Source organism: Coptis chinensis, chromosome 6, assembly GCF_015680905.1.
Source record: "Coptis chinensis isolate HL-2020 chromosome 6, ASM1568090v1, whole genome shotgun sequence".
Classification (NCBI taxonomy): domain Eukaryota; kingdom Viridiplantae; phylum Streptophyta; class Magnoliopsida; order Ranunculales; family Ranunculaceae; genus Coptis; species Coptis chinensis.
Window position 1 is genome coordinate 76,937,547 of NC_141461.1, and position 144,179 is coordinate 77,081,725.

The window sequence follows — 144,179 nt, forward strand, 5'->3', positions numbered from 1 at the left end:
TTCCAGCACTGCTATGGTGAAGTCTCGATATCTTTAAGAATTTGGATAGCTCTTAGTGAGTCAGATGCCACTATGATCCTCCTATAGCCAAGATCAATACATAGACTAATCCCAGTCTGAATAGCCTTTAATTCTTGAAACAGGATTGAGTGAACATCTCCTCCTCCAGAAAACGCAAAAATGACATGACCTTGTTCATTTCGAGTCATACCACCATCACAATTCAACTTAATATAACCTGTAGGTGGGAGTAGTCATCTAACCTATTTGGTTGTTGCCTTCTTATATTTGAAAGAGAGTCCTATTTGATCAGCAAAAACTCGTAAGCTTATGGTATCCTTAAGCTCCTCCACTTGTACCTCCAAGTAATGCTTCATATCCCTCAATAACATGTTACTGATGACTGTCGGGTTCGAAAACATTCCATTAAACCTTCTGTTATTACGTCAGTCCAGATGTAATCTATGGTAGCACATATATACACTTTGATCAATTCCGCCTTTTGTGATTTTCCTTGTACCATATTGATAAGATTGCACCACTCCTTATTTGAATGATCGACTTGTCTCTCCAAGCCTATAACATGCTTTACATTAGACCAAATCTCTTTAGTAAAGGAGCAATCGAAGTACAAATGTTTAGAATTTTCTCTGCTATTGTTGCAAAAACAGCATGAAGAAGTTTGCAAAACCTTCTTATACACTAGTCTATCCTGTGTAGGCATACTTCCAGAAAATAATTGCCAAGCATTGAAAGAATATTTAGGAATCACCAACCTCCCCTAAACAAGATTTGACCATTTAACTTTGTTTCGTTTCCTTCTCAAAGATGAGTAAGCAGATTTGATAGAGAATGTACCTGTTGGTGTTTCTGTCCATATCACTTGGTCCTCTGAGAGCTCTAAGAAAATGTCCACTTTAAGAATATTTTGCTTGATATTTCCTTCAGGTAGTGCTTGAACTAGAGAGTTCCATCGACCATGTTCTATGAGATCACTAACAATGGCATTCTCTGGTAGATTGATGGTATTTTTTGCCTCACTGTTGTTCCATAAAGGCTCCTTTAGACACCAAATATCATGCCAGAGAGAAGTTTGAGTACCTTTAGCGATGATATATTTGGTATATAGTTGAGCATATTTTCTGCATTTAAGGATTGATCTCCATGACCATGAGCAATCTTGTGGAATTTTCATAGTCCAGAAAAATTTAGACTTAATTTGCTCTCTCCATATCCATTTCACCCATATGTTCTTTTCCTTGCTAACAATCTTGAAAATCAAACCACAAAGAGCACTTCTGTTCCATATAATAGGATCAATGATGCCCAAACCTCCTTCAATTTTGGAATACAGCAGGTTATCTCTTGAAGTTTGATGCATCTTAGCCTCCATGAGTGGACCACTCCATAGGAATTTGATACAAAGCTTAGAAACCTTAAGCAGGACACCTTTAGGAAGCAAGAAGGTTCTAGCCCAATATGAATGAAAAGACATGAGGATAGACTGAATGAGTTGCAATCTTCTAGCATGACTAAGATTCTTGCACTTCCAATTGGTAATCCTGCATGATACCTTTTCCAGAAGAGGTAGGCAATCTCTAATGCTGATTCTAGCGGATACTAAAGGAAGACCCAGATACTTGATAGGGGGCTTGGAGACTTGAATTTCCATCAAAGCAGATAGAGTATCAGCAAAAAAAATTAGGCAGACTTCCGAGGAGCATCGAAGATTTATTGAGATTGATATGAAGTCCAGTAGCATCAGTAAAAGAGCCTAACACAGCTTTGAGTGCTAGAATAGATTCTTCATTGCCTTTTGCAAATAATAGAATATCATCTGCAAAATAGAGATGAGTAATCCTAGAATGTTTGCATTTAGGATGAAACTGGATTTGCTTACTCAAATATGTTTGTGCCATGAGAGAATTGAAGATCTCCATTATCATGACAAAAATATAGGGGGAAAGAGGGTCTCCCTGTCGCAACCCCCTCTTTCCTGGGAAATAATCATGTGGAGCACCATTGATAATCACAGAAAAGAATGGAGAAGAGTAGCAACAAGAAATCCATCTTTTTATCCTCGGAGGAAAATTAAGAACATCAAGCATATAAGAGATAGTTGACCAAGATACAGTATCATAGGCCTTCTGGATATCAATTTTTATTGTACACCTTGTTGTTCCATGCTTCCGTGTGTAACTTCTTAGAAGTTCATGAGAAAGAAGTATATTCTCTTGAATAGATCTACCGGTATAAATGCTTGGTCGACAAGGTGCAATGATACTATCCATGAGAGGTTGTAACCTGTTAGTGATCAACTTTGCTACACACTTGTAAATCACATTAGTACATGCAATAGGTCTGAAGTCAGAAACTCTTTTAGGTGATAGAATCTTGAGGATCAATACAATAAATGTAGAGTTTATACTTTGCGGAATATGATGGTGCTCAAACATGTATTGAATTGATCGCACAAAATCCTCACCCACAATATGCCAAGATTTCTTGAAAAAGTAGGCATTATAACCATCAGGTCTGGGGGCCTTATTATCCTCCATAGAAAAGATAATAGATTTTATCTCATCATAGGTGGGCATACAATCTAAATCGTCATGGATAGCAGAAGATATAATACCTGAAAGAGTTAGATCATTGAAGAAAGGAACCTCAGAGAGAATAGAAGATTCCACGCCCAACATATTTTGATAGAACTGAAGAAATTCTGACGAAATAAGATCTGGATCCTTTAGAAGAGTGCCAATATTATTTTCAATAGACCAAATAAGATTTCTTCCTTTCTTCTCCTTCATGGCATTAAAGAAATAAGAATTGCACTTATCATTGAACATGAGCCAATCACAATCAGCTTTTTGCCTTAAATCTGCTTGTTCCATCTTTGCAAGGATAACATAAGAAGCCCTTGCATCTTTTTCTTCCCTAAACAATATAGGATCAAAAGGTGCAAGATATAGAGATCTCTGAGCATCATACCATGTTTCCTTAGCAGTAGCCACTCTGTCAGAGAAATTAGAAAACTTGCCTCTAGACCACCCTCTTATAGCTTTTTTGAGAAATCTTAATTTAGCATTAAGAATATAAACTGGATTGCCTGCCAAATTGATATTCCAAGACTGAGTAAGAACTTCATTGAATTCAGGATGTACCAGCCAGATGTTGCAAAATCAGAAAGGCATATGAATTTTTCTTGCATTGTGCCAATTGATAAAAATAGGTGAATGGTCAGAAATACCAGGCGGAGAAAAAATAGCTTCAGACAAGAAAGTATTAGTCCAAGATAAATTAACAAGGCATCTATCAATCTTAGACATCTTCCTATTCAAACCTTCAGCATTATTAGACCAAGTGTAAAGATTACCAGAAAACTTGAGATCAGCTAGTCCTGAGTGAGTTATACAATCAAGAAAACCCTTAGTTTCCCTCGGGTGTACAGCATTGCATCCAACTCTTTCATGTAAGTAGAGCACATTATTGAAATCTCCAACTACACACCATGGCTTAGAAAAACAGTTAGTTAAACCCTTAAGGAAGGTCCATAACTCTTCTCTCTCAGACAAGTCATTACTAGCATATACCACTGTAAGAAAAAATTTCTTCCCTTGTGGATGATAAGTGACCAGAGAATGTATAGCTTGTTTGTTTTCGACAAGCTTCTCAACATGAATATAATCTTTATCCCAACAAATCCAAACTCTTCCCATGGGATCACTATTATAATTATGGCAGAAAGACCACTTATAACAAGAATAATTTCTAATGTTATCAAAATTTTCTTGTTTTACTTTTGTTTCTAAGAGACCAAATAAGCAAAAATTATTTTCAATTCTAATCTTAGCTACTTCTTTAGCTTTAAAAGGATCGTTAATACCTCTAACATTCCAGAATCCCATTGGCTTGGTCATCATGATAAAGATTTTTTGTTTTTGCTCCTCGATGGCCCTGTAGGTGATTTCTAGCCTTGTTTCACCTGGTTAGAGTTCACATCTGCACTCTTTGCTTGATTCTTCTTTTTCCTCTGCTGTCTTGTGGAGATGGGACTGATGGCTTTAACAGGAGATAAGACAATAGGAATTTCTTAGCTCCTATCTTCATAGGTGTGATTAGAAAAATAATCCTTTTCACTTGCTGTTGTATCACTGCCATTGAAAGAGTGTTGATTTTCCTTTGCATTTAGGAAAGAATGAAGCTCTTCAGAGGTTTCATCATGAAACTTAATCATACTTAAGTCTTCAGATCCAGTCGAGGGATTAAAAATATTAGAATTATGTTCATAGATGACCATAGATTTTCCAGTAGAGTTAGAACTATCAAACAATTCAGTAGTAGGCTTTGCAATAATTATAGCCCTTGATAGGTCTTCTTGTGATTCCCTCGGTGTAAGACTCTGTATACCACTGTTATTGAAACTAGAATTTGCCTTCTTATAAGAGCTGAGATCAATAATAAATTGTCCAGGGTCTGAGAGAGAGTCTTCCGAAGGTTGGTAAACATCAAGAGCATTCTGATATTCGTGGAACTATCATTATCCTCCTCATCAAGATCCATTTAAAGCACCGAAACGGTTTGAATCTTGAGGAAATCCTACAGATAACTTCTCAACAGATTTTGAAGCAACTATTACCTCGGGTGGCTGATCTACCCCTGTCTGCTTATCAAGAGAAGCTGATGAAGTTAGTGATACGGTATGAGAAGAGAGGTTACCTGTGATTTGTGTCGTTGGTTCTTTTGCCAAAGGTCTACCCTGTTCATCACGTGTACAACTGGTTTGACCTTGAAGCATATTTTTTGGAACCCATCTAGTAGTAATACTAGTTCTCTGAGTCCTTGGAGGCTTTGAAGTAGAGTCATGGTTCTGGTTCTGGTTCTGATTTTGTTGCTTCTGATTACGGTTCGAAAACAGCTTAGGAACATCAGGATTTTTCAAGCATTTATTATTAGAATGACCAAAAGCTTTACAGAAGGAACATTTTTCTGGTACCCATTCATACTCCACTCCTATATCCACAATATTTCCTTCACCAAATTTAACTGGAAAATGTGATGGAAATTTGAATTCTAGATTCACTACTATGCACACACGAGCATAACTGATTCTCGTTCTATTTGAGGTTGCTTCATCCATGCAGAGTGGATCACCTAGAACACTCGTAACCATTTCAAGACCTCGCTTTGTCCACAAGTGTTTTGGTATATCTAGCTTAACCCATAAAGGTACAGCCTTGATGCCATTTCTGTATTCCTCTACTGTTGGTGACCAAGGCCAGACAACAAAAATCCTTCCAGCCAAAAAAGTAGGACCATGATCGATAACTGTCTGCTTATCTTCATCATTAAAAAATTTGAAATAGAATAACTCTCGATCTGCTATCATGGTGAAATCTCCTTTGAGTTTCCATTGTCTTTTCACCGCTTCCTTCACAAAAGGATAGGATAATCGTTTCTCAATGAAGAACCCCACCACATAACCTTTCCATAGTTCAATACCCTCATCAATGATGCCAGATGGGATTACAGCAATACCATCAGAAAGTGTAGGATATACCTTTTGTAAATTGGGTTGGATTCGAGAGTTTTTACTCCTCATAAAGAGAGAACTCCATGACTGAGATGCAGTGTGATTTTTGCTCCTCATCAAGTTAAATGATATGTGTGTGTACATATTTTAGCAAATAAATGTGTGGCACGTGGCAATATCTTCTTAACGCTCAGGTATGATCTTAGTGTGGGTAGGAAGTACCATAACACACTTTAAGTTTAAGTCCTGACTAACTCACTTCTTAGGTTTGGGAGTGAAATAAGAAGAGGAGGTTCGGAATTGGTTGGAGTAGTAGGATCGGATTGCTTAATTCCTTACTAGGAACTCCAAATCCGGAACTACCAAGTTTGGAACTCCAACTCCAACTCCAACTCGATCCTAATCCAAACCTGAACATGTTACCTTATTGTTCATATCAATAAAGAAGACTTATTGATTTGAGAAACATGAGCTTCTAGAAGAGTCTAGATAAGACTTGACAAGAGATTGTTTCCTAGTTAAACATTAATTACTTAATTCACAAATAATTATGGAAACCTAATCTATTCTTATAAATATAATAGTTGAACTACGTTTTGAGTTTGATTCCTCTTCACAGGATACGTAGGCAGCCATTAAAGAACGTGGTTCAACCCATTGTCTTCTAGATCTCTTCTTCTTGATCCAATTAATATTTCTCATTGTTCTTTTATCATTAACAAAATATTTATGTTTCTAGATTAGGAAAAATCATCACACAATTGGCGTCGTCTGTGGGGAACCATACATAACTTATTTGATTTCTTGGTCGAAATTTTTTCAATTCTAGGTTCTCCTACCCACCAATTTTTCTTGGTTTTTTGTTCTCATAAAAAAAAATCTTCTTTTCTTCCCTTTGATTCAAAATCATGGTTACTACAAGAGCCAACGCAAATCAAAGTAATTAGGGAAATAATGAGATCAATAACCCACATGTTACTGATCAAAGACAATTTGGACGTAGAGGAGATCGTCATTTTGTGCAATGGCGTGAAGAAGATGAGCCTAACAACGATACTCCCCAATCTGCAATAACCAACCAAGCCATCATGGATGTTGTGATGGCCAAACGTGGTCGATGTATAGGAGGCTCATTTGTGTTTTTTACAAGACTACTACTGCACGATGGAGGGTTGTTCACCGCCAAAAGTGTTGCCTGCTGATGAAAACTTAAGGGGGTAGTTCCAGCCATAGAACAAAGTATCGCGATAGGTGAATAAATCGACCTCCAAAAACTTGATATATATCGTCGAAATATCGCTCTATGTGTCGATATTATACATGGAGGCATCTGTTAAAATCCACAATATATCTCGATATTTGTTTATATATCGACAATAACCAAAATATTCCAGTTACTTTTATTACATAATAATCAACAATAATAAAAGGAAAAGAGATCTGTGAAACAATATAACCAATTAATATAAACTTTCATAATTTCACATCAACACCCAATTATTCTTAAGTTTATTTGGAATGATTTATGGGTACCCATGATTTATTTGGATATGTTATAAAGTGAAACAAAATATTCTTGATTCCTTATTTAATTTTCTTTATAGTGAATTGAGAAAATGAGAAAACTAAGAAGAAGGAATCGTAATTGATAATTGGAATTATGGGGAAACAAAATTAATATTTTCTATGAACAAAAAAATATAAATATAAATATAAAGATTATATTTGATGGAGTCAAAATAGAAAGATTGATTTGAAAAATTAAAAGAAAAAAAAAATAGTTTATTAAATCCGAAAATTCAAAACTAGATCTAAAAAAAATGACAAAATGAGATAAGAGAATGAGAAGAGAGAGTTCAACATCATCTACCTTATTCACTAAACAAAAACTTCAATCCGTCTTTTTTGTTATTTCTCCTCGAAAAGTTGTAAAAGATTAGCAAAATTTTTGACTCTTGGAGTCTATGAAAAAGATAAGCCATTGATATGAAAAGTTGAAATGAGAGAAAGTGAAAGTGAAGATAAATATATCACGATATTTTCAATATATCAAATTATCGCTAAAATATCGTGATATTTAAGGAAATATCGAGGATATTTGCAATTTTGCCATTAGAAAATATCAGATTCATATCCTCGATATATTCATATCCTTTGCTGAGATCTCGATACAAATCGCGATATATCGCGATACTTTGTACTATGGTTCCAGCCACCAAGTCTCGACCATGGTGAGGGTTACGTCCCTGTGCTATATATCCCTTACTTCGTTGGGACAAGAGAATTAAATTAAATGTGAAAATAGTAGTTCTAGCATGCTAAAATCATTCTAATCAATCTATATTATACTCTCTAAACATCATAGAATAAAGAAGAGTAATCGTGTTCTTCACTCTTGCTTGTACGTACTTGTAACTTATTTAAACTAACTAACTATTAACTAATGAGAGAGTAATATGAAATATGAAAATAGTAAATTTAATGTTCTAAACAGTAATTTAAAGTTATGAGAGGAGGATATAGAGAGGAGTAATCCACCACACAATTCGATTGACCATTAGGTTGATTATCGAATTGCCTATTGATCCCTAATGAACACCAAGTCCTCTCGGATCAAAGTTCCACTAGCATGAGAGTTTAACTCCACCACAAATCTCTCTGATGGTGGCTTTAAACTCTAGTTCAACTCTTATGGTTTTTATCTCTAAGCAACCATGAGAATCAAACTTTAAACTTTATTCTAAACAACAACCATTCTAATTAATTAATTAATCATCCTCACATGGCTTCATAAACCCCCTCTAATGGAGGTTTAGCCTTGTGTTATCGGAATCATACTAACTAAATAATAATAAGAAAACATTATAAAGTAAATAAGAATTAAATAAACAAGCTTTTATTGAAAGGTTTTTAATAGAGGCTACAAACTAAACCTAATTCTAACCCTAAACTAAACTACAACTACACTAAACTAATTAGATACTAAGGGGAGAAAGAAAAAGAATGAGAGAATAAGTTTAGTCTTAACCCACTTTATATTTGAGAGGGTTAGGGTTACATTTTCGTGCATGGGCCTAGAGGCTAGACTTTGGGCCTCTAATGTGAGCCCAAAGTCCATTAGGTCAAGTTTAAAAGGGCCAATTCTATTGGAAATTACTTTAGTGCTCTTTTCGTCTACTTTTACAGCTCTAATTGGGTCAAATCTAGGTCCGTTAGAAAGCTTATTCCAAACCGGTCGTTTTGACATAAAATAGGCCCAATTCCGAGGCCCGGGTCCAAAGATATGCCCATTTAAAGTTCTAATGGCTTTTATGTTCTTTTTCTACCCGAATTGACTTTGACTGGGCTTGAAAAAGGTTTTTCTTCATGATTCTTGGGTTTTAAATATAGAACTTCCTCAGCAATCATCTTGATTCATTTTCCATGCAAAATGGCATCTTTAAGTACATAAACAGCTTCAAGACCTGAAATACACAAAAATATATAAACATTACTAACTCTTATTTATTATAAACATAATTGGCATAAATGTAATACTATTAAGGGGTTTAAACTACACTTTTAGGTGTTTATCACATAGCGACCAACCAGTAGATTTGTATTATAATCCAGAATTGGATCCAATCCAACACTCGATTTCACACAGAACTGACTTATCTTGGTATTCAAGTTCTCGAGGTGTTGGGGATGGACGTTCGAATGTGTTTACCCTGTAATTCACAGCTCTCAAGGTCACGGATAGGGCTGGCAATAGGTCGAGTACGAACCGATACCTAATCCATTTCGAACCAATAAAAGCGGGTCTGGGATAGGTAGTAAGCATATTGGATCAGTTCTAGGTCTTGAAAATCAAAACTGAACTCTTATTGGATTGGTTATGGATTAAGTATGTATCGAACTGTTATGGGCCCGATCTAACTAAAATTTTCATCCTTATTTTTCCTAATTTTCCTCCACAATATATTACCTTATGCAACGTTTAAAGTTCCAAAATAAGATATGCAAAATATATATGTATGCCAATGTTGTATTATATTTTTACACAATAGATAGTTCCAATCTAAAGAAAAATCTTCCCTTACAAATTTAGATGTCAGATCATCTGTTACACCCGTTCAAACCATAAATCGTGCGATTAAGATTTAATTTCCTAACTATCTAGTGCAAATTCCAAAAAAATAAAAAGTAAATGATAATAAGCAAGAGTCGATAGAGTATGTTCACAGTTGTAAGTTCTTGTAATGACTTTTGATTAAGTAATGAAACTTTTATTCTTTAATTAATGTATTATGTATTTTGGATTTAGGTACCTTGTTTATATTTAGCAAAAAATTTATTTAATATTTATATAACGGAAATTAGGATCCAATTACAAAAAAATCCGGTCCAAATTGAAGTTATTGGTTCGGAACGGATCGTATCCGGAATCAAGAAAATATTTTCGGTTCGGTTTTGGTTCTCTAACTCAAATATCCATTCGGGTCTGTTCCGGTTATGGGTCTTCATTGTTGAAAAATGAAACGGTTTTGGATTTGCGGATATCTGAACCGATCCAACCCATTGTCAGCCCTAGTCACTAATAACTAAGTTTTGATAGTATAAAAATAGCGTTTCTACAGTACTAAAACATGCTAATCAAGTTATTATAATACTCTCTAAACATGTTGATATAGAGGAGTGATCGTGTTCTCCACTCTTGCTTGCACGTACTTAAAACGAATTTAGACTAACTAAACTTATTCACTAATGAGAGAGTAATATTTTAGGCTATGAAATCATTAAATAAATATGCTAAAACAGTTATTTAAACTATGAGAAAGATATAGAGAAAGTAATGAATCCACCTAATGATTAGTTTCATGCAAGAATCGAATTATTCATTAAAAAGATATCGTCTTTAGGTTTTCACGCAATGATCCAACCTAAAGCCTCAAACTTTATCATCCCTAGTAACAACCTACATCTCTATAGTCATTATTACTAGCATGTATGATTATTACAACCAAATCTTTCAACTTAATCATAACAATCCCTAGTTTAATTTACTATATACTTATTTTGGAAGTTGATGTTCACCTTTTGCGTATGTTAGAGATTTGATTCTCTAATTTAACAAAGTGCGAATACAAAGATTTTTTTCCTTACTCACGATATTCGTGTGTATAGTTTTGAGTAGGGATTTCGAACCATCCTAAGTCTAAGACAACTTACAATTTGTTTTTGCTCTTTTAGGAAACTAGTGAGTAAGTTTTAAGCTATGATTGAATTGATACTAACTACTTGGCTTCTTTTAATGTAAAAAATGAAAACTTTAAGTTACGTAAACATGCAACTAAAACAAAGATAATAGATTTACTTCTAGATAAGTGTGGAGAGTTAGTTCTCCTCATGTGAAGATAACCTCTATTGTATGATTTTAGGTTTTTGCATCTTAACCTTCCTAGAACTCATAGACAAGTCCTAATAAAGATTATCTTGATCCCTAACACTATGACTCATCTCTAAGATCATATTGATGGCATGTAGAACCAAAGTAATGACTTATCTCTAAGATCATCACATTGATTCCTAACTAGACTCTACACCAACTACCATTTTGGGATAGGATGTAGGTTTAGTTGTTCTTCCTAAATAACTTACTAAAATCACATCCAAAGGTTATCCCTCACATGAGCATCATTAACCCCCCACAAAGGGAAGGTTTTAGCTCATGATCCTAGGGATATAAATGAAAAAAGCAAATCGATATGTAAAATGAGAAAGAAGAAGAAGAATAAATAAAAGAACTCACTTGCATTAAGAAGTTTAGATTTTATTTAGAACAAGAACACAAAAGTTTCTATCATTAAAACTATTACAAGCTTTTTCATAAAAACTCCAAAACTAAAACTAAAACTAAAACTACTACTACTCCTACTCAGGAACTAAAAATAATAATGCATGATAAAGGAAAAGAAGTCAAGGGAGTAAATGGAGTAAATGGAGTGCATCCCCCCTTGTTTTGTTTTTTTCTTCATTTCTAGAATTCTCCCCATCATCCCACGTGAAAACACACACACATTTAATTCACTTTTATCCACCACATTAAAACAAAGTGACACCTTGCTTTTTTTCACTATTAACGCGTACCTAATATTATTAATTACATGCAAGGTGTCCACTTTGCACCAATAATTTCGCACTTTTGTCTTGACATGCTCCATGATTGATGACTCATCTCTTCTTGTGGGCCCAAAATGTAGGTCCATGTGCTATGTCTATTGGTGGGTCCGAACGTCGATTTCTACAATTTCTGGTCTAAAGTAGAGCTAGTCGTGCTGATCATCTGGGCAGCTTACTTGCCGAAATCAGAGTCCAGGTTAACGAGATATATATGAGCTCCAAAAGTTTACGCTTTTCTTTAAATAGTCCCGTTCTGACTTGATTCTGTCATGTTTGAGTCCCCGGCTTTGATCCGTCTTTGTTTAGCTTCACATGGCTGATTTTGAAGAATTCATATATACATCGTTCCCCGTGCTTTAACGCAGGTTTAACCAATATTTTCATGTTTACTGCGAAGACCTGCAAAAGTATGAAAATATACTTATTTCATGATTATTAAACACATAATTAACCAAATTTATATGTCTCAATGGGGTTTAATATTACAGTTTTGGGTGTTTATCAGAAGTCATACAATAAACCCATTAAAACACATACACAATTAAATAATTCTACTTAACAATCTATTCCTCATTAGGTTTTATAATCACTCTCTCTAATTGGGGAATTAGCCTAATATCATTGAATTAACTAAACTAAGACAAGAAAAATAAGACATAATAATGTAAAGACAATAATTGAAATTAACTAAACAATAGAATAAAGACATAACGTAAATAATAATTGAATAAATACTAAGCTTTAATTGATGGGGAATTAATGGAGGCTACACTATAAACTAATCAATTAACTAAACTAAAGAGGGAGAGAGAGAACCCTAATTACAACTAAATTAAAGTGAGAGTAGCCAAATTTTGTTTAGTCTTAACCCTCTTTATATAAGAGAGGAACCCTCTTTATATAGGAGAGGATTAGAGTTACATTTTCGTGCATTGGCCAAAAATAGGGATTTTGGGCCTCTAATGTGAGCCCAAAGTCCATTAGGTTAAGTCTAAAGAGGCCACGACTACTGGAAATTACTTCAGTGCCCTTTTTGTTTACTTTTACAGCTCTTATTGGGCCAACACTAAGTCCATTGGAAAGCTTATTCCAAGCTGGTCGTTTTGACATAAAGTAGGCCCAATTCCAAGGCTCGAGTCCAAAGATATGCCTATTTGAAGTTCTGTTGCTTTTTATGTTCTTTTTCTACCCTAAGTGACTTTGACTGATCTTAAAAATGTTTTTTCTTCTTGATTCTTGGGAATTAAACATAGAACTTTTATAACAATCATCTTGACTCATTTTCCACGCAAAATGTCATCTTTAAGCACATAAATATCTTCAATACCTGAATTACACAAAAACACGTAAACAATACTAACTCTTATTTATTATAAACATAATTGGCCTAAATGTAATACTATTAAGAGGTTTAAAATACACTTTTGGGTGCTTATCACACCACCCCCAAAAAGCATTTTGCTTGTCCTCAAACAAAGATGAGAAATAAAAAGAGGTAAGTGGCAAAAAATGTGGTCCTAACTAATCTCGTTTTGCGGAGTATGATTGCATTGACTATATACAATAAGGCCTTAAACTACTAGGAATTCCCTAATAGACAAGTTAGAGCCTCGTGAGAGTTTTCTAGAGAAGATACTCACAAACTTCATTTATACTACAACGACTAAATAATAAAGTAATTGTCCCCTAATTTTATCTCAGAATCTATACATCTCACTAGCAGTTAAACAAGGATCATCAATCTAACTCCTAAATTCGAACTTAACCGATCATTGGAATAGCGATGATTCTATCATCTCCATCATCACAAATATCACCATTATGCTAAATTTTAAAAATGATATTAAAGACACCCTAAGTCAACTCGCCTCAATCATGTACTCCATATGGACTAGCAGGAATATTATTATCTTCAACAACAAATAAACAAATTTTTTTGGCATCATCTCCAAAGCTTCAACTTTTATCACTAACACTGAGAAGCCATTTGCTAAAAACAAACATATAAATGTCTGGCCTTATATAACCAATAACTGTTGCTACGTCACTACAGATGCCTCGTGGGATAGTAATACTAAACATGTAGGTTTAGGTTTTTCTATTTGGAATAACTTTGGTTATTGCATTGGTGCAAGACATGACAGAGACAGAAGTGCTAATCTAGAAGAGGTAAAGGCTTGAGCCATCCGAGGCCTAAAGCTTTTACAACGCATGCAGATTCGGAACATCGCCATTTTGACAGACTACCAGAGACTTGCTGAGATTTTGAAGCGTAGAGGAACAAACCTATCTTGGGGAGCTACTTTGGTGGCTCACAACATTTATGCGAGTATTTCTGTTTTAGATGGTTGTACCTTCTATTATATTAGTAGAAACTCAAATTTTATAGCTGATGCACTAGCGACTAGGGGCATGCAAGTCCCCTCTCCACCGGCAATATAGTTTAAGTTTAATCCTCTTTCTGCAAAGGTCGTTGATTGAATTATGTATGCACTCTCTAGGGAGCACTTCCTAGTTTGGAAGTGTTTCCCTTTTATCTAAATAATAATAATAATATAATTCCTAAATTAATGCATGCATAATAATCAAATCAACTTAAGATAAGCAACGATACAATAAACTATGCTATGAAATGCAATGGCAGGTCCGTTTCTGAAACTTTTGAATAGCGTGCATTAAGTAGGTTCTCACAAGGAATGTGTCAAGACACATAACACTATGATTTTTCCACTCAAGTTTGCTAACTCTAGTGTGCAGTGGGCACACATTTCCTCACAATCTCAATGACAATCTAAGAAAGTCAAGGTCGATCAAATACATCTACCACTTACTATCACACCAAATTAATCCTAATTGAGTTAGAGGTCTTTATTAGGTGATACGGGGATGAGGTGATGGTTTAAGAAAGAAGGAAATGGATATTCAAAAAGACAAGTATGAGATAATAGGGTCTTCAAAATATGTAACTAGAGAAAACCTTGTTCTTATTTTGCTTCAACACTTTGTTTCCATCCTTAGCCTTTTTGTTTTGGCTTTTGACTCTTTTGATTCTGTTTTTTGGAGTTCTAACTTTTTATTTTATTTCTATTTTATTTTTCTTTTCTTTGGATGAAAACTTTCTTTTCTTTTCTTTTCTTTTTCCATTTTTTTTTCTTTTGAAGCAACTAACTAATTTTTGTTTACACTGGTTTTTCTCTTCTCTTTTCTTCACTCATCCTATTTCTCAGACTTATCCAGATAGGTAGGCTGATTTATTTTTTATTTTGTTTTATAGGGTAAAGGATTTGTGGTTTGTGAAAAGGCTCAGTGGGGCGACTAGTGGAAAATATACTTAGGTCAGAATTTATGGCTATATCGATCCAAAGAAGGCCTAATTTCTCGTTTAGGATATAGTATGGTGATCAAACAAGTGGATGTGTGATTTCTCTACTTGGAATTTACTTCTCCCTTGTGTCATCACTCAGATATTTCACTCTTATGAGGGTTTTTTTTTGCTAGATTCTCATAGGATTTATATTAAGTACTCTAACCTAGGTCTTAGAAAATTACTGCCAAGTACAATCGTAAATGCTCATGCAAGATGTTCATGAAAAGATGCAATGACTATTACCTACATATTAATTTAAGTTTCAAAAATTAAATCTTAATTCAAGTACTAAGTGAGATTTCTAGACTAATATCATCATGGAGAATGGAGCAATACCATTATCACTAAGTGCATAGTATAAACTATTTTTATGATTTTGATACCTTTTCTAATTTTTATACGGCAATTAATACGTAATATATAACCTAATATGTGCTTAAACATTTACAACATGTTTCTATACCACCCGCAAGCAGAATCATGCTTTGTCTCCAAAGTATGGAATGAAAATAAAGAATAGAGAGTACCATAAAAACGTGCTTGTAAATGGTAACACCTGAAAAAGAATGTTAATCTATACTAATATAAATAAATAAAAACATACGCAACTCCTATATGAGTTCCTATAGAATAGCTTTTGAAATTCTGCAAAATAGTAAAATTTTACGAAATTAAGGTACCTAATTACATTATGCATCCCAATTAAATCAAGATTTCAATATTTATACATGTAATTTTAATACGTGAACGTACAATGTGCTAAAATTAAATATACCACCCCCAAACAATTTGGGAGAAGGGGGTTCATGAAATAATTCAATAGCACAATTAAATTACTTAACTAACTAACATAGACTCTACTGGAGTAAACATGATAGGGAAAGGTGGCAAAGAGTTTTGAAATGAAAAACCAAAATACGCCACCCCCAAACAAAATTTGAAAACTCTTTTTAAGTTTGAAATTTTTTGTGGCCTACACTCCAGAAAATTGGATGTTACAAAAAAAAAATATGGGTCTTTTAAAGTCAGATTCTCTAGACTTAATGTGGGGTCGTTTTAAGTCAGATTCCCCAAGACTGTGCACACCCCCAAACAATAAAAAAACTGGGGTGGCACAAGATGGATGTTGCGTGGTCAACTATAAACTAATAATCGAAATAGTTGGGAGTCTAGCTATAAAAACATGATACTTAATGCACCCCCAAACAGAATGAAGTGGTATAATTGGAAGTAATAATCATGTAGAAGAATGAATAAAAACTTATATAACCCATCAAAAAACATATACAAACCATCATATATATTGTAGCTGTTTTAAAGAGTTAGAATGATCAAAGAGATGAACTAGTGATACTTTATGTGAGAAAGGAATGAAATATGGATCTTAATGTCTTTCATGAGGCTCAGATGATGAAAAATAAGACAAACTAGGTTTCTTTATGTGAGAAAGGAATGAAGTATGGATCTTAATGTCTTTCATGAGGCTCAGATGATGAAAAATAAGACAAACTAGGTTTCTCACTACACTCAGTCAAAGTTTGCCTCTCAACTACAGAAATGGTGTACTCGTAGGATTGTGTGTTAGGCAAAAACACTTCACTGTGAAGGTTGAAAAAATTATAGAGGATCTTTGAGGCAAAAGGCTCAAGTGCAAATTTGAGGTTTAGTTGAAATGGACGATGGAGTGGAGCAATGGTGGTGGTAGATGGTTGGATTTCAGGAGGTGGTAACTCAAGTGAATGGTGGTCGGTTGGTGGTAGATCCTCACACGCTCTTGAGAACTCTACATCTAGCTTGGTTGAATCCACAAGGTTGTGATCAATGGCTTCATCCTTAAGAAATTCATTTATTATTTCCCCATCGATCTTCCAAACTAAATTGAGATTCACATTGCGCGGGTCGCGGATTGTGCTCTGTGAAAACAAATTGAGGGCACACACGTTCGTGAGTTAAAACTAGGGTTTCAATTTTTTTGGGTCAAGTCACGGGAGGGCAGAGAATTGGTTGCACAACTCGTATGCTCTCGAACAGTAACAATTTGAAGAAATTATGAACAGTGTTTTTAGTGTTTTGGTTAGTGAATAGTGAAAATAGTTTTTCTATTTTAAACACGCAATACGTAACAAAGCAATATGGCAAGCGGCGCCATTTGATAAGAGAGATTTGATAAGTGTAAAAACAATGTTTCTACACTACTAAACTCATGCTATTCAAGTTAATATAATACTCTCTAAACATGTTGATATAGAGACGCAATCGTGTTCCCCACTCTTGCTTGCAAGTACTTAAAACGAATTTAGACTAACTAAACTAATTCACTAATGAGAGAGTAATATTTTAGGTTATGAAAATAGTAAATAAATATGCTAAAACAGTGATTTAAACTATGAGAAAGATATAGAGAAAGTAATGAATCCACCTAATGATTAGTTTCATGCAAGAATCGAATTATTCATTGAAAAGAGATCGTCTTTAGGTTTTCACGCAATAATCCAACCTAAAGTCTCAAACTTTATCATCCCTAGCAACAACCTACATCTCTATAGTCATTATTACTAGCATGTCGGATTATTACAACCAAATCTCTCGACTTAATCATAACAATCCCTAGTTTAATTTACTATATGCTTATTTTGGAAGTCATACAATAAAGTAAACCCATTGAAACACATACACAATTAAATAATTATATTTAACAATCTATTCATCATTAGGTTTCATAATCACTCTCTCTAATAGGGGGATTAGTTTAATATCATTGGATTAATTAAACTAAGACAAGAAAAATAAGACATAATAATGTAAAGACAATTGTCACACCCCGAATTTCGACAGAATTCGGAAAAACATTATTTGTCCCCGACTCTTCGATATCCGAGGTGTGACGCACTCTCCACTTCCAAAAACTCATAAACAGTTTTAAAAATATGCGGACAATTAAAAACCAATAAAAATTTTAACTTAAACAACAGTCATCTTCATTACCAAAAACAATTTACAAATGAAAATGCAAATAGTATTATCTCAACTGAAAATCTATATCACCTCAAGGGAAAACAAAACACAACCTGAGATGCAATGCTAACATAAAACCACAAGCAAACAACCAATCTTCTTCATCACTAAACCTCGCCAAGACTTATCAACTATGTTCATTTAATCGAACACACCCGATAAGCAAACATGCAAATCGGGTTGACATTATAAACAATCTTTGGTGTGAGTAGCCCCTAAAAATACAAATATACTTATACATATATAAACACCATCCATAAGGCGGAGTTAGTTCCTCTACCGGTTTTAACTTTCAACGACAAATACAACATCCTAAAGAATAATAATTAAGGCAGGTAGTTCCTCCACCGAGGCCTTTAACTTCCCACTAACTACACAACAAACTATACACATAATAAATAAGGCATGTAGTTCCTCCATCGAGGTTCTTTAGGTTCAACTAAACAAATAACCAAACAAACGTATTATATATTGCCTCATTTCATGCTCAATCACAGAGTGGGTCGTCTGCCCAAGTAATTAGTTTGACCCACCCTACGCAAAACCATATATAATCATCTATCTACATATACATCATTAACAAATATATTACCATAATTATATTAATTAAGATTTTATTTGCGTGTCCCTAAAATCACGTCGTATCTATGTCTTACCTAGTTTCCCTGGCTACCACAATCGCAACCCAACGCCGAACATGTACATCCACATGCCTCCCTTTACATAATGAGCCACTCGTATGCGTAACTACCCGAAGCGGGATGCCGCACACCAGGTAAATCCTCACACGGAAGCCAAATCTATGTAAGCACTGCCACTATTCGGCATAAAATATTGTGCATCATCGTTCTATTTTGCGAACGGAATAATCAAGCCACTATTCGGCTACGCCAGGAGGGCCATTCAGATTAACTGAAACGCCAGAAGGGCCGCCCGAAGGCCATTCAGATTAACTGAAACGCCAGAAGGGCCAATCACATGAGTTGTGGTAGTCAGGTTCTAGGATTTTCGTTATGTAATTTATTCAGGTGTCATACGTTAATGACTCATAAACATTCCACTATATCACGTGCAGGTCAATTACCTTATTGCACTAAGCCATAATATTTAGAAACATCTCAATTATATCTCATAACCAAATTTCATTCTTTCACGTGCCAATATATTATTGTACTACACCACACTCCCGTGGGCAAATATTCACCAATACTATGCTACGCGATAGTAGCATCTCACATATATAATAATGGAGTATATACATTTCTCAAAGATATTGCATTAATATAACTATCCCAAAGATATTATATCATGTCACAATGTTTCAACGTACGTGATACATCTTTATTATAACATTATTAGGAATATAATGTCTCCTAACATCTCAATATCGTCCACGGTCAAAATACACAACATCAATGTCAAATCTTTCTTAGATAATGACAACCAAATATATACTAGCTTCCATGCATTTTATTACTATATGTGTCCATATAATATACAACATAAAACGTAAATAACAATTAGGCGATACCAAAAGTCCACAATCAAAGCCCAATATATATATGTTTTACACACTACTCACGTCAAATCTAAATTAGATAATGACCAACCAAGTTATACAATATCGACAATATTTTATATAATCAAATATGTGAAAAACTGGAAAAGTCAACATTCCACAGTCAACGGTCAAAGTCAACGGTCAACGGTCAAAGTCAAACTATCCTGGTCAAAGTCAACATGTCATGGTCAAAGTCAAACTGTCGTTTTCGTGTTCGACAAGTCCATGGTCATAGCCATGGTTCATGGCTAAGGTCAAAGGTGCATGGCTCATGGGCTCATGACCAAGGTAATGGTTCGGACCCAACTGGCCAAGCCCAAACCTTATAACCCGAAAGTCCAAACATTTAAAGACCCAATTAGATCTATTTTAAGTTATATGGACCGGCCTCAAAACTAACTTGAAACTGGTCCAAATAAAAGCAATTAAAACTGGCCCCAAGCAATATTAGAAACTGGCCCAAAAACTTTAGGCTGAACTGGCCCAAAACCAAATACTAATATGGTCCGGCCCAACCAGAACTAATAGGGTCCGGCCCAACTAATTAGTCCTAAGCCAAAAAGTAAATTGCGACCTGGAGCACCCGATCGCTCTCATCATCATCCCTTCAAAGAGCGACCGTCTCGCTCCTTCCAAACCACTCCCAAAACCTTCACACACCACCTAAATCTATCTAAGTTAAAATGGAGTGGGTGAAAAACCCCACCACTTTGCTTCACCAAGCACCACCGATTTTCGGTTAGAAAACACTTCAAAATTTGTTAGATCCGACCGCCATAATCGTTTTGGGAGTTTTGAACCCCCACAAACTCTCTACCACCACCATACCTCAAACCAACAACCCTCCCTACCAAAAAACAGCTCAAACCCGCACAAATAAATACACAAACAAAAATTCCTCAAGAATACAAGAATGGCGAAATGGCGTTTATATGAGAGGAGGAGGTTAGGGGCTCAGCGCCTCCTTCCTTCACCACCACCTAATGGTGTAGGCAATACTAACAACTCTACAGAGTATTAAACATGTACAGGAAAAACCCATGGTTGATCAGAACAAAAACGGCATGAAAAGTAATTGAACAGTGGTTCTTCAGTAAACGAAAAGTGGTCTGTGTCTGTGTCTCGATGCGAGAAACAATCAAGAATAACCACTCACAATAAGAATAATCTTTGAAGAGAAAAGAGCAGACAATGAAGGATGAACAAATCATGGTTTTTAAAGTCCAGTTACTGTGTCTATATACGGGAAAAACCGAAAAAGATAAACTACTCACCTGTATTAAAACCCGACGAATCCCTCCTAGTCCAAGCCGTCGCGCTCCAACGCTCCAGCCAACGAGCTTCAAGCTCTGCCTCCATTTTTAATATATTTTATTCTTTATGAACCCTATTCTCTAGAAAAATGTGTTTATATACTTGGGTCCGAAACCCAAGCCCAACACCGACTCGGGCCCAAAACCAGGCCCACGTATCCCGAGTCCAGTCCGACGAATTTTTAAATAAATAATTTAATTAATTAATAAATAGATAAAAACGTATTTTAAAAAATACGGGCGTTACAACAATAATTGAAATTAACTAAACAATAGAATAAAGACATAATGTAAATAAGAATTGAATAAATACTAAGCTTTAATTGATGGGGAATTAATGGAGGCTACACTATAAACTAATTAATTAACTAAACCTAAACTAAACTAAAGAGGGAGAGATCGAGAGAGAGAAAACCCTAATTATAACTAAATTAAAGTGGGAGTAGCCAAGTTTTGTTTAACTTTAATCCTCTTTACATAGGAGAGGGTTAGGGTTATATTTTCATGCATGGGCCAAAAAGAGGGATTTTGGGCCTCTAATGTGAGCACAAAGTCTATTAGGTTAAGTCTAAAGAGGCCACGATTGTTAGAAATTACTTTAGTACCCTTTTCGTCTACTTTACTTTAGTACCCTTTTCGTCCACTTTTACAACTCTGATTGGGGCAAGGCTAGGTCCATTGGAAAGTTTATTTTGATCCGGTCGTTTTGGAATAAAGTAGGCCTAATTCTGAGGCCCGAGTCCATAGATACACCCATTTGAATATTTGTTGACTTTTATGTTCTTTTTCTACCCGGATTGACTTTGACTTTCCAGCTTTGACTGGGCTTAAAAAAACTTTTTCTTCTTGATTCTTGGGCTTTAAACATAGAACTCTTCTAGCAATCATCTTGACTTGTTTTCCATGCAAAATATCATCTTTAAGCATATAAACAGCTTCAAGACCTGAAATACACAAAAACACGTAAACAATACTAACTCTTATTTATTATAAACATAATTGGCCTAAATGTAATACTATTAAGGGGTTTGAACTACACTTTTGGGTGTTTATCAGTCACCCTTGGTACGATAAAGACTTTCAGTTCCAAGGAAACCTTCATTACCTTGGAATCCCTCAGTTCCCCGATCCAGTTTTGCAAACTCCTCTACTGATCAATCTTGGGAACCTAAAATGCATCATCATCGAGATGAGAACTATGAGAGTCCAAGTCTGAGGTACAACAACAAGAGAACTCCAACTCATGAACCAACTACTCTTGCACAGCTCAAGGCACAAATACTGGAGGAACTACGAGGTTCGAAACCAACCAAGATAAATGAGTCAGTCGTTCAGTCAACAATCAAGAGAGACTTTGGAACTCCTTTTTCACGGCATGTTATGAGCGGATACATCCCCCATGATTATAAACCACCAAAGTTCTCTAAATTTAATGGCAAAGGAGATTCGGTCTCTCATGTGCTCGGTTATCGTCAAGCAATGATGGGTTTTTCTAAGGAAGATCATTATTTGTGCTGGTATTTTGCTTCAAGTTTGATATCCTCGACACTCATCTGGCACACGAAGCTGCCCAGGGGAAGTATTCACGAGTTTAAGGAACTATCCATCAATTTCATTGCGAAATTCAGTTGCAACCGGCTAGTGGTGCAAACGGATAGGTTCGGATGCGGATACGCCTGTATCCGAATCCGAATCCGAAAATTTAGACCGATATCCGAATTCGAATCCGAATCCGAATCCAACGGATATTAAAAAAATTATCCGAATCCGATTTCGGATATCCGAAACGGATATCGGATAATATCCGATCCGAAAATTAAAATTAATTAAAATTTTATTTGCTTTGAATAATTCATTTTACCACTATAAAAACTAGTATAGATATATATATTTATCATTTATTATTATTATTTTGTTATTATAGTTTTATATTATTAATTTATGATTTTATATAATATTTATACAATAAAAAATGAATAAATTAATTATATATAATAACTATTAATTTTTTAAATCGGATCGGATATTATCGGATGCGGATATGGCAAGATATCGAATCCATTATCCCAAAACCGATTCGGACATAAAAAAAAAATCCGAATCTGAATCCGAATCCGAAATTTTCGGATAATATCCGATTTTTCGAATACGAATTCGAATCGGATTCGAATATTTGGATATCCACTTGCACCCCTACAACCGGCCTTACACTAAGATCACTGATGCACTATTTGATATGAAGATTCGGAAAGACAAACGTATAAGGGATTTCACCAAAAGATTCAACGAGGTTCAATTGCATGTTGACAACGTCGATGAGACCCTCTCCATAGTTTCCTTTAAGAAGGGATTAGATCCCACTTCTAGTCTATACTCGTCCTTGAAGGAAAAAAGAAGCCTACGAACATGACAGAGTTGCAGGCTAGGATCGACAAGTATGCTGAACTGGAAGAGGTCGTACCAATTGGATAGGGAATCTTTCCACAAAAGAGTGATAACCAGTGTCACCTCCACTCCTACTGGTAGGAACTCTACTAATCATTATAATGATAGGAAGTCCGAGGGACCACAATCGGAGCAAAAGTCATTCGATAAGAATTCTTATAATGATAAATCCAAGAGACAGAACACTGGTGACACGTTCGAATGTGGTAAACTACCCCCACCGGATAGGGACTTTACCACTTTAACTCATCCTTATATATAAGGACATCTTTGAAGTTAACCAGGAACACGATGTTGATGAAAGATCCTCCAGTGGTGAATCCCGAAGCTAACATGCACTGTTTCCAAGTAATGTTACACTACTCTTAGCTTCTAAGAGACAAAATTTTAACAGATTTGGATCTGCTTCCATTACACTGGGGGCATGATCTATGCCAATCAATTTTCAATAAAAGTTATATTTTTCTTTTCGGAGCATTGTTCCTTTTATAATTTTCTGTTGGGATATTTTTTGGATGTTGAGTGAGAGATCCCATATGTCGGCCAAAGTTGTATCAGAACCTTTAGAAAACTTTCTCGGGATGATAAATAAAAGATCTCATGTGTTGTTTCCTGTGTGATGGAGAAAGGTTAACTTAGCTTGGATTTTATCCTCCTAAGAGTAGTTCTAATGTCTTATACTTATAAGTGTTGGTTTATGCATTAGATACTAGGCCATCTAAGGGCTTTACAGGAAATAATACAAGGACACACCCTACGTTCCTACAAAGCCTTATTTTTTAACAAAACTAAAGGTATTTACAGGAATTGGCACAGGGGCAAACCCTATTTTCCTGCAAAACTTTGTTTTTCTAAAATTTGAAAACAAATTTGTATAAAATATATTTTGACACTTTTGTCATTTTCCCTCAACGGTCCAATGTGCAACCATCAAAGAGAAAATAGGGGCATATGTGTATCATATTTATGCGAATAGGAAGTAGACACGTGACAACTATTTATACAAATAGGGAGTAGACACGTGGCAACACTTCTGTAGTAATTGGATAACGTGTAAATATGGGTAAGTATGGGTAAGAAGTACCAAAACATACTTTGAGCCACTTCCGAATCAACACAATTCCATAGGAATGGAAATGGAACTACAAGAAGGGTTACTAGATCTTCGAAATTGACTAGTATTGCAGGACCGAAACTCCACTTCCTAATCAGGAACTCCAAATTCAGAAGTTCACTTCTTAGCTAGCTAGAAACTCCACGTTCGGAACTGTCCTTATCCAAACTATAGCATGTTTTCTTGACATTTACGTGAATGTTGGAGTCCTTACATATAAGGAGGCATATTGACTCGCGAAACATGTTTCAGCAAGAAAAGTTAGAATTTTATTTAAGTCCGAAATATCTTCAAAAAGAATAGTGTTTCAACGTTTACTACATGAAAATAGTATCTGACCTTCACCTTGCGATTATTAGGAAGCCCTCCATAGTACTAATCTGTAGTCAACCACTACAATTGCTTCTTTGCCAAAAGTAGTTGTGATAATACTGGATGTTTCTGGCATGATCTACACGGACTGTCCACCTCTATCCACTGTCTTTCACCACATATCAACGAAGGCATTTTTCCTCAAGTGATTACAGCCCAAGGACAAAGCCCAATAATAATTTGGTCATGAGTCCACCTAAATTTTTAATTTTGCCATAAGTCTAAAACCAGACTGATATCATCATACATCATCATTTTTTACTTATAATTTCGGCTCAATAAAACATTTTCATTAATAATTTCGGCTTAAGGACAAACCGAACTGATATCATCATATGAAAATTTATGTTTACATATGAAAATTTAAATTTACACGGTTTTCTTATATTTAAATTTATCATTCATATGAAAATCTAAATTTACATATAGTATTTTATATATGCAAATTTAAATTTACATATATGAAAATTTAAATTTGTAAATTTAAATATATGTAAATTTACATATATGTAAATTTATATTTTCATCTAATAACGTCAACCCGGTTAAACCTTATGGCAAAATTAAAGTTAAAGTGGACTCTAGAGTGAATTTTTTTAGAAAATTGGGCTCTCACCCCAATTACTTGTTTTCCCTCACTGCCCCGATCCCAAAGACCTTGTATTTGCTGATACTAGAGTCATGGACTAATGTTAAAAGACCTTGTATTTGCTGATAGTAGAGCCATTGACTAATGCCCATTGAACGTCAAAGTATTTGGAAAGAGGGAGATCCTCAAATTCGGCAGTGATAGAGTTATAGATGTAAAGCTGGTTAGGACCATACATGTATTTGGTAAGGAACAAACCGTTACAAGAAGATATGAAAGACAAGTCGTTCGGATTTACACCTTTTCCAGAGGCAAATATCATACTCATTGCTCTCATATTGGTTTTTAGTAAGTTAATGAATAAGTGACCATACTTGTACTTGGTGCTTGTCTCATTTTCGTACTTTCTGGATGTAGTAGTTAAGATAATCTTCTCCTTTTCTTCTTTTAGATAAGAAAAACGAGAGAGGACTTCCTCGGAAAAATTGGGATTGGAGATTAACAAGAACCACGACTTGTTAACGGACTTAAATCTGAGTATATCCTTTCTAGGAATTCTAAGCAAAATGTCGGATACTATTTCTTCTGGTAAGTAACAAATTCTTTTCTAAAAGAGACATTCTTAGGGAAACTAGCACAGTTTGTAATAACAAGAAATCTATTATATACTTACTGTCAGGTCACGTGGTTATATACAAACGGTACAGCTATAGAGAAGTCGCCCTTATATAGGCATTCCAGTGGGGCGATTCGAATAGGATTTGGACAACTGAGCTACATGAGGTTTTTAACTGTGAATATGATGAAGCAAAGGTTTAACCGAACCGACATGCAACCCTCACCTTCTCACTAATTTGGACGATATGGATATGTTTAATGTGTAAATACATCATTGATCTTTACAAGGGTCCCAAATAAAGATTTGAATCAGACTAGGTATCCGAAGCCTTAATTACAAGTGGTCCACTCCGTACACGAAACAAACTAATAGAGTCGGCAAAATAAGTTATATATATTACGACAAGCAAATTTTAAAGAAGAGGGAACTTTATTTTATTTTACTTGTTTGTTATATATATTCTAGTTTAAGATCAAATATGATTTAAGTTTTATGTTATCCTAGCTTCCAATCACTTTCCAAATGGCATGAACACTCTCAACCATCCTTTTCTTTATTCATTAAAGCGCCAAAATCACACATTGACCTTCTACCCACCACTTTTCTCTTATAAAACTTTGTCAAACGCTCCATATTTCCGTGAGACCGACCCCTTATCAAACTTTTTATACCAGCCAAGAAAAATAGATTGACATCTCCAATGGATTCAACTTCAAGTCCAATATCACCAAGAAAGCTGAGATCGGATCTATATTCTTTCTCATCATACCAAGATGACTCAAACATGCCTTCAGTGATTTCTGTTCTTGCTTCTCTCCTTGAGAGAACCATAGCAAGGAATGAAAGAATTACAAGAACGTGTGCACGCACATTGTCCAAGGATATAAGAATTCGCTCCTTCGAATGCCATGGGACACTAGACAGGACAACTCAATCTTTCCTTGAGAGAATTTATCGATATGTTCGTGTTGATCCACCGATATATGTCGTTGCATACATCTACATTGATCGGCTGTGCCAACTCCACCCGGAGTTTCAAATTACCTCTGGCAATGTGCATAGGCTTCTCATTACTACGATCATGGTGGCTTCCAAGTTTGTTGAAGACATGTAAGTTTTTATCCTAGCTTCTCAGCATTAGTAATTTGAATGGTACCACAAGATGCCATTGCTCTAAATCTGACCTCACTTTATTCTTTCAGGAATTATAGAAATTCATATTTCGCCAAGGTTGGAGGATTGATGACGAAAGTGATGAACAAATTGGAAGTAAATTTCCTATTCTTGATGGGATTCAAGCTACACGTCAACGTAAGCATCTTCGATAGCTACTGTCGGCATCTAGAGAGAGAAGTGAGCATCGGAGGAGGATATCACATAGAAAAAGCTTTATGGTCTATGTGTTCCAAAGGAATTAAATCAAACGAAGACGAAAGTAGGGAATTCAAGCAGCTTCAACATATTGTTGGTTGTTGTAGTACACATTGAACAGTCTTCTTAGCAATTTTGCCAATGTAAAGTAGATTGTTTTTTTAATCAATTTGCTCAATGGAATATAAAAGTACACATTGTAACTTTGTAAGGTTCTTCCAAATTCCAATAATAACAGATAGTTTAGCATTTCCCCCTTCGATGACAGCTATGTTATCTCTTCAATTTGGCTTGGTCAGGTATACTATTTTGTTAAATTTCCTGCAATTTGTAAGATCAAGACTTTTTGAAAATGTCTTGCGGTATTTTCTACCCTAAAAAGGTGAATGCCATCTGCGAATGCTGAAACTTTGTCATGGCAACAAAATTGTTAAAAAACAATAGCATAACTACATAACTAGGTTCAGGCACACTACTTTCTTTTGGGGCAACTTTTTTATATTTTCGGTAATTTCAGGCACATACTACGAACAGCTGACAGATTCTCATTCAAATTTCAGCGTTCTGCTTTAGACTGACATAACAAAAAGGTACTCTTAAGTGGCTCCGAATTGGTGGTAGCTACGTATTGATGGAACTGGATTTCTCTTCTTAAATGTTAAAAAGAACTTAAACCCACTCCACCGGTCTTATTGCACCGAGTGGCAAGCATGCTGCAAAGTTTTTCCAGATTAAAACTCTGCAGTTTGCTGCATCAAAATGCTGTCAATGTTTCATCTCAAGTTCTTAAACCATCAGCTTAAATCATTATCTGTTTGCAATCATGGATATCATTGCAACATTTTCTATTATAAATAGCCTCGAGTGCACTCCCCAGATTAGAACAGATTACTGCTATCTGTGCTACAACTGCTTTGAGAAATTACTTGCATTTGTACAATTCGGTAGAAATAACCATAAAGTAAAAACTGACACTTACAAAAGAGCAAATGGCAACTACTAGAGCTTCACCTGCAAAATTAAATGATTTTACAAAAAGAGTGCATATCCGTCCAAAAACCAGCTAGCCAGTTCCGTTGTGTGCAAATAGACAGTCTTCGCCGGTAAAATTAGTAAGTAATTAAATTACGGAATCGAACAGAACACAGCTAACTGCGAGGTGCTGCCATCTGCTGCTTTTTGACTCTTGTGCTTGGCTTGACCATGCTGTACCCATGCACCAATAACAGCAAAGGATGAGTATGAAATACGAGTTTTCTTTTCTATTTTTTTTTTCCAGTTAAAATTAGTGTAAGTAGCCATATTCCATATGGCAATACAATGTCATACATGCTACACAGTAAAGTTCAATTATTTAAAAATTGGGCTTTGAAGATGTCAAAATTCAGCCACGTCTATGTATAAATTTCATTCCAGTCATGGCATGAAGGGCATATTCCATCATTTAATTAGGGCACAAATAGTTCAAAAAGAAAATTTTTCCTCGGTTGACTTCTGCGCAGCATCTTTTGCCAAGCGCAATCACAAAAGCAGAAGATTGCATCACAAACTGGAATTGTTTTGATGTATTTCCATGCTTTCTAAGTAGCTTCAGTAATAAAATAATTGTGTTGGACGCCAAGAATAGAGAATAAAATAAAGCTCAGAACTTTCAAAGCCACACATTTATGGTGTTTTGCCTGTCATCATTCATTTTGAGCTGCCACCCCAGAACGAGAAGAGTATGTCCTAACTCCAAGCACTAAAACACATAATTTTTGCACAGTACAAAATAGGGTGTGGCCGTGTACATGACAGTTTTTTCTTGGTGATACTAGCAAGCTATCTAGTAGTAGTACAACGCTGAACTCTCAATGTCAAAGAGATTAGTAGTCACCCGAGAATAAGAGAATAAGTGTGACGATGTACAAAATGAATCTGACAATATGTCCAGCTTGAAAGGAAAATCCTTATTTATTTAAACCCCTAAAATGCAGCCGTAAATCTCTAATGAAATAGGTCCTCCTTAAGATGGAATAAAACTTTAAATTAGGGATGCTATGTTCGCTATTTTTATCAATTTAGAAGACAGATCAATGAGACGGTCAATTAAGTGTCAAAGGAGGGGTTATTAGAACAATATGCATCATAGGAGACCATTACCTAGAAAGGTGATAAAACGAAAACATCTCCAAAACGAGTAACTGTTCACACTAAGCATGAACTGAGCACAGAAATCTGAGGCTAAGCATCCAATGATTCATCTCATGGACTCTCAACACTAACTAAACTTTAATCACCACAAATATTGTAGTGTTCACATGGATGTAAGAGTTTCTATAGAATCCAGTAAAGAGGACATGGCAAAGTAATCATGACAGTGAGGTACAATTTCCTTGCGATACTAGTGATACTTGATAAGAAACATTTTTTTAGCTGAAATTTAAAACATAGTACAATGAGAATAAAGGAGAACACTTCTATACAGCATTATAGAAGAAACTCTAAAAAATCAAATTAAGGTCATCACTTGACTGTTCCCAAAGTAATATAAGTATGAAGAAGTCAAATCACATTCCGTAGGCGTCGTACAGATAACCACTAAAACAATTTGTAGGATGTTTCAGAAGTTCAGTTACTCAGGTGTATATAGCTTTCATAAGGTTACAACCAGTAAAACACGGGTTATTTTGGCATATGCTAGTATGTCACAGAATCCAGTGCACTTGGGATATTTATGGGTTGATACCCCCTATAGACAGCCAAAATAGAGACAACCATTTTGGGAACAACCAGTCAGGCAGTCAACCACTTACAGGCACATACACCCACTTTACCAAGCTGGATATGAACACTTCATGAGTTGAATGATACTCCCAGTGGCAGATCCAAGGAGTGATCAGGGTAAACAAAGTTCACCTCAACTTTCATCCTTTATCTTTTGTAAAGATAAGTTTAATAAGAAAAAAAACCTGTAGCCCACTCTATAAGAGTCTTCAAATGAATTACAAAACTATATAATCTATTATTCAACCTTTTTTCTTTACAAAACCTTCTTTTTTTTCCTGACCGTTCTTTTACACCAGCATTCCCAAGTTACATTTTACTTTGTTATTAACGCAAACCTAGATGAACTTTTAAGGGATGGGCTTCCAGCCCTGAAACCCCAACGGACCATCCGCAAGCAATGTGGGGACATTTCCCTCGGGCCCAGCCCTAAAATCCATTCTGGACATGTCCCTTAGAACTCTGACACAATCTAATTATGTGCTAACACAACCTTATGTCTCGAGAGTGGACACATGAGAAAATTTACAATTTGAGGGAATTCAACGAGATTACAAGATTTTTGCACCGTACAGGGTTTAAAAAAATGCACTAAGCCTTACAAAGTTATACATGTGTAAAGTGAGGCTACAGCCTCAATGAGGCAGCACTTTGAGAATTAGTGAGGCTGAACCTCACTGGCAATCAGATTTTATCTCAGCCGAACCATTTTTTGACTTTTTTATTCCATTTTTTCCATTCTTCTGACAAGTTAAACCCTAATAAGTTCTTTAACGACTAAAATGTCCCTAATAGGTTATGATTTGAGCATCCAAACAAGTTACACTGAAGTAGTTGTGTTTTTCTATTCTACTAGTTGCTATGGTATATTGCTATTTGCCAATCTATGTGGATATGTATTTAGACTTATTTTGAGGTGCTCATACATAGAGCATAATGCGTCTGCAAAAAGGTAAAACCTTAAGCCTCACTACATTTTATTTATGCTATAGTAATTTCATTAATATGGGATTCTGTTTCTCATTTTCCTTAATTTACAGCTATTTTTTCTTGAATTTACAGTCTCGTTTTCTCTCTCTACTACTTTTAAATGAGGCTTAAGCCTCAAAACCCCTCAGGTGAGCCTCAAGGATCTGATGTGTTTTTTAAATCATTAATACCATACTATACTTATACTTCTTGGCGGTTTTTCACTAAAACTTATCTTGCAAAGCTTTGGAAGCTTTTGAATTATTCAGCAAGTGAGCAACTCTCCATGAAACAAAAGCAAATGCTCACTCAGGCATAAATTCCCCGCTCCTAAACTGGATACACTAATCATAAGCACATGCCATGAACCATCCCAATTTATAACGCGATAACTTTGAGGAGAAACGGCGCTACATATACCCCAGACCAGAGCCGAAAATATCAACCGATATATCGGCAATATATATCGGTATTTGGGGTACCCGACATGGATATATTGACACAATTTTGAACCGATATATATTGGATTTTCCTATATATCAATATATATCCATTGATATATCCGATATATATCATTGACTTCGTTGACTTTGATCAATCTTTGACCGATTTTTTATTAATATATCCGATTTATATTGGTTTATATCATCGATATTTTACGATATATCAACATATAATTTTTTTTTGACAAATCAACCAAAAAATATATATCAACCGATATATCGATATATCCAATATATATCGGTTTTTGGGGGTCCAATATATCTCCCGATATCAAAATATTGGGCCTTGCCCCAGAGTACCCTAAAAGGCTCAGAATGATGAGCTAATTATCCCTGAACCATCCAGAAGTCCGTCATATGTTGTGAGTTTGGGAAATTCAGGGTAATATCAGGAAACTCGGGAGAACTTGGCAAATCGCTGTAATACAAATTGTGCAAAATAGTGGGATTTTGAATAAAGTATTGTGTTATACTTCAAACCTATACTATATCATCTTGTCAAATGCGAATTTAAGGTTGATATATCAGCAGTACCAGCTGCATCGAAACTAAGAGAAAAAACAGTATTTCGTACCATGTTTAATATTAATACGTATGCTTTGCACCATGGTCTTGTGTGGCCTAAGAATTAATTGGCTTGAAGAAAGCCAAATTCCAAGGCACCATTTGTTTTGTTTTATAGGGACACAACCATAAATTTTTGGCATAAATAGGCAATAGAAGCATGCAGATATAGACGGATCATTACCTGATATCATGGGGGGTTATGAATATCCATTGTGAACCATGTGCCAAAGCAAAATCCACAAGAGTGTCCAAGCTTATCTTCCTGCTAACCGCATCCTGAACAAATATGGAACTCATGAGAAAATGGCTATAGAGTTCAAAAAACAAAAACCCAATTACTAAAATATAAATGTGATACCATGAGAAACGCGGCAATCCAATTCAAAATGGAAACCACATTACAACAGTGTTATGAGCCACCTACCATAAAAACATCAAATTCATCCATTGCACGGAATGGAGCCTCTGTCATTTCATGAAGAGCTAACGCAAAACATAACGTGGAAAAAGAGCGTTCCCCACCTAACAATAATCAAACACAAACAAAATTCAAATAACAAAGTACAAAAACCTCTTGTACTAGACTACTAGATGTCACTTTTACAAAAATCGAGTTAATCTCATGCCAACTATAGAAAATAAAAAATGAAGAAAAACCTGACAATCCTCTAGTATCACGAACAATGCTGCTAGATGCATCTTGTGGCATTTTTACCTGTATATTAGAAGAATGAGAACACTATAGAGCTTTTGCACATATAGCATCACTTCATGGCAAACGAATTGTGGAGGTGTATAAAGATGGCTAAACAAGAGAGATTCAAAAGGACAAAAGAAAAATAAACATAAACCAAATCACCAAATCATCATCTAGAGGGAACGCTTGTTGCCTCAATTAAGAAATTCCTAGTTGTTGAGATGTTTAGTCTTACATGGGATGTGTGAAGCCTTGCAGTATTAGCATAAATGTCTTGGGCCTCTCAACTTATCAATAATTGGTTTTAAGTTGGATGCTCATAATAGTAAGATGGTATCAAAGCAGATTATTGTGTTTGGCCCAAAGCGCCCATTTACTCCATGTCACCCAAGTGTGTTGTCCACACGTTAAGCACAAGTAATACCACGTGTTGAGATGTTTGTTTTAGTCTCACATGGAATGTGTGAATCTTTGCAATGTTCTAGGGTCTCTCCACTTACCATTAATTTGTTTGAAGTCTAGATGTTGATAATCTTTAAGAGTATTCATATGGATCTCTTAACTATAATAGAATTGTGGGGGGATGGCAAATTGATAAAAAAGAAACCAATATAGATGACAAAAAATGATTTTAAAAACTGATTAGCCTCCTATAATGCATAGAATCATTTTTTTTTTCAAGGGATGAGGGGCGTTTACAATGGGAGTATGACCATGTTTTAAGTCTCCCTATGAAGCACAGACACTCATTTAGGGGCAACGTATTCGTGTCGGACACCGACACTCCCCGACATGCCTCCGATACTCGATTTGGAGTGTCGAATTTATTAATTAACTTTTAGAATTTTTGACACTCCGTAGACACACAGGGACACTTCGGGATGGCAAATTGATAAAAAGGAAACCAATATAGTTGACAAAAAATGATTTTAAAAACTGATTAGCCTCCTATAATGCATAGAATCATTTTTTTTTTCAAGGGATGAGGGGCGTTTACAATGGGAGTATGACCATGTTTTAAGTCGTACCATCTCCCTATGAAGCACAGACACTCATCTAGGGGCAACGTATTCGTGTCAGACACCGACACTCCCCGACACGCCTCCGATACTCGATTTGGAGTGTCGAATTTATTAATTAACTTTTAGAATTTTTGACACTCCGTGGACACACAGAGGACACTTCTACATTTTATTCTTATTTTTTTAAAAGTGATTAAAATACCTAACAAAAGACACGACTTGGTAGGGGTTTTCTTTCACTCTTGAAATAAGAAATAGAAAAATGAGGCACAATGCATGACTGCACTTGATGATTGTCAAGTCTTTTATATATATATTTGTTACAAATCTTCTGTAATTGTTATTTATTTCATTGGCGTTAGCTTGCATTATTGGACATGTATGTTGTTTAATCTTTTACAGTTAGACATGTTCAAAACTAGTGTTCATATTTTGATTAAAATTTGGTGGAGAATGTTAAATTTCAATTATATATATGTATGGGGTTGGCTACCTTGACAGCTTATTTTGATAGCTTATCTTGACATCCAAAACCTAAAAGTGAATTTGTACATTAAACTAAGGGCTGATTTTTTGTAGAGAAGATCTTCCTATCTTGGATAGAATCTCCACCAAAACTCGTTTCAATTGGATATGTCTAGCTTTATTAAAAAGAGTGCTAAAATTGTAGACCGTTAGATAAATATTGAACTTAAACACAACTTTTGACAAGGTTAGACATGTTCAAATATCTTGATAAATCAATGTCTTGATAAACCTTACCGCACATTTGTGGAAACCTCATCTTTAAATATAAATCTAACGGTCCAGAAATGTCGAGTTTTTGCAATAATTTTTTGTCAAAGTTGGAAGTTTCCAAATGAGCTGAAATTTTATAGAGATGATATTTATAGTGAGTATATCATATCCACAAAACATTAGAGTTGAATTCATTTTCTAAGTAAAGTTTTACCTACGTACTTATTTTAAGTTAACTTAAGTAGCTACTTTTTAGAGAATGATTGTATATATATATATATATAATTTTTTAACGTGTCTGTGACGTATCCGTGTCCTACTATTTTGAATTATGACGTGTCCGTGTCCGTGTCGTGTCGTATCCGTGTCATGTGTCAGTGCTTCATAGCCATCTCCTATAGTTACCTTTACCAACAAAGGGAAATAATTGAACGAACAAGTCTTCTTTTCCAATAGAGTACTTCCAAATGGGAAAAAGGTAAATTTACCTCCACTGATAGAGTCCTGTGTTCATAGTTGACTTTAGTGTGTCCACTGATTCCTTTCTTTCCCAGATGGCCATTAAACCTATAACAAATATAATGCTTAAATCAAAATCAGGGAACATATATATATATAAGTATGTGTCACCCACACACTACCCCAAAAAAAATAACCACGATAGGCCGAAAGTAAATAATCCATGCAAGTGACATTAGTTCTAAATTCTTTATTCAAAATTTGGAGTACATACTGCCAAGTTAACTGACGCCTCAAATAGGTTGCATTTCTTTGCAATTTGCTCAAACGCAAAGCTAAGGCGTTTTGGCATACCTACAACAAAAATTGCACCATTATACTAAAATAAAGTAAGAACCAATAGAAATTAGGGATACTATCAAAGAGGCATCTTTTGATTACATGCTTCATTTGGAATTGTAAAACCCAACCATCGTAATTATTAACATCACCACTATGCACAACTTAATCACTATCTTATCAATTGTCCTCAATAAAGCCAAACACCAATTGGTTAAAAAGAGAAACCATAATTCAAAATTCAAATCATCGAATAAAAAATGAAGGAAACATATGAACAACATTTTTGTCAAAAGGGAAAATAGTAAAAGCTTACCTCCAATTTCTCACGGAAAGCTTTATATGTTTTCTGTTTTCGTATGATTTTGCAATATTTTTTCTCATACAATTCTCGGAGGTCATCAATAGAATCAGCATGCCTGCAAAGAGAGTTCATCAACTTGAATCTTCGGCCATCTACCTAACATGGAAAGTCAGTGGAGCCCACCCTCCCTTTCAAATGTAGTAATCCAAATTTATTTCATCTTACGGCTTGTGACTTGGATGAAATAGCTCACTCAGGTAAGACATGTACTTCGTCTTATGATGTGGTGAGCACCGCGTGTTTATATTCTAAATTATCTGTTTGTTTGTGCTGTTAAAGTTATTGCATGATCTCTAGAACAAAGAAGGGTTTGCATACCAAAATGTAAAAATAGCTGCTCCACCACGGCCCCATTCATTATGTGCGGTAAGGCAATGGAACCTACTAATTTGAAAAATAGTACTGGATAATTTAGGCTCAGGATACTTACCTACGGCTCTCCTGCTGAAGCCTCTGTTTTAGTCTGTTTATCTGGGCAGTAAGTTGCTCAGGAGTACTCCCTGTGCAGCCTCCTAGAGTTTCAACTTCACTCTCAGAACAAATAATAGATGCCTTCTTGCAGTTCTCCTGCAGTTTCATTAACACATACCAAAATTAGACACAACACAGCTACACCCAAAGGACAATATAAGTTGCGATAAAGGAGTAACCTCGGAGAAATATATTTGTGACAAGGGTAATGAACTTATTCCTGTACTAAACTTATTTTATGATGTGACAATGGTGTTTTGCATCTTTTACCTCGCCTCATAAAAGAGTTCTACAGAGCATATAACTTTCACACGAGTTGGATGAATATCAGTCTATCAGAGAAGTACATGACTGTGTAGCTTTTATATGAAGACTATTGTGGACAGTGGATTAATTGATACTAACTAAAATCTCCATTTGTAGCATTTTTTTTTATTCCCTCGTAGACATTACTTCCAAGGAAAATAGAATTGCCCATTTTACCTTTTAGACATATAAATCGTCTTCCCCAACTAAACTCCTACTTTCTCATAATTCTGTCATGTAGCACTAAAAGGAACTTAAAATCTGATTAAATAAAACTAAAATAAACGTCAATGAAAAAGAACCTGAACGACATCTTACTATAGGGCAAGACAGAAAGTCATTTTCATTTTTCGATCAGTAAAACCACTGCATACTTTTTTCCTCTATCAATAATAGCCTAATAGGTAATAAATTTATATAATGAAACTATAACATCAATACCAAGAGCAATAATGGCTTGCTGTTTAAGGACCAACAAAAGACCTGGTGCACCCATGTAGCCCCACCTAATTACCCGCAAAAGACCCAACACAAAAAAGGAAAAAATAATAATAATAAATACATTAAAATAAAATTGAACCAAGAAAAGCTAAAAAAAAGAGAGAGAGGTCAAAGCCTCAGCACCACAACCAAGATTTGATCATTAAAGTTACTATGTATTAATGATATGATAATGATTACAGGGATCGCAATGGGGAAGGATCCAAGTAGCAAGAAGCTGCTCTACTTCTCTCAAGCTCACCCAAAACACCAAGTTACAATAGTGTACACATCTTACAAGCCCCAGCTGCACATAAAACCTACAAATTTTGCACCTCTAAACAATGAACTAGCAAATTTCAATCAAAGAGATACTCTACTATTTTCCCCTAACCAAAGATAGTCAAGTTTCCTTCCTTCTGTAGTGTCAACAAATTAGCGACTGAAAGCTGATCTACAAACCAACCATTCTGCTTTGCTAGGGAACGGACCCAGAACGAAGGCATCCATGATAATTGATGGTGGAAGCCAAGCAATTGCACATAAAACCCACAAACTTCGCACCCCTAAACATCTTACAATAGGGCAGAGCGTTCAACTCAAGGATGGTGATCTATGAATAATCTTTCTTGTCTAGATGAATTCTTTGGATGTATCCATCTAGGGGAAACGCACATACTTGTCAATGGAAATTTATTTATGTTTTTTTGTCAATAGAGTTAAATATATATCATTCAAATAAAGTTAAACCACATTATAAGGCACAAAAATTGATCCTATGTAGCAAGATGCTACTAGACCATTATCTAGCTACCCCTCAAGTTCCAAGAGTATCACAAATTACACATCAAATCAATAAATAACTTGAGCACAAGGGAAAATAGGACATTAACTCCTTGACATCCACTGCTATCTTCTGTATCATTCTCCTTATGCCCAAACTCCTCAAACTTCTCCTCTTCCATAATGCCCATGCAATTCAAAACGAGATATGTGCTACCAACCATTTGGCTTTACATGCATGAGGACTTACTCATCAGTAAAAATGACAATGTAACACAACATTTGATCAGACATCAATTTGAAGTAAAAGGTGGAGAAAAATCAACTCGATTGAAACTGCCCATAAATTCATAAACATCAAATAAAATAACAAGATTATAGGACCAAAAAACTTTTTACATGACATGAACAACAAATCTTCATATCTACCAACATATCAATTTCCACCACCATTCAATTCTAAAGTATAAACTCAATCAACTCACTCCGATCTCAGGTAAACAATAACCACACCATCCAACTGCAAACACAAGAGTTATTGACATATACGTCACAACTCAAAACTCGAGGACGTGTTTCTTCAAGCTGGGGAGAATGATGTAGACATAGTGTTCAAGTCAAGCCCATGGGTTGCATTAGACGGGCCCTTTTTAGTTAGTTTATTTTATTTAGTTATTTGCCATGTGGCATATTTTCATTGGTTTGTTTTGTTGTCAATTAGTATAAATAAGGGCTTGTAATTTAGGGTTTGGAGAGAGTTGATGTTTAAGAGTTTAAGAGAGATTAGAAATAAAAAAAAAAACAACCTTTAGGGTCCTTGAATATTTTCTATAAAGTGTGGATTTTAATTAATTGTTGCTTCCGCCAATTGTTAATCTACATTAGTTATTAAGAGGACTTTTCCAATCCAAGAATTCTTCTCTCTAAAAGTCTAAAAAATTTCTCACTTCTTAGCTATTTTGATTTCACAAATGTCTCACTGTTTCAGTTCACACTGTTTCATGAGTTAAAATAGACCGTTTCTCACTACCCCATTCTTGTGTTATGTTATGTTTGAGTCGCACTTCCTACTACCACTTAAAGAATCTTTGATTACGCGCTAAAGTTAATTAATACCTAATTTATTTTTTTCTTTTTTTAGATGGTACAAAAGAACAACCACCTTTGGCATTTTTTATACTTTCTTCATCCTTGGTTCATCTTCTCCTCTTCAGTATTGGCTTGAATACAATGGTATTAAAGAAGCCACTTGTACGTTAAATAGATGGTATCTAGAGCCAACCCTCTACAACTTCAGACTTAGTCTTCCCTTAATTTCCCCACTTTCTCTTTAGACCACCAATCCACTGTTGTTCCACTCCTCCAAAGCCCTTATCCACTGAATCCTCTCAGCCAAAACATTACCAAATTTTTTTATACTCTAAAATAAAAACTGTCCAAGTCATTGGCCATCAGTATGTTGATTACTTGAAGCCATGATACATGAATAATTCAATATTGCCAATGTGCTTGTATCTATTGGATTAATACTTCTAGGATACTTCTTGGACACCTCCACTCCATATCCTTCAATACAAACAAAACTCCACAAGAAAGCAGGTAATCCAAATTATTTATTATCATCACTTGGTTTTTGGGTCATACAATCATAAGATTTTGTAGGAGAGATGGCCGGGTGGTTCAAGGAGTAGCATCTATTTTTATTTTTATTTTGATCCGCGAAATTCACTTTGTATTCCTAGAAAGATAATAAATGTTACAATGTTCAAGGGTCTAAGTACAAAGGAGCTACTCGACCACACTCAACCTCTCCAAAACCCCAATTAGGCAATTACAAAAGCTCGTTCATCTCACTAGCCCATCCCAAATACACATGAAATCAACCAATTTCACACCCATAAACCAATGTTGTCAACTCCTGAATCGAAACGGGAATCGTTTTCCATTTTTACCGAATCGTAAATCGTATTGAGTCGTAAATCGTAAGATTCAAGCCACATTATATAGAAAATAAATCGTATCCATTTTAAGAGAAATGTTGAAAGCTTTGGAGTATAAGAAAGTAGAAACCCTAAGAGAAATCCCCAAATCTCCTTTCCACACTCTAAAAATACTGAAATTTCGTTGAAATTGGAGGTATAATAGTCAAAATTTCTGAAAAAAGACTGAAATTTCGTTGAAATTGGTCTAATACTCTAAAAAGACTGAAATTTCGTTGAAATTGGAGGCATAATGGTCAAAATTTCTGAAAAAAGACTGAAATTTCGTTGAAATTGGTCTAATTTTCGAAATAGATATGGGCTAAAGTTATATTTATGTTGGGTTGGACAGTTGGACCTAACCAGGTCCATATAGCCAATATAATACCCTTCGTGGCTTTCCTCAACAAAACAAAAAAAATTGAGTTCAGATGGAAAAAAGAAGAAAAGAAAGGAGAATAGAAGAGAAGAAGAAGTAGAAAACTTACCTGTAAGTTCTCTGATTTCTTTATATTTCTTCTTTTCTTTTTTCTTCTGTTCTTGATCTGTACGTACCTGTTGCTGTTTTTTGAATCGAAGGAATCGCTATTATTTACGATTCCTACGATTTTGTGATTCTGTCATTCACGATTTACTGGTACGATTCTGATCTTTTTTATTACGACTCGACTCGAGTCGTACGATTCTCTCGATTCAAGTCGAGAATCGTACGACTTTGATAACACTGCCATAAACAATGGAGTGGCATTTGTTTTAAAATAAAATAAAAAATGACAAATAACTACTATAGCTACTATCATACAAAACCGCTAGGTGTTAATAATAAAAAACACCCTAAATAGGTCCCTTTAACTCTTTTTGTTATGGAATGGGTTGGCCTAACAGCTTCAAGCACATACAATACATTCAAACCTATATTATATACTTATATGGACACGCCATATTTTTAAAAAAAATCCATGTCACGCAATCTGCGTCAGACACGTGCCTACATATCCATATCGAGAATGACACGCGCACATATTGTGTGTGATATACCTCAACTTCTAGTAATTTGCTGTGTCAGACACTTCGTACCTGTGTCAATATAACTTAGAGACAAACCTAATTGCATCACATACTTGTGCACCTGAAATTATTAATACTCGGTAAAAATAAACTTTTCTAAAACATATATAATAGTACTATAACATAGCCCTAGGTGTCCAGTGGCCTATTGGACAAGACTTGGGAGGTTGGAATCAAGGTCTTGGGTTTGATTCCCACCTTCACCGGGGAAAAAGAATATTGAGGGATTAGGGAATAAAGTTCTAACACTCAAAAATAAAAACTACAATATACAAAATAAAATAAAATAAAATAAGATGGTCAAACCCGTACTTCTCAATATTATAAAATTAAAGCACGAGTGTCAATATCGGTGTGAGTGTGTCCGTATTCAGGCATTAAAGATTTGATGATGCCTAAGGCATACTGAAACTCCTAAATGTTAAAATCCTGTTCGCCACACATTTATGATCATAGAACTCTCGCGAAACTAATCACTTGAATAGTCGACCCTATTTTCCACCTTAATTTTTATAAAATCATTACTATTTCTACTATTTCAGTAGTAGTAAACAAGTATATCTTGTAGGCTGGTAGCATATACTCTAGGGTCGAGGCAAAGGGAGATGCATCTGCATAAATTATTTAATCAAAGATGAAAACTTTCAAATTCTGCAACATATGTTGATTGATATATTGCAGACTATGAAACACGGACGCAACTCTTTATGGGTTGCATCCGCGTCGGACAACATGGTCAGGACGTGGTCAACTAAACCAGACGCGGGTCAAGACGCGGATATTTGACTCAAAATGAAAAAAATAAAGTAAAATAATGTTAAAAAAACTCAATTTTTTTCGATTCTTGTTTTGCTAAGAATTATGACATGGCTTTAAAGTTTGAATAAGAAATATGCAACTTAATCTTGTGGTTGTTTATCTAAAATAGTTTGAATTTGAAAATTATGGTACATTTAAATTAATTTATAATGTTTAATTCATATAAAATAAAAGGGTAAATTAGCGATTGCCCCCTATTTTGAAGATTGGTTTTGCAATAACCCCCACAAAATAATTTAATTCAGATTATCCCCCACATTCTAACTTCCCGTCAGTCAAACAGTTAGTTGACTTTGTTGACTGTGGTCAAGATTTCAGGCAAATGATACATGTCTTGTATCATCATGCTACACGTCATGTATCATCGTGATACATGTCATGTATCATTGTGTAAGAGGGTGATACATGTCATATATCATGATCCACCACGTCACTGTGTCGGATGAATGTGTCAATTTGACTGACGGGAAGTTAGAATGTGGGGGGTAATCCAAATTAAATTATTATATAGGGGGTATCGCAAAACCAATCTTCAAAACAGGGGGAAATCGCTAATTTACCCAAAATAAAATTACAATTATTAATTAATTTCCGCGTCTTTTACCGCCAGACCGCGTCCTAATTTTTTGAGATATAACCTAGTCGTCGCGTCTATGTCTGCGTCTACATCCGTGCAACATAGATTGCAAATGTTAGGTTTATAATTTTGATTTTGACTGTGGGATTTACAAATGCATAACTCTACCAACTAAGAAGGCTCAGTGAAATACGTTCAAATAACAACATTAGAAAGAAATTAACAGAAGCCCGTCTTATTGCTTATTTATATCATATAGGCAAGAAATCACCTATCTGAACCTTAATCTTCTTTGAGTGCCTAAGTAAGGAAGTTGTTCATAGGGTTTATAGAAAAATGCAGCATAATACATACTTGACGATCGACTTGAAGCTTCTGCAATTGTGTTTCTGCTTTTTTAATCGCAGGAACAACCTTTTCTTGCATGACTTGTTCATAATGAGACTTGCCCTGAAACGGAAGTTTTATACAACATAAGAAACACAACATAAGCTAGTAGATTACAATTACAGAAATCAGCATGACTCAGTACTACACCTTTTCTGCTTCCACGAAAGCATCTTCAGTTACGGTTAACTCTTGTTCTGCTTCCTCAAAGGCATCAATATCAACTTTTGTTGACTCTGCACATTCAATTGTGGGCAAATTAAGAACCTATAGCTGACATGCTCACTTAAGTTGAAGAGCGAAACTACAGAAATTGCACAAAGAAACCATGACATTCATACCGCAAAGTTTCTCAAATGATACTTTCAAATCTTTGGCCTTTGCTTCTGCTTCAGCAATTACAACTCTGAAACTTGCTAAGTGGCTTTCCTTTTCTTGTATTTCATCTTGAATTTTCTACAGAAGGTTACCAAATGAAACATAAATGAGAAAAGTAACAGAAAAATACCTACTACCTAAAAGGAAAAAAACATGAAGTAAATTGGTAATATGGTGAAATGTTTGAGAACGAACTGATATCTCTTGACAGAGCTCATCCACATTTGATGCAGAAGATACACTAGCTTCAGCAGACCATGAGTTCTTCAAATCTTGCAGTGTTAGCTGCTTACCAATCAAATCCTTCTCTGCACATTCACGTCGTTTCTAGCAGAGACCAACAGAAAAGCATTAAGTTACAAAAACTAGATGTCAGTAAACAAGTATGTGTCATGGAAATTTACTCAATACCACAGGCTTGTTACTACGACAGTACAGTGTGACAGTCAGATTGAGACCCTGGACTTGATAAGTTGAGATAACAAAGCATATTCATACATTTTTTTAATGTCTATCAACACTCTAAATCAGTATAACAACTTCAAGGAGAACAAAAAACAAAAAGTATTAATGATACTATTTAAGGGTTAATAAACAACTAATTGAATTCAACAATGGCATGACCAAGACTTAATGAGACTGTGCTCTTGTTTTATTTTGATTGATAAAATAGGATATATATTGATAATATATATTGATAATTGAAAAACAATTACAAGAAGGATGAGATATCCAACAACTACAAGTAACAAAAATAAAAACTAAAAAACATAGAGGATCGTTCCATAGGTGCCACATCTTGAAACCTACCACCGGAAGTTTTCTCCACAAAACCCTCAGAATCTAAACACGAATGATTCCCATCTACACACAAAATGCTCAAATGGAATGCAACACATTGTCGACATTTTCCGGGTTTTAAATACCGACATGATGTGTGATGCATTTTGGAAGGATGGAGTACGAGTGAAGAAAGAAACTATTGTTAACTTTTTCACTGATCCGAATTAGGGCAGATCGACACTTTGGCCTCCGGATGTCTTGATTTACAGTTGGTCTGAGGGAAAACATGCATGTGTTGATGTAACTGGAGTCTCTCCATTGGTAGGGTTGGGGAATGGTGGCTTTGAGGTGGGAGAAGCAGCTAAGAGAGCAGCGACAGGAAAGATGGAGACGTTTGAGGAAGCTTGCAAGGCTAATGCATTATTTCATTCCGTTTAGTTTCGGTACTTTCGGTTTTTTAGAACAACAATCTGTTGAGCTCCTCAAGAGACTTCAAAAAGTTATTGACAGTAACGTTATGACAGCTGATTCTAACGAGTTTGTTTTTAGAATGATAGGATTTGTTATTCATAAAGGACTTGCGGTGCAGCTTGTTGCACACTTGTCCTAATCATTTGTAAAATTCGTTATCAGTATCAATAAAATTTCCACTTTAAAAAAAAAAAAAAAAAAAACCATTTATGACCACAATGACCTCCTACGAAAATGCCTCGCCTCCCTCAAAGTGTCTCTTGTTTTGCTCCAACCATAGTCCCCACAAGATGGCAAAAGGAACCATACTCCAGATTTTCCTCCCCTTTCGTGAGTGAGTACATTCCAAGAGGCTAGAAGCAACTTCACTAAACCCAGACACACCCATTGCACCCCTGACATTTGAATAAAAGCACTCCATACCGTCCAAGAGAAAGGATACCAAATAAGGGTATGGTTCACAGATTCACCATCAGACAAACATAAAGGGCATAAATTGATCAAAGCTTCCTTGAAGCGTATCTTTCAAAGGTTATCAATAGTTAATACATGACCCAAAGAAGCACACCAAACAAAGAAAACAACCTTAGAACCCCAAATAAAATGGTTGGGGAAAGAAAAATAATGGTCTAGGAAAAGGAGGAGGAGCGAAAAGTGAGAGGCTAATCTCTCATTTTTGGTAATAGACCAAAGGTGTTTATATTTGTCAGGTCTCACAAAAGGAAAAGAGTCTAGTTTGTATGTGAGTGGAGCCATGCTCACTCTGTCTCGGTCTGAGAGTTCTGTATCAATACCTAAATACCATGCAATACGGCCATTATCTACTCGCATGAAGACGCAAATTGAGCAATTCTTGAAGTTTGATAAAGCATATATATAATCGAAGGGAAAGACAGAAAAAGAGGCCTCTCATCTATCTAACATGTGTCCTCCCAAAACCTAAAACTCTCAACATCCCCCAAACAGAATCTAATGTTCCTTTGGAAAGCCTCAAACACTTTGGAAATGCCTTTCCAAACCCCACATCGATATGGAATGGTCACAAGGCCACTAGCCCTACTTACACAATCCTCGCCAAACCTGGATGAAATAACCTTCCTCCACAAACTCTTTCTTTCCTCCCGCCGCAGCCACTTACCTAGTAAAGCTAGGTTGAATCCAAGAAGCATAGGAAGGGCCAAACCCCCATCTTGCTTAGATAGGCATAGTCTATTCCACCCCACAAAATGCTATCTATGCCTATCCTCAGGCCTACAAAAAGTTTGTAGTAATCGACTCGATACGGTGAGCAACACTCATGGGTAAACGAAAAAGGGACACATAATACACTGGTAAACTAGACAAGGTACTCTTGATCAAAATAACCCGACCCCCTTGGACAAAACACACTCTTCCCATCTAGCAAGTTTCTTACTAAAACTCTCAATAATAGGGTTCCAACTGGCTCTAGATCTATACTCCCTGCCCAAAGGGAGTCCTAAATATTTAGACGGTAGAACCCCCGTAGTGCACCCAATGAAGGAGGCCAAACTATCAACCTCCAAACAGCCAACCCCAAAAATTGTGTTCTTAAACATATTCACTCTCAAACCAGATACCGCCTCAAAGCAACACAACAAACCCCGAAGGTATCTCAACTACTCCCCCACCCCTACCCAAAAAACACCACGGTATCATCCACAAACTGTAAATGAGATTATGCTCTTACGAAAAACAAAGGGTTAGATTAACACAACCAAAGCCTGGAAACTCCAGTACATGCATAATTATATTATTGATCCTACTTGTAACTTCAGAATGCATGGAGCGGAAAGCTCTTCAAAAAAAAATCTTCATGGTCATGACAAGAAGCACATCAATGTCTAGCAAATATTCCTACTCATGATCAGCCAAAAACATGCTATATTCAAACAAGCTTAGCATGCTAGTTGTGTACCCTCTCCCTAGTAGTGGATTTGACTTCAGTAGATTTCCCACTTAGATTGTAGGTTTTCTTGACCTACTTCTAATGCCATGTAGATATTCCACTTAGACTAATATATTTTCCAAATAATATACGATCAAACTTGTAAAATATGAAATGTTATTAATATTAACAATTTCACTGTGCGACCACCCCTTATGCAAGTTCTCATCTGAGAATGAGCAATTGAGCACATGCAGAACATCCATTGCATCCCAACACAAAAACAGAAAAATAAAATAAAATAAAAAATAAAGATGCATACTATCAATAAAATGAATGAACAGTTAGAAGAGAAATCATGCGAGAAAAGGGCAGATCAGAGTACTTTTCACGACTCATGAGCCCAAGAATCAGAATGCAAACATATATTTGACCTTGACATTGTTGTGTCTCGCTTTAAGATCATGAAAAGCTTCCTCTGCAGCCCTTTTCCTACCCCGTGCCTGACGAACATGATCTTGTAGCATTGAGGCATCCTGCTCAAAATTCATTATTTGATCGTCAAATGAACAGGATAGTCGGCCAGCTCTTATTCTCCTGTTTGGTGGAAGAGTTGTCTCCACTGAACCACGAGAAAACCTGTAGAGGCATTAACAACCAATTGAAAATATATCCATCACAAGACTAAGTTGATTGATTTACTAAAGGACACTTTAGATGTTGGAATTTATGTCCACAGCTGTGTCCTACAGCAGTATTATGATATCCAATATTAGTATCTAACTTGTTCATGCAAATCTCTGACGCTATATAATATGCTACAAGATATAAGACAGCTAAAACTGAACTAACAATATAGAAACTGAACATAGAAACAAATTTAAAACTCATCATACATTTTATGGCCATCCGATGTAAAGACTTCCTTAAGGTTTGGAATTCTTCGACCAAATGCAACTGATTTTCCCACTTCATAATCCTTAACAAGCACTTGCCGCTCAGCATGCGCCTACAAAAGAGTACTCTCATGAGAATGTACAGAAGATCTCTCCACCAACATCTATATGTGATGGAAAAAGCAGACACTTCAGTCATATACAGTACAATGCATGATATTAAGATTCAACTAAATCATACAAAAAAATATGCCAGGCAGCCAAACTTGTCGTCAGTATCTACTACATTCTAGTAAATTCTCTAAGATTTTTCTGATGGATGAAGTGAGCCCATATATACAACAATATAGATATAAGGACAAGAATTGGGAAAAAATCGTTCTAAGCACTCATTATCATTATAAGAGGGCATTGAGGAGGCTCACATTATCCAACCAATATAAAAGTGATTCCTCATATCAATTTTGCAACTGTCTCTCTACACATCCTTGTCATCAATAATTACCATAGAGTTAAAAGTGGAGAGGGGCTAAGATGCAAGGACTAGTAGAGGGACAACTAACTATGCCAATAACTCTATCAAGATAGCTCACAGAAATTTAGAATAGGAATAAATGACAGGAGTGAAGATAATGCTTATAGCAAAGAAAGATATCAATAGGTATGCATCAAGCTTAACAACCTAGAATGAATAACATATCAAATAGCATTTGAAACCTAAATATACGTGATGCAATCACAATTGCAAAGAAACAAATTCTATGAATTCTCAACTAAAATCAATTCAATTCAATCCAAAAACTAACTATGGCCAAAGGCCTACAACTCCTTATGTAGGAAAAGAACTTCTAAAACAAATAAAACACCCTAAATTCGGAACTAATAATAACCCCAAAATACCCTTATACTAAATAACCTCAAAATACTAATTAGACCCAATTCCAGTACTCCCTAATGACATCATATGGGACTCAATTATCAATGTGAAACCCTAATTCACATCAATATGCCTACCAATTTGGGAAAAATTAAGGGTTAGAAACACTAAAACACATCATTCTCCCTGGATTGAAGAACTTAACTGCGACAAGTTACAAGTCTTCGTGGCTATGGGCCATTCAAGCACCCTTTTACGTTTGGAAATCAGGATTTTAATGAGAGAGGCTATCTATGCACAAATCAACCAAACAAGACAAAATAAAGCTTAAGATGTATGAAAAGAAAATAAAAAGTGCTCGTTCATGCCATAGTAAAAAAAAGTACCATATCTACCAATACGTTCTCCACAGTTGGATTGTCACTACTTATAACAGAAAAAGTAGTTGGATGTGGTGTACTCGGGAGCATGTGATTGGGAATAGTCAACCTGTAATGACAACATAAAAGATTGAAAAAAGAAACACAATAAATAATAACAATAATCGTAACAATTAAGATACTGGTAATAATAGAAACAATAATACCTCGGTCTGCGAAAGTCATATATGAGAATCTGAAGGTGATTGTACCGTACTTCCTTAGCACACGCACGTAAAAGAAGAGAATCTTTGTGATTTGTCACAATAAACGCATTAAGAAGCTTTCCAATGGCATGTTCGACAGCTACAGCCCACACATCAGCTTCCAATTTCTATATGGCATAATCACTTCATCAATAACATGCTTGACAATACTACAAGTCTGTGTCACATTTAGAAACATCAATTATATAAAAGAAGACAAAGGAACACAACATTGAATGAAGGTGACGTGAATTTGCATCTCAAAAGCAGAATTCGACACTTCAATCAAGAACGAAGACTTCAGAAAAGCTGCCCTCCCAAAATATACAAATCATCAAAAGTCATTTCCAATTAAATCGCGGAAAGAAGCAAAAGAAGTCACACAAAAATAATTCAACAAATTTTACATTACCTAACTTATACATGAAGTCATAAATTGTAAACGCCCCACAAGGAGCCCTGATGGAACGTTTTATTAGGGAGGTACGTGGCAAATTTCTTGGCAACGGGTGGCTGTATGCCCTTGTAAAAAAATTCTTCAAAGCCGATGCACTTCAATTTATAATAGGGAAACCATCAAAAGGCATCAATAACAAGAATCCATTTACATCAGTTACTGAATATTAAACAACCTCATTCTATCACTAATATTAAACAAAAAAAACAAACATTTTCTCCAAATTCAAAAGTTAAAAATCATTTGAAATCAAAACCATTTGTTGTCTCACATGACAAGGAAACTGGCTTTTATCATCAACCCTATCTTAAACAAATGAGCTTCAAGGCACAAGGACAGTGTCAGCCATCTTTAAAGAGGTACGCAAGTTTGACCAACAGTTCAATGGTTTTCTATCTAAACTTTGAAAATATTGCTGAAACTACAGATTTACTTTCACCAAACTATGATCAATAGCAATATATTTGTTACATCAGCTCTTACTTTATGAACTTGTAATTCAAGATATCTCTTTTAATAGTGTACTAGGATTTAAAATCTGAAATATTAGTAAAGACGTGTCTCACTTTCAAGCTTTTGAAAGGATTTGTGTTGCAATTTTCGTTTAAACGTCCACTAACCAAAATCACCATTTCTTCAAAGGGTCAAGTGGCCTACTTGGTCAAACATTGGAAGCCAGGCCAAGGTCTTGAGTTGGATTCTCACCTTCACCGAGAAAAAAGGGATTTAAGGATTTAGGGTATAAAGTTCTAACCGTTACATTGACACGGATACGAAGTCTCTGACACGGCGAGATATCAAAAATTGAGGTATCACATAAAATATGTGTCTGGCACGGATACGTGAATACTTATCCGACACGGATGACTTTCAAACTATGGCGTGTCCATCTAACATAAGTTCTAACTATCGAAAAAAAGACTATCGTGTTTGTGTCTAACACAACATGACAGTCAGTGGGCTTGTTCCATAAACAATACCACTATCATCAAACATAAATGCAAACTACATCAACCATTGAGAAAATGGGTTTATGATTGTGTTGCATAGGTACGGGACGGAGTGTCTGGTTTGGACACGGGTACGACGATTTGGACACGGCGAGATCTGAGAATTAGGGTACTATTTTGCTTGTGTCTGGGTGCCCGTGTCTGTATCCGTGTCCGCACGACACGGGTACGCGATACAGAGGAAATTAGGGCGTACCCATGCAACAGAGGTTTATGAGAAACAAACTCTCGCTCGCTTAAACTAAACCAAATAATATTTCCAAATTCACTATAGGTTTTTTGGCTTTGTGTTATAAAACTAGGCCAATTATAAATTAATTGTCTCATAAGAGTGATCATTTGGATATATCCTGCAGATACATCCAAGATCCAACAACCATCATGATAAAAAAAAATGTAATCGTTCACCAACGCTTTTGGAAAGAAAGGACCATTAAATAAGGACAAGTAATAAAAACTACCAATGGGACAAAATTAACAATGTCGCAAGAAATATTTCCCACAAAATAGGAAGCAGGATCGTGATCTGTGTCACATGGACACTCCATATTTCTAAACTAATCCATGTAAGATACTTATCCACGTGTCCATGTCAGACACACACGAACTCATATTGCGTGTGATATACCTCAATTTTTTATATTTCGCCGTGTTAGACACTTCATATCCGTGTCAGATTCAGACACGTATCCGTGTCAATGTCACTTAGATCATGACATAGCTTCTCAGGATGAACCAAGGGGATTCTATGCCCTACCCCATTTACAATGAGCATTTGAAAAAATAATATATATATATATATATATATATATATATATATATATATATATATATATATATATATATATATATATATATATATATAAAATCATTCTAGTTACAATACTCACCACATGAGACCCAATAGGACCAATAGGAGGCATTGTAAATCTGTTGTGATGCCTCTCAATTTCGCGTAGGAGATAGATGACTCTATCTCCTCCAAACCCTGTTACCTGTGCAAAAACATATGGAGTTAGGTTAACAAGACATATTTAAATTGTTATTTAGGCACGCAGCCATGTACAAGCATCTGGTTCCACAAGCCATATATCGATAAAATGTGATTGTCCACATTAAGAATGGAAACGCACCTTGTCAGTTTGATGTTGCTGAATCTCACGAAGTTGAAATGAGATCTCCCGGCACTTTCTGTCATTTAAGTCTATCTAGAATCATAATAGCAATTAGACTTTGTCAAGATATCTGCATGCGCATTAAACATGTAAAACTAACAGCCAATGTGGAAAATTGAAATGCCCCATAGAATATACAATATGGGAGGGCTGAGAAAATTCAAAACGGAAATTACATCTAAATGCTAGTTCTTGATTGAGGTCTAATTCAAAGTTGAACCCCGCTAAATATGCAAAGTACATAGAGGAAGGGAAGAAAACTAAATACTGGTGAGCAAGGTTGGTTGGTTGGGGAACCAAAGGCTCTACTTTGAGAGAAGAATGATCTTTCAGCGAAGTTTTGGGTTCAGGGAGGGAGTTAATGGGGTCTGGAAACAAAGGTGAAGATACAATGGTGGAAAATTATCAAAGGGGATCGGAGGTGAAGGAGAAAAATGAAGGTGATGGCCACTGATATGCAAAGGAGGACAGCATGGAGATCAATCGGAAGGAAAGCAAAAATTCAGCACTGAGGAGAAAAAAGAACCTTGCTTCCTGAGCTTTGGTGGTCAGTGTGGTTAGCACTATCGCACAAGGAGAAAAATGATTGAGAAAAGGAAGAGGTGAGGAAAGCAGACGATGATAAGTGCCAGGCTTGTATGAATGGTAGAAGGACTTCAATGACTTGAATGACAATTCTGAAGATGAGTTCAATGACAAGGACGAGAGGATCATCTTGTTTTCAGTTGTTCCCACAAGGAAGTGGTGGGAGGTGATGAGGAGCCAGACTTAGATGGAGTCGGGAGGGTGTCTTTCTTTCTGTTGGCGGTGGTGTGGTGCTGTGATGTTGTACACAGTCCTCTAGATAGGGCATCTCATAGGAATCTCTGTTGTATTTTGGGTGATTGTTTGCTTTTTGGAAGATAATAATGAGTATGTCAGTCTAACTCCATTTCCATTGTTTAAAAAATAAATTAGAAGGTTAGTTAGTATAGAGATTAGTGCTGGATACATTTACACATATGGTGATATGGACTATACAAGGAATATTGGAGATCAACTGAAGAGGTAAAAATGTCCAAAATGTGTCTTCGGCAGGCGGATCGATATGGAGGGTCTTATTCCATGCTTCCAGTGGGGGTATTTGGCTCAGAAGATACACTAGAGTGTTTGAAGATAGAACACTACAGATGATCAAGAATGCTTTAATGATTTCAAATTGGGATTTGTATCTCCTGTCATCAGAAGGATGAGCTTAGATGTTTCAATGGGGAGTTGGGAATGTGTCAGATAACTAAAGAAACGTACTGTTTGGTGTGAATTTCTCTTTCACACTATATCTTTATAAAATATATAATATTTTTACCGGCCAAAAAGACTTAGAAGAATAATAAACAAACAAAAAAAACTGACACGAGTATGGAGTATTTGGATCGTTTATGTGAACCTTGTTCTTCCAATCATATCTAACCACACTATTGAAGGTTCAAGAGTCTTCTATCTTTTTTACCCCATACTCTTTCTTCTTTTCTTTCTCTCACACTTTTAGAGCCATCTACTAATCTACTTACGGATGCTGTTGGCCTCTCTTTGACATGACCAAACCACTTCACCCACATTTTACTAAGTCTATAATTGCAGTTGGACTCCATCATTTCTGCATAAATGACATAGGTTCTTGAAATACAGAAAATTGGGTATAGGTACACAGACGCAAATTTCTTATGTTCAGAGGAAATAGCAAACTTTTTTTTTGTTTTTCCTCCATAAAAACTGAAATTTGACATCTATCTCAAATTTGAGGCTGACTTTTACAATTTTGACCTCTTTTATTAGTCCCAACTAAAGAAGCCAACTACCAACAAAAAAAAAACTACGAACTAAATCAGTTACCAAAAAAATAGTGGGTTAATCAAAATAACTAAAATTCATCCAAAATCTACAAATTTCCAATTAAAAGTAAGATGAATTTCTAGAGAGACCAAAACAATGTGGAAAACATCAACTTCAAAAACGGAAAAAATGTATGTTGATTACAACTAATTTCAATACAGCTTTAACAATTTAAAATGCATCTCTGATAATTTTGAATATCATGTTTAAGCTTTGTTTGATGTAATTCAAATTGTGAAATTGTGAAAGGACAAATGGTTTTTTTTTATAAGACAATTGTATTATTTGATTGCAGTACATCTTGGAGCAATACACACGCACCCTTGCCTGATGAGTGGCCTCGATTGACACACACACCTACAGCCTGCGCACATTAGATTTTCGTATTATTTATTTGTGGAAGAAATTGGCAGTTACAAATGAAAGGGTAAAAAGGAAAAATAAGAAGTTTTAAAAACAGTTAATACACCCAAAAAGTGACATGTTAAAATTGGAGTAGAATCAAAAGATAATATTGGTCTTTCTCTAGACAAAAAAAACACTAAAGAAAGTGTCTAGAGCCCAATTTCTAGTCTTGAAATACTATCTTACATAAGATCCTCTCGAATAATTTCTGATGAGATGGTAATGCCATAAAGTCTCAAAACCAGAACCTTGGATCAAGTCTTAATTCACTTGCAAATTGCAATGAACCAATAAATTGCCGACAAGGACGAAAGAAAAAATTAAAAGCACGTCAACATGACATGCTAATCATCAAAAACAAAACAATCTGGTCCCCTTTTAGCACCTTACTGAAAGGTGCACACCAGACATTGACTATGGGTTCCCTCTTGGTTGTGGCTTGTGCTGACCCAAACGTTAACTTATGGGTCTGATTCAAGGCTCCAACAGATATCGAGTCCTGGGCAAGAACGATTAGGCTTAGAGGAGACAAGGGGAAGTTCCTCCGCTTTGTAATTGATCTCCAATTAATATTAAAGTTTATTTACTATAAAAACCAAACTATGGATCTGCAATTCAATTCTTCGCGTGCTATTTTAGTTGAGATCCACACTCTCAGAGTCTGAGGTCAGAACTAACAGATTAAAAAACGGAAAAGATGTGGAGATAGGCCAGATAGGCCTTGAAAAACAAAAGTGAACTGAATTATAGCTTTCAAGGACTGAGTCAAAAGAAATTATCATAAATCCCGTTAAATTAAACAAAGAAGCATGTGCAGAGAACAAGAAATCAAATGGCAAGTTTAAAATTGTCTCACCTCAGCAGAAATACTTTCGATTGTGTTCCTAGCATCTGATAAATTTTCCCATAAGGCACTCTCTTCTTCTTTCATTCTGGAAAATATATTGCATTTAACCTTGTAAACCATATTGAGAGCTAACTGCAACATGAATGCTACATAAACTGACAGAAAAATAAACTAAAATAAAATAAAAACAAAAATAGCGTACCTTGTTAGAAATATATTAGCTGAGTCAACTACATCCTGGAGTCCCTTCAATTCTTCCTCCATCTGACATTCTTCAGCCTACAGTAAAGACGAGCATAAAAGCAACAAAACTTAATACTGAACCTTCAAACAAACAAATAACTTGATTCCACTGTTGATAACCTTGAGGTAAAAAAAAAAAAAAAACTAAATACTGGACCAGCCATAACTGAAGAAAAACACTGCAAGGGAGAGGCAGTAAACAGAATTTACCGATGCAAGCAAATAGTTGGAAATATTTTACTAATTTAGGTTGCCGCATACACTTTCTAATCTAACTTTGTATCACTTTTTTCAATCTCCAAGTGTATCAGCCATCTATCCATAAGCTGGGAACCACCATGAGAAACTCTAGACAGGATCATTCTGAACAGAGTAAGAGTTGTACAGGTGCGACTTCAGACATAATTGATACAATCTAGTGTTTGCAGAGTTGTTGTAGATTATAAACAGTGTTGTAGGCCTTCGGCCAGTTAGGTTTTTGCTGCTTTTTTTTTTTTTTTTATGAGAACGTTTTTGCTTTATCAAGTTGTCTTAGAATAAATGTTGGGTTCTAGGCCTTTGATCGGGTTTTTTCCCTTTTGATACATAAAATACAATATAGTCGATAAAATTAGCCATAAGCTAATTCTTTGGATCGGGACACCAGACACCTGAGACCCATACACCTACCCTGACATAGCCCAACCAAAGCAAGAAGGAAACAATCCAGCACAATTTCAAATTCCAGCAACATAACAAGAGGAAATCTTTAAAAAAATTAAGAACAGCCGAAATCCCAGAGTCCACCAGCAGGATGGAACCCATGCTAAGCACAGCACACCCAGAACCCATCAGAATCCTCAAGCATGCCTTTCTAAAATGCATCCACTGATCCACCCAAACATAAGTCAAAATCTGTCCCCACCTTCTCCTCTTCCTCCATTAATTCGTCAGAACACTCTAAGTCGAGTCTTGCTTCCTCATCTGAGAAATTCTCAAATTCTAGAGTCTAGACTGTCTTCTGTCCATTTCTCCTTCCTCAACTCATCACTTTCTTCTTCTGTTTTATTTTATCGGTAGATTTTACATTGTTATTTATAATATAGTAACCTATACAAGACCATTCAGTCTATATAACAAGCAGCTACATGACCTATATAAAAAGAAGAAGCCGCTCGACCTCACACAAGCACCCCAAGTTCAACATATTACAGAGGACCTACTCATCTCACAATCCCATCCCAATTAGACACAATGTCCCAACTCTTGCATCCTTAAACGATGTATTAGCACAAGCCGATACAATATAACCTCCTTGACTTCCACAACCGACCTCCTCTTTCATCCTACTATAATACATCTAATACACCAGGAGGAGAACAATCCCTTTGCTTTCATCGATGTGACTCCCCATATTTTTCCAAACTCTAACAACTCGTCGCCCTATTTAATGTTGGTCTTGATGAGAATTGAGCATGTGTCTTTAAGAGAAAGGTTTCCCATGCTGTGTTAATTCTTGGTTTGAAAAGTAGGGTTGCTGAAGCTAAAAATTAACTGATGAATCAGTTTCGAGATAAAATCAAGCACTTTAAATCATCAATTGGTATCAAATCACTGTGTTCCTTACCTGTCCTAGATACCACCACTCTTCCCCCTTTTGTTGTTCCACACTTCCGCGATGCTGTAGCAACTCATCTTTATCGAAGGTTAAACCTATACTCCTTATGTGTGACAAATTGAGGTGATCATGCCCTATTCATACTCTTTTGCTTCATACTTAATTTATTTGACCTCCTACTCTGCATGATGATTGAAAGACCACAACAGAGAGATTACCCATGTGGTAGATCCTCATGGATCTCTAAATCTGATCAAAGGTCAAATGGGCTCTCCATCGATCCTTATTGGGTCGGGATAGATCGCTTATTGAACACTAATTTTCAAGCTAAATATTATTCAACTCTGAGGAATATATTATACAGTTGACCATGGGACTCTAACCTTACCAAATTCGTTCTATGCAACAGAGTCTCGCACCAAGAACACTCTAACAAATTTTCAATCTCAACCACCTGACCTTTGCTAAACCTGATAAAAGGTCAAATACACAAACAATCAACTGTAAATTAAGCATTGACAAAATTCAAACGTCGGAAGGAGTCAAATGCTCAACAATCTCTTCAAGCAGGCCTGCGACTAGGTCCTAATTTCCAACCCACAAATGCAACGTTAAACACTACCAGCGATTGACAAAGTCCGACCTATTGCACAAGAAAGAGGGTGAACAAAGACACTATCCACACTTTAACACCCTAAAATAGATATGTTACCACAAGTTTATAGACAAGTTGCATGGAGGGTGAAATACAAGTTGACAAAGAGGAGAAAGAGAGAGTGAGACCACAAAGATGTTTTATTATCAAAATGAAGAGTACTCCTACAAATCTAAAAGCTAAATAATAGGCAATACAGTTTTAAAATGACAATTCAGATCATGATGAATACGTATCACGTTAACTTAGCAATCCTCAAAATATTACAGGATACTGTCTAGCAATTTTGTGGTTACTGAAGAGGACAACATGTGTGCATGTGCCGTTTACAAGGAAACGGTAGAATGTTGTCAGAAACAATTACTCGGTAACAGAACCACAATGATGAGAGCATAGCTTACTATCAAATGAAAAGTAAACCAGATCTAAAACATATCAATTGATGTAACAACCTGAGTACTTTTGAAGTCTTGCTCTTGAATATCGGTAACTTGTTTTTCAAGCGAGCTAAAGCGCTTTACCAACTTTTCAATCAGATTCTTCTGGTGGGAATGTTCTTCCTCAAGCTCAAGCCTTTCTTTTGTGGCCTGGGAAGCGCATTGCACATAAACAAGTCAGACTCTAATGATCAGTTATGAATAAACATATATAAGCTAATAAAACAATAGTAATCCTCTGCCACTCTCTTCAAAATTTATAGTTATTAAATTGCCAAGTTACAAATACCAAAACAAAACAAAGAAAAAACAAAGAGGAGAGAGAAGGATCAAAATTCAAAAGGGATCAAAATTGTGAGCAAATCTTTTCTTGGCATTTGAACAAGCTAAGAAAACAATAAAAATCTCGAATTATATTGTTTGCCCATTTATGGGTGTGAGGTTTTAACACAACAGCCCTCAACATTAGCAAGTGGTAGTCAGTCCAATATAATCAGGATCCAAAACAGTTTCCTATCGAATGTGGAAGTAACCCAGTGTAAGGTATCACAAAATAAGCCTATCAATTTCCAATACAGACACCAAGTTAGAGACTGAAAGGCGGTTATGTGAATCATAACAGAGAAGCACTCTTAGTTCCTCTTTGTATGTGTATGTGTATGTGTAAGTGCGTTGTTGCTGTTGTTGGGGAAAGGGTATTTGAGAAAGTAAGTAAGATGCACATGAAAAGGGAACTGCATCCTTCACAGAATGCATCCTCGTCCTAATAAATATTAAATGTTAAGATAAGGAACAAAAAGATAAAGTAATGATATATGAACAGACCATGGATAGATTTTGGTGCAACTCCTCCTTCAGTCTTCGCACTTCTGATGTCTTTTCCATCATACTGGAAATTTGTGCTTTCTTCTTGAGAAGACGTCCTTTCAATTCCTCCACCAGATCCTGCAAAAATATATAAAACAGAACTATTTAACTAACTATATATCATAACCAAAATAGGACTACAAACAGACACCACAAGAATGTAGCTTGCTCCAGAGAAGAATTGCAACTGTCCTTGTCCATGAGGATTGTATTCGAAAACAGTACGCATAGAAAAAAAAAATGTCTTGCTTTATGCAAAAAAATTCAAGACCTCCTAGATGATTTGAAATAACAATAAGACATCAAATTCATTGTCCATTCCACTATTCCCATCAACAAAAGCAAAACACCATAGTAGATTAATAATATAATATGTGCCCAGATGGCACAAGTTGAAATTAGCATTCATTGTTGATCATTAAGTTCAAGAGATGTACAATGTATCCTCATAAAAACAAACTACAGAGACACAAATCAAAGTAAGGTGACCTTTTTATTCGCCCCCAATAGCGGAGAGAGACAAGGACGGGAAAAAGGACCTTTTTATTTGCTAAACCATCCTTTTTGTTTCTCAAACCTTTTCAATTATATGTGAAGGGTCAGGGATAAGCACATGATGGCATGTACCCTGCTCATGCTGAAGAGTGGAGAATGTAAGTGAGCACAACAAGCAGCTGAGAGTAGAATAAGCTGACCACAATGGATTCTTAAACATTCGCAAGTTCTTCTGATGTGAAATAGGGTTCATAATTATTAATTAGGCTACTTTCTTTTTTAGGTTACCTATAGTACGAATTTAGGTGTTGTTTTTAGTTTCATTTTCCGTTAGTTTCCAAATTATAAGCCTTCTAAGGCTATAAATAATAGTGTAGGCCTTTGGCCAAAGGAGTTCTTTGATTAAATATAAAAAAATTGGTTTTAGTAGAGATTTCGATGAATTTTGTTCTTGCAATTGCTATTGAATCAAATTGGTATCATGGCAAAAATACAACGAATTCTCTATTAAAACCTACTTCTATTTAATAAAGAATCTCCTTTTGCCAATGGCCTACACTATTAATTATAGCCTTAGAAGGCTTACAACTTAGAACCTAACCAAAAGGAAACTAAAAACAATACCTAAATTCGTAACTAAAACTAACATAAAAAGAAAGTAGCCTAATTAATGTTTATAAACCCTATATCAAATCCTCTTCTATAACCGTTGTGGAGATGGAAGGGGCGAAGCTGATCTGGACTGGGGAGATCCATGTGTCAGGTTAGAGAGGAGGAAAAAGTCTGGTGGGGACAAGTTTGGGCGGCTAATCCAAATATGAGTTGAGTGATTAACTGGTAGTTTGTTGTGATTGGGTTTTTCTTGGGGTGGGATATTATTGTAACCATGGCGTACACGTAAGTTCTTTGTACTTGGGTGGCTGGGGTCTGTCACACTGTCAAGAATTAGCTTCTTGATAGTCCATATGAAACCTTCTTGAGATATTTCATTATTCCAACTTATATCAATGAATGGTTTATATCCTAAAATAAAATAAAAAATAAAAAATAAAAAATCATCTTATACTACAATTGTTCAGTCAAGAAAATGCAACCTCCTTCAAAAGTTCTGTGCAAATACAACATTAACTCCTGAACATCTTACACTCTCGCCTCTTATAGACATTATTTCCAAATAAACCACTAAAAGCAGACGATAACGGAATTCTAGGAAGCGTCATGTTGGGACAACATCAGTCTCTGTTTGAACAACTAGATCCTAGCCTGTTTAGTCTGGTCACATTTTGAACAATGATTTACTGCAACACCATTCTTGCTGTCTGGAAAGGTCACATTTTTTGCTTGTTCTAACGCACCTTTTTGGAACTACAAGAATCACATCAAGTAACCTCGTTCATGGCTTGTCTGAACCACTTCATAGATATTGTTCAGTTTTTACTTCTTTTCTATGTACATGGACACACCATACTTTTAAAATAATCAGTGTCATACATGACATGCATATATTGTGCGAGATATACCTCAAATTTTTAGAATTTTGCCATGTCAAACACTTAGTATCCGTGTCAGATACAGACGCATGTAACCGTGTCAATGTAACTTAGCTTCTTTTCTTCAAACTCTTGCTCTAAGTGCATAAAAGAGCTTCACCACTAAATCACCCGATCTGGTATCACAAAGTCCGAAACTCTGAATGAAAGGCAATTGTGTATATTTACCTTCAGCAACATCCAGTGTAAGACGGTAACTACAGCTGCCTTTATTGCTTTACATTTTCCGCAACTATACTACGGAAGATACTCTATCAAGGTGTAATTGAGGAGACCGCAGAATAAGATATTCTAGATCAATGCACAAAGAAGGGTAGATGGCTAACCTACATATCAGGGCACATAACCCCTTAACATGTATCTATTCTCTGAACAGTGTAATCTTATTACTTCTTACAAGATAAAAGACTCATAGATCATAAAGATGCATTCGCTAATAAAGTAAAATCTTTGACAACTGCATACATAAAATTTTCCTTTCTCAATTAAGTCGTAAAAGCATTAAAAAATTTTCAAAATTAAGTAAACCTCTGCATGCAACCAGCTATAGGGAATTCAAAAAGCACAAACAAACAAATCCTTACCAGCTGTCCCTTAATTCTAACTTCACAAGTAGGTATACGTTCTTTCCACTTTTCAAGGTTAGCAGCCTGGTCTTCAATTTTCTTGTCCACCTCATATACCCATGACCAAGCCAACTTCTTCCTCAAGTCTTGCAACTTTTGAGAAATCTCTTCAACATGTTCCATGCTTTTAATCTTTTCTTGCAACTCCTTAAGCTCCTTTTCTATGGGCTTAATTGAATTCTCCAGCTCATCAACTTGTGCATTTGCATCCCCCAGTTGATGCCCGATATCTTGTAGAAGATCACTTACTTGTTGTAGAAGTGTTGCCTTGAAAAAGAACTGCTCAATAAAATGAGAATGAATGTGAGATGTGTTTAGGGCTAGGGGTATCTAGAGAGATTATTAATGTGGATATGGGTACAGTAGTTAACTCATGGGTATTTCTGAAAAGCTGCTGACGTCTAGGTATATTTGGTAATAAATTTTAGGTAATTGGTAAATGACAAGACAATATGGGTTAAATTTTGGTGAGCATTTTTTTTACTATAAAGTGGGGATACACATTTTTGAAGTAATGAGTCTGTAACTCAGCTATAAGGGCTCTGACGGTCAGTAAAGTCCCTGTAGCTAGCTTAAGTTATTTATACCAGTAGAGATAAATGAAGAAATTATATAATGTGCCAGAAACTACTCAAGTAAGTGTAGAAAAGAACAGTTCAATTCACAGAATATTGGTATAAAGTAATATAATAATGGGAACAAAAAACTTTTCCTGATTTCTTCATGTAAAACATAAAGAGACAGTAATGCACCTTGAACTTCTCTTTGTCGTTCCCTGAATGCAAAAATTCTCTGCTTTTATCTTGGCTCATTATAACACATGGATTTTCAACATCAATCTGTACAAAGAACAACGCGTAGATATAATACGTAAGCAAATTGAAAAATCTTAGAACATTGACAACAAGGATCCCTGCCCCGGTTCAAATAACAAAGCTAGAAGCTAGAGAGAACAAAATTTAGTTACGACAAAATTGATGGCTACGAGAACTGGTGCCTACGCTACAGAAATTTATGGCAAATGAAGAAACAAGTATAAAAGAGGAAGGGATTAGCAGAAATGATTGCACAATGAGGCTTGAGCCAACAGCTATTAAAGTGATACGTGTTGTGTTTGAATAAATCTGATTCCATCAAACTATAGGAAAATCTCATTTCCAACCTTTACATGATAAGGATCAAGAGGAGAAGATTGAAATGATTACAGGAATACAGGGGTTGACATGGCACTGCTACTTTATTTTCCCTCTGTAGTTCATGCATTCATCGTTAGATAACCAATGATCTTATCATTATCAGATACAGTTCCATTGTTAAGGACGAACGCTGGCAAGGTGTTAGCATTGATGTCGGCAAGGCAGCAAAATCAGACATCGGCAAGGCAACTAAATCAGACATGGATTTAATACACTCTTCACATCTATGAAGTTTTCCAGCGATGTGATGTCAATTGTCAAACACCCAAATAGTGCAAAATTTTTGAAAAATGAAACATCTTTGAAATGAAAGGAAAAATGTACCCAATGATAGCATTTATATCCGTTTTAGCTAACAGGAAGTCCAGCAAGAAAACAATTTAAAGACTAAGAAGATCATCCAGAAGACGAAGTAAAATAAAAAACTTGACATGGTATGTGATTATTCAAGAATACAACTAAGAAATATGTCAACGACCCAAAGTACACAACTATATAAACATCTATACTGTAGTCATTCATCACCTAATGCTATATCGTCAACAAAAGAATCAAAACAAGAGAATACGATCTTCCAGAAACTAGGTCAAATAAGAAAATAAGGGCGTAAATATTTGGCAGCAGTCAAAACACTCACATTAAAGTGCTCAACAAGCTCATGCAAGTCCTCTTTCCGACTAGCAACCTTTTTCCCTGTAAAAATGGAGGATCAAATTTCACAAATGAAAAGCCATCGTGAAAACGATAAAAGATTTCAGAAACAAGAGCAGCAGGAAAAGAGTTTACAACTAGAGTATATATTGAGTCAATTTTTGGATTGGATAAAGTAACTTTAAAACAAATCACAAGTAACTCTCAAAATGTCTCAGAGTCTAAGGATTATGGTTTGGAATTTCTGAGTCAGAGCACATACTTATAATGAAGTAGTTCTTTAAGGGCACCCATCCATGATTAATAACGTAATAGTTTGGCCTGGCCCTGACCCGACCTCAACTTTTAACATTAACTCTTAAGAACGCTTTCAAAGTATGTTTATGAAGCTGTCTTACTCTTTAGCAAGGACCAAAATATCGCCAATATTTTTGAAATATCTCCGATATATCTTGGTTTTTGAGGTACCTGATATCGATATATTGCGATATATCAGATAGATATATTGACACATTTTGTATCCAATATATATCAGATTTTCCGATATATCGATATATATCGACCAATATATACGATATATCTGATATAGATCGTTGGCTTTCAGGCTTTGACCAATCTTTGACCGATTTTTATTAATATATCAACGATATTTTCCGATATATCGACATACAAAACAAAATTTTGACCAATCAACAAAAGAATATATATCCACCGATATATCGATATATCTGATATATATCGGTTCTTGGGGGGTCCGATATATCACCCGACATCGAAATATTTGGCCTTGCTCTTTAGAAAGCTAAAGTGGGGTGGCAGATGTTGTGACGAGCACAGAAGCACTCAGCCCAAATTTATTTTTCACATCAGAAAATATTTTTTACATAAAATGAACCCCAAGGCATTTTCACAATTTATGTAGTCCCCACAGAAACATTTCTGCTTAAGCATCACATGCATTTCTAAAAGACTCAATTTCCATTTCAATTCAAGTTGAACACCGTGCATTATTTTGTAGTATGTTTCCACTCAAAAGCCATCAGCAACAAAGCCACAGTTTGTGTCCCGAAGTTAGTTCTTATCAGCTAAATTTCAATTGCTGAACAAAAGTGGTATCATTTTAAAAGTCAAATGGAATAAAATTTTCTTTTCTGAAGGGTATAGTTGTCAAAGTGAGAGCCGAACTATTCAAATCAGGGCTAGCCCAGTGCACACACCCAGCAAGGGAGGGGTCTGGGGAGGGTAAGATGTACCCCTTACCTCTGCAAGTGCAGAGGATGTTTCCGTGATTCAAAACATTTACCTCCAACTCAAAGTTGGGAGAAGTTATGTTTGTGCCAAGGTCCGTGGTTTAGACGGGAATCCAAAAGTATAGTTCAAAGAATATAAAGCACCACAAAGTACAATATGTGAAAATGATAGCATACCATTGAAGCGTTTGTTTTTAGATGGAGTCCATTATGATCTGATTGGAGTTGCTTTTGCGTTTTATGTTTTTCTTATCTTCTTTTGCTTTCGTAATGTAGGATATCTTTTTTATGTTTTTTTAATTGGTAATGAGAACAATGAAACTATGCTTTACCAACCAAAAAAAACGATAGCATACCAGAAAATTTCACCAAGTTTTCGTAAAAAAAATGGAAAACATTCAAAAGGTTACTGGCTAAAGGTGTTACTGACTTACTATGTTTTGGACCTGGTCGAAGTTGCTTTTTTAAGGGTGATGATGCCCACACCCACGTTATTGGTTACTAAACCTGTTTCATCACTAAACCCACCAATTAAAACAGCTTGCACCCACATAATGACTTAATCCACCAAAAAAACTCCTTAGAACTCTCTCATAAACTCTTTCATCTCTCCTCAGCCCTCTCTTAATTGAAAGTGTTCCAGATCAAGGAATTCTTCTTTTCAAACTAATCTAGATCATTGATTGTTTTCATAGAAAGTAAATCGTTTTTCTTATATTCAGTAAACTGCAATACAAACTTAATTTCTGAATAATTAAGCTTTTAAGTCATTGGACACTGGAGACTGGGAAAATCTTTTGCTGAAAAGAGAAATAGTTTCCGCCCTCTCTACAGGGTGTGCGTTATCAACAATAACAGGGACCTTTTGGTCCAAGATATTGCAATGAAACTAAGTGTGTTGAGTCAGCAATAAGGGGAGTGTAATTATCACCACCCTTTTTTAAATGTTAATGTTTTTTCTTTCTTCGTTTCTTCTTCTTGCCTTGTCTCATCTTAGATTCTCTTTCTATATTAATATAAACCTCTACATTACCAATCCGTAATAAAAACCTGGGTGTTTTATTTTTTTAAAAACTTCGTTATAATTCACCAAAAAGGCTAGCTGGTACCAACAATTGTCAGAGTTGGCACAACATTGGGAATTGTTATTCAGTATCAGTAAAGAAAGGAAACAAAACATAATCAATTTGATTGTGCTCTGTCGAAATTCATGTATTGGAATTCATTCAGTTCCACAGCGCGGGACATCCAATCATCCATTGACAGTAAGCCTATGGCACATGGGGTTCTTTCAATAGCTTTGAAAATAAAATTGTATTCGCCTACAAACCCTCCTCATTCAATTTCATTGTATTCTGGTACCAAACAAAATCTCAACTACGTGCTTCTCTCTTATTAAACATTCAAATCGGAAGACAGACTAAAGAAAAGAAATAAAAAGTCTGGTGTGCAATGTCTTATCAAATCTAGATCAGTAAGTATCAAATGAATGAATTCATAAAAGTAACCCAAACTGAAATCTAAAATATCAAGAACACATTCCATGAATAGGAGTATCAAATGAAAGATACGTGAACCAACAACGCATTCAAAACGTTGCCTGGATGAGTACATTATTAACCAAAATAAAAGAAAAGGAAAAACCTTGGTGATCCTTTAAAACAGTTGAGCTAGTTGATTCAGATATTCTCCGTTCTATAATTATCAAATCACCATAAATTTCTGGCTTAAATGCATCTTCCCCTTGATTTTTAACTTCCACATGAACAACAGCATGACTGCAAAACAAAAATGGCAATAACTGGTTAATACAAGTATCATTTCACTTCAAAAACATTGTGTCTACAGCAATTGAAGTACTCCGCATTAGCATAAAAATGTCAGACATATTAGAAATAACGCAAAAATAAAATCCAACTTGCATCATACGCGTTAAAACATTGGCATAAAATACAACTAGTAAATTGTCACCATAAGTCTAGTCTGCTCGTTTGGGCCGTAGCAAACATGCAATTCAAAACAGATTCTAACCAAAAAAATATTCCTCCTCGACTATAACAGTCACTCAAACAAACACAAAACAATATATAACCTAGAAATTGGGGGAATATGCTAGTACGAATTATTTGTTTTCTCCAAAACGTAATTAAGCTCGGAGACATGTAGTTCAAGGTAAAAGCTGTGTTTATACAAAATAATAGCTCAGACAGCATAGCAGTAATATCTATCACAGAGAACACAATAATAGTGAAAACACCAAAACACTAAACGAGCTAATCCTCAAAATCTCCATGCCAAAAAGAATACTTATTTATCCTTTATTCACTAGCAATTCAGTACAAAATTGTAAAAATTGATAAATAAGAAATGATAAAAAGGGCCCAACCCAACCTGCAGCCAGTCTTAATAAAATCCTTTAAAGTCGAAGCCCGTTGAGTCCCTCGAGCACGACAACCAAACGCAACACACAATGCAGTCAAAATCGCACTTTTCCCACCTATACAAAACCAAAGAATCAGAACATGGAACACTTAAAAATCAAAACTTTATCTCAAAAGAGTAAAAAAAATATAAAGTTAAAACAAAATAAAAACTTACTTCCATTTTGACCAGTAATAAAATTAACCCATTCACCAAACTCAATTTCTAAACTACTATGACACATGAAATTTTCTAAGCGAATCTTTGTTATGATTCCAGATAAAGGTCGTGGTGGTAGTTTTGGAAGATGATCTTCCATTTTGTGGGAACCCTAGAAGAGAGAGAAGAGTTTTGAGGAGGGAGAAAAATTAAGGCGGGAAGAAAATGAAGAAAATGGGATTGGGAAAATAACCTCTTCAAAATATATAGTACAGCCAAAGAATGAAATATATATACTTGTGGTGGAGTGATACTTTGCTATGCTACTAGTACAGCCAAAGAATGAAATACCACGGGACCGAAACACGTGGATATCAAATAGATGGGATTGTTTAAATACACGGTTGATTTGGTGTATTGGCAATGTTTTTTTTTTTCATCAAATACACGGGTTTGTTTAAATTTTTAACTTAATAGGAATCCTTCTCATGGAAGACTTGAATAGGCATTAGAGCTCCCCTTTTTTACATGTGCTTCTAGAAGGAGAGTTCTAAAGTCTAGAGGGAGGGGTTCTAGGGACATATTAAAAAAACAAATTGACAAATTCAAAATCGTTAGGTCATTTATAAGTTCTAGATATGATCTCCTAACTATTTTAAAGTTTAAACATTGTCACAAAACATTATTCAAATCTAAAACTCGTAACTCTATTAAATATACTCGCCAAATTAAAAATTGTTAATAATTGTGGACCATTCGTTTTTACAATTCTTTGTATTGTATTTGATTATTTTGATTTTTTGTGACAATATTTATAATAGTTATGAGATTATATCTACAAAAAATTATGTTAGTCTAAAACTTATAAATGCCCTAACAATTTTGAGTTTGTTTACATGTTTTTTAACATACATATGTCCCAATAACCTCTCCCAAGTCTAAATAGGTAAACATTGAGAGATTCCCAAAGTATGTAACTTCATAAGTCCATCATATCTTCAAAGGGGAGGTAGGCATCCTAGAGATACTCCACTAACTATTGTTCAAAAGCTCAAATGAAACTATCTGTCAAAATCGAAATTGCATTGAGTTGAGTTGATCAAAAACTCACAAGTCGACCTGGCGAGTTAAAATGTGCAAATACCTCAACAATATCGTACGTACCTCCACATTTGTACCTCGCTAATGATTTCATTAGGGACTTAGTATTGATCATAAGTCCATATGACCGTCTCCGATCATTAACCTTGGTCACAAGTCTAATTAACCGGTCTCGGTCACTAGTTTGAGTCACAACTTTAAGTGGCCAGTCTAGACCACCTAGACAGCTCACGTGTTCAGCTAGACATCTGGATGGCTTACAAGTTCAGTTAGACACCTAGACAACTCACAGGTTCAGTTAGCCACTTGAGTCGATCAAATGTTAAGTTGGGCAATTTTATCCAACGAGAGTTTTTGTGCTCTAAAAACTCTTATTTTCTACATCTATAAATATCACTCCTTATTTGTAAAAGAACTACGTTTTTTGAGACTTGATTCCAGAGGCTTATTCTGGATACAAAGCCAACTATTGAAGGCACAGTCTCATTTTCCCCACAACACACTCCTTTGTAGATTCGTTGGTGTGTTTGAGTAAATTATTGACGAAAGCCCCGTGTTTTTTGGACTTGGAGCGAAATTAAAATTCAAGTGGACTTGGGGATAAATAATTTGGAAAATTTGGGCTCTTAGCCCAATTACTTGTATTCCGTCTAGTTTTTAGGCACTTATATTATCCCTAAAGGCGCAACTCTTCCTTCCAAATTCCTATAAATTGATACAAAAAGAAGAGACACGAGATTTTTCTTATCCCCACATAAAAAAACTCACATGTATTGTGTACAACATTCAACAAAAAGAAGCTCACCTATATGTGGACTTTCTCTAGAGAAAGGCAACACCTAAAGAAACATGCAAGGAAATCTACGTACTATATATCTATATATTACTAAAGTAGAGACCTCTATGAGTGTTTTTTCTCTCTCATAGGTGACACTCTAATATGAAAGATAACCATTTCTAATAGCATACAATGCCACGTGAGACTTCTTTGAAGAGTTTGAGTATATTTCAACTTCATATATATTTTACCAAATAAAAAACATTGCTTAAAAACAGGTGATTTGTAATATAATTTTTAACGAAGTTATGAAGATCTATTTCTAAAAAATAGATGATTTGTAACAGAATTCTTAGTGAAGTTATGACGATCCAAATAGTTTTTGTTTAAAAATCTTGTTTCAATTATGGGCAATTTTTTCTAATTGAAGGAGCAAAAAATTATGAAACTAATAAATGTATTTATTTACTCCATAATTTCAATGGAGTATGTGCTATATAATAGGAAGCTAGGAAAATATTTATAATTAAGATCTTTAACACAATAATTATTACGGAGAGCTAATGAATTGATTACTTAGAAATTAATGTTAACAAAATTAGGAGCAATATACGTAGATTTAATTTCAAACAACCAAAAAAGTTGTAAGTTCATGTTCATCTCTTTATCTTTATACTATTAATTTGCATGTAAGGCCATGTCCAACTTTCTGTTAGTGCAATTTATAAAAGGGTTAAAAAATCTAGCATTTAACTTTTTTTTTTGGGTAGTATTTAAAATTATGCATGGATTTCACACTCTTAATTAAGTTGTGGTAAGAGCTCAAAGTAATGTGCATATTCATCTAAATCAGATAAGGTTCATGTCGTGCACTATTTTGATTTTTTCAAGGACCAACTTCAATCTGAAAATGAACTTCATATTCATATAAATGTTGCTCTGAGAACCTTGAATGATGAACATGCATGAGAGATATATATCAATGAATTAATGGATTGTGGTTATTTACTAAAACACATATGGAAGCAGTTACACAAAGTGTAATGATCCACTTTAAGAAACACAACACTAAGATTTTTTAAGATTTTTTTGTGAATATATGAACTACGAAATATGATGTTATGGTGCTACATGTTACTAGTCAAAATTAACTTAGTGGGATGTTGTGAAGTTTCAGGCGTATCAATGTTAACTTAATACGTACAATAACTCTACTAATCGACCTGCTATTTGTTATTATATTTCCATAAAACACCTCGACTGCATGCTTTAATGGTTTATATATTATTAGTTTTGGACCAAAACAAGTCAAAGCCTTAAAGGTACTTATTTTTAGCAGTGTTATATGGCTTAAAATGATGCATCAAACAATATTTATTGGTATAATATTCTTCCTTCGTGTATTAATCTCAAGAGTTAGACCCTGAAAGTTTTATTAGTAGATCGAGGGTACATCTTAGTTTAAAGAACTTATGTCTTAACCTATTCTCATATCCAATATTGAGTTGATTAATTCAAAGTTTATAGGTTTCGTTATGGTGCATGATACAACAAGCTTTTAGTGATTATTTGTTATTATTAAGTCGGGAATTGAAGATTGCTAAATCATCGACAATAATCTAATAAACCATTATACAAGGTAGAGTTTATTAATATACAAGCTAGAGTTTAAGAGACTATCTCAATTCGATCTCAATGTAGGTAAGTGCGTGAGTGGCTGCGCATAGAGAGAATTTGTAAAGCCTTTTTCAGCACACATAATATCTAATTGAGTCCAGGGTGTATGTCCGAGTCCACAATCTAGCTAGTATATACTGAAGCTAACAGTTTTTATGTTTCCCAAGTGAAACTAACTCTTTAAGATTGTTGAACACAATGCTTATTCCTTTCAGATCATACCCTGCAGCTATCAACGTATAACATATATACCCAATAGAGTAAATAAAAAAGAAAATCATTTTAATTATAAACAAATACCATTCTACACATGGACATCAGAGGAGGTTGATTTGGAAATATTACCTTCCTACTTTTCCAACATATTATATGTTCCAACTTTTTCAAATATTCTCACTGAAAAATTGCTTATTGTTCATGCCAAATTCAATGAAAGCAAATCCATAATTAAAATTTAAAATGGAGAATTCCTAACTTTGGTGAAAGAAATAATCATTCTTCTAATCCAAGAAACCGTACCTCTGATATTAGAGAAAGATGACCACACATGTAGAGAGGGAAAGGGAGTGGACTATTTAGAAGCCATATAACCAAAGAAGTTCCAACAATTACGCCACTAACCGCTTGCCAAGCACCCAAAGTTGTCATACGCAATATAAAAAAATTAAAAAGTTATTATTATAGGAAGGCAAAAGGAAGAAGTACGCTCTGTAAAAAAGATAGCAACATAAGCTATTGCTTCCATCCCTAATATTTAAATAGGTTCTAGATGACGAAACATAATATAACTCTATTTAAAAAACTATAAGTGGATGTTTTCCAATTTCTCCTGTGCGGCAAAACTATAGGCAATCCTCACTACACCATAATAGCCATTTTCTAACGGGCCTAAATTTACGTTAGTAACGGTTATATCTGTTATACACAGTATGACGGATATATTTGTTAGTAATGGAAGCAATCGTTAGAAAATATCAATAATAATATTTTTAATATTTTTTAGTAGCTTGGTCACGGTTATTCTAACGTTTACATCCGTGAGATAAATACCAAAAAATAAAATAAATTAACAAAAAAGAAAAAGAAAGAATGACAAATAAATGAAGCAGGCAACATTGGCTTAAGCTCAAGTTCTATTTTCATTCTCTCTCTCTTTGTAAAACCTTTGTAAAACCCTAACTAGTTGAATCAATGAATTTTCGCCTCTCCTCATAAAACCCTTTCAATTCCTCTCTCTGTTTAAACTAATTCAGAGTTAAGTCTAACCCTTTCAATTCCAACTCTCCATGTAATCGGTTGGAGGAGGAAGACAAACATCTCGATATGCTCACTTCTTTGTAAAACCCTAACTTGATTGGAGGAGAAAGTCGACAAATCGAAGAGCGCACAAGCCGGGTTAACGAGCTTTGAAGGAAGACCTAACTAGGTAAACTCGATCTTAGACAAATTTGTGTCTCCTCTAATTCTTTGCACGACCTAATTAATTGCTTTTCTTTTTGGGTTTTTAATTTGGGGATTAGTGTATCTGACCCCTTGCTAAAAGGAGGTATCTTTGAAATTTGAGGTATGTAACGTACGTTATCTGTCATTTTTCTTTTGTTGCAACAACTCTGGAATAATTAAACCAAGACTTGAAGAAGAACTGAAGAACTATATGTATGTATATTGAAAACAAAATGATGTGTTTGTGTTGAAGGGTGGATTTTTTCATCTTTGTGACACGATAGGGTCTCAAAACACGACTAAAAAGTGTCTGAATTACTTAACTTTTATACAAGCTAAGGTTTTATTTTGATGTAGTAGTGTGAAGAATAGGTGTGAAATTATGTGAAGTTTCCTGGAATATTGTGAACGTAATTGTTTGTCCTTAATTTTTTGTTTGGGTGTTAAACCTGCTTACTCAACTAGTATTCTATATTAAACCAATGAGCTTAGTGTCAACCTAGTAGGATGAATTCTATATATGAGGAAGGTTTGATCAATACTGGATGACGCACACATTTGTAGAAATATATGCATTTATGTGAGATACATATTTGTATCACTAAGTTAGCTTCCTTGTATTTAAGGTTGTAGAGCAGATGACAACTTGGGTATAAATGAAGGTGACTTGGAGCAACTAGTAGTCTACCGGCCCTGGTTAGTTTTTCTCTCCTATCGATTTTAAATTAAACTTTTCATTTTCGTTTATGTCACTAACAATGTGTATTTGTTTGATGATTGCAAGGTTCACAAAATTATATTGAAACTTTATTGTTGCTATCTATCGCTATTTGTGATTACGAGAACTATGGTACATACTATCTATCCTTTTTGCATTTTTTCTTATTTGACCAATATAGAGTCATGCATGGTATCCTTTTGTTTCGTTCTGATTGAGATGCTGCTTGTTGTATTGTGTTTGTATCCTGATCATGTGTAAAACCACCACCCCACCCACCCCCCCTTCTTCAACTTGAGTTACTTTCTGCTATGTGCCCATGAACTGTTCTGTCAAAATCTGTGTAACAATCTCAACATTAATTTTATTTGCATGTTACGGGTCCTTTGTTCAGTGCTTGTTCCCACGACACCATAACAGGATATTTGGCAGATTCATATTTGATTGGGGTTACAACATCATATCTTTTGACATATTTTGCTTAATGAAATTTTGATTGGGGATACTTGTTTAAATTTATTTGTGTATTTTTCTCCCTTTGCACCTACAATGTGTTAATTATTCAACACAAACGTGCTTTCTAAGTGCTTGATTTGTGCCAGATAGTATTCTTCACACTTGTTTATGGCGTAATTACTTTTGTGATTCGTCTAGTTAATTCCTTATGAAAGTTAACACTTGTAGGGAGTTGGTTAATTTATGGAGTAATGGAGAAGATGGTGAATAGGGTAGCCAATAGGGTGTTATGTAATCTTTGTAGTTGGAAGGGATCCATTTGAATGAAACCGTAGCATTGTACAGTGGCTGAATTTAGGCATTAAGTCATGCCAAAGTAAGTGTTTTCATATTTTTTTTCCCTTCACTTAGTCAAGTATTAATTCATGGCTGGCGTAGTTAGATCTAACTCTTTTTCTGTTTTCCTAGAGGTGGATGGAGTTTTACCCGAAAACAATTCCCACCCCAAAAACCGTTTCCATTGAAATTCCATGTTGAAGAATTATGTTAGTTTCTTAAGGAAAGGTGCAATCATACAACAGTGGTAACCGAAAGTATGTTAAAATTGGTGCTAGAGATATTTTGACCATTCCCAAGGGGACTTAGTTGCAGTTATGGTTTGCCATCATTTTTGATAAGTAATGAGTTTGCTCACAATCATTCCCTTGGAGGATGAGGTTCGGTGCAAGGCTTGAGCCCTGTCATTTGTTAAAGGTACCGAAGTTTTCCTTTTAATTTTTATCAGATTCAGTTCTTCACTTTCCATGTTCCTACTTACATTGGTTTTAGACTTGCTTATTCTTCGACATATACTCTTCTTATGGTTATTCCAAAGCTAACCGTCACTTTTTTCTTTATCGAAACAGGTTTAATCAAATATCATGCCGATATCGTGAGAAATGAGAAGAGGCCTAAAATTATTAACAAGCCACCTAAGTCTCTCTCTCCCAAATTATTCATTACATGAAAGGATAGGTGTATATACATACTTTAATTTACTAAATTCATTTCTCTTGATGGGGTTGCTTTGGAGCCAAACATGGTTGTTCGAGGGTTGAGTAACATAGTTCTTGGTTGTGTACATGCCCCCGCTGGAAGTTAAAATTTCATAGAGATATTTTAGAAGTTCTCTACTTAATATATTATCATTTGTAAGTAATTATATTAAATATATGTGGGGTTGCTGAATTGGAAGTGGGTAGTTTGTTGTTGAAAGGGATTCTCTTGTTGGGGTTGGATTGGATATTAAATTATTGAATTGATCTTTGGTGCAGATATAATGATAGTACTGATTTTCTTTGATCCTTTTTGTCTTTCTCTATTCTTGCTTATACATTTATTGTTGTGCGCATTGTTTGATACACTTGCCAAGATTATCTAATATGCCCCATATGTTGTTTAATCGTCTTTGTTTTTCTGCGTTGGTATTTTGGTTGTGTTGTGCTTGTTAGGTTGGGGGTTTGTTTCAGGCTTGCTTCTTCATCAGGAACTACAGTGCAAGTACAGATGGGCTAGGGTACAATAATCACAGTATGCCGAGGCTTTAGATATGATGCAGAAATTTCCTCACTTACGTAATGATTGCTTAAGGGTAGGTAAGTGGCTACTTTCATCAAATTTTTACCAGCTATAAAACAAATGACAAGCTTGGGTTTCCTTTAGGTTTCTTAAATAAGTGGTCTGCAATTCTGAGATTCAGTTTCGTGTTACTAAAGACAAATGCAAGGTTCTTGGGTTTGTGAGAAATTCTTGTTATATTGTTTCTTTGTTTCAATGTCAAGGACGGAAAACATTTGGTAAGTCTTAAATATCGTTTCACTTTTTCTTTGGCCCAAGTTGCATTGCTTATTAAAGGTTGTTGCTTTGCTGCAAAAATTTTCTTAAATTTTTTATGCCAAACTATCAGTTCTGCAGGTGGTTGCAATTGTAGAGCAACCCCTTCTTTTACACGTGATGACGTGAACAAATCAATCTCTAGTTGAGGATAATATGGAAGACTGTTGAAAAGCTAGACTATGCAATTTGATTTTAGTTGTTAATGTTTGTTGATATGTCTATTTTGTATATGGTTGAAATGAATTAAGGAAAGAAGTAGAAATCATTAAGAGTAGGATTTGTTTATATGTGTGTAAATTGGGATTTGGATTGGAAGCTTTGTTTCTATGTAAATTGAGATTTGGATTGGTGGCTATATTTTTATAATAATGTTTAATTGATTGGTGGCTTTGTTTATTGTTATTCATTTATTGATCAAGTTTGTACAATGTGATATTTATAAGTGAATAATCATATGTGCTAGTGCTAGAGCTAGATGTGCAGGGAGGAAAACAATTTTACCCAGGAAAATAAAAATATTATTTTTTAGTTGGCTATACTTTACTAACGGATATTTCCATTACAAAAACAGTTACTAACAAAGTGACACATATATTACTAACGGATATATCTGTGACATAGCAAGTAACTAAAGCGCGCTAAACTTACTAACACTTACATCTGTTAGAAATTACAAATTTAAACAAGCTATCAATAGTTGGCTATCCGTTACAAAGAATTATAGTAACGGATATAACTGTTACTAAAATTAATTTCAGTAACAGTTGTATCTGTTACTAAATTTGGCCTAAGTGACAGTGACACTCCAGAGCTAACGGATATAACCGTTAGTAAATGCCCTTTCTGGTGTAGTGCCTAGCATGTTTATTTCTTTTCTGACTGACCCGAAACTCAAAAACCAATCTCTCTTCAGTCTTCCTAAAACCCTAAAACTTACTCATTTCCTAAAACCACCCTCGAATATGGCACAAAAAAAAAAGAGAAAGACCAAGAAAAGATTTACCTCTTACAATACCTAATAATATTCTACCACTGACAACAGTGCCACTGCGTTTATCGCCGCAAGAATTTTGGGGATCGTCGTATAGGACATTGTTTTTTCAAGGGTCAGATAAATTCTTCCAACATTTTATGATTCCACCAAATTCAACTCTTATTGAAACTCCAGCTTTATGGCACCGAAAAAGAGAGGGAGACCAAGAAAAGATTTACCTCTTACAGTACTTAATAATATTCCACCACCGACGACAGTGCCATTGCATTTATCGCCGCAAGAATTTTGGAGATTGTCGTATAAGACATTGTTTTTTTAAGGGTCAGATAAATTCTTCCAACATTTTATGATTCCACCAAATTCGACTCTGATTCAAACTCGAGCTTCGATCTTTTTATCATGAACATGTTAAACATGGTCATGAATACTTCTTTGTAAGTCTTATTAAACCATCTTGTTAACATTTATCATATTTTTATTTATGTTTTCATTTGTTTTGATTTCTGGTTGCAGCAAAGGCATTATGTAAATTTAATGATGCATGACTCTTCCACCTATTTTGCTTAGCGTGCTTGATGGTTGGATGAGGACCCCGAAACCTAAAGTTTCGCATGCAACTTTTTATGTGTCAAACCTACAACAAACTCTCGAGTAAGTTGCAATATTGTGCTTAGTATGATTATGATAGTGTACGTTTTTAAAGTTTTAATTATTGAAGATCTAATTACATATTTTACACCGAGTTTCTTGGGCTTAAATTTGTAAAGGGATGGATTGTTCCGCGAGATAGATACTTGTGTGGGGTTGTACAACTAAGTCATGACTTCTTCTTACATCCTACACAGAGTAAGTTTCTATGGTAAATTTCACTTTATATTAAGAGTCACTACTAAAAATATGATTTTTTGCCGCAGTCAGTTGTGGTGGCAAAAAGCCCAAAATTCGTGGCAACATGTGTTTTGCCACGAAAAATTTTTAGCCTCGCTCGAGGCAAAAAAGGGTGTGGAAAGAAATTTGTTGCCACGACTTTTGCCACCGCTGCAAGAGAATGAACATTTAGCCGCGACCATGTCGTGGCAAGACATTATTTTTTATTTGAATTAGTTTAATTGTCAAAATAAATTAATTTCTTTTTGTCACAAGCACAACCGCTGCGAAAAATATTTATTGGTTGTGGCAATAAATGTTTCTCCCTTCATTATTTTTGGTTCTTTTTTGCATCAATTTGGTTTTTTGTTTTGCAGCAAATAGCCGCGGCAAGACATTACTTTTGGTTTTTTTTTTGCAGCAAATGGCCGCGGCAAAACATTACTTTTGGGTTTTTTTTTACAGCAAATGGCCACAGCAAAAAGTATTGTATATATATATAATAATAATAATAATAATCTGTGTACTAAAACCACATATAACTATGAATGAGAATCTAAACTGAAATTTCATTTCACATGGAAGTTACATAAATCAATTTCAATCACTACCAAAAATAAAAGAAACAACAATTCATCTTTTCTTTGGAGTATTTCGGTATCACACAAACAAAAGTATCAAAATATCTACACAAAAATATTAGAAACTAATTGCTGCTATCCAAAAAGCTAGTAATAGTCAAGTAAGGACGATAATCATGCTGAACCTTTGGCAGGTAGGGGATGGTCCTCATCATAGTCCTCATCATCAAAAGCCCTCCTGAGTACCCATTTCTCAATACATCCTTGGTCCCATTTAATCTGAAGCAATTTGGTGACATTAAGAGATAACCTTACTAAGAAGAAATTAAGGATACTCAAAGCCACTTTCATAAAAAAAAAATTAGCTAGTGTTGCAGCTCGTAAGCAGTACCATTTTCCATTCAGGGTCAATATCCATTGCCACATTAATGAATTCTGTCTAAGAATGGTACACAAGCTTCTAGGCCCCAAGTAGAGGTTGATTTATTTGCTCTCAAGCAATCATACTGATGAAGAGCCTTAATCTGTAATTCAGGTAGAACACAAATAGTTCTGTAAATTTTTGCTAAAATATATACATCTAAACACTTGGTTGAGTTTAATCAAGCCTTACTAAGAAACAAACTTTTTCGGAAATTTTACCTTGTGACATGTCTCGCGGTGGAACTCCTCCTTGTTTGGTGCCTTGTGAAAATATAAGTAACCCCTGAATATCTCATAAGAGCCTTCTTAAGAGATAACCATCTTTACACCTAGAGACTTGATTTTGCGAGACATAAGAAACATAGGAGTGCTAGCGCGGATGGTTGTTACATCATATGTTTCTACATGGTAAATCACATCTTCAATGGCATCAATAACATCTTGACATAAACCAAAAATACATATCCATAAGTTCACATTTGCAGAATAAGTTAACCAAGTAAATACTAACATCCCCATTGAATTTCAAATTTTGATTTTGATTTAAGTACCTAAACGGTGAAGTGAAACTCATGGTGAACAGTACCCAAATAATATGCTACCTCTTTTCCAGCCTTCAGATCAGGTGAGCCTTGAACAACGTGATGAAGATGTATGAGACACTAACTGTAGTGCTCTGAAATAGTATGGATCACTATTGCAACTTCTGATGAAATTTAGGACAAACCTCCAGACCAACACAAAAGGAATGAAGTTGTACCCCCTGATAAGCACCCAAAACTGTAATATTAAACCCCGAGAGACATAGCATTTTGGTCGATTATGCGTTTAATAATCATGTAATAATTATATTTTCATACTTTTGCAGGTTTCCACAATTAAAATGAATATAGTGATAAAACATGCATCGAAGTACAGGAATACGGGAATATTTGAAGTTTCCCACTCAACCACCGTGAAACCCAACAAAGCCTGACTAGAGCCGAAGTTTCCAAAAGAACAAAACCAGTGTGGAACGGGTCCACATATAAAGAAGCAGCAAACTTCCGAAGCTCAAATCGGATAAATCTAGATGCCGACGTTGGCTAGTGAAGCTACCAAGTACAGGAATATGGGAATATTTGGAATTCCCACTCAATCCCCGTGAAGCCCAACAAAGCCTGACTAGAGCCGAAGTTTCCAGAAGAACAAAACCCGGTCGTAAGCGGGCCCACATATAAAAAAGCAGGAAACTTCCGAAGCTCAAATCGGATAAATCTAGATGCTGACATTGGCTAGTGAAGCTGCCATAGCAACCCGGGCGACGAACTCTGCGCAAGGACAAAAAGTCGTAAAAATGCCAAAATCGGCCGCCACTGGACACACTCTGCGGGCCCAGATGGCAGAATGAGTCAGCATAGGTAGGTGGCAAAGAATGGTTTCAAATTGATGCCACCTTGCAATGAGAGAAGACACGTACCTGTTCAAGATGGAAATGAAATTGAGCAAAGGGACAAATACAAGGCGCAAGCGGACGAAACATTAAATGAGTTTTGTTTCGTAAACAAAACTTTGGTTTAAAGGAAGTCACGTGAAAACAAAACTTTGATATTCAAAGTTTTGAATGTCTCAAATGAAGAAACAACCAAAACTCAATTAAATCATTCTCCAGTCTCCAGCCTATATATATGAGGGAGTCGCCTTCATTATGACCCTTTCAGCATATTAATGCTTTAGCTACGCTTAGTTTTTTTTTCTCTTCTTCAGTACTTACATTCCGCCATTTCCATTTCAAAGAAATTTTAAATAATCGTAAGTTATTTTACCCTTAATAATGATCATTTCATTTTTTCTAGTTTAATTTACGTCTCCGTGCATTTATTTACTTAATGTATCTGACAAGTTTTATTATTCCTTCTATGATGATGAGCTAATCCCCTCGAGGGGGGTTATCTTTGCCTCGTGTGAAAATCCGGATTGACTCATTAATATTCTAGAATCACTACTTAGGAATTAGGCATAGAATTAACATCCGGTCCCAAAATAACTGAGACTGTACAAAGTTGGATTGCTGATGCTCCAGGACAGTCTCGCGCGCGACTCTCTGGTGTCAGACAACTCTCCAATTCGTCCAGCTGATGTGAAATCGAGCCAGGAGCTAAAATAATATACCAGAGATGAGGTATTATTGATACTCCTTATGCTAGTGAAATGCGACCTAGAGATGTGGGCATGCACTATGGATCAATACTCGACGTCGTCTTCGAAACGAGACGAACTAGAGATGTAGTGATTTGGTAATAAAAACTGTTGAAAAATGATTCTCGCATGAGCATGATTAACTCTCTCCCTGTTTCTCTAATTTTGTTTACCTACATTTAATCGCCGTAGTAATTTACATTACCGTTAATTTAATTAAAACCAACTAAAAATAAACCTAAAAATCCTACTCACTAAAAGTTGTAATTCCAGTTGTGAACCTATCCGAGCCCTAAGGTTTGGACGATCCCTTACTCGACCTATCCTACCAATCCCACGTGAGTAAGGTAACTTGACTAAAACGTACGACTATACGGACGTTGGACTTTGGACTTTGGACTGTGGACTGTGGACCTCGGACTTAAGAAAATAAGTAACTAAAAACAAATAAACGTGTGTAAAGAGTGTTTTATCAAATGGCGCCGCTGCACGCCGAAGGACTCTGGACTTAACGTAATAACTGGAATACATCCATAAAAACCCCCTCCCTTACCTCCTCATCTTTTTAATTTTCATTTTTGTTACAATATTAACGAGTTACGGAATAGTTTACCTCAACTTTTTCTACTAACAAATATCTGTGAACCAAGTTTGTTTATTTTCATTAGCACAGTCTAAGTACTCCGTAGGAATTTGAAATCTTGAAGCAGACAAAAGAGTCTCGGACGAGACTGAATTAGTAGCACGCGAGACTAACCTGGAGTATCAACACTCCGGTTTTCAGGTACAGGCCACTTTCCTTTTCAGTACTCTTTTGGGCTCTTTGGTCCTGTTTTACTAGTAAGCATAAGCTCGGGAGTAGTCGATCGCTATACGAGGAATCGCGGGACGCCAGGTTTCAAACTCTTAAACTCCTCAAACTTTGTCGAGGATATTATTTGCTATAACCTGTTTTACCTCGTATATTTGTATGTTGGCATGAGAACTCTGTGCATGTAAAGGTGGTTCGTCATCACATATTCACGTAACACAATTAATATGATTCGAATATATTTTGATATATGCGTAGCGCCAAACCACCTGCTTAGAATATTTTTGTATGTGTATGTTACATCAATTCACGTACGCGGTATTCAATTGCATGAGTTCGTTCTCGACATTCCCCTAGCTCACGTATAACTTACACATAGTTGCACGATTATATGTAATATAGATTTGCATGGGTAGACTTTTCTGCGTAAACTAGTATATGTTAGTTAGTTTCTATTTTGGCATTTATCGCTTTTTTTTAATTTGATTTTCGTAATCACGTCTCCATAATACACTAATTACGTAAAAATAAAAAAAAAAAAAATCATAGTAATTAAAAATTTCATCTAAATCATCTTAATAACACCCCGCATAATACACCATCATAAATCATCATCCTATTCCATCGATTGCCTAGGAAACTTGGAAAAAATTGAGGTTGCCTAATTAAGGAGCGTGCTAGCACGAACAACCTCCCTCAATTCTCTCGGTGACGGCTCTTTGGAATATTCACACGTTATCCTAGCTTCCCCCGCCGAGTTAGCAATGTACTCAGGAAGACGCGGCTTCAACTCCCTCCTTCCTAAATTCTAAAACCTCCAGTCATTATTCATTCCTTATGAGCCTTAAATTAAAATTTATATTTGTATGAGACTACGGTCTGGTAAACATAAGGAATTAGAACTTACATATCATCGTCGAAAATACAAGAAACAACTGTTTATGTTATCTCCTAGACATAGTCCCTCCTCCGTAAATCAACCTCGTCAAACATCTCCGTTGCCATTATCTCCTTTAAATATGGCTGAGGAAAATCTCACAGTCGAGAAACCCCTTTTGGATTTCTATACTGCCTTATAGGAAGGACCTGCTTCTTGCATTAAACTCGATGCGATTGTAGGTGATTTTCGTATTCCGCCAAACATTTTCGGTTTGCTACCTGTTTACCATGGGTTAGACCATGAAAAACCGTACAATCATCTTCGTCGAATGCAACAAGTAGTCACCACTTTCCGCCATCCGACCGTTACCAATGAACAAGTCTTGCTTAGGTTGTTTCCCTTCACCTTAGCTGATAAAGCTTCAGTTTGGCTCGCCGGACAAGCGCCGCAATCCATTGACACATGGGCCAAACTTGTTCAAGCATTCATGATAAAGTTTTATACTCAGAAGAAAACTACAGAAATGCTTCAAAAGATTCAATTCTTTTCGCCAAAGACCGTACCCCCGTGAATCCTTTTCGTGGAGCGTGGAGCAGATTTATCGATCTACTTCTCGAATGTCCCCATCATCAACTCGACACATTTGTATTAGTCGTTTCATTCTTTAATGGTCTCTCGACCATCAAAAGGAAACATTAGATATCATGAACGGCGGTTGTTTCATGGACAAGGGCGCTACTGAATTATACACTTTTCTTGAGAAACAGGCCTCACGAAGCACCCATTGGGGAAACACTGATTCTTCTAGATCTTCTAAAGACACTCCTACCAAAGTTACGTCTATGTTCGAGGTCAAACCCAATCCGGAATTAAAAACTCTAATCGAGTCCCTAAACAAAAAGGTCGATGCTCTTTCGGTACAAGTAAATGAACAAAAACCCAAACAGGTCATGCCTGCCAACGCTTCCCCATGCCCTCTTTGTTTAAGTCCTGAGCACGCCGATTCTTATTGTCCTTTGTAATACGAGTGTTCTCCCCAACCTTCTGAAGAGGCTTGTGCTTTCAACATCCCTAATGCACCTTGTCGACAACATCCGAATTTAGCTTGGGCACCCCCTGTCCAACAACAAGCTCCTTCAGGTGGCAACAACGTTCATGTACGACCACCCGCGAACTACAATTTCTATCGTCAAGGAAATCCTCCACAATTCCAGCAAGGGCAAAGTAATTTTTCCAACAATGCAAATATAGGGTACCAAAACAACCGCAACCTTGTTCCCGCTAATCAAGGATATGGCTACCAAAATCAACCCGTGAATAATAACCATGAACTAGTTCCTGCTGCCCCTTTAGTCCAATCCATAGCCGATAAAACGGCTGAAACTTTCCTGACATACATGAATCAACAGAATCAAATCCTAGCTTCTATCCAACAGTCTCTCAATTTGTTAGCTCGGGGATAAAAGTCAAAATGGCGTGTTCCCTGGGCAAGCAGTTCCAAACCCTAAGCCTACAAACATTGCCTTTGAACTCAACAATGCACCAGGACCTAGTAATCCAAGCCAGGGTGAGGTAAATGCCATTACCACTCTTCGTTCTGGCCGAACCATCGACAATAATATACGTATGCCAGACGAGGAATCGACGGAAGTCACGACTGACGTCCTTCCAACTCCTACCTCGCAACCTATAACGAACGAAGTTGTACCTTCAAAATCTACACCTACGTCCCTAGGGAAAGGCGCCACTGATCCTTATACGCGATTCTGTCCAAAAGCTCTGTTCCCTGCCCGTTTGGTAAAGAACAAACATGATGAACATTTTAATGAGATCCGTGAAACCTTCAAAAATTTGACCATAAACTTACCTTTCCTAGATGCGCTAAAGCATTTGCCCAAGCATGCCAAGTTTTTGAAGGACATGTGCACCACCAAACGACGCATTTAATGTACCTCAACAAGCGTTCCTCATCGAAAGCAATTTCCCTCGATTACCACTACCAATGCCTTTGTGGTAAAAGTACAAGGACCTGTGTCGACCAACTAACTATACCATGCACGTTGGGCGACAAGTATACCGCGCATCGCACTTTTTAGACCTAGGGTGCGGTGTTAACCTACTTCCCTACTACTTATTTAAGCAGTTAGGTCTTCATGAATTAAAACCTACCAATATGACTCTGCAACTCGCAGATCGCTCTATCAAATACCTAAAAGGCATAGTAGAGAACGTTATAGTAAAGGTCCAAGATTTTTACTACCCAGTGGATTTTGTCATTCTAGATACTGAAGTAGCCTGTGACTCTATCCCTATCATTTTGGGACGTTCTTTTCTTGCAACTGCTAACGCTCTCATAAATTGTCGGGACGGTTCAATGACATTGTCTTTCGAGAACCTTTCTGTCGAACTCAACGTGTTCAAATTAATGAAACAGTTTCCCGATCCTATAATGGAGGGCGAGATTAGCTTGGTTGATAGTCTGGGTCATGATTATTTCACAAACTCTTTTCCCCCAGACGAGATACACCAATTCCTCTCTTTTGATAATCCGGAGTTTGACGATGACTCGTACATAAGGGATGTCCATGCATTATTAGAGTCAGTACCACTATTTGACCCTAATGCTTCAGTGCAAACTGATTCAGAAGAACCGGATTCGCTCTTTTCCATTGAAGAGATGATCCCTCACGAATCCTTGATCCCTAATCCTCCAACTCCGGATTTAAAACCTCTACCCTCTTATTTGAAGTACGTGCATCTCGATCTCGATGGCAGTCACCCTATAATAATTTCTGCTCACTTGACTACAGACGAAGAGGCACGTTTGATTCACGTCATTCGTGAACACAGCTCCGCTATCGGATGGTCCTTAGATGATATTAAGGGGATAGACCTTAGCATATGCACGCATCATATATATCTTGATGACGGCACAAAGACATCGCGAGAACCACAACGCCGCCTTAATCCCGCTATGAAGGAAGTAGTGAGAGAGGAAGTTTTACGTTTACTTAATGCGGTATCATATACCCTATCTCGATAGTGGATGGGTTAGTCCCGCCCACGTTGTTCCCAAAAAGTCCGGCATTCAAGTTGTGCAAAATAAAAATGGTGAGTGCATCTCCACTCGCATTCCTTTGAAATGGAGAATTTGCATTGACTATCACAAACTTAATGCCGTAACCCGTGAAGATCACTTCCCTCCCATTCATTGACCAGATGCTAGAACGTTTAGCGGTCATGCTTACTACTGTTTTCTTGATGGCTATTCCGGATACTTCCAAATTGTCATCGATCTCGCCGATCAAGAAAAGACAACTTTCACGTGTCCCTTTAGAACCTTTGCATACGCATCGAATGCCTTTTGGTCTTTGTAATGCCCCGGACACTTTCCAACGCCGCATGTTTCACATTTTTAGTGATATGGTGGAACGTTATATGGAAGTCTTCATGGACGACTTTTCCATTTACTTAAAAATTCCTTTAACGATCGTTTATCCAACCTTTCTAAAGTATTAAGCGTTGCGAAAAAAAAATCTGGTACTCAATTGGGAGAAGTGTCATTTCATGGTTACCAAAGGACTTGTTCTAGGTCATATTGTTTCAAAAAGCGGGATAGAGGTCGATAAAGCTAAAATTGTTAAAATTTCTTCGCTACCTTTCCCACTTACAGGTTAAGTGATATCCGTGCCTTTTTTAGGCCACCGGGTTTTAGGAGATTCATTCATGATTTTTCTAAAGTTGCTCGACCCTTAACCAATCTCCTGCTTAAGGATGCAGTATTCTACTTCAATTTCAATTGCAAACAAGCTTTTGATACTCTAAAAACCGCTCTGACTACCGCTCCTATCATTCAACCCCCTGATTGGTCTCAACCATTTGAACTGATGTGTGACGCTAGCGACTTTGCTATTGGTGTCGTGCTAGGCCAACGACGTGACGAGAAATCCATTGTCATTTACTACGCTAGTAAAACTCTTAACGACGCTCAACGTAATTATACCACAACTGAGAAAGAGTTCCTAGCTGTTGTCTATGCTTTGGATAAGTTTCACCCCTACCTAGTTGGAACATCGACCATCGTGATATCTTGACCATACAGCAATTCGGTACTTACTTACGAGAAAAGGACTTAAAACAACGATTGTTCCATTTGGATCCTTCTCTTACAAGAATTCACCCCGAAATCAAAGATAAGAAAGGAACCGAAAAATGTCAGAGCCGACCATTTATCAAGGCTAGTTGGTGACATCGATAGTGATTGAAGCCATCGGTGATTCCTTTCCGCATTTAATACTTGTACTCTATTTTCTCATCTCCATGGTTCGCGGATATCGTTAACTACCTAGTTACCGAGGAAATCCCCCTTTTTGGTCACGCCCCGATCATAAAAGTTCTTATCCACTGTAAAATATTATTTCGATGAACCCTACCTCTTTAAGTATTGTTCCGACCAACTCATTCGTCACTTTGCATTCCCGACCGGGAACGCGACCGACGATATTATCCTTTGCCATGAACAATCTTGCGGAGGTCATTTCAGTTGGGAAGAAAACTGCGACCAAGGTGTTACAATGTGGTTTTATTGGCCCCTTTTTCGCGATGCACACCTAACATTGCATAGCTTGCATTCGTTGTCGCGCACCTAGGTCGAATTACCAAACGAAATATGATGCCCCTAAATCCTATCTTGATTATGGAAATTTTTTATGTTTGGGGCATTGATTTTATGAGACCTTTCCCTATTTCTCAAGGTTTTCTATACATTTTAGTCGCTGTAGACTATGTGTCCAAATAGATTGAGGCACTCGCATGTCGCTCAAATGACCATAAGACTGTCGTGAGATTTGTAAAAGAAAACATTTTCTCTCGTTTTGGTGTCCCTAAAGCTATCATCAGTGATGGGGGTACACATTTTTGTAACAAAAATTTTGGGTTTTTAATGAAGAAATATGGAGTTACTCACAAGATTGCTACTCCATACCACCCATAAACAAGTGGCCAAGTGGAAGTCTCCAACAGAGAGATAAAGTCTATTCGAGAAAACCGCCAACCCTCAAGGAAGGATCGGTCTCTCCGCTTTATCGGATGCCTTGTGGGCATACCGAGCGACATTTAAGACACCTAGGGATGTCTCCTTACCGCATTGTTTTTGGAAAACCTTGTCATCCGCCGGTTGAACTTGAGCATCGCGGCCTTTTGGGCCATCAAAAGCCTCAATTACAATATCATCGAGGCAAAGCGAGAAGCTTAAAACTGCAATTAAACGAAGTGGAGGAGATTCGAGTGATGCTTATGATCTCAAAATCCTACAAAGCTAATATGAAAAGAGTGCACGACAAGCACATTTTTGCGTAAGGATTTCAAAATTGGCCAAAAAGTTTTTATTGCATAACTCCGTGATTACACATCTTTCCTGGTAAATTGAAAACACGATGGTCTGGTCCTTTCATTGTGTCAGCTGTGAAACATTATGGGGCAATCTTTTTGCTTAATCCAAAGGATAACAGTGAATTTCAAGTCAATGGACAACGCCTAAAATATTACCATGAATTACGCTCACCAGATGTTGAACAGACTCTTCTTCATAATCCAGTATACACTGACTAGATGTTTCGTTTGGCGTACTCGATCTTGTTTCTATAGAGGGTACGCCATTTTGGTAGCTGGGCCATCTTCTATCTTATGATCTCCAAAGTTCTTTGAAGTGTGTGTGGTTGCAAGCCAGGAACCTTAGTCCACGAAAAACTCTTTTCAGAACCGAGTATAAATGTCTTTCGCGAACACGAAAGCAAACGTGCTTCTCGATCGTAAACGACGGGTACCTAAAATTTCACCTCCTTCCTTCTCTTCCTTTTCTACTCTCTACCTCGTGAACTTCAGCTAATCATTTGGTGTAAGTCTCACTCATCACGAAATAGGGAATGGTCATAGTTCTTTTGCTCGTAAACGACGTGCGCGAAGAATGGGCTGGTGTATGCATTGCCAAACACCCTTCTGTCTAGGCCCTGACTTCCTATCCGATACTAGCCAGTTTAAGGTATAGTTTTGTCTAACACCAGCTGCGCAGGATAATCTTCGTCGCCGCACCGTTTCTCCCACAGGTTGGGATTCGTCTTGAGGATCTGACGTTAAAAGACTCACCTTGTAAATATGTTTATATTGTTGCTTTTTCCCTTTGCATTAAGTTTTGCACATGGGATTCGTGTCAAACCTCAGATGTTGCATACTTGGAACACAAACGGGCAATGGATTCCACTAGACCAACCCTAGAATTGGTTACTTTGAGTCCCTTGGGGCGGTTTGAGGATAGCCGTATGTAATAAGGGCAATTTTATTAGACCAGAAGGCCGCAAGACGGTCCCAGATGGTACCGGCCCTGCCCCTAACCCCATAATACATAGAGGTGAAGCCACAGTTTGGCTGGATTGGGTTCGCTCCAGAGCCGATATGACAGTTGTCTATGATTTAAGATGGTGACTCCCCTAGACATTCAGTGTTTTTCACGTATATCTCCCTTGTATGTAAATAAAACCTTTGTTTATAAATAAAACACTCTCCTTAAAAAAAAAAAAAAAAAATTGTGACTTTCAAGAAAGACTCACACAATTGGATAGCATTTTTCGTGCCGATCGTTTTGGTATCTCATTCGTCCAATTCGAAGTCCAAACGAGTCGTGGGTAAGCATTTAGATTTTTTAGGTTTAAATCGGACTTTAGGCTTGATTTGGGCTTCGAGAAAATTTTTGGCCCAACCAAAATATCGATTTCTCGGTCCATTTAAAACCCAAAAAAACCGATAACACGCGTCACATTTCCATCACTCTTCTTCCTCAAAAACCGGATCTTGCCCCCTCTTGGTTAAGTCTCGCACGAGACAGGCCCACACTAAAACCAGGTCTCGCGCGAGACCCTCACAGCTCTTATCAAGATTTCCTTCCGTCAGATCATCCTAATTCTCCCCCTCATCAGTAATCAATATCCATCCTCTCTCTACGACCAACAATGGCCGGAAACAGGCGGATTTGTGTTGAATTTTTTTTTGGGAATTTGTTTGAAAACGGGATGTTTGCACCATTCTTTGATCACGAAATTCACTCTAGAGGATGGGAGAGTTTGTTATATGCCAATGGAGGGCTTTATTCCAAGGATTTGGTGATGAAACTCTACGACAATGGGAGCTTTAATGGCGACCATTTTTGGGTCACCGTCGAGGGTGTGCGCCACGAAGTCACACCTGTGTTGCTATCCGGGATCATGGGCATTCCTCTGGTCGACCACGTCGCATCGACTTCAAAGCAGTCCGTCGCGGTACCCACGGACTTTACGACCTAATGCTCGACACGCGTTAATCGAGGGAGAGTACAACATCGACGGAAATGCGTATCAGACTTTCGGTCGCGACGGAACCAGCTATAGCGGATGACTCAATGGTCGGACTGAACGTCATTGGCACCTTGAAGCCTTCGGACATCAACAAGACCTTCCTCCACCTTTCTCGATCCTCCAAGAGCGAAAAGGGTAACTTCTCGCATCGTTACCTTTCTTTTTGATATTATCACACATGCCACTCTTAGGTCAGCCCCTTGCCGCTCTAGTAACGCAAGTCATGATTAATCTGGGTTTTTCATCCGCCACCCCACTACTCCCTATACCACAATATGAGAATATGCTTGTCTTCAAGAAATGCATACAGGACCCTTTGGGGGAACCCACAAACACCTAGGGCTGCCGAAAGCACGCTTAGCGTAGGATCCTCTCACCCACCATACTTTGATGAGACCGCCATGAGTAAGATCACCCAACCCATAGAGGCCATACGCGTGTGGAAGCTGGTCCGAGAGACATGTACACTCGCCCGGTATCGATGAGACGCACCTTTGGGCGAAGTTAAAGACAGATATGACCACTCGCCACGAAGTCGATAATGACAAAGATGGGCTTAATTCCAAAGAGGAAATGAGAGCCTCCATGATCGCATTTCAGAACAATATGCTTACTCGCCGGAAACCGGTTTCAGCGAATGTTCATGGCGAGCCAGCATATTTTTCAGGCTCAGGTGATGGATACTCTTGGTGATATCCAGGAGCAGTTAGCCTCCACGGGAGCTCGTATTGCACGACGTCGCAGGACTCCTGGTTCTTCTTCTCCGCCCTCGAGGATTCTCGCTACAAAGACTGAGGATCATCAGTAGCTATATTTATTTTTTCCGGTCTTGTATAATATTTATATCAGATATTTTATTTACGTGTTTGCATTTTCTAGCTTAATAGTAGATGGTTCCTAAATATTTTTATCTTGATATATTAGCTATATCTAATATTATAGTATATAGGTCGGAACATATATTGGTAATAATAAATTATATACATATATATAAATATATTTCACATGTCATACTTAAACAACAAATTTTAACGTAACTAACACGTTCAGAAACCGATAATGAAAACGCATAAAAAAAAAAAATGGTCAAAAACGGTCATGAACCACATCTAAAAAACGGTCAGAAAACGGTCATGACCACATCTAGAAAACGGTCAGAAAACGGCAATTTTCTTTCTATAAATAAGTTCAACTCTTCCTCCATATTCACTCATTTCATATTCTTCCCTCTACACTTCTTATTATAAAAACTGTTTTTGGATCACTCCAAGCTCAAGATTCATGGATGCACTAGAAAAGTTTGAGCAGCAGCAGATTGAATATGCTACTCAAGTCTTCATGCTCGGTTGTTTTATTATAGTCATGTTGTTAATGTGGCATATAGTTATATCTAACATTTAGGTTTGTATTTAAGTCATCGTATCATTGTGTTGTGTTTCCATACCATTGTACGTTCTTACATCTTAGTGTAATCGTATACCTACATTTTCCTCGTCCTTCTACTTACGTTTTTCAAAAAAAAAAAAAAAAAAAAAAAAAAAAAAAAAAAAAAAACAAACAAAAAGGGGCACTCCTTGTCACATGCCCCATTCTTCTCATCCACACTACATCCACTTTTTAAGATATCTTAGAAGATACACGTGGTCTAACTACCCTGTGACACCTCAAACGTATCTTTTACATTTCGGATGGGTGCCTATTTATAACAAGGATAGGCACCTCAAAATTTTAACTTCCTTTTTTTTCAAAAATAATTTTCATTACTCCATCTTTAATGGCCCTCACTCAAAGTTTCGTGCCCGAGCAAAATTTTATGGAAAATTTCCAAAATGGTCTTTTTCATCCTTTTTTTGACACTGAAATATTACGTCGAGGATGGTACCCTCTTTTACACCATAAGCAAGCATTTTATTCCAGAGAATTGGTCTTGTTATTTTATAAAAGCGGTTATTTCCAAAACGGACAATTCTTTGTCCGTGCTAACGGATGCGAAAATGAATTGACTATGGAAATCATCTCTGAGGTACTTCAAATTCCTATTACAAACCAAGGAGTTCACCTTCAGGATTCACCTTTCGATAATATCCGCATCGATGTTTGCAACTATCCTTCACGGCTTAATACAACCGAAAACCGTATTGTTTATCGAGATCTTTACAAAAGAACCAATTATCTCGTGATCCAATGGGTAGCTCATAATGTCCTAGGCACATCTAAGACTTCCGAAATAACCAAACCCTCCTCCATTTACTCGGGTCTTGCAGAGTAACCGCAATGATTTTGCATTATTAAATTTCTCGGAATGCGATCGCACGTGCCAGAAAAAAGGCAGCTCCTTTACCAACCATTGTGACACTTATCATGATACATTGGGGTTTTTCTAGCACTTCTCCTCATACACCTCTTCGAACAGCCAACATTCTTACCATTCACTCAGTATGTAGGAACGGATTCTGGAACCCCGGCGTTGCAAAAGAACCATGTCGGATGCAGGGAAACGAAGATTGTTCCACCGACAACATCTTTACTGAAAATGCATTATGCAACGTATTTAATCCCATGGAAGGGCTTCTGTCACACCCCAAATTTCCAGACAATATTATCTGGAAACCCGGGGTGAAACAAAACCCAAAACCCTGTTATCAAACACGATATATACAAAAACTGAAATCAAAAGAAACGAAAAGGAAAAAAATCCTTAAATTACATTATTAAACTATAAAGAAACTAACCCACTCTTCAGAAAATCTTAAACCAGAAGACTCCAAGAGCAACTCCAAATCACGTCTCCTTATCCACTACACTCCACCATCTATGTTCCTAAGAAACACACCCGTTGCAAAACAAAGCAAACATGGGTTGACAAATTGAAATTTTTGGTATGAGTAGACTAACAACAAAATATATAATAATCTTTTAAATGAATAAATGTAACATTTCAAACAATTTCAACTTGAAGACAATATAGTTCTGTTTTCCAAAAACGGCGTGTAGTTTCTTCCCAAGTAAGATTTCACCCCCAACATACAAATTCCAAGAATCTCATATAACAAACAACATATCTTATTTCTATGGAAACAATAAAAGAAATAAATATAACTCACCTTATTAAGTCTACAAGATGTAAACAACTATGAATATCAATAGTGCGGTGAGCCCAATACTTTGCGTCCCCTTTTTCTCTTTTCTTCCTCTTCCCCTTCTTTTTATTGGAGGCTAGGGTTTTGATTTTGAATAATCATATTTTTACAGAGAAAATTCGCAGCTCTTCTTTATTCCATGTTTTAAGTCTGTTTAAGGTAACATATGGGCCTCCAATGGGTCTAAAAACACCCAAGGTCCATACCTATATGAATGGGTACACTTTAACAATCTTTTCAAGCCCAAAATGATTATAAAATACCCACATAAGTTCTAACAAACAATTCAAGTAAAAACATTAACTTTTCTTTTTAAAAATCAACAATAGCTAAACAAATTCTAGAATAAGCTAGACTTCATAATATAATTGTTATTTTCAATCAAATAATTTAATTTATGTTGTTTAAAAATTGGGGTTGTTATAGCTTCGCTTAATTCAACAATGACTGATGACATTATTTAAACGTCAGAACATTATTATCACCAGCCTTCTTGAATTTCAGGACTTGCGGACAATAAACGAAGAGGAACAAGCACAATTCTTGCACAGCCACAACCAATTCTTGGCAAATCACACTCTCATAATGGAGAACCATGCCGAGATTTACCAGACAGAAAACAAAATGTTGCAACAGGCTGTTGCACGGATTGACGGCATAGAGAATCTTATAAACGGATTCCTCCCACAAAAGGATCCTCGCCGTTACTTGGGCCAATGAAACCATTTAAATTTTGCAATTCTATATTATTTATCATTTTCCTTTTAGTTTTTAATTTTCGTATGGTAAAGTGTTTTTACTTAATTATTCTCATCATACTCTAATATTTGTTTATCCTTGTCTAAACAGGTAATGATTTTTTCACACAATGGAAGCTCCAAAGATGATTCCAGAACAATCTTTCCATTCATTGCTGAATTCTCCGGCATATGGACATCTTTTCAGAGACTACATAACTCAAGTTGGTTGGAACTCTCTCATTCTACACCCGGAGCAGACATACTCCCCAGGTTTGACAACTTATTTTTATGATAACATGGAAGGTCTACCACCGTCAGGGTTTCCCTTTGAATGGTTTTTACACACGTATTGGTAACACCGACACGCTTTTTTATGAGCCAACGGTGGCTATGGCTCTAGACCTTCCTCCTCTTCGCCTAGATCTCCCCATTCAATACATGATAGAGAATGACCTTAATGACTATTCTAGGGAAGATTTTGTCGCCCGCACTGGCGATGGCCTTGCCCACGCCAAAGAACGTGCCGGGCGGGCCGATGGCGAAATTCACTATTCCACTAGCCAAGATAACCATGAATGTTGAACCGCCATATTATTTATTCTTCTTGAACATCATGGGGATTAGCATTTTTCCATGAATCAAAGTCAAGATGTAAGACATTCCATGCATTGGCCCAGCAACATACCACCTTCGACATTACAAAACTAGTAATTGAGAATCTTAAGAAGGCTCGGTCTTTTCGGCAACACTATATCACCCGCCGCCATAAAGATGCGGATAGTGAGGACGCTTCCTCGAAGTTTGCACCACCTTTCGGGATTTGGGTAAAGGTCGACTCTATATGTCCAACAAACAAGATAATTCGTTCTTTGCGATTTCGGACATGGACACGCCCTGCAAGGTATCTTAAGAAAGTTCGTTCTTTCCCTAACGATAATAAAATGATAGTTCAACTAGACAATGCAAAGAAGAGGAAGTGGAGTGAAGTCTGGAAAGCTATGATAGATTGGCGGGATGCAAAGGAATGACATTTCTACAGGGACGAGGCAAGGAGGGACTATCCCCCAGTTCAAGGATGGGGCAATGTGAGTTGATGCATGTACATATTTGTTTTATGTTTTGATGTGAGATAAATAAATAACCTAACAGTATGCTACTCTAACAGTGTGCTTCTACTTTTATGATGTATAATATATAATGTGTTACAATAAATTTCTATGGAAGATGTCAGCTTTATTTTTGCTCAAAGCCTCTCAGGTATATTCTTCCCTCCTCTTAACACTTTGAGGACACAGTGTCCGACTGTTTGGGGGTGGTGAGAACCTTTTGCAAAAATTAGGCATGCATAGTTGTATATAGTTTACTTAATGTCTAAATAAACGATTTAGCGAACAAATTCTCGTTTCTCTTTCTATGATGAAAAATATTTAGAAATCTCACTCTAGCATCAAAATTAGGACTTGTTCTTAGAAACTTAATTTAATACATATGCAATAGTTTTTACGTCTTTTCATGAACATTCATGCACTGACTATCATTAAATGTACACAGCAGCAAGTTTCTGGGACCCACGGTTAGACAACTTAGTTTCCATATCCTGTAAGAATCTAACCAAAAGCCTCAAAATGTATGATATATGAGTAATGACACAGAGGAGTAGTTCTTCCGAATAGAGAAGTTCACACGCCTACTTACTTGATCACTAATTAAATCCTAGGTGAGAATTTAGGCCTTCTTTGGATCGATATAGCCAAAAAAAAAAAAAAAAAAAAAAAAAAATTTACCGCTAGTCGCCCCACTAAACCTTTCATTAATCCTTTCTACTTCACAAAAAAAAAAATCATTACCCATCTAGTAACCACAAATAAATAAGCCTACCTAGATGATGAGTATGAGAAATAGGATAAAGTGCAGAAAAATGAAGAGAAAAACCTTGTCACAAATCAAAATCAGTTACCTGTTTCAGAATCAAAAGAAATGTCAAGGTTAGAATTCCCAAAAAAAAAAAAAATCAAATCAAAAGGGAATACAAAAGCTTGAAAAATCCAAGTATGGAAACCCATGTTAGAAGCAGGAAAGAAAATAAGGATCCTCTAGTATAAATATCTCGAAGACCTTATTCTCTCATACTTATCATTTTTTAATTTTCTATTCCATTTTCTTCTACACTACCACCTAAGCCCCATAACACCTAATAAAGACTTCTAGCTCAATTAGGAATAGGATAGTGTGATAATAAGTAGTAGTTGTGACTTCTCGACCTCGACTCCTCTAACTGTCATTGAGTATGTGAGGAAACGTGTGCCCACTGCACACTGGAGATAGCAAAGCTTGAGTGGAAAAATAAGAGAGACATTGTGTTTTGACACATACCTGTGAGAACCTAATTAAGGATGATATCCAAAGGATCCAGAAACGGCCCTGCTCGTACATTTCATTATTAGATTACTGCATGCATGCTCATACGTAGATGTGTCAATTATTGTATGTATATTAACTTGAATTTCGAAAGAATAAAATCCTTGTTTCCCCGGCTAGTGAGATGTCTAGATACCTGAGATTAATTAAGGAAACAAGCCTTTGTTACTGAGTCGTTGTAGTATAAAGGAAGTTTGTGAGTATCTTCTCTGGAAAACTCTCATGAGGCTATAACTCGTCCACTAGGGAATTCCTAGTGGTTCAAGGCCTTGTTGCATACGGTCAATGCAACCGCGACTCGAGAAATGAGATTTAGCTTAGGACAACACATTTTTGATCACTTATCATTTTAATGTCTCTTATTTGCTTGAGGACAAGCAAAGTCTTTGTTTGGGGGTGGTGTGATAAGCACCCAAAACCGTAATATTAAAACCCCGAGACATAGCATTTTGGTCGATTATGTGTTTAATAATCATGTAATAATTATATTTTCGTACTTTTGCAGGTTTCCACAATTAAAATGAATATAGTGATAAAATATGCATCGAAGTACAGGAATACGAGAATATTTGAAGTTTCCCACTCAACCATTGTGAAGCCCAACAAAGCCTGACTAGAGCCGAAGTTTCCAAAAGAACAAAACCAGTGCGGAACGGGTCCACATATAAAGAAGCAGCAAACTTCCGAAGCTCAAATCGGATAAATCTAGATGCCGACGTTGGCTAGTGAAGCTGCCAAGTACAGGAATACGAGAATATTTGGAATTCCCACTCAATCCCCGTGAAGCCCAACAAAGCCTGACTAGAGCCGAAGTTTCCGTAAGAACAAAACCCGGTCGCGTAATCGGGCCCACATATAAAAAGAAGCAGGAAACTTCCGAAGCTCAAATGGATAAATCTAGATGCCGACGTTGGCTAGTGAAGCTGCCATAGCAACCCGGCTTAATTTAACTCGGCAAGGACAAAAAGTCGTAAAAAACGCCAAAATCGGTACCGCTTTAATTGGACACACTCTGGGCCCGTAAGGCGGGGATGAGTCAGCATAGGCAGGTGGCAAAGAATGGTTTCAAATTGATGCCACCTTGCAATGAGAGAAGACACGTACCTGTTCAAGATGGAAATGAAATTGAGCAAAGGGACAAATACAAGGCGCAACGGACGAAACATTAAATGAGTTTTGTTTCGTAAACAAAACTTTGGTTTAAAGGAAGTCACGTGAAAACAAAACTTTGATATTCAAAGTTTTGAATGTCTCAAATGAAGAAACAGCCAAAACTCAATTAAATCATTCTCCAGTCTCCAGCCTATATATATGAGGGGGTCGCCTTCATTATGACCCCTTCAGATATTAATGCTTTTAGCTACGCTTTAGTTTTTTTTTTTCTTCAAGACTTACATTCCGCCATTTCCATTTCAAAGCAGCCTTAAATAATCGTAGTTATTTTACCCTTAATAAATCATTTCTTTTTCTAGTTTAATTTCTATCCTCGCATTTATTTACTTAATGTATACATCAAGTTTTATTATTCTTTCTATGATGATGAGCTAATCCCCCCTCGGGGGAGGGTTATCTTCGCCGTGTGAAAACCGGATTGACTTCGTTAATATTCTAGAATCACTACTTAGGAATTAGGCATAGAATTAACATCCGGTCCCAAAATGATCGAGATCGCATAAAGTTGGATCGGCTGATGCTCCAGATTCTCTCCACGACTCTCTACGGTGTCGACAGCTCTCCAATTCGTCCAGCTGATGTGAAATCGAGCCAGAAGCTAAAATAATATACCAGAGATGAGGTATTATTGATACTCCTTATGCTAGTGAAATGCGACCTAGAGATGTGGGCATGCACTAGGGATCAATACTCGACGTCGTCTCCGAAACGAGACGAACTAGAGATGTAGTGATTTGGTAATAAAAAATGTTGAAAAATGATTCTCGCATGAGCATGATTAACTCTCTCCCTATTTCTCTAATTTTGTTTACCTACATTTAATCGCCGTAGTAATTTACATTACCGTTAATTTAATTAAAACCAACTAAAAAGAAACCTAAAAATCCTACTCACTAAAAGTTGTAATTCCAGTTGTGAACCTATCCGAGCCCTAAGGTTTGGACGATCCCTTACTCGACTTATCCTACAAATCCCACGTGAGTAAAGTAACTTGACTAAAACGTACGACTATACGGACGTTGGACTTTGGACTTTGGACTGTGGACTGTGGACCTCGGACTTAAGAAAATAAGTAACTGAAAACAAATAAACGTGTGTAAAGAGCGTTTTATCACCCCCCATTGTTTGGCAGCTTTTGTGTCTGCCAAGTGGCAAGCCGCTATGGAGGCGACCAGTGACGAGTCAAGGCCACCAGATAGAAGAACCCCAAATGGTACATCAGTCATTAACCTCTTAATCACAGCCTGTAGAGATTATAAAAGAGAATGTAAGGAATTACATACATCTTATTATAAGTCACAAGTTTGGTTTTCTTTGAATTCTAAACCAGATTTCTTTATCTGATTCAGAATCTTACTATCTATGTAAGATACCAAAGCTTTTAATAGATGATTAGGTCATACTAAAAGCTGAAATAACATACTACAAGCAATACTTTTGTGTTCTACTACATTGTAGTGATATCTCTATGTAATACATCTTAGATACCTCAAATTAGTAACTCACATTTTCAAATGCATGTTTGAGAACGATTGGATCATATGGTGTAGATGGAATAGCCTCTGAGAACCATGTGGGATTGTACCATCTACGAAAGCCACCATTTTTGCTCGAGTAAAGGTGACCAGGAGGGAAGCATTCAAAGTGTTCACAGTCATTATTCAAATCCTTTCATTTCGCATTTAAATCCAAATCGATCCTGAAGAGAAACATGGGAGAATATAAGTTCCAAAGAAACGTGGCTCAAGTATAACAAAATGTTTAATTATACATCAGTTATTGAAAGTTACCATCAAGGCCCCAACCAATATAAAGTGAGGTGATCCCAATTGCATCTTGAGCAACAAGGAAGCCGTTGTCGCGAAAGTGTCCAATAGCACAAATGAGAACATGCCATCCAACATGTCGACAAAATCTTCCCCATACTCCCTCATACTATCAAAGCAAGAGTAGAGAACATAACAATATATTAGGTACATGTAAAACAAAAAGCACCAATCTACAAACAGTTTCAAGATTCACTAACACACCAATTACGAACTACTTAGATCAGTTACTCAGAAAAGCTTTAATGATTATTGATTACTCATAATTGAGGATAATCTTAAATATATTTTCAAAAAACTAAATGAAAACATCTGTTCAAATCGTTCGCTTATGACCTGATGACCTAGTGACTCAATTCACCACTATTCCTGTCCTGGTAACATCTCAGATTTTTTACTGCAATGGGTAATATATTAAAGAACTTTTTTGAAACAATAAAAATGGTACCAAAGGAAATTCAAGGAAGGCTTACTAGATGAGCAATAACATCGCAATCACTTCCCGTTCGAAATTTGTGATTTGGCAAGCGCTTCCTCAATTCTTTGTGGTTGTAAATTTCTTCATTCACCTATAAATTATGCTTTAACTTTTATAGAGAAGCCGGTGAAAAATATTTGGGGTGAAGAGCAACTGGTGTGGCAGCTGGGGAAAAATATTTGGGTTTTTTGTTTATTCTTTTTCTTTTTGTTATTTGAGATTCAATTTTCACCAAAATAAATGAGGGAAACAGCCCGCTGGAACGCTAACATCTATTTTTTTTTTTTTTTTTTTTTGAATGAAAATAATTATTTAATGTTTTAAATAGCCTTTTTGTCGCCACGGACGCCAAACACTTACTTAAAGCCATGCACAAAACTTGTTCGCTACTAAAGTTGTGACTTAAAGCCACGATGACATTGAAACGGTTAAAAAAAATACACATTTTGCTACGAAAGGATAAACACGAGGCAAAAAGGTACTTCTTGCCACATACTTGGTTTGTCGTGGCAACAAGTAAGATATAGCCACCAAACCCCTGGCCGCGGCAAAATGTCTGAGGCTAAAAGTCACTTTTTTGGTAGTGAGTATAGCCATAAAATAGATAAGCAAATGGCTAATGAAATAATAATTCTGTGACATCGTCAACCAATTTATACACATTTTTTCCCTTGTTTTCGAAAATACTTATGGTTTTTTTGTGACATCGCCAACCTTTTTGTTTTTGTAGTAATATGTTATTGTGCCTAGTATGATTATAAAAGTTCTAATGATCAAAGATCTAATTACAGATTTTACATTGAGTTTCTTGGGCTTAAATTTGTAAAGCATTCTCACTACTCATATAGGTAAAAGGAAAGATCATAGCCAATGTTCATAATACAAACAAAACACAAAAGATATTAAAAAAATAACAATCAACTTGAAATCAATACTAAGAAAATTAAAAAATCTACATTGATAGACAAAGAAGAAACAAGGGTAACTAACAACATGGTTCAAAAACAGAAGAAGAAGACCACAAATACAAAGAAAACTCAAAACCAATATGAATCAGCAGTAACAAACTTCAACAAAGTGAATATCAATAAACACAAATATAACTACCATCAACAATCTCAAAACACCATATCTATAACTTCCAAACAAAAAAAAAAAAACAAAATTTTCAACAAAATCATAAAAATGAACAAATTGGTACAAACAAATCACAACAACCCCAAATCGATACTTTAACTGGAAATTTGAATCAAATAACAAAAAAAGTATCTTATTATGTTCGAACAAATTAAATGCCGATTTGATCGATGGAGATGTGCTTGAAACCAATTACTTCAATATCTGAGCACTCAACATAGAAATGAGAGAGATTAAGGTTGTGTTTGATAGTCCCATTTGCCATGGCAAATGCAAATAAATGGCATTATTCACTTGTTTGCCACTGTTTGATGAGCTTTTTGACCCATGGCAAATATTTTTTGGATTTGCCACAAGTTGTGATTTGCCATGATTTTGATGGCAAATTTTACTCGAGGGGAGGTGAGTAAATTTTTCCACAACAAATTAACACACATATTTGTCGTGGATTTGCCACAAACCAAAAAACAAAAAACAAAAGCCCGAGAAAATCTCACTCTCTCTTCCTTCGTCATGGCTTATTCTTCCTCGTTTCTCTCCGCCAAGAGCAACCATGGCTGCTAGAAACATATTCTCTCGCGCATATCCACCAACATCTCGTCATCTTCTTTCTTCTCACCCCTCTCATCTTTGGTCAAAAGTTGAATGTTTTGGTCAAATAAGATTTCAGTTGTTGTCGTTCTAGTCCTCCAAATAAAGTATTTGCTGGAAGTGTATATGCTACTTCTCAAAGAGGGTATAGAAAGACGAGAAGGAGGTTCCCAAAGAAGGAGAAACAATTGGAACTTGATGTTAGGATTTGTACTGAAGAAGAATTTCCTAATGATGCCTAAATTTTGGTAAAAATCTATTCTTTTTTTGTTTTAGAGTTGAAATTGTTGTTATGATGGAATTTTTTTAATCATGTAGAGTATTGCGGAATTGACGCCCCTGAATGTTCCAATGGCTATGAAGTTGGCATTTGATGGTCTGAAAGATTCACAATATAAAACAAGAGACATTGCCATAGATGATGTTGGTGGATTTGAGAGTGTTGAGTTATATGTACTTCTATGTAATGATGATTTTATTAAGAAGCTTAATAATAATTGGAGAGATGAGGACCATGCTACTGATGTTCTCTCCATGTCACAACGTATTCCTGAACTTAAACTTCTAGTGGTATGATCTGAATCTTTTCATTTAATATCTGTTCATAGACCCTTGACGATCTTTTGCGTCGATATGATTAAGTAGAAAAGGATTTATACCGTCTCTTGGCTTGATAGAATAATAATTCTAGTTTTGTACTTGGTTAGGTTAACCTTGGAGATTAGGTGACACAGTAGAAGTGCGTGGGATTTGATGTCAAAATCAATTTCCTTGATCTACATTGATCTAGGATTTGAGATCCTATCCTTCGACAAGATCACACAGAAGAAAGTACTCTTCCTTTAGTGGTGGTGGTGCTGGCATGTGGTGTGAGTGTGTGCTGGCAGGTGGTGGAAGTGTGGTGTATGTGAGTGTGTGTGCAGGTGCTAGTGTGGTGAGTGTGTGTGCAGGTGTTAGTGTGTGAGTGTGGTGTTGTTGCCTGCTGCTGCCGCTGGGTGGAGTGTGTGTTGGGTGTTGTTGTCTGCTGCTGCTTGGTGATGCTATCGCTGGTGCCTGCTGTTGCTGCTGGGTAGAGTGTGTGCTGGGTGTTGTTGCCTGCTTGCTACTTGGTGCACTTTATGTTCACTATTTGAACTCTTTTAGGTTCACATGAATCAAGTTTGGTTCATTCATCATTTACCGATCGAGATGGCTTCCCTGTGTAAACTCTGATTATTTTTTCTCACCGTTTGATATTGTTGTTGAAATTTTGAGTTGGATAATAATGTCAATATCCTTACTAGCTTCTTGCCTCCAGATCGATGAAAAAGTTCAGAGGGAAATCATCAACCACATGTCTTTAAGGCATCCAAACATCGTTCGGTTCAAGGAGGTAATAAGGTTCAATTTATTTAATATTACACTCACATAATTACTGTGATACAACTTCTAAAGGATACTACAACAAATTTTTTGTATCTGTGCATGGTGAGGCTGATCTTTTGTTTATATGTTTTCCTTCAAACTGCTGCCTTCCAACCTTCATTAAGTAAAGTTTCACTATCCACATACAAGAGTGACTATCATGAGGGATTGATGGCGGTATGCCTTAATATGTTTACATACACCTATGTATCAATTCATATAAGCATTAGTAGGTGATGCTGCAAATGTATCACATAATTAAGGTCTACACTTTATTTTAATGCTGCTACATTGTTCTGCTTCCCCCAACTAAAGATTTCACTATTGCCTGATACGTAACAAATAATTTATAACAATACGTATAACCTAGTACTAAATATTCATGTGTATGTGTCTTCTCAAGGTTATTGGTTTCTAATGTTGGACTGTTCTCCTTGCTTGATCAAACTTGTACTCGGGTTTCTATTATCATTGCGACTGCTACGACGTTTACTTATGCTTGTTGCATTCTCTCAAGCACAAGATTTTCGGCAGCAAGGGACCAAAATGAGGAGAAAGATGTGGTTGCAGAATATGAAGATAAAGCTGATTGTGTTGGGCATTCTCATTGCTTTGATACTTATCATTGTCTTGTCTGTCTGTGGTGGCTTCAAGTGTGGGAAAAAATAAGAGTGGTGCAGTTCCTTAGCATTCACCCGATATGTACTGTGCTTTTTGGTTATAAGTATTATAGTGAACTGGTTACAGCAAGTGTGCTTCTTTGGAAGGGTTATATATTAGATCGGTTATAACTTTGTTATTTTAGTGTTCAATCTAAACCATATATTGAGTTTCTTTTGGTATCCCCCCCCCCCCCCCTTGCTTGATGCTATTCTTTTGGGGTGGGAGTAGTTTGTATTTTGTATGACACATGTATAAATTGTAAGCTCGAATTCTTTCTATACAAGTAAAGACTGTCGCTGGAGCTTTTGTGCCATGTGATGTATGTTGTTCAAACTGAAGGATTTCCTGACATGTATAAATTGGCTTTTGTGCCATGTAATGATAGATTGCTTACAAAAGTTTGGCAAACATCTCAATGTGGTGATGTGGTCACAAATCACCCCAAAACAACAGCAGATCTGGAAGGGGTCTTGTTAAGGACCAAAAAGAGAAAGAACTTTTAATTAATTGTTGCCTATGTATATAGAGTGTTTACTGGAATTGGGGTATTGTTATGAAAGACATGATCACATTTCAGTAACAATCTAAACGTTTTATCCCTTCGAATTCATTTAAATAAACTGCACACTCGAGAGCACCTTTACTGATATTTAGACCTTTCACTACTGAGTACATTAATGTTGGAAACTTTTCAATTACGGTTTAGAAAAATACTAGAAATTAGGGACGATTAATTTTGTAATGTTGGAGACATGCAGTATGCGTATATACCTTTGATTTAAAGTGTTGAAACTATCCCATTACATGAACCTATCACTTTAGATTTGGAAGCTTCAAAAGGAGATTCACCTGGGACTTTGACTTTAAACGTTTTATCAAATCCATCTACACATTAAACTTGTGTCTTGCATACGACAGTAGTAGCTAAGAGATTAGCATCGTGTTTTTCAATGGAACCATATACAAATAAAATAAATTTGCAAATAAGAGTAGATATAATTTTTAAATCTTAAATATTTTAAAAGCACAAAAAATTAAAAATTAAAATATTTGTCGCGGCAAATTTGGACAATCAAACAGCAGCAAATGGTTGCAAATCAGGGCAAATGATATTTACCACAATATCATCAAACAGTGGCAAAATTTAATTTGCCACAAATTATTTGCAATTGTCACATAGCAAATTTGCCGGTGACAAATTGTGACAAAATTTGCATTTGTCACAGCTCCTATCAAACATAGCCTAATGTTTCACTACTAAGTAGAGAGAAAGAGAGAGAGAGAGAGGAAAATCTTTAGCATATTTTTTTTTCCAAACTCACTAGCATGCGTTGTTGTTGTCGGGATATATAGAAAAAAGAAAACAACTTCTCTTTCCAGTTAAAGTGAGTTTTTTTTTTTTTTTTTTTATTTTTATGTTTTAGATAATTCATTTTCAATTTTTTCATTTTCCACATGTTCCCAAACACGTGACATATTTGAAATTCCAGGAAAATGTTTTATTTTCACTCATTTTCTACAAACCAGACATATAGCTGGCCATAGAAGTATAATTGAAGTAGATATAATTTTAATAATTATATATCGAATTATAGCCTCTTATAATTATAATAAGATATTTACAGTAGAATGCCTATTATATTATAAGAGGCAAAAAAAAAAAAAAAGGTCCAAAATCACTAGTCCACATCATCATAATCTTATAAGAGGTTGCAAAAACAATGGCCCCTTAGTACACAACATTGCCTCTTTCTCTCATTAATTTTGTCTATGCTACCAATAAGTTACAAACATCAGTTGAAGTTAGGCACTATATTAAAACTGGAAAACGTAAGTACCGCAGCTTAGATGTATTCAAATATAATTACCAAAAGAGATATAGTGAATTCAAGAAGAAAAAAATAACAAGTTGAACAAGGTTGGAGTTTTCGACCTTGATGAGATTTAGAGAAAGAAGAGGAAGATTAATTAGAATCAGGTTTGGTTTTCTAATAGAGGAAATAGTTAGAACACTTTTAAAGAATAGGATGCATAATGGTGGGGAGGGGGAAGGAGTAAGACGAAAACACCGTTTGGGTTAGAGGAAGAGGGTGTCTGTTGAAGTTTTTGTTAAATAAAATAGTTTATGCAACAGCCGGTTATATGAGGAGATAGACTCTCACAATATTTCCAAACACTAGGGCCTAATCATAGTTTTTATATTTCCAACTAAACTGATGAAGAAGAGGGAGTGGATTAATTTCGTTTTTATTGTATGTGAAAACAAGATTTTTCTTGATTTAGGTAATCATTTTTATTTTTTTATTAAAAAGAAAAAATAAACGAAAATCTCTCTCTCTCTATATATATAGGGGGTGGAATAGAGGCACAGTCACTATAGCCACATTATAAGCACAGTGACTCCAATCCAGCGATCTGTTTCAATCCTACGGATATGGGGGTACATTACTTTCTTCTTGAACTCGATTATGTTCTCTCCCGTCCCATTTTTGTAGTTGAAACTTGTTTGTAGTTTTTTTAATAAAAAATTTAAACGGTTGGGGCCGTTGGCCAATTCAGACACCCAAGAGAAAGTCACATTGGAAATGTACGAAATATGAATAATGCCGACATAAAGCAGAGTGATATATATTACGAGATTTTGGTTGGTTGTAAAAGAAAAGAAAACCTCTTCTCTTCTTCTTCTTCTTCTTCACCCCACCCAAAGCCCTACCTCTCTCTCTCACTCTCACTGCTTTGCAGTATACTAGTTATTTTAGTGTGGAGCATGGCGCAGGTTGTTAACCTTCGTCCGACTCTGAATTATTCTTCACTGTCTGCCACACGTCCCATTAATTCGTCTCGGGGTTTTTGTCCGGTCAGAAACCCTGAATGGAAAAATTTACAGTTGAAACTGAATTGCAAAGGCAGATACACATGTTTGTTTTCCAACAATCGAAAAGGGGAGGTATTGTTTTTATTTCTTTAAATCACTTTATCCACGTAGTTACAAGTTATTACTTGTCGGAGAACGAAATGCTTTGTGATGCCTTTTTTGAGAAGTCAATCATAAAGTTATACAAATGAGTTTCCTTTTGAGCCTTATCCATCAATAGGAATTGAAGTAACCACTGGTCGCGTTTGTTAGGTGTATCTGGAATCAATATGGGAGTATACTACTTGGCAATTTGAGATGTTACTCCTCTAAAGGACATTTGGTTGGAGAGGATTAATTGTTAAACTTCAAGAGCTCAGCTACTAAGCCAACCTTAGTTCCTAGCCTAGAGTATAAGACAGATAGAGTGTATGCCCTCATATGGTACCCTATTCTTAGGCAAACCATTGGTTCAAAACGTCCACCTAAGCTCTGTCCACTGACCCTTTTGACCATATAAATCATCTCTGCGTTTGAGTTTGTGATGGGACATGTGAGCAATATAACGCCTATGTTTCAGGTAAGCTCGTCAGCGTATTTTGTTTCGGGATTCCCAGTTGAGTTGATTATTTAGACCTCACAGCCAGCCGAGCAGCAGTATCAGGTCTTGTACCCTTTGTGGTGACGAATCCATCCATTACCAATCTAGGAAAACATATAGGGATAGGGCCGTATAGGAAACGGGACCTGGAGAGCGGCATAAAGGGTAAAGCGGAAACAAGGCGAGCGGTTTCATCTTTTTATCCGGCTTATCCAACACCGCCTTGCGACTTTAGGGAGTGACGGTGCTCTCGAGTAAGTGGTCATGAATATCAAAGAAATGCTGCTTATAGTGTCAAAATTGTTTGAGGAGACTCGAGATATACACTTTGGCCTCGACAAGTTGCTCTCTGTTAATTGGAGCAAATTTGTATAAAGCAAAGGCAAGGATTGGATCAATGCAAGCTTATACATGGTAAATCGATCCAACATATGTCCAATTAATTCGATTGATCTCTCTTTTACCCAGATACCAGTCCTAAGAGTGTAATAGAATTGATTGGATCATCCTTTATAAGCTTAACATCAGATCAATCCAATCTTTTCAAGAATTACCCCGGATCAATCCAGCCATATGACCCCTTGCCTTCCACGATTTCCTCAGTCACTTTGGTGTGTTCCTATTATTTTGTAATTGTTTCTGAAATTGATTCTTATTAGGTTTGTGAATAGCGTTTATTTTGAGTTCCTTGCTTCCTATCCAATTGTAACCTTACGAAAGGGAGTCCGTGCTTTTCTAATCAAGAGGAATTTCCCATCGATATTAGTGAAATTGCAGAGTTTCCTCTCCAGTTTTACTTTCTTCTTGAACTCGATTATCGTTCTCTTTGCCTGCAGGACATTATGCTCAGATCCTTTTGGTTTTTTGGCTGTTGGTTGTGTTTATATTTCCTTTTTTTTTTCTTTGTAAGTTTGTATTGTAGGACTTTTCGTCCTACATGTCTTTTTTAATTCGTTTAATTTATAACTATCTTTTCCAACCAAGCAACTATAGTAATAAATTAAGGTTTTCGGGCGATTCCTTGTAGTTGTAATAGTGTCATGAGCTGCTTGTGGGAATTGTGAAGCCTTTAGGCCGTCTTCTAGTGTAACTTGGTCCCTCCCCACAAAATAATAGCTCTATTGAACTTCAAATTTTCAGTTGATGATCGTAGTTTATTTTCCATTTGCAAAAGCTTCTAGTGAAATTGGGTTTACCTTTCTGATGTTTCTAGATGCATTCCACTGCTTGTGATGAAACATAGATGTAATGATTATATTACTATATGCAGGAACAAGCTAGAAATGCATTAGAAAGTGCTCTTGGTGGAAAAAGAATTGAATTCGAGAAATGGGACAAAGAGATCCAGAAAAGAGAAGAGATGGGAAGAGGGGGTGGTGCTGGTGGGGGAGGTTGGTTCGGATCGGGAGGATGGTTTGGTGGCTTCAACGGTGATCATTTTTGGGAAGAGGCACAGCAAGCAAGTCTTGTAGTTTTAATTCTTATTTTAGTGGTAAGTATTCACGTTTATTTGATTAATATCCGTTGTTTGCAATACATCCACTTACAAGCAACTTCTTTTTTTCTCTTGATAGTATCTTGTGATTGCAAAGGGGGAGGTACTGCTTGCTGTTCTCTTCAATCCATTGCTTTTTGCTATGCGTGGGGTACGAAATGGGTTGGCTTATATAAAGTTGAATATTTTGCGGAAGATATCTCCTGCTGGTACTTATGGTGTACCTGATAATACTCAAAAGGAGGAGATCCTCTCCAACTTATCAGCCAAGGAAAGCGTGGTTAGGAAATGGGCAAGCGATTGATTTATAATGTTTTTTCTTTCTTATACCTTTTCCTTTTAATCTGGTTGCTGTTACGCAAAAGATAAATTATAGACGTATGTTGGTTGAGAGCTGAAGAGTAAGATTTGACATTTAGCTCTTTTTGAAACCCTATTCATGTCTAATTTGTAGGTTTTCTACTCAAATGTTTCACAGATTGTATTTGTTGCCCCTTATATATGCATCTTATATTTATTACTCATGTATTGCATTTCTCATTTCTGCAATTACATTTACTTGTTCTGAACTTCTGATAAAGATGTTTGTATTTGTTAAACATAAAAATGATGAAGAGGGTAGGATATTGTTTAGTCGTTCAATCTGGTGTGCAGTCATCTTTTTATATTTGTCTAAACGACTTTTCTATACATTGGCTTTTCTAATAGTTTGCCTAAGCAGTCCACCAAAGCTGTCTAAGAAGTTTCATGCATTCATACTTTCATCTAAGAAGTTTGATCAGTTTATCTTGGCAACAATGTGAAACTCTTGTATTTGGTTCTGTTATTGCTATTGTCTTGAGCAAGGAACTCCCAGAGTATTGACAGGTTTGTGTGTTAGGAATTTAGGATATATGTGGCTTGTGCTTCGAAGAACTTTAGCTTCTAAGACCTTTTTTTTTATTTTATGGTAGAACTTCTAAGACCAATGTGTTGTAACCATAGTTTGGGATTTCGAAATTTTCGGAATTCCAACAATTCCAAAAACTGAAATTAATAATATTTCGACCCATGTCAAATTTTAATTTTGACAAGATTTTGGAATGAGTAATATTTCGACCTTATATTGTATTTTCCGATTTTTTAAAAAACTGAAATATCTGGTGGAATTTCAACATTCCGTTCGGAATCTTGAACACTGGTTGTAACAAGGATAAAAAAAACAAGTGGTTCTATAATGTAAAATAGGATCCATTAAATCTAGACCCAGAACAATGACAACTATCCAGATCCACCCAGTAACAACTCAAATTTTTTACCAAACGAAGCTTAGTAATTAGCAGCACCTGCTTTCTGATACACATCGTTTGCTGCCGTTTTAGTTTCTGTAGTAAGTTGTTGGTAGCTTCATTTAGGACACAAGATAACCAGTGTGTCTATCTGTCCGGCAAATAGTTCTTTGATATAATTTGTTCTCTTCTCACTTCTTAACCACCAAACTTAAAACACATTTTATGGTAAACAAACACCAGCTTGAGTGGAGAAGAAAAAAATCAATTACAGTTGTTACTTTTATTGTTAAAGAGTAGTTACTTGAAATCGGAAAATATGTGATGCACAAAAGCAACCAATTTCTAATGTAATTCATATTCACTGTGCCAACTGAGAAGATACATGGTTTTTCTGTCCTAAAATGGACTTTGGTAACTTAGTATGCAGGCTTTACTTGTATTCTGTAATTTCTTTTTATTTTATATTGAGAGTTCAGATTATATACAGAATCAGCGGAGAGGCTGCGTGTTGGCCCGTCTGGCACAAGCCTCCAGTTTATGTGGTAGCTCAGATGTGCTTAGCGAGTGAGATCAGACATTCCTGGTGATATGCATACGCAGATATTTAATTTTAATCTATAGCTAAAAGTTACATTATTATTTATTAATTACTTGTAGACTTGTAGTACACATTTTTTTCCCTCTGTAACCTGTTGTACACTTGTACTACACTGTTGTATTGCAGTACATAGTACTCTGACAAGATCAATAGATAATTTCATAATTTCCTTATATAGAGCGTGCATTGCGAGCTTCTCACTTCCAGAAAGCTTACCATTCTTTAGAGTCTTTAGCCGCAAAAATTTAAGATTATAGGATGTCCATTGGTGTCGGTGACGGACACAATACTTTTGGATCTCTCGTGAAGTGTGGGCTACATACCCACACTTGAACTGGGGGATAAAGGAGTGTTGTGTCCAACACTGACACCAATTCGTACCCCTTGTACGAATGCCATGAAATTGGAGCTTTGTGATTTCAAGAGGACATTACACTAAGTGTCTAACCAGATACACGATCCATTCACATTGCTATCAAATTGTGTGGAAAGGACGCATTAGTTAATGTTCTCATAATATGATATTGGTCTTGTGATTGTGGAAATATTTGGATTTACTAACATTATCTTATTGCGTTGAATGCTAAATGATGAGAAATAAAATCATAATGGCAGGAAGAAAAGGTAAAGGAGATGTGGAGAGCCAGGGAAGAGGCAGTGCATGGGAAGAGCAACAACGAAGTTGTGTTGTTGGTCCATTCCATGCTCTGCCTCGTCCATGTCTATATCTCCCATTCTTACCCGTTCATTTTAGCCTCGGATGTTATTGCATTCTGGTTCTGATGCGCAGTCTCGGTTATAATGACACAAAATCCTTCCGGAAGTGTTGAACATGCGACTGAATCTTGTATACCAATCTAATGGAGAGGTGAGGGTGAACACAACTTGGAAATGGTGAACAGATTCATTCTCCTTGGGGCTCGTATGGTACTAATATCATGGGTTAGCTATTTATGGTGAATATAGAGGGAGGAGTGCAGTACAGTGCATGTACAATATATTCTAAGTTCACCCTATTAAGAATGTACTACCAATCTTAGCATACTTTAAACCTTTAACTGCTCAACTGATCATGTGCTAATAATAAATTAGTCAATGATGTCAAGTTCTTTTTCATCTAAACTCACCAACCATGGAATAGTCACCCACCAATCCACCATATGATCGGATGAGGAATTTAGAGCCATCAATTGAATCCATTAGAGGGTCATCTAGGGAGCTGAGTTTTGATCCTCGAGGGGTGTCCCCCCCTCCCCCAACAATGACATTTATCTACTGTATATGAATTCCAAAGTGAATGCTGCTGTATGTCCTACCAAACCAACCTTTTGCGTGGTACTACTCGATGGGAGCAGGGAACATGCGGTGGTGTAGTACATAGAGAAAGTACTGATATAATGGGTATCCTCTGAAGATATGTTTCTGATATAATGGGTGAAAGGCTTTTGTTAGAATTGTTGGAATATTTATGGATCGTCTCAACAAGATGATGTAGGAGGATCCGAGTCAGATGATGCGGAGTTGACAGATTGCACATTGATGGCACTAAAGTATCATGAGTTGGCGGATTAGCGCAAAGATGGTAAATAATCGTGATCTTTTCCTAATTGGAGTAAGTTAGGATGTGTTTTGGTATTTTGGCCATAACTTTGGATACGGTTGTCAGAATCACGCGTGTGACCCCAATTCAGAAAGAACTCGGCGGCGCGCACGCTGTCGCCGCCAAGCTACGCTCCAATTTGGAAGAGTGTTAAAAAAATCAAAGTCAAAGGTCAATGACTCAAAACCAAAGTACTGAAAGTCATGTCTTAACTCAGAAGACTAGAGATGGATGACCTTGTCACAAAAGAAGACTTGCTTAAGAAGATATGAAAAAGGAAAAACATAAAGTAACTAATTAAGTGAGGTGTCTTGATTGTAGAAGGAGAGGGCAAATCAGCCTTTTGTAAAAGTAGGGGTATAAGAACCTAAAAGTAGGAGGAGAGAATACACGTAGACTTATTCTAGTGTCATGTAGGAGTAGAGTAGGATTTATTTTCAAATCATTTACATTCAAGTTTTGTTTTTACTTTTTGTTTTTCAATTTAATTTTTTTCTTTTCAAGTTCATATTTCAATATTCAATCAAAGTTGTTTCTTTTCAAGTTTATGTTTCAATCTTAAATCAAAGTTTTTTCATTCATCAATCAATACAAAGTTTGAGTCATTTAAAACAAGTCATGAGTTTTAGTTAAGAATACTGCATACATTTCCTCCTTCACAACTCCCATCAATCCATATTCTAAACAATTTATGGTGAATCTCAACTTCAAATCTTTTGAAAACCTTACTTCCACATTAGTACAACTTCAATGATGACGGTCATAGTTGTGCATAGGTCACAATGCAATATTACATGAGATTTTGACTACCTCTTTTTCTAAAACAATATAATAACACGTATATGAGAATACGTTAGCCTACCCACAAATTAGTAGTTAAATGACTCGCATGAACTTATATATCCAATATCATTAGTATCACTAATCATGGTATGTATATACTCAATCTATCAAAAAGTATTTATTAGGATGCTTATATATTCATACGAACATATACAAACACAAACAAATCATGAATAAATATACATCACTCTATAGTATGGATTTGAAAGTTAGAGTGAAGATGAATATATTGTGGAGCCAACCATGGATCCTCATTTGGAATCAACAGATGAAACATATGTTATTGATATTGATGATGAAACAATTGATGTTGAAGAAGAGATTGAGTTTCAAAGTCAGAGTGAAGATACACATTATATAGGAGCAAATGATGTTGATGTTGATAGAGAAGTAACATTTGAACTTGAAAATAACATAGTGGATAATGATGATGTCTATAATATATTTCATAATGATGCCATGGATGATGCCAATGATGGTGAGCAGGTTAGATGCTTTGATGTGAGTAATAATGTTGTGCTCTATATGACTCAAGAAACATGTTATGTGAGTGAAAAAAAATCTGATGAAGAAGATGAGGACTGAGATTATGATGAGGAAGAAACTAGTGATGATGATATTTCAAAACTTTAACTGGTGTCAGAGGGTGAGATGGATGTTGATCTTCAGATATATGAGTTCGTGAAATATACTAGAAACTTGTATGGAGCAGAAGAGAATGAGGGGATTGAAAATCCAACATTAGGTACAACAAACTTCAGCCTTGCAAAAGGTTTGACATGGAGAACTATTTTGGAGTGTAGAAAGTTCATGAAAGACATGACAATTGCTTAGAAGTTTAGTTTCAAACATAGGAAGAATGATAAGACAAGATATAAGTTGGTTTGTAATTAAGGACCCTGAATGCAAGTGGTTTGTGAACTGTAGCAGAAAAGTTGATGGGCATACATTGAAGCTAAGGTTATTTAATTCCACCCATACCTGTGAAGGTGATAAGAATAATAGGAATGTGCAAGCTAAAGCTCCTTGGGTTGCAAATGAACTAGAAGACTTTGCTAGGGTTCATCCAACTTTTGCACTAGTAGACTTGCATAATGAGATCTATAATGAGTATGGTGTACTTATATCTTACTGGACTGCTTGGAGAGGTAGAGTTTTGTTGCTAGAGAGAATCCATGGTAATTATGAAGAGAGCTACAAGGTGGTGTCGTCAGAATTGAAGAGTCAAATTTTGAAAAGAAATCCAGGAAGCATTGTCAAGCAAATGGCATAAGGATTTAGTAGATGAGTTTGTGGGTTTCTTTGTTGCATTCAAGCAATCATTGGATGGGTTTGTGAATGAGTGTAGGCCAATCATTAGACTTGATGGTTGCTTCCTTAAAGGCAAATATAGAGGATATTGTCTTAGTGCTATTGGACTTGATATTATGTATAACACTCGGCTATTTATATTTATTATCTTTATAATATATGATTAATAATAATAATAATAATAATAAATAAAATAAAATAAAAATGATAAAGATTAGAAAGAGATAGGGTAAAGAGGATAAACCCCATCCCCTATTTTCAGGGGTTTTCAAAAAGGGAAAACAAATATACGAGTTTACACCCGAGAGTTGGAAAGGGAGAAAGAGTTTGACAAAAAAAAAAAAAAAAAAAAAAAGTTTTACTCAAAGAGGAAAAAAGGAGGTTTCTTGCTGGGGATTTGCTGGCAACAGGGGTGTATCATGAGTGAGTAGATCTAGTTCCAAAATTTAATTTTTTTATTTCATATTTGACACCTATTTATCTATAATGGGTCTTTCTTTATGCTGTTGTAAAAATTTTCTGTATATTATTTGTAACGATATGTGAATATAGACTATAAAAGATAGAACGTAAATTGTATGGGTACCTAATGGCTTTATACACTAACCTGACTTGTGTTCCTATGTAATGTAATGTTACTAGTCTTTTGGCGTGGTATTCTAGAGTTCTTGATGCATGTTCTGGAGCATGATTAGTATTGTTATTATCATACTTTTGCCTTCCTTAATTATATTATAGATCGTGCATGTCTTTACGACGTACTCACATTATACTTTCCAAGCTTATGTCAGACACCACCACTTAAACACATAAACACTTAAACACATAAATAGTGAGGACATGCTACACATCATTAATTTCTAATTTTAGATGCTTAAATAGTACTAGGGCTTATTGATTAGCTCCTGAAGTTTTGTCTATACAAAGGACTTACATTAAATTGTTGTTCGGTTATGAAGCTATAACCTGATCACGATGGTTTGTGAAGAAAACATTGCTTATGATATGGATAGTATATATATATGACAATATTAATGGTCATGACTTTAGTATGTAGAAATATAGCTAGCAAAAAAAAATATATGTGAAACTCTTGTCTGTGTACTGTTGGTGTTGTTTTGTTCCTATTCAAGTCAGGAATTTGGTCTGATTTTGGAGACGATTTTCAGTGTCTTTAGAAATTGATATAAGTTTTGATTAAAGCATGTTAAGTAAGTTTTAGCTGTCCTCTTTCAAACTCAAAAAGCCCCATAGCATTTCGGTTTACGTTGAAGGAGTTACATCCTTCGGAAGTTGGCACGTCAGAATTTTCTGACTGTAGAAATCTGGTCTGTGCCTGGTTTGGAATTGAGTTTTCATATAGTTAGAGTCAGATTAAAACTCTCGCCAAAACATAAAAAAGTGAGTTTTTTGAGTCTTCTTTCCAACCCAATTGGCCTCGTCGCATTCCGAGGTTTGTGGAGATAGATATAATGCCTGGAAGTTTGGTTGACAGAAAACAGTGTGTCAGAAATCAGTTTCTGCGCACTGTGTTCAAGTCCAGTTTTAAAATAGTTAGGGTGAGAGTTAGAATTTTTATAAAACATAAAAGAGTAATATCTAGAAGTCTTCTTTCTATTCCAATTGTCCTCATTATATTCGAAGGCCCATGGAATTAATTATGATGTCTAGAAGTTTGACTGGCAGAAAACAGTGCGTCAGAAATCAGTTTATGTGCACTGTGTTCGAACCTAGTTTTCGTATATTTAGAATGAGATTGAGTATTTTTGTAAAACATAAGAAAGTAAGTTATATGTGTTAAATTTTTAACTCAAAAAGCCTCAATGCATTTGGATATCTGTGGAAAGAGTTGTGCTATTCGGAAGATAGTCCATCAGAAATCTATTTTGCTAAAAGTTAGGATTTTTACCGTTTTCAACCTAAGTTTTTTTCTAGATGGGCTGAAGTTGAGACTTCGAGTTCTACATGAAGAAGTAAGTATACCAATCCTAGTTTCCAAATAATCAAGTGGTGTATCATTTGGATGACTGTAGAAAAAGTTATTGCTTCGACAAGTTGGTTAGAAAACCTACCATGTTATTCTTTATGTACATGAACCTATTTTGGAAAATATGTCTAGTAATGAACTAAGAGTCTCTTAAACTCTTCTTGGGTGTTTTATATAGTGTTTGTAGTTTACTTTTAGACTGTGGTTTTATTTGGAACCGACATGGTTCATAAGATCGTTTTTTTAGAATCAAAAGTAGTTATGAAACTTTATGTATATGATTGTAGGAGTATTTGAAACTTATTGTATGTGATTAGTTATTAGTATAAATTGTTGTTTTCCTTAAATGTATATACAAGGATGTTGATATTTATTAGTTAAGAGCTACGTAAGGCTTGATTCTAATCTTAAAGGATTGGATACGTAGGCAGCTTTATGTACAGGTGCAGTCACTATATTTTATATTATATATTAGTTATTAGTTATTGTGATAACTATATGTGAACAATGTTAGTACTTAATTGTGTACGTGGTTATGGTTGTTTAAAATGTATTCATGAGACATTTAACTAATGCGTTATTTCTGATTGAACCTTTTGATATCTATGATTTATATAATTGATAATGAGGTGAGTTGATTAGTTATTGTGTTTGGAATCTTTAGTAATGAATTATTGTTTGAGACGATGTTTGTTTTGTAATGAAAATATTATAATAAATAAGAACTCTTGAGTGTTAAAATCCGATGAAAATTTAATGTGTCGCCCACATCTTTAGATCTCTCCACGCCTCTTTAATGAAAAGAAATGTTTATGACTAATGATGTCATGTGAAAAGCCGCCTTAAAGAGAAACTAAGGCATTCGCCTTGCGGGTGGGCTGTATTCCTTGAGTGTACGAGAATGTAGGTATGGGTATTCCTTGAATGTGGTGAGAATGACCTAAGGTATTCATTGAATGTGCCATGAATGACCTGTTAGTGTTATGATGGGTATTCCTTGAATGTGGCGGGAATGACCAAAGGTATTCATTGAATGTGCCATGAATGACCTGATATTTTGTTATGCCCAAAAGAGGCTTTGTGTATGTGTATGGAAGCCTAGAGATGGCTGTGACTCACAAGTTACGAGTTTACAAGATGAAAATATGTTTCCTAGAGGCAATATCCCCGCTTGGGACATATGTCTTGTAGTGGTACTCGGTGTGAGTGAGGCACACGGATATATGTGATTTGGTAAATGTGTGTAGTGCAAATCGTGGAGTAGGAACTAAAGGTTGGGTTGTGTCTTTTAATAAATGAGTCAACGAGATAATTAATAAGCAAAGTAAAATATTGATTTTACTTGTGATGGAGTTATTGCATATGAATATTTATATATTATAATGTATATGATTTCTTATGAGAAATGTTTATGTGGTTTGTGTGAGTTGATACTCGCAAGGGATGAATGTACTCCCTAGTTATGATATAGTTACTCGTTCTCATCAATAGACGAGTGGTTTTTAAGAAAAATATTGACTTTAAGTATGAGCGAGTTATTGGATATGATTGGTGATATATTATGATATGATGCATATAATTTCTTACGAAGGAATGTGAATATGGTTAGCATTATATGATGGATATGGTAGTGTGATATGAATATTAGTTAATATTGACGATATATTATGTCGGATTATATATACCCATGATGGTTGCAGTGAGAGTGAAATAGATGTATATTATAAATGATTACGTTTGGGAATTCTAACTTTGTTTTGCAGGAGGGTAGGACTTATTAACTTTTTATGCAGAGACGTTGTCCTACCCTAAGTCGACGTGCTGGCTTAAAGGTAAAGTGTATCAAACTCATATTTAAATAAGTTATCATATGTGTATGTAATAAGTTGAATGTAAGTGGAAATTATATTGTGAGTTATTTTGGAAAGTGAGCATGATGAATAATGTTATTTAAGATTTCTTGGAAATGTATATTGGGGGATGAAATTTTACTTGGGAAGAAACTGCTTGCCATTTTGAGAATACAGAACTAACTTGTCTTCCTAGTTGAAATGATTGAATAGTATATTTATTTATTCGAAAGATATGAACGTATTGCTATTTTACATTTAGTCTTACTCATACCAGCAAATTCAATTTGCTGACCCATGTTTGCTTTGTTTTGTACCCATGTTTGCTTTGTTTTGCAACGTGGGTGTGTTCTTGGAAACATAGATGGTGGAGTGCAGTGGATGAGGACACGTGATTTGGAGTTGCTCTTGGAGTCTTCTGGTTTAAGTTTTTATGAAGTGTACGGTTTTGTTTTGAGACAGATGTAATAGAGTTGGTTAGTTTCTTTGTAGTTTAATAATGTGATGAAGAGTTGTTCCTTTTAGTTTTCTTTTGATTTCAGTTTTTTTATATCGTGTTTGATAACAGGGTATTGGGTTTTGTTTTACCCTGGATTTCCAGATGATTGAATATCATTGTTTTAAATATTGTCTGGAAATTTGGGGTGTGACATTATGAATGGTATTTATTTCCCTCTTGCTATCTTCATTTGTAGGGGTTAGGATAAATACACTTGACATAAGATGTTGGAGTTGTTGAAGCCTCACTTGAACAAGGCAACAAGCATCCATCAAGGCAGCTGACATTCATATTTGATAGGCAAAAAGGGTCTCATTGAGGCAGTAAGCAATAACTTCCCATATGCTCACCACAAGTAAAATATATTAACTTGTAAGCAAGAAGTGGGGGAAATGAGCTTCTAACTCAATTGGTTGTGTACCCCTCTCCTCATGGGAGAGGTTGTAAGTTCAAATCCTACCAAGTGTTGGTTGGGATTTATTTCTTATGTAATTACGTGATGGACTTTTGGGCTAGGTGAGCCTTCGGCCTAGAGACATGGTGCTTCTATAATAGGTGGGCTGAGGAGTGAAAACAAGTCTTCATAACAAGGTGGAGGCGGTTGGGTCTACTCAAAGTGGCGCATTGGCGAGAGCCTTCGAGCTAGGTTCCCTTCGAGGTTGATGAGCCCTTCGGGCAATGTAAGCCTTTGGGCTAGGGTCCTTCAATGTAACTGGTGTGGGTTTGCCTTAACCCTCTAAATATTTCATCAAAAAAGGGAAACAAACTCAACACTACCAAGTCAATAAAGAGCAAGTGGTTCCAGTTCAAATAACATAGGTAACCATTTTGTCTTATTTTGACTATTTATTTTTTGTTTGTATTCAATTATGCTGTATTTTGACTAGAGCACATTGACTGAAGCACAACATTGGCTTTTGTTTGCAATCAATAATGCTCCACTTTCCAAGTACAATTTTGTTTGTATTCTAAATGTTTTCAACTCATTTATTAAATATGTAGACTGTGATTCTAGTCATGCTTTAAATGGTACAACACCCTTATATTAATTTATTATCTACATGTTTTTGTTATAAAAACAACACATCTCTGCACTCATCTCCTACACAACATACATATATCTCTGCACTCATCTCTTCTTTACACTTATTTCTTCTGTCAAATGGGGAGGGGTATTAGATATCCTATATGGAGTTTAGTGCGAAAGGGATATAATAATCATACTAAGGAAGAAATGGAGGTTGTCCTGACCTATTTTGATCAACATAATAATGCAAGTTTTGATGAATGTATAGAATATTTGCAAGCATGGAGGTATCGTACAAGAAGGGGTGTTGGAGGTTCTTCAACTCATGTTGGGGTGGGAAGTGATGATTCCATTGTGAACTTAATTGGGGAGGTTTCTGACAATTCAATTGAAGCACAAATTGGGGAGGGAAGTAACAGTTCAATTCAAGCACAAACTAGAGACGTAGTGCAAGCTCTGATGTATGCTGAGAGCTTTAAGGCTTTACAGATTTATCTGAAGAATAAGACGAATGATAAGAGAAAGAAAAATAAGAATATATAAGAAAAAATTATGGTATAATGTGTTCTGTTAGGTCTTGGGTGATGTTTTTGTTAATGGTTAATGCTTCTGTGTTTGTCTTTGTTTAGGGTCTTCCTTTTGTGTGATGTTGGAGTCCATGTCTTTGTCTATCAATAAAATTATCTTTATTATATAAATGTTTCAATTTACTTGTTTATAAATTTTTATATTTGTTTTGTTTTGTCTTTATTATTATATATTTGCTCTGCCAAAGAAATAGAGCAAGAAAACCATGGTCAGTGATAAGCACCCAAAACTGTAATATAAAACCCCGTAGAGACATAACATTTTAGTTAATTATGTGTTTAATAATCATGAAATAATCATATTTTCGTGCTTTTGCAGGTTTGAGCAATCAACGTGAAAATGAGGATAAAAGCCAGTATTTAAGCACGAAATAGGGTGTCTACATGAAGTTTCCAAATTAGCCCACGTGAAGCCCAGGGAAGCAAAAAGGACAAATTCAAGTTAGAATAGGATGAACGTGCTGAAAAGCATCAACTCTAGAAGCCCATATCTTCTGAACCTGGACTCCAATGGTGGCAAGTGAACCATCAGAATGATCAGTGCGACGAGCTCTACATATAGGCGGGACTTTGTAAAAAGTCAACTTTTAGACCCGCCACTAGTAAAAGCATGAGGGACCCACTAATGCCATTAACTCCATTCGTTATGGCCAACGAACCTCCACCAGCTGAGAATCCCCTTTCAGACTTCTATACTGCTTTACAAGAAGGACCTTCTTCTTGCATCAAACTCGAGGATATTGCGGGTGATTTTTGAATCCCGCCCAACATTTTTAGATTATTACCTGTTTATCATGGTTTAGACCATGAAAAACCGTACAATCACCTTCATAGGATTCAACAAGTCGCCACCACTTTTCAATATCCATCCATTTCCAACGAACAAGCAGTCTTGCTAATGAGGTTGTTTCCTTTGCCAATGAGGTTGATAAAGCTTCAATTTGCTAATGAGGTTGATAAAGCTTCAATTTGGCTAGCAGGTCAACCACCACAATCCATCGACACATGGAACAAACTTGTGCAATCTTTCATGATCAAATTCTACACTCAGAAGAAAACTATTGAAATGCTTCAGAAAATCCAATTCTTTTGCCAACATCCTCATGAATCATTTACCGAAGCATGAAGTCGATTTACCGATCTTCTTTTGGAATATCCCCATCATCAACTTGACACCGCTGTCCTTGTCCGTTCATTCTTTAATGGTCTTTCCGATCATAAAAAAGAAACACTTGATATAATGAGCGGTGGTTGTTTCATGGACAAAGGGTAGCATACAATTTTCTTGAAAAACAAGCTTCGAGAGGTACCCATTGGGGTAACACTGATACTTCAAGATCATCTAAAGATACTACTCCTAAAGTTACATCTATGTTTGAGGTGAAACCCGACTTAGAATTAAAAACCATGATCGAATCCCTAACAAAGAAGGTAGATGCTCTCGCAGTTCAAGTAAACGGTAAAAAACGAAATTAGGTCATGAACGTTAACACTTCCCCATGTTTTCTTTGCCTAAGTCCTGACCATCCTGATGCATATTGTCCCTTGTTATATGATTCCACTGCCTAAACATCTGAAAAAGCTTGTGCATTAAACATCCCTAATGCACCATGGAGACAGAATTCGAATTTCGCTTGGCGACCAAATACATAGCAGATGGCTCCTCCAGGTTTCACAAATCCGCCTGTTCGACCATCCACCAACTATAGTCCATACCGTCAAGGGAATAATTAGCAGTACCAACAAGGTCAAAATCAGTTTCTAAGCAATTTAAACCTACCTACCAAAACAACCGCAGCCTTGTTCTAGTGAATCAAAGTTACGGATATCATCCTCAGCCCACCAACAATAACCGTGAACTAGTTCCTGTTGGTCCACCTGTGCCACCTTCTACTAATAAGATGACTGAAACTTTCCTGGCATACATGAATCAACAATCTCAAATCCTGACGTCTATCCAGCAATCTCTTCAACTTTTAGCGCAGGATAAAAGTCAAAAGGGCGTGTTTCATGGACAAGTAGTTCCAAACCCTAAGCCAACAAACACTGCCTTTGAACTCAATAATGCACTAGGTACAAATAATCCAAACCAAGGTACGGTGAATGCAGTCACTACTCTTCGTTCTAGCAAAACCATAGATGATCAAATACGTATGCTAGATGATCACCCAAATACAGCTGAACCTCCCAATGTACCTATTTTTTATGTTGAACCTACACGGGAAGCACCACTTCTAACCAAGTCACCGTCCACCACACCGGGAAACAAGCAAGCTGATCCGTATGCCAAATTCAGACATCGTTTCCTGCACATTTGGCAAAGAATAGACCTAATGAAAATTTTGATAAGATTCGAGAAACATTGAAAAATTTGACCATCAACTTACCATTTCTCGAGGCTCTCAAACAATTGCTAAAACATGCAAAGTTTCTGAAAGATATGTGCACCACCAAAAGGAGAACCAATGTTCCTCAACAATCATTCCTCACAGAACAATTCTCTTCCATTACGGAAACAAATGGTATTGTCAAATACAAAGACCCAGGTTGACCCACCATTCCATGCACATTGGGAGACAAGTATACTACTACTGCATTACTAGACATAGGCGCAAGTGTGAACTTACTTCCATATTACATGTTCAAACAACTAGGTCTACATAAGCTTAAACCTACCAATATGACTCTACAGTTAGCAGATCGCTCCATCAAGTATCCCAAAGGCATTGTGGAAAACGTCCTCGTAAAAGTCCAAGACTTTTACTATCCCGTTGATTTTGTCATTTTGGATACAAAAGCTACCTGTGACTCTATTCCTATCATCTTAGGGCGTCCTTTCCTTGTAACTGCAAATGCCCTCATAAACTGTCGAAATGGTTCCATGACCATGTCATTCAGAAATCTTTTTGTCGAGGTCAATGCTTTCAAGTTAATGAAACAAATTCCAGATGCTAACATTGATGGGAGATTAGCATGGTTGATAGTCTCGTGCAAGGGTATTTAACAAACTGTTTTCATAACAATGAAGTACACCAATTTCTTTCTTTTGGTGTTTCATAATTTGATGTTGACTCATACACTAAGGACGTCACCACGTTATTAGAGTCAATACCACAATTTGACCCTACTATAGCGTTGTCTAGCGATTTTGAAGAACATCAATCTGTCTTCTCTGTTGAAGACAATTTTCCACAAGAATCTTTAATTCCCACTCCTTTGACTTCTGATTTAAAGCCTTTTCCTTTGGATTTTAAGTACGTACATCTTGATCCCGATGGTAGTCACTCAATTATTATTTCATCCAAATTGACTGCCAATCAAGAAGAGCGTTTAATTCATGTCATTCAAGAACACCGTTATGTAATAGGATGGTTTTTAAATGACATCAAGGGAATTGACCCTAGTGTGTGCACCCATCGCATACATCTTGAAGAAGGAGCAAAGACATCACGTGAACCACAACGTTGTCTGAACCCCGCCATGAAGAATGTGGTGTGGGAGAAAGTTTTAAGATTACTTGATGCAAATATTATATACCCTATCTTTGATAGTGTTTGGGTAAGTCCAGTCCACGTTGTTGATAGGGTCTTATACTAAAAGAATTACTTTTGTAATAACTCTAATTCTTTATATTTTAAATGAGAATCATATGGGCAAATGTTATGCATATTATATATGTTATTAGTTATATGCATGTGTCTAATACTTTATGTTGTAGATGATATGGTGTGTGGTGACACACAGAAGATCATATCATCAGTACCTTATAAAATATAAGTAAACATTCACAACCTAGATGGATTTGGACAAACCATTAGTACGGTTGTAGTATAATCTGGTATTAGTCTATCTTAACTATAAGATTACACTAGTACACTTTGTGTGTATTGAACAGGATCAAGTGAGGTTGTTTATTTTTATACTGACTATATAAGAGAACAAACGCCTCTGTTATTATGGATGCTTGTCCTCTTAATCCGGATATAATAACGGGTACTTACGTGCATTGTACATTGCTTTAAATTATCAATAGGTGAGATTTATTTGCGAATCAACAAACTCGATGGATTGGGTAATGACATTGTATGTAAGGTGTGCTGTTGATTATAGAAGAATCCGTGTTCCACAAGAAGTCGGGCTGATGATGTCCCCTTGAGGAGCTCATAAGGATTGTCATGTAAACCCTGCAGGTGGATTTGATCCGACATGACAATGAGGTTGAGTGGTACTACTCAAGGACATAAGAAGTTGATTAATGTAGTTGTCAGTAACTTGACTTAATCAACGGGCATTCGATATCTTAAACACGGGGAGAGCAACGAGCATATAATATGGAGCCCATAAACACTGACACGTAATTTGGGATTAGGGTGGTAGTGCAACAATGACCTTTAGTGGAATAAGCCATTTGTTGACAGACTTGGGCTGTGTGTTCTGGATGAACATGGGAAGCCCAATCCCGTCAGGAGGTCCAGCCCTAATTTCTCCTCATGGTCCCTGTTGTAGCCTATAAAAAGAAACCTCTTTCTTTGGCCATTTTTTCTCATACATCACTCAAGCAAAAACAGATCCAAATTTTGGTTCTAAGGTTGAGAGAGAGAAAGATGCCAAGTGAGAAAGAAGAGGTTGGAAGATCATTGCCCACATAATGTCCACTCTGTGTATAGGAATACAACAGAAGATCAAGAGGTTGCTTATTCTGGATTCTCAGAGTTATCACAGCTGATCTACAGGTATGTTTTCCAATCAAAATCGGGAACCCCATTAATTCCAGTCGCATGGTTTTCACTGTTTGTAGAAATTTACATTATGAAATAACGGTTCCTACAGTTGTCCCCAAAAAGTCTGGCATTATAGTTGTGCGAAATGAAAAAAATGAATGCATCTCCACTCGTATCCCAATGAAATGGAGAATTTGCATTGAATATCACAAACTTAGTGCGGTGACACATAAAGATCACTTCCCTCCTCCTTTTGTTGACCAGATGTTGAACGTTTAGCGGGTCATGCATATTACTATTTTCTTGATTGATATTCAGGCTATTTTCAAATTGTCATTGATCCTGTTGATAAAAAAACAACAACGTTTACTTGTCCTTTTGGGACCTTTGCACATAAACGAATGCCTTTCGGCTTGTAATGCTCCTGGTACATTCTAACATTGTATGCTTTACATTTTCAGTGATATGGTTGAACGTTTTATGGAAGTTTTCATGGAAAATTTCTCCATATATGGTAACTCATTCGATAAATGTCTATCAAATCTTTCTCAGGTTTTTGCACGTTGTGAAGAGAAGAATCTAGTCCTTAACTGGTAAAAATGCCATTTTATGGTTACCAAAGGAATTGTTCTAGGACATATTGTTTCAAAAGACAAAATAGAGGTTGATAAAGCAAAGATTGATAAGATTTCATCTCTTCCTATCTCATGAACGGTTTGTGACATTCATGCCTTCTTAGGCCATGCTAGATTCTATGGGAGATTCATTCAAGATTTTTCAAAGGTTACTAGACCTTTAACCAATCTCTAAATTAAGGATGCCATATTTAATTTCAATTTCAGTTGCAAATAAGCATTTGAGACTCTGAAAATTGCCCTGACTACTGCTCCTATCAGCCAACCACCAGATTGGTCTAAACCGTTTGAACTTATGTGTGACGGTAGCGACTATGCTATTGGAGCCGTCTTAGGCCAATGTCAAGATGACAAATCCATTGCCATTTACTACGCTAGTAAAACTCTTAATGAAGCTCAATGTAACTATACCACCACTGAGAAGGAGTTTCCTAACTGTAGTATATATATTGGATAAGTTTCGTCCATACCTAGTTGGTTCTTTGACAATTGTCTGCATTGACCATGCGGCACTTTGTTACCTACTCGCGAAAAAGGATGTGAAACAGAGATTGATTAGATGGATCCTTCTCTTGCAAGAGTTTATGTTGGAAATTAGAGATAAAAAAGGTTGCGAGAATGTTGTTGCCGACCATTTATCAAGGCTCGTCAGTGATGTTGATAACGACTCAGACCCCATATATGATTCCTTTCTTGATGAGCACTTGTACTCAATCTTTTCATCTCCTTGGTACGCTAATATAGTGAACTACCTTGTTACCGAGGAAGTCCCTTCCTCTTGGTCTCGTGCTGACCGAAAAAAGTTATTCTCCACTGTGAAATTTTATTTCTGGATGATCCCTACCTCTTCAAATATTGTTCAGACCAACTCATACGATGTTGCATTCCCAACTGGGGACACAATGACGTGTTATCCTTTTGCCATGAACAATCTTGTGGTGGTCATTTCAGTGGTAAGAAAACTGCAGCAAAGGTTATACAATGTGGGTTTTATTGGCCCATACTTTTTAGAGATGCACATGAGCATTGCAAAACATGCGTTCTCTGCCAGCAGCTGGGTCGCATTACTCAATGCAATATGATGCCCTTAAATTCAATTCTAATTATGGAAATTTTTGATGTTTGGGGCATCGATTTCATGGGTCCCTTCCCAAATTCTCATGGCTTTCTCTACATCCTAGTAGCTGTTGACTACGTGTCAAAATGGATTGAGGCAATAACATGTTGTGCTAATGACCATAAGACTGGCATATTGTTTGTAAAAGAAAATATTTTCTCTCGTTTTGGTATCCCTAGAACTATCATCAGTGATGGAGGAAAATATTTTTGTAATAAAATTTTTGAGTCATTAGTAAAGAAATATGGAGTTACCCACAAGGTGGCAACTCCGTATCATCTTTAGACCAGTGGCCAAGTGGAAGTATCTAATACTGAGATAAAATCCATTATGGAGAAAACTGTTAATCCATCTAAAAAAGACTGGTCTCTCCGATTATCCGATGCCTTGTGGGCATATAGAACGGTCTTTAAAACACCTATATGGATGTCTTCTTACCTCCTAGTTTTTGGAAAACCTTGTCATTTGCCGGTTGAACTTGAGCATCGTGCTCTATGGGCCATCAAAAACAATAATTATAATATCAATGCGGCAAGCGAAAAACAAAAATTGCAAATAAATGAGCTTAAGGAAATTCAGAGTGATGCATATGATCTATCGAAATCCTATAAAGCCAATATGAAAAGAGTGCACGACAAGCATATATTACGGATTTTTTTTTAAATTGGTCAAATTTTTTTGCTTTACAACTCAAGATTACACATTTTTCTAGGAAAATTGAAAACACGATAGTCTGGTCCTTTCATTGTCTCTGCTGTAACCCCTTATGGGACAATCTCTTTGAAAAATTTAAACGATAACAACGAATTTCAAGTAAATGGTCAACGTCTCAAACATTACCTCGAGTTACAATCTCCAGATGTCGACAATACTCTTTCTACAAGATCCAGTTTACACCGACTGATAGATTTGCTTGATGTACTTCATTTCATGTGTTTTAAAAGGGAGTACACCATTTTGGTAGCTCGGCCCGTTTTTCTTTTCTGCTCTCATATCACTTGGAGTGTGTGGTTGCAAGCGCCGGAACCGTAGTCCACAACAACTCTATTTTAGAGCTGAGTATAAATGTTTTCTGATAATCGAGCAAACGTGTCTGCTGGTACACTATGGGTACCCAAAATTTCCTCCCCTTCTTTCTCTTCCCTTTTCTACTCTCTTCCTTGATAAATTCAACTGATCATTTGGTGTAAGTCTCACTCATCACGGATAGGTAATGGTCATAGTACTTTTGCTCGTAAAAAATGTGCGCGAAGGATGGGGTAGTGTATGCATTATCAAACACCTTTCTGCCCCAGTCATCAATCACTGGGCGATATTTGCAAGTATAAGGTATACTTTTGCCTGACACCAGCTGAGCAGGATACACTTCACCACCGCGCCGTTGCTCCTTAATAACTAAATTTCGATAAGTATAAAAACAGTGTTTCTACAATACTAAATCATGCATATCAATTTATATATACTCTCTAAACATGCGTTGAAGAGGAGAGTAGCCGTGTTCAAACCACTTTTGCTTGTACGTATTTGTAACGCGAATATAGACTAAACTAACTATTGCACTAATGAGAGAGTAATATAATTTATGAAAACAATAGAAATAAGTGCTAAAATAGTAGATATAATGATGATAAAAAGGATTAGAGAGGGAAAATTCCATCACACGATTTGATTGACTATTAGTTAGTTATCGAATCGCTTGTTTGATCCCTAGTGAACACTAAGTCGTCTCGGATCAAGGCTTCACTAGCATGAGAGTTTAGCACCACTACAAATCTCTTTGATGATGGCTCTAAACTCTAGTTCTCCGTTATGAGCTCTATCTCTAGACACTCACAACGAAGAGCTTGAAGTTCTTATGCAAAACAATAACTAAACTACTACCAAATCATCTTCACATGACTTCATAAACCCCCTCTAATGGAGGCTTAGCCTTGTTTCATTGGAATCATACTAACTAAATAATAAACTAAAAACATAATAATAAATATAATTAAATACTAAAGATTTATTGAATGGGATTTAATGGAGGCTACAAAACTAAACTATTTAACTTAAACCTAAACTAAACTAAAGAGGGAGAAAGAGAGAACCCTAAATTACAATTAAACTAATGAGGGAGTAGCCAAGTTTTGTTTAGCCTTAACTCTCTTTAAATATGAGAGAGTTAGGGTTATATTTTCTTGCATGAGCCAAAAAGAGGGACTTTGGGACTCTAATGTGAACCCAAAGTCCATTAGGTTAAGTCTAAAGAGGCCACAACTGCTAGAAATGATTTTAGTGCATTTTCCATCCACTTTTTCAGCTTTTATTAGGCCAATAGGTCTATTAGAAAGCTTATTATGAGCCGGTCGTTTTGACATAAAGTAGGCCCAATTCTGAGTCCCGAGTCCAAAAATACGTCCATTTGAAGTTTTGTTGACTTTTATGTTATTTTTTTACCCAAATTGACTTTGACTTCCCAGCTTTGACTGGGCTTGAAATTTTTTTTTTCTTGATTCTTAGGCTTTAAACATAGAACTCTCTCAGCAATCATCTTGACTCATTTTCCACACAATATGACGTCTTTAAGCACATAAACAGTTTCAAGATCTGAAATACACAAAAACACGTAAACGTTACTAACTCTTATTTATTATAAACATAATTGGCCTAAATGTAATACTATTAAGGGGTTTAAACTATACTTTTGGGTGCTTATCACACCTCTCCCAAACAATATTTTGCTTGTCCTTAAGCAAAGATGAGAAATACAAACAGATAAGTGGCAAAAAATGTTGTCCTAACCAATCTCGTTTCGCAGAGTGCAATATGCATTGACCATATGCAATAAGGCCTTAAACCACTTGGAATTCCCTAGTGGGCGAGTTATGGCCTCGTGAGAGTTTTCCAGAGAAGATACTCACAAACTTCATTTATACTACAATGACTAAATAATAAAAGTAATTGTCCCCTAATTTATCTTATATATCTATACATCTCATCACTAGTATTTAAACAAGAATCATCAATCTAACTCCTAAATTAATACATGCATAATAATCAAATCATCTTAAGATAAACAACTATACAATGAACTATGCTATGAAATGCAATGGCAGGTTCGTTTATGAAACTTTTGGGTAGCGTGCCTTAAGTAGGTTCTCACAAGACATGTGTCAAGACACATAACACTCTGATTTTTCCACTAAAGTTTGCTAATTCTAATGTGCAGTGGGCACACATTTTCTCACAATCTCAACGACAATCCAAGAAAGCCGAGGTCGATCAAACACATCTACCACTTACTATCATACCAACCTATTCCTAATTGAGCTAGATGTCTTTATTAAGTGATATGGGGCTGATGTGATGGTTTAAGAAGGAAAGAAATAGATATTCAAAAAAACAAGTCTAAGATAATAGGGTCTTCAAAATATGTAACTAGAGAAAATCTTGTTCTTATTTTGCTTCTACACTTAGTTTCCATCCTTAGCCTTTTTGTTTTGGCTTTTGACTCCTTTGATTATGTTTTTTTTGGAGTTTTTATTTTATTTTTATTTTTATTTTTATTTTCTTTGGATGGAAACTTTCTTTTCTTTTGAAGCAACTAACTAATTTTTGTTTATACAAGTTTTTCTCTTCTCTTTTCTTCACTCATCCAATTTCTCAGACTTATCCTGATAGGTTGGCTGATTTTATTTTATTTTTATTTTGTTTTATTGGATAAAAGATTTATGGTTGGTGAAAAGACTAATGAAAAGGCTAAGTGGGGCGACTATCAGATAATTACTTATAGGTATGAATTTTTAGCTATATCAATCCAAAGAGGGCCTAAATTCTTGCTTAGAATATGGTATGTGATAAGCACCCAAAAGTGTATTTTAAACCCCTTAATAGTATTCTACTTAGACCAATTATGTTTATAATAAATGAGAGTTAGTAATATTTATGTGTTTTTGTGCATTTTAGGACTTGAAGTTGATTAGGTGACTAAAGACACCACTTTTGCATGGAAAACGAGTCAAGATGATTGTCGATGAAGTTCTACATTTAAAGCACAAGAATCATGAAGAAAAGCTTTTTTCAAGCCCAATCAAAGCTGGGAAGTCAAAGTCAATCCGGGTAGAAAAAGGACAGAAAAGTTAACAGAACTTCAACAGGCCGTATCTTTGGACTCATGCCTTAGAATTGGGCCTACATTATGTCAAAACGACCGGATTGAAACCAGATTTCTAATGGACCCAGATTTGCCCCAATCAGACCTGTAAAAGTGGACAAAAAAGGCATGGAAGTAATTTCCAGCAGCTGTGGCTTCTTTAGACTTAACCTAATGGACTTTGGGCTCACTTTAGAGGCTCGAAGTCCCCTTTTTTGGCCTATACACAAAAATGTAATCCTAACCCTCTCCTATATAAAGAGGGTTAAGGCTAAACACTTAGGCTCTTCCCCTCCTTAGTTAATAATTAGTTTAGCTTAGTTTAATTAGGTTTACTTTTCTTTAGTTTATAATTAGGGTTAGCATTTGTAGCCACCATTAAAACCTTATCAAATAATGCTTTAGTTCATCATATTCAATTCTTATTTTATTCTTATGTCTTTATTTTATTGTTTTAGTTTAAATCCGATGACACAAGGCTAAACCTCCATTAGAGGGGGTTTATGAAGCCACGTGAAGATGGTTAGCATTTAGTTTCTAATTGTTTTGCAAGAATTTCAAGTTATTCATTGTGAGTGTCTAGAGATAGAGCCACCATCAAAGAGATTTGTGGTAGAGCTAAGCTCTTATGCTAGTGAAGCCTTGATCCGAGAGGATTTGGTGTTCACTAGGGATCAAACAAGTGATTCGATAACTAATTAATAGTCAATCGAATCGTGTGGTAGAACTTCCCCTCTCTAATCCTTTTTATCATCTTATTAAACACTATTTTTCACCTTTAAATATATTGTTTTGACTCTCACTAGTAAAACATATTTTTACACCTAAACTTGCATCCAAGTAGTGTACAACTGGAGTTTGGCGAACACGACTACTCCTAATTATTTCTACAATATTGAGAGTATATTATCTACTGTTTTCACCTCTTTATCTATTGTTCAAGCATTTCTAATCTACTGTTCAACCATAATTTGATAAATCATTATTATCAGTGGTGCCGCTTGCCATCTAGTGCGTTTACATTAAGCGTGTTTAGATTAGAAACACTATTTTTTACTATTCACAAAACACACACTGAAAAAATTGTTCGCATTTTCTTCGAATTTTTCTGCTACTGTTCGAGAGAATACGAGTTGTTCAACCAACTCCCTGCCTTCCCGTGACTTGACCCGAAAAATTTCAAACGCAAGTTTTAATTCACGAGCGCGTGCGCGCCTCAATTTTACCTTCGCTGAGCACGACCTGCACCTTTTCTTTAACTCGCGCACTAGGCTCAATTTGCCCTATTTCTAAGCGCGCACGCACCTTAGGTTAAATACAGTTAATTAATTTTTTAATATTAGGTGCAATATTATCTCACGAGTACAGTACAGTACTCGTATGCTACCAACTATAAAATTTTAAAAAATACTTTTCTCATTCTAAATGGTGTCTAGACTTCTCTAGAAAACTCAAAGAATTGGGATTCTCTAATTAAGGAACGTGCACGCACAAACAACCTCCCTCAATTCTTAAGTGGTCTGGCCATTGGTTTGATATAAAAATCTAAAAAAATTAATTAATTAATATTAGTTAGTAAGTCCACCTACTACCAAAACCCATTTCATAGGCCTGACATCAAGGCCCAAACACGAAGCCCATAGTAATTAGCTTAAACTTTATTCTTAAAAGTAAACATTAATAAGGTTACTCTTTTTACAGGACTTTACAATCCACATCGTGTACCTGGACTAGTACTCGTATAATTATTCCAGTAACATAGACGTGCTTCAAGGCTGTTGAAGACGCTATTTATATGCATAGCAAGGACGCTCCAGGTAACACCTCTATACATCATCGAATTTACTGTAAGAGGATTCTATTTCTAGTAATAATCAGGCTATTTTTTTGCATGCTCGTTATGACTTGCTTATTAGACTTACAAATTGCATGAGATTGAGATCTAGTACGCATAAACCTGCCATATTAGTTTATCGTAAACGCATAAATAATCGCCTATCTAGAAATTCACCAATCACCACACACATACCATATACACCCACTAACACTACATTTGTAGCAATGAGTGAAGAAATAGCAGAGAGACCCCTATCTGATTTCTATAAAGCTTTAAACGATGGACCTAAGTCCTACATCATTCTTGCAGATACTACGGGAGATTTTAGAATCCCCCCCCCCCCCCCCAATATATTTAATCTGCTACTTGTGTTTCACGGATTAGACCATGAGAAGCCTTATCAACACTTACATAGGATACAACAAGTTCTTACTATATTTCATCATCCTATGTAAGACCTGAACAAATAAAGCTTAAGGTCTTTTCCTTTCACCCTAGTTGATGCTTGGCTAATAGCAAAAAAACCGAACTCTGTCGATACATGGGAAAAACTAGTAGAATTATTTATGAAACAATTTTACCCGTCACAGAAGACTAATGAAATGCTATCACATATTTATTTCTTTCGCCAAAAGCCTCAAGAATCCTTTTCTGAGGCTTGGAATCGTTTCATTGATCTTCTAGTAGAATGTCCACATCATAATCTTAGTAAAGACACACTAGTTCGTGCCTTCTTCAAAGGCCTATCCCAACATCATAAATAGACTTTAAATATCATGAACGGAGGTAATTTCCTAGCTAAAGGAGCCACAGATGCATATAACTTTCTAGATAATCAATCTAAGAAAAGTAACAACTAGCCGGGAGGTAACGATTACTCCTGCTCCATTCCTCCTTCTTCTACAGCTAAGACATCCAGTATGTTTGAGGTTAAACCAGATCCTGAACTTAGAACTTTAATTGAATCCCTCACTCGTAAAGTAGATGCCCTTTCTATAAATAAATAAGAAGAAAAACCCACTCCTGCCATGAATATAAACTCTCTTCGTTGTAATTTCTATTTTAGTCTTGAGCATCCCGATCATTATTGTCCTATTACCTATGAACAACCACCACCACAGCCAAAAAATGTTTGCGCTTTTAATATACCTAATGCACGTTGGAGACAAAATCCTAATTTTAGTTGGCATAATAATCACCATCAAGGAGTACCTCCAGGTTTTAATAATCAAAATGTTAGGCCCACCAATAACTACAATCAATATCAACTAAGGCAAGGACAAGGGCAAGATAATTATTATAATAATAATAGAAGTTTAGTCCTAGTAAATAAGAACTATCAAAATTCACCCGTTAATAATCAACGTGAGATAGTTCCTGTTACACAACCTGTGGCAACTCAACCTACCCAACCCGATAGATTCGATGCATACATGCAAACTCAAAACCAGATATTACTAGCTATCCAACAATCCATCCAACAATTATCCCAAGAAAAAACTCAATAAAAAGGCGTGTTTCTAGGCCAATCCAAAATCAATAAACACAGCCTTTGAATTAATCGATAATCCTAGTAATGAAAATTTAATACAAGGAGAATTAAAGGCCGTAACTACTCTCCGTTCAGGGAAAGTGGTTGACAACAAAGTAATAATGCATGAGCATCCCACACAAACTAATAAAGATAAAGAAAACTTACTAGATACCATAGTTGAGACTGAAGATCCTACCACTGTAGAAGTACCAGTTAAACCTCAACCTAAGGGGAAACCGACAACAGTTAAAGAAAATGGTAATACTTCTATTAACCCTTATGCTAAATATAGAGTGTTAGAACCCTTTCTCTACTACAAGAACCAACCCCTAACCCTCAGACACTTGCTGTAGTTCCAATCTCTTTCCTCTCACTGTTCTCTCTCTCCAGACACTATTCTCCCCTCTTTTTCTGATGGCTGCCTCCCCCTTCTCTTCCCTTCACTTCCTCTTTATATCCTTTCCTTTCTTCATCCGGGCCCTCCACCTGTCCCTCCATCTCGCGGTCTCCTTCTCTACGCGTGTAGGGTTTCCGTACTGCGACCACGTGACCTAGCCCCGATCCAGTGCTCCGCGGCATACTACCTTTCGTTAACTCGGACGCATCTTTTCTTGGATCCTTTGGGCCCCCCATACTACCACTACAGATGCCCCCTCTCGAGTCCGCGACCATTTGGTGATCGGGGAGTCGAGAGTTCCTGATGTCACGTTTCCCTCCGCGGTTCCCCCAGATTCTTTTTCCTCGCTGGACTCACGAGTCCCATCGCCATTATAACTTGCGTCCCCTCGTTTCTTGCACATCCACGCGTCAATCCCTGACTGATCCCTTTTAGTGTCGCCTCGATTTCAGCCCCATCCAATTACTCTTTTGCCCCTTCCTCTTATAAAAAGCCCGCTCGATTCTTTCCTTTTTCCATTCAGTCTTTCATTTTCCTCTTAACTGCTCTCCCTTTTCTCTACTCTTCCCCCTGGTTAACTGCTCCGGTCACGCGCGCGGCTGCTCTTCCTGTTTTCTTTTGTGGAGGGCTTTGTTCCTGTTGCTCCTCCCTTCCCTCAGGTTGGTCCCCTTTCTTCCTTAATCCATTATTTGCTATATTGCGTGTTTCTCTCTTGAGTTTGAGACTATTCGACTTCTTCTCTCTCAACCGGTCTTGTCCGTTTTAACTTCTTTTCGACCTCGATGTCGACTTCCGGATCCGACACCTCATCCTCCTCCTCCCCGTCGGTGGTGTCGCCTCCCCCCCCGACCGGATCGGGCTCCTTCCACCTCTGGCGCCCCTTTGCCTTCCTCCCCCCACCCGCGGCCGTCGACCTAATCACCGGAAAGTGTCCAAATGCTTTACGGCATACCCGCGGACGTCATATTGGAGCATGTCCCTGCCCTAACCTACTACCCTCATCTGGTTCCATATAAGCCGGGCTGTCTAGTTGCCACGGTGGGGTAGATTGTAGCCGGCCTCCGTCTGCCCCTCACCCGTCTTGACGCGTCGAGTATGCAACCACTTCAACATCCCTCCTTGCCAAGGCATCGACAATTTTCGGAGGGTTATGTATCTTTCGCGAACCACTATAACCGGGTCGAAGTCCCCAAAATAACGATCGCGACATGACTGCTCATTTTACATAAAAAGAGCACCAAGGATGTCCATGGGATACCATTCTTTTCTGTGTTGGGATAGGAAGCAACATTTTATACCGTGGTCACCTCCTCGGACAAGTTGTGGCACCATTACCCCCTTTACATCTCTGGGAACTTCCTCTCCGCGGATCTTCCTCCCGACTTGAGCCTTAATCATCTGGCCTTTCTCCCCAGCGGTGAGTCTGCCTCTCTTCTAATCCCTTGGCGTAGGTCTTCTTTGCTTCCCCTTTTAACTTGACCGTTTTCTTTTTCAGGTTGGCGTCCGGACTCGAAGTCACAGCCCTACGACAATTTCTTTTCCACCACATTCAGGAAGATTCGCGACCTGGGACAGGCCCAGTCTGCGGTACTAGGAATTGATCCCTTTGCCACGCCCCCTTCTCTCCGATCCCGGTGAAGTTCATAGAAAAATCGTCCCCCTTTTTTTACCGCCCCACCGCCCAAAGAGAGAAAGCCTCGGGATTCACCCCCTCCCAAGAAGAAGAACCACACCAAAAAAGCTTCCCCCCGCCACCGACCAAATTGCCGTCCCCCTCAGTCATCCTCCGCTTCCCCAGCTCATTCCGCTGACCCACACCCTTACCAGTCCCTGACCACTTGGGAGGACCAATATTCTTCCCCTCATTCGCTCTCCACTTCTTCTCCTCATCCCGACATGGGCACTCACAAGCGCAAGCTTTTCGACAGCGACTCGGATGAGGATGTCGCCGTTGTCGTCCCTCCCGCCGCCGCCCCGTCCTCCCCTCCTCCGGCCTCCAAGCGTCCGGACTTCTGCATCTGAAGAAGATCCCGCCCATCAGTCTGCGGACCAACCTGCTTTGCTCCCCTCGTGGCCGAAAGGCGGCCCGGGAAGGAAGAAGTGGCCCCGCTCGAGCCCATTCCTACTTTCTGCCCCCACCTTCAAGGTACGGAACCGCACTCTCAACATTCGCGATTCGGCCTTGGACAACGCCGCCGTGGCCTCCTCTCTGTTCTATGGGTCTCATCTCCCCAGGGACATGGCCTATGCTGATGGGGGAACGTTTGATTCTCACCGGACCTCTTTTTACACCGGCTGGGAGAAGGTACTCTCTCTCTAGCACTGGGTGCTTTTCCCTTCCCCCCCTTTGAATGCTCTAACCTCTATTATTTCTTTTCAGATGAGCTTGGACATCTCTTACATGATCCGAGGCCTTTTTGGTGCAAGGGCCCGGATCGACCAGTTGGACGGCGACGTTGCCCGCCTGGAGCAAAAGAATGAGGCTGCGGAGATGGAAGCTTCGGGGCCCGTGGACGAAGACGAAGAAGGGCCGAGGCCGCCACTTTGCCTATATGGATAAGGTTAATGACCGCCTGAGTAATCAGCGGGAAACCCTCCTGGCTCAGCATACTGCCGCCCTGGCTTCCCTCTTTGAGAAGCACCAGGCTGAAATGGCGGCGCTTCCATAAAAGAGCGGGACACCGACATGGATGAGCTCGGGATCACCGGTGCCGCCGACAAGAGGGTGGCCAAAAAGATTAAGGAGGAGCATGAGCGGCTTATCAAGGAAGGGCGACTTCTCCCTGAAGCCCCAACCGTGGTTCCCCCTCCAGAGGTGGTGGCGCCCCTTCCGGAATCTGTTTTGTCGATGATCGATGATGTCATTTGTCATAGTGGCCGGGGTGATAGACGCGTTGCTGCGCGGATGCCGCCCGAGGAAGCCGAGTCGATGATCCAGGAAAATGTTTAAGTGTGTTCTGCTTGAAATGGCCTGTTTTGTGCCCTGGCCAGGCTTCTTTGATACTATTTGCAGTGTTTCTGATACTTTTCGTTTTATTTTTACTTTCTTTGGTTGAGGATAACTGATTATGGATATACCAAATATTTCGTCTCTGTAATTCCCAAGTGTCCTTGTCGGTATCTAATGTTTGCATGACTTTAGTGGTAATGATCCTCTATCATCGTCTCCTCCCGTTTGGTCGGGAAACTCGCTCCCTTTGCCCCCTGTTTAGGTCGGGACCACGTCCTTGACCTATACTCATGTCGGACCCCTTGTCCGCGGGCAGAGGAAGCCTCTTCGCTTCCCCTTGCCGGCATCTCATATTGTGTCCGGGGCGACTCCTCTCGCCCCGGCTCGCCTGAGATCTCGCACCCATCGTGGACACTCTTTTGCCCCGACCGAGTTTTAGACTTTCGCCCCTCGGAAGGCTCTCCCCTTCCGTTCCTCTACTCAAGGCGTAAAAATTCACGCGACATTAACCATCTCAAAAGTGCTAAAGTTTTATATATGTACAACTAGCTCATGTGGTTTACAGCCACTCCCCATTACATTTACTCATGAAATTTCTTTAACAGCCTTACATTCCACGGTTTTTCAACAGCTCTCCCATCCAAGGTTCGCAACCTGTAGGTGCCTGACCCCCCCCCCCCACCTCAATCACCACGTAAGGCCCCTCCCATGTCGGACCCAGCTTTCCCTCGCTCACCTTCTTGGTGTTGGGGGTTACCCGCCGCAGTACCAGGTCTCCCACCTTAAAGCTCCTAGGCTTCACCCTCTTGTTGTATCTTTGCCGTTGGGTGGCGATGATGGTACTCTTTCTAGTCGGATCTTGTAGCGGTGTCTTTTCTTTCTTCAGCTAGATTCATATCTCTGGCTAGGATGCCCCAGTTTGATCCATCCTCGATGGCTGAGGTTCTAGTAGTAGCTGCCACCAGTTCTGTTGGTATCACGGCCTCAACACCATATGCTAAAGAGAAGGGAGTCTCCTTGGTAGTGGTCCGCGGAGTCGTTCGATATGCCCATAGTACATGGTTGAGTTCGTCGGCCCAGGCCCCCTTCTTGCTTTCCAACTTTCTCTTGAGATTGTTTAGTATGGTCTTGTTGGAGGACTCCGCCTGCCCATTGCCCTCGGGGTTGTACGGGGCCGAGAACCCCTGCTTCACATGATAGCTGCAAAGCTCTTTAACTCGATCCCGTGAAAGGCGCGATCCATTATCTGCAACGATAGCATACGGCAACCCGAAGCGGTAAATGATATTCTCCCACAAGAATTTAATTACTTGGGCTTCCTTTACCACTTGCAGGGGCACGGCTTCAATCCACTTTGTAAAGTGGTCTGTCGCGACCAACAGGAACCTCCTCTTACCTCGGGCCATTGGCAGCGGCCCCATTATGTCGAGGGCCCACATTGCAAATGGCCACGGACTCGACACACAGTGCAGCGGCTCGGCTAGGCCCATATTAGTTGAGAGAATCTTTGACATTTCTCGCACTTCCTGGAAAACTCTACAACATCTCTTTTCATGTGCGGCCAAAAGTAACCTTGTGTTAACAACCGGTGTACCGTTGTCCGGCCCGCTGAATGACTCCTGCAGTCTCCTTCGTGAAGCTCACTGAGCACCTCTTGAGCCAGCTTTGGCCCCAAACATTTCAATAAAGGCCCGCTGAAGTTCCTTCTATATAATTCTCCTCGAATCAGTGTGTACCTCCGAGACGCCTGTTCCAATCTCCGCCTTTCTTTAGGGTCTTTGACCTCGACCCCCTCCAAGAACTGTTTGAACGGACCCATCCATCCATCATCACCCTCCGTCGTGATCATTACCTCTAACTTTTCCTCGGTACTCGGCCTGCTCAATTTCCTTATCTCAATTGTCCTTTCCTCAGATCCTGGAATGGCGGCGGCCACGTAAGCTAGAGCATCGGCATGGCGGTTCTCCCCACGGTTCAGATGGATGAATCGGATTTGGTTGAACTTTGAGGCCCAAGCCCGTAGGACCCCCAAATACCTTGCCATTCTAGGACACCGAGCCGCAAATCCCCCATTCGCCTGGCATACCACCAGATTGGAGTCGGAGTATACGGTGAGTTCTCTGACGCCCAACTCTACCGCCATTCTCATGCCCGCGATCACAGCTTCATACTCCGCCTCGTTATTTGATGCTGCAAAGCCCAATTTCATCGTCCGCTCTAACCTATTGTTTTCCGGAGTGACCCGATTACCACGCTTTATTCGCACCCAAGATCATTGGCGATCCATCAGTAAACACCCTCCAACCATTCCTCACATCCCAGGGGTTTAGACAATCCAGTTCCTCCTCTCTCTCGGGCTCCAAAACCATCTCCTCCCCCCATGTGGGATCCTCTGCAGGGAACTCGGCCAAGAATTCCGCCATCGCTCGAGAATTCGCCCGGCTGTCCTGACTTGATACTGAATCTCATATGAACTAAGCATCACGGCCCATTTCAGCATCCTCCTTGATTTTTCAGCCCTCAGAGCTTGCTTGAGGGGCAAGTTAGTCACCACGATTACTGCATGGGCTTCGAAATAGGGCTTCAGCTTCAGGGCCGAGAACACCAAGGCTGTATGTGATTTCTCTACTCGACCATTGTACCTAGTCTCTGCGCCTAATAGGGTCTTGCTCGAAGTAGTACCGGTCTTTCTATTTTATCTACTACCTAACGAGAGGACTGAGCCGATCGCGTATCTGTGACCCCAAGTACAAAAATAGTTTTTCACCCACCGGCCGCGACAAAGAACGGTTGTCTCCTCTAAATAACTCTTAAGCCCGGAATGCCTCTTCGCACGACTTTGTCCATTTGAAATCTGTGGTGTGTTCCTCAGCCCGATCGATCTGATGGCCTACATTTGTCGGATGACTTTGAGATAAACTGTTGAGAGCCGCGACTCTACCGCCAACGCCAGACCTCCTTTCATCGTCTCATGGGCGGCGACATCTCCATCAGCGATCTTATCTGTTCGGGGTTTGCCTCGATTCCCCGCTGCGTCACGATGTACCCCAGAAATTTCCCTGTGGTGACTCCAAATGTGCATTTCTCAGGGTTAAGTTTCAGGTTGTGGACCCGCAGTATCTGGAATGTCTCCCTCAACCCCTCCAGGTGCTCTAATTCTGACATGCTTTTTTCCACCATATCATCGATGTATATCTCAATGCCCCGTCGGATCTTGCCCTCAAACATTTTCTCTCCCAACCGCTGGAATGTAGCCCCCGCATTTTTCAACCCGAATGGCATCCTCGTATAGCAGTATGTGCCTCCTTCTACCACGAATGATGTCTTCTCCTGATCAGGACCATACATCGCAACCTGGTTGTACCCCATGGACGCATCCATAAATGAGAATATTCTGAAGCCCGCCATTCTGTCTACCAATTCGTCCACTCGCGGCATAGGATAACTATCTTTCGGACACTCCAGGTTCACGTCCATGAAGTCGACACACATTCGCACCTTCCCATTTTTCTTTGGGACCGCGACTATATTGGACAGCCACTCCGTGAACTCCACCTCTCTTATGATCTCGACATTCTTTAGCCTGACAACCTCTTCCCGGATTCCTTCCGCGTATTTAGACCTCATTCCCTTCATCTTTTGTCTCACCGGCTTCGCGTCCTCCCTCATATGTAGGCGATGACATGCGAATCCCGGATCCAAGCCCGTAACATCCTCTATTCCCCATGCGAACACGTCCCTATTCTCCACCAAACATTGCACCAACTTAGCCTTCCACTCGCTCGTCAGCCTCGATCCAATCGACGTCCACTTCCCATCTCCGCCCTCTCCCAGATCCACTACTTCTGTTTCATCTAAAGTCTTCGGAACCATCGCGACCTCTTCCTCCCCCTCCACGGCCCCGCACTGTAATTGCTATGCCGACCTCTTCCTCGGATTCGCCGATCCACACCCCGGTTCACGGGACATCCTCTTAATGGTGTTATGGTGGTTGTTCTTGGAGGCCACCTGATCTCCGCGGACCTCGTATGTTCCCGTAGGGGTAGGGAAGCGTATGACCTGATAATAAGTCGAGGGCACCGCTCTCATCTCATGTATCCATCTCCTCCCTAAGATCGCGTTGTACTGGGATTGGGAGTCCACCACCATAAATCTCGAGAACACCGTCACCGGCCCCGTTGTCACTGGCAGCAAAAGTTCACCCATAGGCTCCATGACGCTCCCATTGAACCCATACAAACTAGTCCGCGGGGGCCTTAGTTGCCCCGGGTCCATCCCCATCTCCTCAAGGGCTCCCTTAAACAACAAATCCACGGCGCTGCCACAGTCAATCAGGACTCTTTTGACCACATAATTACCCATCGCTACAGTGATGACTAGCGCATCTTCATGCGGGGTATCCACGGTTCGGAGATCTGCATTGGAGAATGTAATCCCCTCTTCCCCTTTCCTTAGCCCCGTGCCGTAACTCTGCCCTCGGCGGGCCTCATTAACTTGTTGAATGCTCGCTGTCCTCCTGACCTTATCCCGGTGGTCATTGTGACTCAGTGCTTCCCCACTGAAGATAACGTTTATGGTCCCCAATATTCTTCCCGCATTGGGCACCGGCTCCCTATTCTGTGGTTCCGTTACGAACTCCCTCATCACTCCCCTCTCAACTAATCTCTGAACCAACCATTTTAAACCATAGCAGTCGTTTGTTCCATGGTTGTGCACCTGGTGATATTCGCAGTATGGCTTGTTAGGCATTTCGGCAGGAAATGTTCGCGGACCTTCATATCCCGGCACATTCTTTATCAACGGCAGTATCTCGTTCAACGGTCTCGCCAGGGGCACTTGTTCCACCTCGCGGTATGGCTTTCTCTCCCTCTGCTCCCTGCGTGCCATTTCTCTCCCCCTCTCCAACCGCGGTGTCTTACCGCGATGCCTTTCCCCACCTCTTTCTTCTCCCTCCTTCTTCCGCAAGGCCCTTCCTTTTTTCTACCGGCCAGCGCCTTTAGCTCCTCTCTTTGAGTCTTTTCTCGCATAGTGTCCTCAGATTCGATATACTTTCTACACGCGGATAGAGCTCGTGCAATGTCGCAATCTCATTCTTTGCCCACGGACCGATGTACGCGCGTCGGTCGCAGCCTCCTCTCGAACGCTATTATTACCGCCCTCTCATCCAGATTTTCTACTTTAAGTGTTTCCGCTTTGAAGGCGACATAGGTACTCGACGGTGATTCGGGCGGACCTTTGTCCGACATTAAACAAGGCCGCGATATCTACCACCCTCTCCCCGATGTATAAAGTGATCAACAAAGGCTTGCTCCAACTCTTGGAAATTGGTTATGCTCCTTGACGGCAACCGATAGTACCAGTCGGAAGCCCCTCCTTTAAGACTAGCCGGGAACATCATACACCGCAGACCATCGTACTTCGCCTCTTGCCAGAGAGGGATCTGTTGCCGGAAGTGATGGATGTGATCTGCCGGGTCTCCCGTTCCGTCATATCTCTCAAACCTTGGCTGATTGAAACATTTTGGCACCTCAGAAGTCCATATCGCATCTGCCAGCGGGTTGCGGTTCAGTCCCGCCACCACCTGACTGGCCGCGCCCGTCTGAACTTTCGTTTGCAGCAGATTCGCCTCCCGGTCGTTGTTAATCATTTGTTGGACTTGCTCCATCGTTAATCATGTCACTGGGTTGTCCACCAGAGTCGGGCCCTATTCCTCCTCCTCTTCCACCCTTTCGTTCTCCGATTCCTCCCTTGTCTCTTCCCCGGACTCCTCCTCACTCCTTTCTCTTTCTCTCCTCAGCCCCTCATTTTCTTCCCTCAGCCTTTCAATCTCCTCCCGCATATAAGTCGAACTTCTTCTTCTCCCCTTCCTTCCCCTCGCTCTTCCCCTTCCTCCACTGCCGCTTCTGGCATTTGTTCTAGGACTTTTACCTTCCGAGGTCTACCCACCGCCTTCTTTGGTGCCATTCCTTCGTCCCCACAGACGGCGCCAAATGTTAGAACCCTTTCTCTACTACAAGAACCAACCCCTAACCCTCAGACACTTGTTGTAGTTCCAATCTCTTTCCTCTCACTGTTCTCTCTCTCCAGACACTATTCTCCCCTCTTTTTCTGATGGCTGCCTCCCCCTTCTCTTCCCTTCACTTCCTCTTTATATCCTTTCCTTTCTTCATCCGGGCCCTCCACCTGTCCCTCCATCTCGCGGTCTCCTTCTCTACGCGTGTAGGGTTTCCATACTGCGACCACGTGACCTAGCCCCGATCCAGTGCTCCGCGGCATGCTACCTTTCATTAACTCGGACGCATCTTTTCTTGGATCCTTTGGGCCCCCCATACTACCACTACATAGAGAAAAACTACAATTTCCCCAGAGACTAGCTATGTTAAAAAAGGACGATAATTTTGATGACATTAGGAAAGTTTTCAAAAATTTAACTATAAACCTACCTTTTCTCGAAGCTATAAAACGTCTTCCAAAACACGCTAAGTTTCTAAAAGATTTGTGCACCACAAAGAGGAAAACAAACATACCTAAAGAAGCCTTTTTAATGGAACAATTTCCCTCTTCAATTGAGCACAACAGAATCGTTAACTACAAGGACCCTGGTCGTCTCACTGTATAATGCACCTTAGGCGATACTTTCACCACAACTGCTCTTCTAGATCTAGGGGCTAGTGTTAATTTACTCTCATTTTACCTTTATAAACAACTAGGTATACACAATCTAAAACCGACTAAAATGACTTTGCAGTTAGCCAATAGTTCGATTAAGTATCCTAAGGGCGTAGTTGAAAATATTCTTGATAAAGTTCAAGACTTCTATTACCCAGCCAATTTTGTCATTCTAGACACAGAAGTCGCTCATGACTCTGTTCCTATCATCTTAGGGCGTCTTTTCTTGGCAAGTGCCAATGTCCACATTAATTGCCACGATGGTTCGATGTCCATTTCCTTTGGAAACCTTGCTGTTGAGGTAAATGTTTTTAAGATGATGCAACAGACACCAGACACGACTATAGATGGCAAAATTAGCATGATAGAAAGTCTCGCTCAAGATTTTTTTAACAAAACTTTTCCAGATAATCAGATGCAACCAATTTCTTTCTTTTGGCAGTACCGAGGATTCTTACATCCAAGAAGTACATTCCCTCTTAGAATCTACTCCTATCCATGATCTATCTCCTGAGTTTGAAGAACTCATTCTTGAACAAATCTGCATTATAGAGGAGGAAGACACTCCTGAATCCCTCATTCCCACTCCTACCACCCCTGAGCTTAAACCTCTTCCCGCCGAGTTAAAGTACATTCATCTTGATCCGGATGGCACTCATCCGATTATTATATCATCTCAGTTATATGTTACTGAAGAGGCAAATTTGATTAGGGTTATTCGTGAACATCGTTCTGCGATTGCTTGGTCTTTAGACGACATTAAGGGTATTGACCCTAGCGTATGCAAACATTGAATACATTTGGAGGATAATACAAAAACCTCCCGCAAGCTACAACATCGTTTGAACCATGCCAATAAAGAGGTAGTTAGAGCGGAAGTTTTGAGATTACTCAATGCTTGCATTATATACCCCATCTCAGATAGTGAATGGGTGAGCCCAGTTCATGTAGTCCTTAAGAAATTAGGTGTTACAGTCATTCGTAATGCCGATGGAGAGTTAGTTTCCACCCGAGTTCCTATAATGTGGCGGATTTATATTGATTATAGAAAACTTAATGCTATGACACGAAAGGATCACTTTCCTTTACCCTTTGTCGACCAAATGCTTGAACGTCTAACCTGCCATGCTTACTATTGTTTTTTAGATGGTTACACTAGCTATTTTCAGATTATTATTGACCCTAATGATCAAGAGAAGACTACATTCACATGTTCCTTTGGTATGTATGCATATAAAAGAATGCCCTTTGGCCTTTGTAATGCACCTGATATTTTCCAGCGTGTATGCTGCATATTTTAGTGACATGGTGGAGAAATTC

General features: G+C 37.2%; 4 protein-coding genes and 1 long non-coding RNA gene across 5 annotated transcripts; 2 read left to right on the forward strand and 3 right to left on the reverse strand.

The window, feature by feature from the left end:
• Positions 1-26,678: 26,678 nt before the first annotated feature.
• Positions 26,679-27,710, forward strand: LOC147494561 (cyclin-U2-1-like). The gene is made up of 2 exons (XM_086565783.1): positions 26,679-27,200; positions 27,293-27,710. The coding sequence occupies exons 1-2, from the start codon at positions 26,791-26,793 to the stop codon at positions 27,576-27,578; spliced, it is 696 nt and encodes a 231-aa protein (XP_086421909.1). The 5' UTR covers positions 26,679-26,790; the 3' UTR covers positions 27,579-27,710.
• A 581-nt stretch (positions 27,711-28,291) lies between these two features.
• LOC147494562 (structural maintenance of chromosomes protein 6B-like) lies at positions 28,292-66,868 on the reverse strand. The gene is made up of 28 exons (XM_086569011.1): positions 66,623-66,868; positions 66,416-66,521; positions 65,669-65,802; positions 62,761-62,816; positions 61,680-61,766; positions 60,886-61,206; positions 58,215-58,334; positions 57,405-57,539; positions 54,660-54,736; positions 54,467-54,542; positions 51,292-51,366; positions 51,049-51,153; positions 48,653-48,819; positions 48,453-48,555; positions 47,190-47,302; positions 46,728-46,932; positions 43,329-43,460; positions 43,097-43,211; positions 42,906-42,991; positions 42,723-42,818; positions 36,316-36,452; positions 35,838-35,940; positions 35,457-35,536; positions 35,212-35,290; positions 32,924-32,981; positions 32,691-32,788; positions 32,448-32,542; positions 28,292-28,667 (listed from the first exon to the last, which is right to left on the reverse strand). Exons 1-28 carry the CDS (start codon positions 66,762-66,764, stop codon positions 28,610-28,612), a joined length of 3,159 nt encoding a protein of 1,052 aa, XP_086425137.1. The 5' UTR covers positions 66,765-66,868; the 3' UTR covers positions 28,292-28,609.
• A 38,098-nt stretch (positions 66,869-104,966) lies between these two features.
• LOC147494563 (uncharacterized) lies at positions 104,967-107,815 on the forward strand. The gene is made up of 3 exons (XM_086569014.1): positions 104,967-105,288; positions 107,067-107,288; positions 107,371-107,815. Exons 1-3 carry the CDS (start codon positions 105,109-105,111, stop codon positions 107,593-107,595), a joined length of 627 nt encoding a protein of 208 aa, XP_086425140.1. The 5' UTR covers positions 104,967-105,108; the 3' UTR covers positions 107,596-107,815.
• A 685-nt stretch (positions 107,816-108,500) lies between these two features.
• LOC147494564 (uncharacterized) lies at positions 108,501-111,262 on the reverse strand. The gene is made up of 2 exons (XR_015198740.1): positions 109,902-111,262; positions 108,501-109,142 (listed from the first exon to the last, which is right to left on the reverse strand). It is a non-coding gene; the product is annotated as an uncharacterized LOC147494564 (long non-coding RNA).
• A 28,843-nt stretch (positions 111,263-140,105) lies between these two features.
• On the reverse strand, positions 140,106-141,077 carry LOC147494565 (uncharacterized). The gene has a single exon (XM_086568174.1). It carries the CDS (start codon positions 141,075-141,077, stop codon positions 140,106-140,108), a length of 972 nt encoding a protein of 323 aa, XP_086424300.1.
• Between the last annotated feature and the right edge of the window lie 3,102 nt (positions 141,078-144,179).

Coding starts and splice junctions, on each gene's coding strand:
- LOC147494561 (XM_086565783.1), top strand. CDS start 26,791: ATGGATTCAACTTCAAGTCCAATATCACCAAGAAAGCTGAGATCGGAT. Junction 27,201..27,292: donor TCCAAGTTTGTTGAAGACAT/GTAAGTTTTTAT, acceptor TTATTCTTTCAG/GAATTATAGAAATTCATATT.
- LOC147494562 (XM_086569011.1), bottom strand. CDS start 66,764: ATGGAAGATCATCTTCCAAAACTACCACCACGACCTTTATCTGGAATC. Junction 61,767..62,760: donor AGCTTGTTGAGCACTTTAAT/GTGAGTGTTTTG, acceptor TTCTTTGTACAG/ATTGATGTTGAAAATCCATG. Junction 42,992..43,096: donor ATCATTTGAGAAACTTTGCG/GTATGAATGTCA, acceptor TTGAATGTGCAG/AGTCAACAAAAGTTGATATT.
- LOC147494563 (XM_086569014.1), top strand. CDS start 105,109: ATGGCGCAGGTTGTTAACCTTCGTCCGACTCTGAATTATTCTTCACTG. Junction 105,289..107,066: donor CCAACAATCGAAAAGGGGAG/GTATTGTTTTTA, acceptor TACTATATGCAG/GAACAAGCTAGAAATGCATT. Junction 107,289..107,370: donor TTTTAATTCTTATTTTAGTG/GTAAGTATTCAC, acceptor TTCTCTTGATAG/TATCTTGTGATTGCAAAGGG.
- LOC147494565 (XM_086568174.1), bottom strand. CDS start 141,077: ATGGCACGCAGGGAGCAGAGGGAGAGAAAGCCATACCGCGAGGTGGAA.